Here is a 107,372-nt window from a genome sequence, read left to right on the forward strand (position 1 = left end):
AATGGCCACTGCTTTTGCTAGAACGTCTCTCCCTAACAAGGGAGTGGGGCTTTCAGGCATAATTAGAAAAGTATGTGAAAAGAGTCAAGTTCCCCAGTCACAACTTAGTGCCTGGGAGAAGTGTCTAGTGACTGGCTGTCCTAGGACCCCTCGGATAGTGACAGATCTGGAGGACAGTTGTCTGGGACAGAACAGTAAGACTGAGAAGGCTGTGCCAGCGTCCAGGAGACAGTTAACCTCCTGGCCCTCAATGGTCAAGCATACCTGGGGCTCTGTGAGGGTGATGGCACAGGCTGGCACTTGCTCCGGGCACCCTCAGTCCTGCTGCTGGATCATCTGGTTAGTGGCTTCTGACTCAGAGGACCTTCATCCCCTGGGGCAGTGAGCCTTCCAGTGATTCCCTTGACATAAGGGGTACGGACGAGGGGGGCAGCTTATTTCTACTTGGACAATCTTTTTTTAAGTGTCCTTGCAGACCACACTGGAAGCAAGCCCTATTAGGCATTCAATTTGCCCAGCTTTTCCCTTTTCCAGAGCCTCCAAAGTCCGCTTGCCTGAGGGCCATGACTAAAGCGGTGGCCTTTTTTTTTAAATCCCATTTGTCCCATTCCACCTGCTCCTCCTGATCTCTATTATAAAAAACTGAGGTTGCCAATTTCAGTAGGTTTTCTAAGTTTTGCTCCAGGCCTAAGGCAACTTTTGAAGTTTTTTTCTAATGTCTGCAGCTGACTGAGTGATAAACCTATCCTTTTTAAGATTAGTTGACTTTCAACAGAGTCAGGTAGCAGAGAGGTATGCTTCTTCAATGCCTCCCTTAGTCTCTCCAGAAAGGCGGTAGAAAACCTCTCCAGAAAACCTTTCCCTGTGTTATAGTGGACATCACTGAATAATTCATGGGCTTCTTCCTAGTTTTCCGGAGTCCTAGCATGCAAGCTAGCAAATGTCTGCGGCAGCAATCTCCATGTTCTGAGGCCGTGTCCCAGTGAGGGTCTACACTGGGAACTGCCTGCTGGCCTATGGGGAATCGTTCTCTTTCCTCTTTTATCATCCTGTCATTGACCTGACTGAGATACCAGAGATCGCCAAACTCTCGGACAGCAGTTATGGCGGCACTTCTCTCATTTGGGGTTAGTGTCTGATTTAGCAGTAACATTATATCTCTCCATGTCAGATCAAAGGATTGTCCTAACCCTTGTAAAACATCAATATAGCCATCAAGGTTATCTGAGAATTTACCTAGGTCTATTTTAATTTGCTTTCAGTCTGAGAGAGAAAAAGGTACATGCACTCTGGATGGGCCGAATTCTCCTCCCACTGCTTGGAGGGGGCATAATTGGGGAATACTGGCACTCTTTGGTTCACTGTTTACCCCTTTGTCTATCTCCTTTTGGACAGTTGGGTTGAAGGGGGGTCCTTATTAGTTGGGGAAGGAGTCAGGGGATGCTGGGGCAGGGAGATAGATTCTGAGGGCTTCCTGTAGGGCATAAACCACACTTTTTACATAATTGCGAGTTGTCTCTTAATGAAAATAAAGTTTGTACATATGGCACTTCACTCCATTTGCCTTCTTTTCTACAAAAGAGGTCTAGCTGTAAGATGGTGTCATAATTTATACTTCCCTCAGGAGACCAGGTTTCTCCCCCTTGAAGAGGATATTGTGGCCAGGTGGTACTGCAGAAGAATGTAAGTCATTTCTTTCTTAAGTGTCTGAGAGTCAAACTGGTCCCAATTCTCCAGAATACATCTTAGGGGCGTTTTTGCTCTGGGGGGAACGTTTCCCATCACTTTGGAGGTCCCTTCGTGGTCGCCGAATGTTACTCGGGGTCCTTACTCCCAGAGCTCCCAAGATGGTGGCGGGCCACTTCCAAGATGGTGGCCAGTCGCTTCTAAGATGGTGGCAAGCCTCATGTTCTCTGACCTGGGGTTCTTGGCTTCAAGGATTCCAAGGAATGGAATCTTGGGCCATGTAGTGAGTGTTATAGCTCTATTAGAAGCCATGGAATCTGGAAGAGAACTGTGGAACCCAGTGACTAGTGTTCAGCTCAATTAGGACGAACCCAGGCACTTAGCCGTGCAGGAATAATGGCAAGCCTTTAGCCTGATCGAGAGTGGCAATCCGCGCCTCACTGGATCAGGAGCACAGCGGACACCCTGCTGGATCCAAAGGGATGGAAGTCAGCAGCAGGTCTGCGACGGCAGTAAACAGGGGTGGACAGCGAGCGAAAGCTCAGCTCCAGCCATAACAAACATGGACCAGAAGAGTTCAGTTCCAAGATTTAATAGAGTGAAAACAGAGCTCCCATACAAAGGGAGGGGACCCAAAGAGGGTAGCCCTGAACATATATTTTCAATTATCTTGGGCATATGCCTGTAAGGGGAATTGCTAGGCCATATAGTAACTCTACGTTTAACCATCTGAAGAACTGCCAAACTTTCCCAAAGTGACTGCACGTTTTTACTTTCCCACCAGTAGTGTACGAAGGTTCCAATTGTTCCACATCCTCACCAGCACTTGTCATTTTCCATCTTTTTGATTGCAGTCATCCTAGTGAACATGAAATGGTAACTCAGTGTGGTTTTGATTTCAATGAATGCAGTATCTTCACTGGAAGAAAAAAAAACTCAGCCTCTGGCACTTGGTATATAACAACTAAATTGGCATCCTTTTCAAAAGGAGGATCAAAAGCAGTTTACTTTAACTTGATGTGTTAGGATTATTCCTTGAATGTAATAACATTATATATTTTTGTCACGTGACCTGACTTTGCATCCTATGGGAAGAGTCCATGTCCCTTGCCTTGATGACTTTAGGCTTGAGCGTGCGACATGCTGTAAGCCAAAATATGAGAAGATGTGATAATTTGCCACAATTGAGCAGAAACTTACAACTACTCTCAATCTCTCTCTCTCCTACACCCTGTCATAGCCCTTACAGAGGCTGCTCCCTGAGCCTCAGTCCCATAATGAGAAGACACAAAGAACAGAATTCCAGTCCAGAGCCAAGCAAAGCCAAACCTGTTACCCAGCAGACACTTGGTATTTAAATTAAAATTTTTATAACTACTTTTAAGTGCATAGGAAAAAATCTTGCCAAGCACAGTGACTGGCACCTAGAATCCTAGTGCTTTGGGAGGCCAAGGCAAGAAGATTGCTTGAGTCCAGGAGATTGAGACCAGACTAGGCAACAGAGTGAGACCCCATTTCTACAAAGACTTGTTTTAAGTGGGCCAGACGTAGTTGTGCACAACTGTAGTCCTAGCTACTGTAGAAGATGAGACGGGAGGAATCACTTGAGCCCCAGAGTTCAAGGTTATAGGGAGCAATGATGATACTACACTCAAGCCTGGGTGACAGAGCGAGACCCTCTCTCTTTAAAAACAAAAAACAAAAAGAAAACCTCAAAAGTTCACCCTAAATTGTTAAAGGTACTGAATAAGTCAATTTATACATCAATAATTTTCACTTTTCACTTTGTTAATTTTGTATTATTAGAATGCTTTAAGGAACATATACTACTTTTGTAATTTCTTCGCTTTCTTTTTTTAAAAATTACCTATGCTAGGCCAGGCACAGTGGCTCATGCTTGTAATCCCAGCACTTTGGGAGGCCAAGGCAGGTGGATCATTTTGGGTCAGGAGTTCAAGACCAGCCTGGACAACAGGGTGAAACCCAATCTCTACTAAAAATACAAAAATTAGCTGAGTGTGGTGGCAGGTGCCTGTAATCCCAGCTGCTCGGGAGGCTGAGGCAGGAGAATCACTTAAACCTGGGTGGGGGAGGTTGCAGTGAGCCAAGATCACGCCATTGCACTCCAGCCTGGGCATCGCAGCAAGACTCCATCTCAAAAAAAAAAAAAAAAAAAAAAAAAAAATTACCTATGCTGGTCTCCACTTAACATAGCTGAGATTAACTTATAATGAATTTTAGAAATTCTTAAATCTTAAGATTAAAAGTAAATTCTTATACATCTTAAGAAAAAGAACATCAATAATAATAAAAACATGTTCATTTAGATAAAGAACTTTGTACATATGTGATTACATTTATAGATCTCATTGAAAATACAAGCTTAATAGAAGCATTCTCTTTGAAAACGGGCACAAGGTTGCCCTCTCTCACCACTCATATTCAACATAGTAACAGGAAGTACTCACCAGGGCAATCAGACAAGAGAAAGAAATAAAGGGTATTCAAATAGGAAGAGAGGAAGTCAAATTGTCCTGTTTGCAGATGACATGATTGTGTATTTAGAAAACCCCATTGTCTCAGCCTCAAAACTCCTTCAGCTGATAAGCAACTTCAGCAAAGTCTCAGGATACAAAATCAATGTGCAAAACAAGCATTCCTATACACCAATAATAGACAGAGAGCCAAATCATGAGGGAACTCCCATTCACAACTGCTACAAAGAAAATAAAATACCTAGGAATACAACTTACAAAGGACGCGAAGGACCTCTTCAAGGAGAACTGCAAACCACTGCTCAAGGAAATAAGAGAGGACACAAACAAATGGAAGAACATTCCATGCTCATGGATAGGAAGAATCAATATCATGAAAATGGCCATACTGCCCAAAGTAATTTACAGATTCATTGCTATTACCATCAAGCTACCATTGACTTTCTTCACAGAATTAGAAAAACTACTTTAAATTTCGTATGGAACCAAAAAAGAACCCACATAGCCAAGACAATCCTAAGGAAAAAGAACAAAGCTGCAGGCATCAAGCTACCTGACTTCAAACTATACAAAAATGCTACGGTAACCAAAACGCCATGGTACTGGTACCAAAACAGATATATAGACCAATGGAACAGAACAGAGACCTCAGAAATAATACCACACATCTACAACCATCTGATCTTCGACAAACCTGACTAAAACAAGCAACGGGGAAAGGATTCCCTATTTAATAAATGGTGCTGGGAAAACTGGCTAGCCATATTGAGAAAACAGAAACTGGACCCCTTCTTTACGCCTTATATAAAAATTAACTCAAGATGGACTAATGACTTCAATTGAAAACCTAAAACTGAGAGAAGAGAGACAGACTCTCTCATATTGTTTTATACTCAGAAAAGGGAAAAAAAAAAAGGCGAAGCAAAAGGCAGGTAGCCCGGGGCCTAGGAACCAGACCTGAAACCAGGCCTGGGCCTGCCTGACCTAAGCCTGGTAGTTAAAATTCCACCCCTGACCTAGCAACTGATGTTATCTATATATTCCAGGCATTGGATGGAAGGACATTGTTCTGTTTCACTCTGACCACCAGTTCTTGCAGCCCCTGCCACGTACCCCCTGGCTTGTTCAATCGATCACGACCCTCTCATGCGGACTCCCTTACAGTTGTGAGCCCTTAAAAGGGACAGAAGTTGGGCACCTGACAAGCTCAGATTTTAAGACGCTAGTATGCCAACGTTTCCAGCTGATAAAAGCCACTCCCTTCACTATCTCGGTGTGTGAGGGGTTTTGTCTGCGGCTCGTCCTGCTACAAAACCATAAAATCTCTAGAAGAAAACCTAGGCAATACCATTCAGTACATAGGCACGGGCAAAGACTTCATGACTAGGTCACCAAAAAGCAATTCCAACAAAAGCCAAAATCGACAAATGGGATCTAATTAAAGAGCTTCTGCACAGCAGAAGAAACGATATATCAACAGAGTGAACAGGCAACCTACAAAATGGGAGAAAATTTTTGCAATGTATCCATCTGACAAAGGGCTAATCTCCGGAAGGAACTTAAACAAATTTACAAGAAAAAAACCAAACAACCCCATCAAAAAGTGGGTGAAGGATATGAACAGACACTTCTTAAAAGAAGATATGGCCGGGCGCGGTGGCTCAAGCCTGTAATCCCAGCACTTTGGGAGGCCGAGGCGGGTGGATCACGAGGTCAGGAGATCGAGACCATCCTGGCTAACACGGTGAAACCCCGTCTCTACTAAAAAATACAAAAAACTAGCCGGGTGAGGTTGCGGGCGCCTGTAGTCCCAGCTACTTGGAGGCTGAGGCCGGAGAATGGCGTAAACCCGGGAGGCGGAGCTTGCAGTGAGCTGAGATCTGGCCACTGCACTCCAGCCTGGGTGACACAGCGAGACTCCGTCTCAAAAAAAAAAAAAAAAAAAAAAAAAAGAAGATATTTACGCAGCCAACAAACATATGAAAAAATGCTCATCATCACTTGTCATTAGAGAAACGTAAATCAAAACTACAATGTGATACTATCTCATGCCAATTAGAATGGTGCTCATTAAAGAGTCAGGAAACAACAGATCCTGGCAACGCTGTGGAGAAAGAGGAACGCTTTTATACTGTTGGTGGGAGTGTAAATTAATTCAACCATTATGGAAGACAGTGTGGCGATTCCTCAAGGATCTAGAACCAGAAATGCCATTTGACCCAGCAATCCCATTACTGGGTATATACCCAAAGGATTATAAATCATTCTACTATAAAGACACATGCATGGCCAGGCACAGTGACTCACACCTGTAATCCCAGCACTTTGGGAGGCTGAGGGGGGGTGGATCACGAGGTCAGGAGATCGAGACCATCCTGGCTAACATAGTGAAACCCCGTCTCTACTAAAAATACAAAAAAAAAAAAAAAAAAAAAAGGTAGCCAGGCATGGTGGCAGGCGCCTGTAGTCCCAGCTACTCAGAAGGCTGAGGCAGGAGAATGGTGTGAACCCGGGAGGCGGGCCTTGCAGTGAGCTGAGACTGTGCCACTGCACTCTAGCCTGGGCAACAGAGGAAGACTCCATCTAAAAAAAAAAAAAAAAAGACACATGCACACGTATGTTTATTGCAGCACTGTTCAAAATAGCAAAGACTTGGAACCAACCCAAATGTACATCAGTGATAGACTGGATAAAGAAAATATGAGACATATATACCACGGAATACTATGCAGTCATAAAAAATGAGTTCGGCTGGGCGCAGTGGCTCATGCCTGTAATTCCAGCACTTTAGAAGGCCGAGACGGCCAGATCACGAGGTCAAGAGATCGAAACCATCCTGGCCAAAATGGCGAAACCCTGTCTCTACTAAAAATACAAAAATTAGCTGGGCGTGGTGCACTCCCATAGTCCCAGCTACTCAGGAGGCTGAGGCAGTAGAATTGCTTGAACCTAGGAGGTGGAAGTTGCAGTGAGCCAAGATCGCACCATTGCACTCCAGCCTGGGCGACAGAGCCAGATTCCATCTCCAAAAAAAAAAGAAGAAAAAAAAAATGAGTTTATGTGCTTTGTAGGGACATGGATGAAGCTGAAAGCCATCATTCTCAGCAAACTAACATAGGAACAGAAAACCAAACACCACATGTTCTCACTCATAAGTGGAAGTTGAACAACAAGAACACATGGACACAGGGAGGGGAACATCACACATCGGGGCCTGTCTGGGGGTGGGGGACAAGAGGAGGGAGAGCATTAGAACAAATACCTAATGCATGCGGGGCTTAAAACCTAGATGATGGGTTGACAGGTGCAGCAAACCACCATGGCACACGTATATCTACGTAACAAACCTGTACGTTCAGCACATGTATCCCAGAACTTAAATTTAAAAAAAAAAAGAAAATACAAACAAGATTAGGGTAAAAAGTAATACCAATTCTTAGCAACTTCAAAAAACTTTTTAACTATATAATAGCTTCATAACAAACTATTCCCTTAACACCATTATTAATGCAAATTTGCTTAGTGGATTAAACAAACATCTGTGTCACACCTGCCATCCTTTCAAACAGCATCTACCTTCTCTAAAACCCCAATTTGATCTGAGCCATCCCAATTCTCAACTACTCCTCCACACTGCCTGAGATGAAAAACGGCTGGGATTGAATGACTGCCGAAATATATTAAACCAATCTAATTGCAGGGTAACTGCAGGGCTTTCTGCCTGAGGTAGTTTAACTTGGTTCACCTATCTACAAATACTATTGTAAACACCCTTCCCAATTATTTTATACACACTGAGACTGGCACCCCATGATATTACATATGCTAAATTCCTAGAAAAACAAACCTCAAGTAGAAAATATTTCTAAAACATTCACTTTTGTTTAAAAGGAAATTACTTTTCTGTCCTGGTAAAAAGACATAAAATGAAAAAAATACATTTTTTCATGTATTTTTTCATTTTTCATGTAAACATTTTTCATGTAAACATTTTTTCATTTTTCATGTAAACATTGTTAGGCTAAAAAATCATTATCCATGATTTATTTTGAAATATATCTATGTTTTTGCTAGATTAAAGTTAAAATAATTACAATGGAACTTTAAGCAATTATTACGGTTCAACTTCATGAAGTATTTGTTTTCTTTTTGTTGAGATGGAGTCTCACTCGGTCGCCCAGGCTGGAGTGCAGCAGCGTGATCTCAACTCAGTGCCACCTCCGTCTCCCAGGTTCAAGTAATTCTCCTGCCTCAGCCGCCCGAGCAGCTGGGATTACATGTGCACACCACCAAGCCTGGCTGATTTTCATATTTTTAGTAGAGACAGGGTTTCATCATGTTGGTCAGGCAGGTCTCGAACTCCCGACCTCGTGATCCACCCGCCTCGGCCTCCCAAAGTGCTGGGATTACAGGCGTGAGCCACCGCGCCTGGCCTAACTCAATGTAGTATTAACTTTTCTTCTCTTCTGATTCTTGTACCAACTGCACCTTTAATTCCTTCTGATCTTTGGTATACTGTTCAAATACTGGTTGAAAAATATATACTCCTCCAGCAATTCCAAGGATAGTGGTAAAAAGCAGGTGTGAAAGTGTCAATCTCCTAAACATTGTTGCAACAAATAAAGCACAAGGAAAAGGTGGTTTTGGAAGCCACACTTCACATCCAGGAAATCTCTTCAAATCTGTGTACAAAAATGGAAAGCAAAGCCATCACTTAGCACAATGTCCTTTTAAAAGATTTTACGTCACTACTTTGCACTGCAGTGAACAATATTTTTATGTTACTAATTGAAACAAGAATATAAATACATAAGGAGTACAGGAAATGAATTAGGGAAGGGTATAAGACAAAGCTAAAACTTCTTCTATTACATAATGTTCTCAATGGTTTTAAATGCATATATATATATATATATATATTTTTTTTTTTTTTTTTTTTTTTTTTTTTTTTGAGACGGAGTCTCGCTCTGTCGCCCAGGCTGTAGTACAGTGGCGCGATCTCGGCTCACTGCAAGCTCTGCCTCCCGGGTTCACGCCATTCTTCTGCCTCAGCCTCCCGAGTACCTGGGACTACAGGCGCCTGCCACCACACCCTGCTAATTTTTAGTAGAGAGGGGGTTTCACCGTGTTAGCCGGGATGGTCTCAATCTCCTGACCTCGTGATCCACTCGCCTTGGCCTCCCAAAGTGTTGGGATTTAGGCATGAGCCACTGCGCCCGGCCTAAATGCATCATTTTTAAAATGGCAATAAAAGAAAAGGCCAAAAAAATTGACAGTGACTGCCCTTTGTTCTCGCGCGCGCGCGCGCGCGCGCGTGTGTGTGTGTGTGTGTGTTTTAGGAGTCTTACTCTCTTGCCCAGGCTGGAGTGCAGTGGCCGGATCTCAGCTCACTGCAAGCTCCGCCTCCCGGGTTCACGCCATTCTCCTGCCTCAGCCTCCCAAGTAGCTGGGACTACAGACGCCCGCCACGATGCCCGGCCAATTTTTTGTATTTTTAGTAGAGACGGGGTTTCACTGTGTTAGCCAGTATGGTCTGGATCTCCTGACCTCGTGATCCGCCCACCTTGGCCTCCCAAAGGGCTGGGAATACAGGCGAGAGCCACCGCGCCCGGCCTGGTTTTAACTAGAGGACAAAAAACAAAAAGAAAGTAACAACAACAACAAAAACAAAAACACAGGAACCACTGAGCATGTTTCCACATTTATACAAGAAGCTAAATCATCCCGACCCTGTCCACCTCGTTCAACGGGCATTTTTTCTGAGAGCAACGAACTTAAAATGTTACACCAACACTGACGTTTACGATTATCATTACTTTTTTTTTTTTCCAGCCAGGATGATCTCGATCTCCTGACCCCGTGATCCGCCCGCCTCGGCCTCCCAAAGTACTGGGATTACAGGCGTGAGCCACCGCGCCCGGCCTATCATTACCATTTTGAATAACCACTCAGGCACCCCCCACTGTTCTGCGCCCGCTCCACGTCGCTAAACTCGCTACCGCCTGCTCCCCTCCAGAGATGAGACCGGGCTCCTTCTGGCAGTTTTCGGACCCCCAAGCACAGAGACCGCCAAGCCAAAGGCGAGTAGTAATACCTCGGTTCGGAAACAGCGAAAGAAAACCGCACGCGAGCCACCTCTTGGGGTGGTAGAGACAAAGTTGCCAGTTCCCAGTTACTTCCGGGCTTGCGAGCGACGGCTGCTCGCAAAAGCCAAACTTAGTGGATAGACGAGCAGCACGCTCTTGCAGCTTTCTTCCGCCTCAGGAAGGTGGCGGCCGGGGATGAGGAGGCCTTCTAAGCAAGTGCGGAATGGAGCGGGGACGCGAAGATGCCAGCCTCACTTTGCGTGGTCTCCAGAACCGCTCCCACGAGAAGATAAAGCTGCGAAAGAGAAAGTCTACCTTGTACTTCAGCACCCAGGAGAAGAACGCCAGGCGCCGCGGGGGTGAGTGAGGGGGTGCTGTCTGGAGAGCTCCTGCCCCATCTGAAAGGAGCCCCCGTATATTTCACTACCAGCCAGTTGCCCGTTGAGCTCTGTGTTGCCAGATCTTAACGAGTTTTGAAATGCTGGAAACACAGATTTTAATATAAATTCTGATTTCTAAATGTTGGCAACTAAATTCAGATTTTAAAAGAATACTCTGTATTTGGCCCACAGACTGTCCATTTGTGGTCAAGAGCAGGACTTTGGAGACAGCAGACAGATCCGGGTTTGAATCCTCATAAGTAATTTACAGCTTTATTTGGACGAGGCAGTTTAATTTCTGGGCCTCAATTTGCTTGTCTGTAAAATGGGGCTAATAATACCTATCCCATAGTACTGTGTGGAGGATTAAGTGAGATGCATGTAAAGAAATTAACACAGTGCCTGGCATATATAATAGTAAGCATCAATATATTTTAAAATGTACAGAGGACCATTTTATATTGCACATATACAAAGGGTTGCTTCCCAAATTAGTAATTTATTAGCTGTTTTTTTATTAGATACACATGTAGTATGACCTAATTAATTAGCCTAAGGCCTTAGTTAACCCACTCTTTAATATTTTAATTAATATTTTAATATTTAATATCTTATTTAATATTTAATATTTTAAATATTTATATTATTTTAATATTTTAATATTATCTTTATACAATAAGTTGCAAGAAAAGTTGGCTAAGCTAAAAGAGGGACAGTCACCCAGTGATGAGGCTGTGGTCCTTGTATAACCTTTCCTAGGTTGGCTTTGAGAATGGTGTGGAGGGGCCAGAGGTCGCTACTGTGCCTTACAAGGGGCCAACCAGAGCAGCAGATTTTAGGTTCTGCAAGTGGAACTGCCTGACTTGTGCCACTATTACCTGTTTTGTTCTGCTTTTCAGATCTTCTTGGAGAGAATATTCATCTGGTCTTGTTCACCATAGCTTTACGAATATTAAACTGCTTTTTAGTGCAAACAAGCTTTGTTCCAGATGAATACTGGCAGTCTCTTGAAGTTGCACATCACATGGTTTTCAAATATCCTTTGTGGTTTCTTGTGTATTCATCTTGGAAATTGTGTTCAGTTTCTTTTAGAGTAGTCCCCCCTGCTCTCTTGTCTTCAGAAGATAGTTTCCAAGATCCCTAGTGGATGCCTGAAACTGTAGACAGTACCAAACTCTGTATATATTGTTTTTATGTATGTAAAAAAAAATACACACACTTATAAAGTTTATATAAATTAGGTACAGTAAGAGATTAACAGTATTAAAATATAAGTTTAACACAATACTATAATAAAAGTTATGGGAACATGGTCTCTCTCTCAAAATATCTTCATATTTTCTGACAGTGGTTGACTATGGGCAACTGAAACCATGGAAAGTGAAACCACAGATAAGGGGGGACTACTATACATATTTTCAGTTTTCTGTATTTTCTCCAAATAATTTTAACTCATCAAAGTATACCATTATTTTATACTAATATTTCTCCTGTATCTTTCCTTTATGTTAATATACTTGACACAGCTGTTAGCATACATTCCCATAGTGCTTAGCACTTGGAGGATACCAAGAAAGTAAAAAACACATTACTGCCTTGAAGAAGTTAAGAGTTTAGTTGGCCAATTGAATTTTTAATGCAAATATCCAGTATAAAATGCTGTTTTAAGACTGCCACAAAATAAAATATTGGTTTATAAATGGAAATGAAAGTAGATTTGCCAAGTGAAGTTGGGTGCACCTGTAAAGGTCCTCCTGCCTCTACAGGTGCACCCAACTTGAGCCTAAGTTTGAGACCAGCCTGGGCAAGAGAGTGAGACCCCATCTTAAAAAAAAAAAAAAAAAGGAAATAGGTTTCAATATTATTTGACATTTACTCCTTAATGTTACTAATTATGGTTATTTGACTTGGGAATGGACAGAGAGATTGAGGAGTTACACTTATCCCTTAATCTTTGCAAGCATTTACAAGATTCTTCATCTTTTAGGGAAAGATAGTGTTCAGTTGCTGGTAAGTTCAAATAAAAGTAACCAAAATACTTATTAAAAGTAGATTTATTCTACTTTTTTCAAAGCTTAATGTGTATTAACTAAATGCTGTTGGGGCCATGGAATTTGTTTTTAAAAGGCTACTGTTGCTAAAGTCCAGCCATATCTAGGAAGCCCATGATACTACAGACATACTGTGATGTGTAACTCTTTAGTTTGTGCTGAAATACCAAACTGAGCATGAAAACGTCCTGATGCAAGGAATCCTGTTATGATGTGCAGATTTTCAAAATGACTATATTATGTATTATTCGGACATTAGAAGTATACTTCTTTCTTTTTCTGATGGGGGATGGAGTTTCGTTCTTGTTACCCAGGCTGGAGTGCAATGGCGTGATCTTGGCTCACTGCAACCTCCACCTCCCGGGTTCAGGTGAGTCTCCTGCCTCAGCCTCCCGAGTAGCTGGGATAATAGGCGTGTGCCACCACACCTGGCTAATTTTATATTTTTAGTAGAGACGGGGTTTCTCTGTGTTGGTCAGGCTGGTCTCGAACTCCCGACCTGAGGTGATCTGCCCGTGTGTTGGCTCACGCCTATAATCCCAGCACTTTGGGAGGCCAACGTGGGCAGATCACCTGAGGTTGGGAGTTGGAGACCAGCCTGACCAACACACAGAAACCCCTTCTCTACTAAAAATACAAAATTAACTGGGCATGGTGGCACGCATGCCTGTAATCCCAGCTACTCCAGAGGCTGAGGCAGGAGAATGGCTTGAACCTGTGAGGCAGAGGTTGTGGTGAGCCGAGATTGCACCATTGCACTCCAGCCTGGCCAACAAGAGCGAAACTCCATCCCCACCCCACCCGCCCAAAAAAAGTATCACTGGAGAGCAGCGTTGTATTTTGTGTTTTTTACCTTGTAAGTGGAAGACCATGTTATATGATTTTATGAAGTCTGTATACATACAAACCCACACAGGATTTAGTGTTGAAATTAAAACTTTAAAAAATTTAATTTGACAAAAATTTAGTGATATGCATAATCATTGTGCTATATAATAACTAGGATCAACAGTAAGCAGGATTGTAATTCCTAGGTTATTAATTGCTGGGGTCAGTTGCCAGGAGATGGTACAAGGGCAGGACTAATGGTGCAAAAGTTTCTCTAGCCTCACTCCCATGATCTTTTAAGCTATCATCAGATGAGACTCAGAGTTTGGGGTCTCCCCGATTTCTGTCAGTGGGGGTTAATGGCTCAGCATTCCAAAGGCAGTCCAAATCCTGAGGTGTTTTGTGTAGCTTAGAAAGACACAGGTTCTGGGGTATTTGTTTTAAGGTAGGGTTCTCCCAGTTGCAATACTTGCTTCCCCATTGTTGAGAAATTAGGGTTAAACCACTGAAACTGATGCTTCAAATGGGAAGATGATAGGGAAGGAGAATTCAGAGTGGTAGCAGAGTTTCTTCCATTAACACAGGTAGAATTTAGGAGCTGCAGCCTGACTTTTCTCCTCTTACAGTTATCTACTAGTTTATAGATTATGCAAAGTATCCATAAAGTCTGGAATCTCAAGAAAATACACATAATCTCATCAATGACATTTTATATCCCAGGAAGTAGGTCAGATTACAAATGAAGTCTTCAAGATAGAAAAATTCCCTGCTCCTCCAAGACCTATCCACTGCACTCCATCTGTAGCTGACCCACCAGGTCATTTTGTGGTGTAAAGGGAGCCTCCCCTGTCCCGCTCCAGCCCCCCTAAAAGGAACTCTGTCATATCTAGAACTTGACCATGCAGAGAGATTCATTAAGATATGATCAGTCATTATTATTTTAAGCAAATTATATACATAATTTTGAAGCTGGAAGAGGTCAGAGAAGTTAAGTAAATAGACCAAGGTCACAGCATGTTAAAAGCAGAACTAGAGCTAAATCCTAGGTCTATTACTCACAGCCCAGTGCTCTTCCCAGATAGCTCCTCTATAAACTGCATAAGGCTTATGCACAGCTGGGCATGGTGGCTCACACTTGTAATCCCAGCACTTTGGGAGGCTGAGGTGGGAGGACTGCTTGAGGCCAGGAGTTTGAGACCAGCCTGGGCAACATAGCAAAACTCTGTTTCTACAAAAAAAACTTTTAAAAGGAGACAGGGCTTAGAGCTGCACTGTCCACCATGGTAGCCAGTAGTTTCATGTGGCTGTTGAACACTTCAAATGTGGCTAGTCCAATTTGAGAAGTGCTAGAAATGTAAAATATGTACTGAATGTCAAAGGCCTAGTACAAAAAAATAATAAAAATATTTTTATAATTTTTTAATTGATTAAATGTTCAAATGATAATGCCTTAGATACATTGGGTTAGACAAGATGAAATTAATTTTACCTGTTTTGGGTTTTGGGGCCATTTCTGTTTTTGCTTTTTAATTTGCCAGCTATAGAATTTAAAATTACACATGTGGCTCATGTTATATGTCTTTTGGCCTGTGATGGCTTAGAACATGTGAAAGGAAAGAGGAAGAGGAGGGGAAACCTGAATGGGGAACCACAGTAAGGTTCGTTGGTTTTTGTTTTTTTTGAGATGGAGTCTCACACTGTCGCCCAGGCTGGAGTGCAGTGGCACGATCTTGGCTCACTGTAACCACCGCCTCCTGGCTTCAAGTGATTCTCTTGCCTCAGCCTCCCCAGTAGCTGGGATTACAGGTGCCTGCCACCACACCTGGTTAATTTTTGTATTTTTAGTAGAGGCGGGGTTTCACTGTGGCCAGGCTGGACTCAAATGATCCGCCTGCCTCTGCCTTCCGAAGTGTTGGAATTACAGGCATGAGCCATCAAGCTTGGCCAACAGTAAGGTCTTTGAATAGTCAGAAGACAACACAAGGGTATTTGGCTCCTGTAGCTTAGGGGAGGAGTCAGGAGCTTCAAGAACAGAAGTATGGAATGAGGAGCTGCCAACATAGGCCTAGTGTTCAAGTTACGCCTGGCATGTTTCTTCTCTTTACCTCACTCCACTGCTTTATTTTACTCTTTAGCAGGTCCTTACTGTAACATGGAAAATTATGGTATCAAAATCTGGAGAGATTGCTAATGACTGGGAGTTCAGAACTCCGCTTATTTTTATGCTAAAGTCTACTTTGTTTTAAATTCAAGATTTCTACTTCTACTTAACCACCCTAGAAAAACTTCTCTTTATTCAGGGTAAAAGTCTCTAGCTCTTAACCTCATAATCATAGATAGTATCCTGTAGATACTTTGTAATTTATTAATATTCATCTTAAAATGTGGATCTCGAAACTGACACAATACTGAAGGCAGAGTAACTAGTTCAGAATATGGTGGGTTCATTAACTTACATTTCTCAGAGCGCAGGAATTCTTTTAGCTTTTTAATAGCTACCTCACACTGTTGGCTCATATTAAGTTTGTAGCCAAATTGACTTTTCCTATGAACTGCTTTCAGGGGGCCTGGGAAGTAAGGATGAAGCTTATAGCTCCCTATGCAGAGTAAACAGAAGGTATGTACGTGAGTGCCTTTTCCTGTGTTTTACAGGGCACAGTTTATGTGGAACTAAGTACCGTGTACCTTTAACTTTCCAATTTTAGCATTTATTTACACACTGTGGACAAAAAGAACATAAAGCTAAAGTGCTAAAAGCCACTGACAACTCAAAGTAAAGCAGCTCCTATAATGTGGAGTTAATGAAGTTTGAGTCAACAAAAATATGAATTAACAGCCGGCGCAGTGGATCACACCTGTAATTCCAGCACTTTGGGAGGGTGAGGTGGGTGGATCACCTGAGGTCAGGAGTTCGAGACTAGCTGGCCAACATGGTGAAACCCCATCTCTACTAAAAATACAAAAATTATCCAGGCGTGATGGCGGGCACGTGTAATCCCAGCTACTTGGGAGGCTGAGGCAAGAGAATCACTTGAACTCGGGAGGTAGAGGTTGCCATAAGCCAAGATTGCACCATTGCACTCCATCCTGGGTGACAGAGTGAGACTCTGTCTCACACACAAACACACACATACACACAAATACAAATTCACATACAAATTTTTAGAAACACATCTTTTCAACAAACCAAGATTAAATTATGCTCTACCATCGTGTTATTTTGTTAGTGTTAACTATGACACCTTTTTTTTTGGAACTCTGAGAGATGCTAGTGCATAGCATTAGCATTTCTAACTATAGTTGTAATACATTTATTCTTTATTTTAATTTTACACTTAAATTTAGTCTTTAATGTCATCTGAATACCATGTTCATATAATTGCAGAATATTTGTGCTTTTTTAAAAGGTAATTTGTTGGTTGGGTGCGATGGCTCATGCCTGTAATCCTAGCACTTTGGGAGGCTGAGGCGGGCAGATCACGTGGTCAGGAGACCAGCCTGTGCAACGTGGTGAAATCTTGTCTCTATTAAAATACAAAAAATTAGCTGGGCGTGTGCCTATAGTCCCAGCTACTCCGGAGGCAGAGGCAGGAGGAGGTGGGAGGTGGAGCTTGCAGTGAATGGAGATCACACCACTGCATTCCACCCTGGGCGACAGAAAAAAATGTAATTTGTTATTATCTATATTGCAGGATAGAGAAGCAGTGTAACTTAGTAATTACAGTCAGGCCAACCTGGGTTTATAATGCTGGCTTTCATACTACCTAGCTGTGCAGCCTTGTGAAAATTACTTAACCTCTCTGTGCCTCAGTTTCCTCATCTATAAAACAGTCCTTTACTCAGAAGATTGTTAGGACTAAATGAGTTGGTACATATAAAGTACTTAGCATGATACATAGTACACGGTGCTGCAAATACTTGAATTTTTAAAAACCTGTTGTTGCTAATGAATATAAATACATTTTTAAAATAGAAACTTAACACAGTGAAATGATTGGCTAACTATTAATATTTACATTAAAATTAGGGCCAGGCACAGTGGCTCACGCTTGTAATCCCAACACTTTGGGAGGCCAAGGTGGGAGTATCACTTGAGGCAAGATTAGCTGAGTGTGGCAGTGCATGTCTGAAGTCCTAGCTGCTCAGTAGACTGAGGCAGGAAAATTGCTTCACCCCAGGATTCAAGGCTGCAGCCTGGGTGACAGAGTGAGACCCTGTCAATCAATCAATCAATGTAATAAAAAATAATTTAAAAATATATGTATAATATATATGTGTGTATATATGTGTATATATGTTATATATACACATACAGAGAATGAGACTGGTAAATATTTTATATTTTATATTTATATATAATATATACTTATATTTATATTTTTTATATATAATATGTGTGTCTATGTATATATATGTCATATATACACACACATACAGAGAATGAGATGTAAATATTTTATATTTTATATTTATATATAATATATAGTTATATTTATAATACATTTTATATTTATACATATGTGTGTCTATATATGTGTATATATGTCATATATACACACACATACAGAGAATGAGACTGGTAAAACTTAAAACTACATTGATTATTTTAATGAGAATATAATTTTTATAGAAAAAGGATGTAGTTTTGCAAAAGAATAGAAAAATATATTGTCTATTTTTGTTCTAATAATGGCTTCCCATAGATAGTTGGATCAGCTTGTTGACTTTTATCATAATTCAGTGTGAACCAACAGATGTTTTTAACATCCTGTTCTTCTTTTTAACTGATGAAGATTTGGATTCCTAGACTTGCCCAAGCACTTCTGTCTGCTGTAGCAGACGTGAGACTTTACTCATTAATGAAGCAACTAGAAAATCAGGAAGTGGCAAGATGGGTGGTAAGTCCTAAATACTTTAGAAGCTGTATGCCAGTTATTTCATTCCTATAGGTATAAAGCACATGGAAACACTGATTCCCAGAACAATTTTAGAAGATAATTCATACAACTTTATAGAGGTACGTCCATAATTAAGAACAGTAACATGCAAGTGGGGCACCTGCCATATCTTTCCTTCTGATTAAGCCCTGGATAGGGATGCCCTCAAACCCTTTTAGAGTCTAAACCCTGGGAGACAGCCTTGGGAAGCCCCTTCACTCCTCAAAACTATCCTTGCCTCTCTTTCCATAGAATTGAGTAAGGATAGTTCTAAATTACCAACTACTTCACAAAGCATGTTAACTATTTACAACCCTTGTTCTGTTCCTCTAGCCAGCCTCTGTCTGGGGTGCAGCCCAAGAAATCTTTTTGCACTGAAACTCTTTCACTTCCAAATGAGATGTTGGAAGTATTAGGTTGGTGCAAAAGTAATTGTGGTTTGTGCCACAACAATATTAGGTTGGTGCAATTACTGGACTCATGTAAGGAAGAGAGTATGGTATAAAAGACTATCTTTTGTCATTTAACTTATTTCAAGGTGGAGAGATAGATTCCTGACATCTCCCACTCAAATCTTGAATGGATTTTTCCCATTTAAACAATATCCTGATGAGGGATTGGATTCTGTAGTACTGTTGTTAATTCACTTGGCTCTTTGTAAAGTTAATAAGCTTATATGAACCTGTTTGAAAGTCTTACTACCTTTTTTATATTGTTTCTATTGGAAAATACATTCTAAATTCCAAGTAACCAATCTAGCAACATATCTCTGAAATATAATTTACTAATAAATTAGAAAGGGAACATTTCTGCAGGTATTCTCTTCTTTTGCATTAAAAAGAAAGATTGGTTTAGCAACTAAGTCCTTGCTAATTGATTCAGCGATATGGTTAGCCTCATTATTTTGTGCTTATATTTTATGTGCATTGCTGAAGACTCAAAATGGTAGGCAAAAGTCATGATGGCTTTGAAGTCCTTCCCCCAAAGATACAGCACTAGGGCCGGGCGTGGTGGCTGACACCTATAATCCCAGCACTTTGGGAGGCCGAGGTGGGCAGATCACAAGGTCAGGAGTTCGAGACCAGCCTGGCCAACATAGTGAAACCCCGTCTCTACTAAAAATACAAAAATTACCGAGGGGTGGTGGTGGACACCTGTAATCCCAGCTGCTCGGGAGGCTGAGGCAGAATTGCTTGAACCCAGGAGGCAGAGGTTGCAGTGAGCTGATATCATGCCACTGCACTCTAGCCTGGGTGACAGAGCAAGATTCCGTCCTGGGGAAAAAAAAAAAGAAAGAAAAAGATAAAGCACTAGGTTCTTCTAGTTTAGGAAAAACTTTTACTTTCATGAAAATTAGGAACATTTTTTAAAGGCTATGTTTGGCCAGATGGGAAGCTAGTGCCACATGCTTAACAATTGCCTCAACAAGTTTCTTTTAACACATTTGTTTTGTAGACTTAATGGTGCTCTGTGTGCATGTTCTTCCAAAAACTGATTCATTAATTTAGTCAATTTCCAAATTAAAATTTAATAATGTCTCCTGATTTTTTTTCCCTGTTTCCTGTTTTGTCTTAATTTTTCATCAGCATTCCAAAACAGGGAAACATTCCAAACAAGTGCAACATTCCAAACAAGGTCAATTAAAAAAGTCACAATACTTGTGTCAGTACTATAAGACAGTTTGAGAAATATTGATTGGAAGAATCTAGTTATGAATTTCAATCTTCTTAAACTCTACCAGAAAAGAATCTGTTTTTTATGTGTTTCATTAATGGAAAGTGGGATTGATTTTAAATCAAATGGAGTGCCATAAAAATGCACCTGAAAGTATAAACTTCTTAACATGAACAAATATAGATCTGCTATTATTTTAAACCTGTGTTTGATACAAGTTTCTAAAAACAATGTTTGGGCATGCCTACTTACTTTTAATATCATCTACCTTTTGATGTCCTTTTCACAATATTTAGACTTGCTTGCTATTTAGAAGATAATATGTACTAAGGTTTTCCATTTCCAACTTCATATATGTTTGCTCTATACTTTTTCTTAGTTTTTTTGCCAGTTGTGCTCCTGGTTCACATGGTATTGCTGTACCAGAACCCTTACAAACACCATGGAAACTGTTCTCACTATAATTGCTCTTTTCTACTATCCTTTGGAAGGTTCAAAGTCTATGAACAGGTAAGAAAAATTATTGTTAATAATTATGTACAAAACTCTACTTTTGAAAAATCTTAAATATCAACATATTGTAATGTCTAGTAGACCCCCTAATTTTCATGAGTCATGAGAACCACGATAATATATTCAGTTGATACATTATAGCAGAGAACAGATAATACTCAAACGGAATAATTAAGGAGAGTTTAACAATAGGAATATTTGCGAAGGTGTAGACAATATTTAGGAAAACCAATAAGGAAACACCATAGTACCGCCAGCCTAGTTATAGCAGGAAGTCTGTAGTATCTCTAGGCCCCAAAGAGCAAGGAGAAGAAATGGTTACTGGAATTTGTAAAGAGCTATAATTATAAGAGAGGGCCCCAGTAGGGGACAAGCACAACCAGTCTTTAGCAATAATGAGGAGACAGCCAGGGGAATAAATAATCCTGACCCAACTCTTCTGCCTCTCAGCCAAAAACAGTCAGAAACCAGAAAGCAAGGTAGCCACTGATGCTGTCCATTCAGGTCAGCTTTCCTGCATGCAGACTAGATAAAGGCTGGAGGAGAAGAGATTTGGAAGGGCAAATAGGAAATACTTGGACTTTATTTGGCTTCCTTTAAACTGGGGAAACAAATACCAAGCAATGGGAACGTGAGTGAAGGCACATAACTGTCAGTGGGCTTCATTTACAGTTACAGTTACAGTATATTCAGGGCAGATTATCCAGAGTAGTTGTAGAGTGCGGTAGGATGCATGTAAGAGGAGAAGAATAAGAGATGAGGCTGGAATGGGACTTTGAATTTGGATTTTTTTTCTGTAGGTAATAGGGAGCCATTTGAGGCGTTTGAGCAGCATGACATAATCAAATCTGATTTTGAAAAACTTTTGTAGTAACAGTATTTAGGATATACTGAAAGGAAAAAAGACAGAATTTGGGATCTAGTTAAAATTCTAGTATCCATTCTTCCTACACAAAAGGAATAGGAAGTTAAAGGTTAGGAGGATCAAATCAAATAAGATCATTTCTGTCTTAGACTCTCTTAACTACAAGAAAAAGCATTCACTCAAGTTATGTATATGATGAGGACTTTATTATAAGACTAAAAGGGAAAATGGGCATCTCAAGCCTTGTGGCCAGGACTGGAAGAAAACTGTAGAATATCTCAGCCACACAAATGAATTGAAATGTTATGCAGAATCCAAGGCAGTTTTGGAGAATGGGCTGTTTTGTTGTGCCTTTATATACCAAATAGCCTATGAATCCTGCCTTAGTCTTCCATCATTTAGGGACTTAGCTAGTCTCTGTCCACTTCTATTCTTGCTAGCAATTACCCAAATTTCTCTGTATCTCATATTCAATTTGAGAGAATCTAATTAGGTCCATTAAATGTCATTGTCTCTATCTGGAGATAACTTTATTTCACACTGGCCAGCCTTAGATTGGCTACTTGGGCCCAGGTGCCGTTCCCTAATTCAGTCAGGAAGTGCAAGGGTCATGTGGTACAAAAGGATTACTATATAAGCATTTTTCCTTGTATAAGCACGACAGATACTATTCCAGACCTGATAATAAAATGACATTTTGCACACTCCTTTAAGAAATGCAAGTATTGGCTGGGCACAGTGGCTCACACCTGTAATCTCCACACTTTGGGAGGCCAAGACAGGTGGATCACTTGAGGTCAGTAGTTTGAGACCAGCCTGGCCAACATGGTAAAACCCCATCTCTACTAAAAATACAAAAAATTAGCCGGGCATGGGGATTAGCCTGTAATCCCAGCACTTTAGGAGACTGAGGCGGGTGGATCACCTGAGGTCAGGAGTTGGAGGCCAGCCTGACCAACATGGTGAAACCCCGTCTCTACTTAAAATACAAAAAATTAGCCAGGCATGGTGGCGCACACCTGTAATCCCAGCTACTTGGGGTACTGAGGCAGGAGAATCGCTTGCACCCAGGAGGCAGAAGTTGCAGTGAGCCACTGCACTCCAGCCTGGGTGACAGAGTAAGACTCTGTCTCAAAAAAAGAAAAAAAAAGTTCATATAGCTATTCATACCAAAAGGAAAATGTCAAATCACAGTGTAAATAATAGATAACTTCAAGTTAATTTCCCACTTGTTTTATCACACATTTTCCTCTTACAGTGTCAAGTACTCATCCTTGGTGGCACTTGCCTTCATAATTCGTCCCACAGCTGTCATTCCCTGGACACCTTTGCTCTTCAGACATTTCTGTCAAGAACCAAGAAAGCTTGATCTTATTCTACATCATTTTTTACCTGTAGGGTAAGTGTGGCAATAATCCATCCATTAATTTTAGTAGCCTATAAATCACAGATTATGAACAAGATTTTACATCTTTCAGTTAATTATTTTATCTTCTAATGTCAATGAGCACTCTTAGTCCAAGGAAATAGAAATTGCAAAACTTATATATTATATTCTTATATTTATGATCCTGATTATAACTATTTTAATTTGCTTAACTGAGTGCTTTTGTAATTACTTCTAACTTAGCACTTTCTGATGCTTTATTTACTAAATATTTCTCAAATATATTTTAGAGATACTTGATTCTTTTACATTTGTATAAGGCTTTATAATTCATAATGTGTTTTCACATATTACCTCATAATTTTCATAATACTTCTATCTAGGCGATATATGTTTTTATTTTGTAGTGGAGAAAACAGGAGGCTGGGAGAAATTAAAAATGTGTTAGTCAAAGTCATTGGCCTGGTTGCTATACGGATATTGAAACCCAGGTCTTCTAACTATACTATGACCTCCTAGGATCAGACATATCCCAAGTATCTAGTAGACTACCCCAAATAATTATTTATTGAAGGGATGACTACATTCTGACTCTTACAACAGTGATCTTTTTAATATACAATCACGCACTGCATAACGACATTTTGGTTAGCACTGGACTGCATTTATGACAGTGGTCCCATAAGATTAAATTAGCGTATTTTACTGTACTTTAGTTTCTCTGTTTGGCTATATATATTTTATATTTATTTATTTATTTGAGACCGAGTCTCGCTCTGTCACCCAGGCTGGAGTGCAATGGCGCAATCTCACTTCAACCGCCTCCCAGGTTCAAGTGATTCTCCTGCCTCAGCCTCCCAAACAGCTGGGATTACAGGCGCCTGCCACCACGCCCAGCTAATTTTTTTATTTTTAGTAGAGTTGGGGTTTCACCATGTTGGCCAGCTACTCTCAAACTCCTGACCTCAGGTGATCCTCCCACCTTGGCCTCCCAAAGTGCTGGAAATACAGGCATGGGCCACCATGCCCAACCTGTTTAGCTATAGTTAGATACATAGATACATAGCATTATGTTACGATTGCTTACAATATTCAGTATAGTACCATGCTGTATAGGTTTGCAGCCTAGGAGCCATAGGCTATACCATATAGTCTAGATGTCTGTAAGCTGTACCATCTAGGCTTGTGTAAGTGCACTCTATGATGTTTGCACAATGAGGAAATTGCCTCATGATGCAGTTCTCACAATATATCCCCATTGTTAAGTAATGCATGACCGTACTAGTGTTCCCTAGTCACAAGTATTTTTCGGGTAGCAATCTGAAAGGACTAAATTATCTTGCGTCTCAGTTGCCACTGTTGTCATTTCTCAGGTGTATTAATAACATTGCATTAAATGTATTCATTCATTCAGGAAGTATTTAATCCTACTATGTGCCAGGCAGTGTTCCAGATGTAGGAGATGCATCAGTTTAACCAAAAAAAGTACCTGCCTTCATGAAGTTTACATTCTAGTAGGGAGAGACAGACAGCTAAAAAGATAAGAATAAATATATATTTGTCAAGTGATGGCAATACAGGGAAAAATAATTGTGGCATAAGGAGGATGGAATGCCAGTGCTTGGGGTGACAGGGGAGCTGTTATTTTTAAACATGGTGGTTGGGAAAGACCACCATGTAAAGTGACACTGGAGCCAAAACTTAAAGGAGTTGAGAGAGTGAACCATGTAGTTACTTGATGAGAGAATATTCCAGACAAAGGGACCAGCCAAGTACTAAGTATGTTGGGCATGTTCAGGGAACAGCAAGGAGACGGATGTGGCTAAAAGAGAGTGAGCTTGGGAGAATGGAATAATAAGGTCAGAGAGACAGCAGGGGCTCAGTTAATTCTGGCTTTGACACTAAGGGAGATAGAAAGCCTTTTTAATCTCATCAGCAGCATGATAATAACTTACTCATTTAATAAGCATTTAACCTACTTTGTATCCAGCATTTGATAATTCAGAGGTGAGTAAGATACAGTGTCTGCTCTCAAAGTCAAAGTCTGTGGGGGAAAAAGATAAAACAATACAGATGCTCCTTGACTCAGGATTACATCCTGATAAACTCATTGCAGGTTGAAAATATAAGTCAGGCAAGGCACAGTGGCTCACACCTGTAATCCCAGTGCCTTGGGAGGCCAGGAGTTCAAGAACAGCCTGAGCAACATAATGAGACCCCATCTCAACAAAAAAAATTTAAAAATTGGCCAAGTATAGGTGGCAGTAGGCACGCCTGTGGTCCTAGCTACTTGGGAGGCTGAGACAGGAGGATCCCTTCAACCCAGGAGTTCAAGGTTGCAGTGAGCTATGATCATTCCACTGCACTCCAGCCTGGGAAACACAGTGATAACCTGTCTCTAAACAAAATAAATAAAAAAGAAAATATTCTACATTAAAAATGCACTTAACACATCTAACGTACTGAATATCACAGCTTAGCCTATCATAAACATGCTCAGAACATTTACCTTAGCCTACAGTTGGGCAAAATCATCTAACACAAACCCTATTTCATAATAAAATATTTGAATATCTCAAGTAATTCATTGAATACTATACTGAAAGTGAAAAACAGAATGGCTGTGTGGGTACCATTTTAAAGTTGAAAAATCGTAGGTTGAATCATCATCAGTTAGGGATTGTAATTCTTACCCAGTGATTTAAAGGGGTCTAGTGGTCGGATACGGTGGCTCACACCTGTAATCCCAGCACTTTGGGAGACCGAAGCAGGCACATCACCTGAGGTCAGGAGTTCAAGACCAGCCTGGCCAATATGACGAAACCCCGTCTCTACTAAAAATGCAAAAAAATTAGCTGGGCATTGTGGGGCATGCCTGTAATCCCAGCTACTTGGGAGACTGAGGCAGGAGAACGCTTGAACCCCAGAGGTAGAGGTTGCAATGAGCCGAGAACGCACCACTGTACTCCAGCCTGTGCAACAGAGCGAGGCTCCATCTCAAAATAGAAATAAAAATAAAAAATGAAGTATTCTAAGTTAGACATAACAAAATTCTGCAGAAGAACAGAAAGTAATCTAATTCTGCTTGCAGAGGGAATATTAGTAGAAGCCTTATAAAGTGGGTGGTGTTTCAAGTAACATCCGGGTGAATATGAATTTGGCATGCATGGAGAATGAGCTCGCTTAAAGCTGAAAAAGCCTAAAGGAACCTTTTCACATAGATCAGATGCTTGCTTTGTCTATTTTGAAGCGAAATATAGAAGAGAACAAATGAGATAATGCACGTGAAAATATTCTGAAGTTGTGCAGTATAGAACAAATGTCAATCACAGTCCTAATTAGTCTTATATTCAAGTCCTTTGATGCATAGAGTTGGCTTCAGACTTGAATGATGTAACAACCTTTTACATATTTAGCACTCTTTAAAAATAGTCAGTTGCATCTCCAAACAGTAATAGTGTCTCTAAATATAGAGAAAAGTATTGAATTCGTCTTAGGAAAAATTCTAATATATGTGGACCAATTTTTGTTTACTTTTTACATGGCCTTGAGAATTTGGGATATCATTTTGTCATTTTGTAAAATCCAAAATACTTCAGTTGCCTTCCAGCTGCCACACTATCTCACCAATAATTGACAAGACAGGAATGACTACAGGTCTCACAGCCATTCCCAAAATTAAGAAGACAATATTATCAACAACTTTTTGCTAATAAACTTGACAAATGAACACATTTCTAGAAAAATGCAGCTTACCAAAACTGACGGGAGAAGTAGAAAATCTGAACGGTACTATATGTATTAAAAAAATTTAATTTGTAATTAAGATCTTCAAAGAAAGATGCATCAGGTTCAAATGGCTTCGTTGGCAAATTATTCCATACATTTAAGAAGGAAGAAACATCAGTTCACATGAACTATTCCACAGAATGGAAAAAGAAAAACATTTCCCAGTTCTTTTCATGACAATAGCATATTCTCGATACCAAAATCTAACAAGGACATTACAAGAAAGGTCAATTATAAACCAGTATTTCTCATGACTGTGAATCCAAAAATCCTGAAGAAATATTAGTAAACTGAATCCATACAATATTTAAAAGAATACATGACATCCAAGATTGGGTTTGTTCCAAGAATATAATATTTGATATTTGAAAATCAGTCAGTATGATTCATGACATCAAGAGAATAAAGGAGAAAAATAATATGGCTTTCTTAATAGACACACAGAAAGCATATGATGAAACTAAAGGCCTAGTCATGATTGTCAGGGAGGGGGAAGACAACCCTTAGAAAACAAACTGTGGAAAGCGACTGATTCATACGACAGTTTGTATAAAAACTTTACTGAAAAATCGTGCTTAGTGTGAACATATTGAAACCTTTTCTCTTGAGATTGGGAAAGATACAACGATGGTTATTATCTCCACTCCTGTTCAACAGAATCCATCCTACCTAGTGCAATAGGACAAGAAAAGTGAGTTAATGGTAGAAGGGAAGAAATAAAACTCTGTGACTTTGTATCATGATTGTATATGTAGAAAATTCAAAAGAATCTAAAGATAAACTATTAGATAAGTAAGCAAATGAAGCATGCTCACTAGATACAGGGTCCATATACAAATATTAATTGCACTTGAATATTAAACCAGTGGGTAAAAGTTTGAAGAATAGTTTCACAGTTTCAAAGTATCTTCCACAAGAGACCTATTGATTACAAATGATAATTTTATAGCAGAGAAACTTGGGAGACATACCTTAACTAGGTGACTGAAGTTAACATTGCTAGTAATAGGACAAATCAGTATTGTGAGATGCTTGATCTGAGGCACTGAGAAAAACATCCCTTCACTTTGGTGGTGTTAACTGCCAAAATTCATAACCTGAATCTAATGGTGAGAAAACATCAGATAAAGCCAAATTGAGGTACATTACGACCACGCCCATGCTGTAATAAGTCTTAACATCTAGTAGTGTAGGCCAGGCGCAGTGGCTTACGCCTGTAATCCCAGCACTTTGAGAGGCCAAGGTGGGTGGATCACCTGAGGTCAGGAGTTCGAGACCAGCCTGGCCAACATGGCGAAACCCCATCTCTACTAAAAATACAAAAACTAGCTGGGCGTGGTGGCAGGTGCCTATAGTCCCAGCTACTCGGGAGGCTGAGACAGGAGAATCGCTTGAACCCAAGAGGCAGAGGCTCCAGTGAGCCGAGATCGTGCCACTGCACTGCAGCCTGGGCGACAGAGTAAGACTCTGTCTCAGAAAAAAAAAAAAAAAAAAAAAAGGACTTATTACAAAGCTATAGTAGTTAAGACAACTTAGAATTAGAATTAGTGCAAGGTAAAACAAATAGATCAGTGGAACAGAATATGGTCTGGCAGCATACAAACATATGTAGTCACTTTATGAGGAAGGTGATACTGTAGTATAGTAAGGAAGGGATAGTCTTCTTTTTTCTTTTTTTCTTTTTTTTGTTTTTTGTTTTGAGACAGAGTCTTACTCTGTCGCTCAGGCTGGAGTGCAGTGGTGCAATCTTGGCTCACTGCAACCTCCGCTACCTGGGTTCAAGCGATTCTCCTGCCTCATCCTCCCAAGTAGCTGGGATTACAGGCACCTGCCATCACACCTGGCTAATTTTTGTATTTTTTTTTTTAGTAGACACAGGGTTTCACCATGTTGGCCAGGCTGGTCTTGAACTCCAACCTCATGATCCACTCACCTCGGCCTCCCAAAGTGCTGGGATTACAGGCATGAGCCACCGAGCCTGGCCTGGATAGTCTTTTCAATAAATACATAGTTGGCTATCCATATGGAAAAAAAAAAATTCTTGACTCCTACCTTCCCAGCATAAGCGAAAATGAAAAACAAAAAAGCAAAAAACTCTAAGGGAATTATAGATCTTGATGTAAAGGTAAAACAGTGGTGGTTGTGCAAGATATGACAGAATATCCTCATGATCTTAAGGCAGGCAAAACTTTCCTAAATAGACGATAAGTACTAACTATAAAGAAAAAGATAAATATATTTGAATATATTAAAATTAAAGACTTTTGTTCATCAGATTCACCATTAAGAGTGAAAAAGCATGGCCGGCGCGGTGGCTCACACCTGTAATCCCAACACTAGGAGGCCAAGGCAGGTGGATCACAAGGTCAGGAGATCAAGACCATCCTAGCTAATATGGTGAGACCCTGTCTTTACTAAAAATACAAAAAATTAGCCGGGCGTGGTGGCAGGCGCCTGTAATCCCAGCTACTCAGGACGCTGAGGCAAGGGAATTGCTTGAACCTGGGAGGCAGAGCTTGCAGTGAGCTGAGATCATGCCACTGCACCACTATACTCCAGCGTGGGCAACAGAACGAGACTCCGTCTCAAAAAAAAAAAAAAAGAGTGAAAAAGCAAGCTATAGATCAGAAGAAGATGCTGTAATACATGTAACCAACTAAACCCTTACATCCAGATTATATATAAAACTTGTAAAAATCTATAAGAAAAAGATAACTCATAGAAAAATAATTGAAAAGATTTCATCAGGTACTTCAAAAAATATTAAAATGGCCAACAAGTATAAAGAGACTCATCTCATTTGTTATTAGGAAATACAAAGTAAAACCACCATGAAATACTATACTATACATCCACCCAAATGGCTAGTATGATGTGGAACTTATATATTCCTGTGGGAATGCAAACTAATAACTACTTTGGAAAACTTTTAAGTATTTACAAAAGCTAAATAAATACATAGTTGTACTTATAACTTAGGACAGGGGTCCCCAGTCCCAAGGCTGTGGACTGGCAGCAGTCCATGACCTCTTAGGAACTGGACTGCACAGCAGGAGGTGAGCAAGCAAGCATTACTGCCTGAGCTCCACCTCCTGTCACATTCTTATAGAAGTGTAAACCCTATTGTGAACTGCACATGCAAGGAATCTAGACTGTGCTCCGTATGAGCATCTAATGTCCAGTGATCTGAGGTGGAACCGTTTCATCCAGAAACCATGCCCCACTCCCACCCCCGTAACCTGTTCATGGAAAAACTGTCTTTCAAGAAACCAGACCCTGGTGCCAGAAAGGTTAGGGACCACTACCTTAGGGCCCACCAATTCCAATCCTAGGTCTATGTCTAACAGAAATGCATATATATGGATACCAAAAGATGTGTAAAAGAATGTTCATTGCAGCACTATTCACAATAGCTGAAAATGGAAGCACAGTGTCCATCAACAGCAGGAATACATACAGTGTGGTATACATAGTTAAAATACACAGCATTGTAAATGAATGAACTACAGCATGCAAAAAAACTTGGTTCAATATTCACAAGCATAATGACTAAAGGAATTTGGACATGAGTACATATGGTATGATTCTATTATAAAATTCAAAAAAAGATAAAACTCATCTGTTCTGTCAGAAATTAGGACAGTGGTTATCTTTGGGAAGCGGAAGGGTTACCTTTGGGTTACTTTTGGGGAGGGGGTAGGGACTGATTGGAGGGATAAGGGGGTGCTGCTAATACTCTTTATCCCACTCTGTATGGCAGTTACACAGTTGTGTTCATATAGTGATGATTCATAGAGCTTTATCCTCATAGCGTATTTTTCTGTATATGTGTTTGTAGTAGGCAGTCACTGAGATGGCCTCCAATGATCTCATCCTTCTGCTGTTTATGTCTTTGTATAATCCCCTCCCCTTGAACATGGGCTAGATTTGTTGACTCAATTCTAATGCGTAGAATACAGCAGAAGGGATTGGATATCATTTACAAGACTGGGTTATGAAAAGATATGGTGGCCGGGCACAGTGGCTTACATCTGTAATCCCAGCATTTTGGGAGGCCAAGGTGGAAGTATTGCTTGAGCCTCAGAGTTTGAGACCAGTTGGGTAATACAGTGAGACCCCATCTCTACAGCAAATCCAAAAATTATCCAGTCACGGCGGCACACACCTGTAGTCCTAGTTACTTGGGAGGCTGAGGTGGGAGGATCACTTGAGCCCGGGAGGTCAAGGCTGCAGTGAGCCATAATCACACACTACTGCACTCCAGCCTGGGTGACAGAGCAAGACCCTGTCTCTAAAAAAAAGAAAAGAATAAATAAATAAAAAAGACTATGGCTTCCATCTTGGGTGCCTGTCTCACTCACTCTTGGCTGACCTACCCTGGGTTAAGCCAATTATTATGTCATGAAGCAGCCTTAAGGAGATGGCCATATGTTGAGGAACTTAGCCCCATCAGCAACCATGTGAGCAAGTCTGGAAGCTGATCTCTCCACCCACAATTGAACCTTCACATGAAACTGTAGCCCCTGCTAAGAGCTTGACTACAATTCATGAGAGACCTCGAGCCACAGGCACACAGCTAAGCAACACCTAGGTTATTGATCCCCAGGAACTATGAAATGGTAAATATTCATAGTTTAAGTTAACAAGTTTTGGGGTAATTTGTTACACTGCAGTAGTCTTTCAATAATCTTTATATTAATATATTTTTATAATATTGATTAATTATATAATCTTATTTACTGAGCTTTATCAACAGATACCTTTCAAAATGTGTAAATCCATACTCAGTTGGTGAAACTGTAAAGCATTTTTATAGTGGCTTTTGATGCAAGGCACATACAAAGCCATATGCTAATAGTGGATTTTCAGCAAGCTGCAAATGTGAATCACTATTCTATTTTTGTTTTTCAGCTTTGCTACTTTGAGTTTGTCTCTGATGATTGATCGTATTTTTTTTGGCCAAGTAAGTAAAAGTATATTAAGCTAACAGCTATTTTTATTTTTAATCCATTAATACTTTAGAACAGAGGCAAACAATTTTTTAAATGATATGGGATACACACTACAAAAGACTTCTAGGCATATCCTAATAAGCCTTTGGTTCAATTTGTTGTGCTTTCTACATAAAAGAATTAGTATTCCTAGTTAATATTCAGGAGAGTACATTTTAAGGCAGGGAATTATTAAGTGAGCACTGAATGTTACCTGTTGTTGCTGTTTGTCATTATTGTCAGCTTTGTGCTGTAATTCAAATTGTAATGTTTTCAAAGCTTTATCTTAACAGGTAATGTGATATTGTAAAGTACCACACACAGTCCGAAAAATTTGTCTAGTATCCTCCTTATCTCTAACTAGATATAAAACTTGGATGGAACTGGAGGCCATTATTCTAAGTGAAATAACTCAGGAATGGAAAACCAATATCATATATTCTTACTTACAAGTGGGAGCTAAGCTATGAGGATGCAGAGACATAAGAATGATACAATGGACTCTGGGGACGCGGGGTGGGGAAGGGTGGGAGAGGGGTGAAAAACAGAGAGTACATATTGGGTACAGTGTACATTGCTTCGGTGATGAGTGGACCAAAATCCTAGAAATCACCTCTGAAGAACTTATTCATGTAACCAGAAGCCATCTGTGCCCCAAAAACTATTGAAATAAAAAAAAACCTTAGATTGCTAAAATGTAAGTTTGAATCTCACTTTGAATCTCAAAAACTTAGTTTTACAAATTAACAAAGAACACATTAATACTTAAAGAAGAAAAAATAAGAAGGATTTCATATAGTCATTAGTCAAAATTATTAGGTCGGGCACGGTGGCTCACGCCTGTAATTGCAGCACTTTGGGAGGCCAAGGCGGGCAGATCACAAGGTCAGGAGATCGAGACCATACTGGCTAACACAGTGAAACCCCATCTCTACTAAAAATACAAAAAATTACCCGGGCGTGGTGGTGGGCGCCTGTAATCCCAGCTACTCGGGAGGCTGAGGCAGCAGAATGGTGTGAACCTGGCAGGCAGAGCTTGCAGTGAGCCGAGATCGTGCCACTGCACGAAAAAAAAAAAAAATTAATGTAAACTATTGCCTGGTTTTAAGACTTGTTCTGATTTAATGTCAAAATTGTGTCAGTTCCCTAATGCCAAACATTACTACTTGGCACTAACATATTTCTATTTATTTTTCCTTCAACTGTGCCAGTGGACTCTGGTTCAATTTAATTTTTTGAAATTTAACGTGCTGCAGAACTTGGGAACATTTTATGGTTCTCATCCATGGCACTGGTACTTCAGTCAAGGATTTCCAGTTATCTTGGGTACTCACTTACCCTTCTTTATTCATGGCTGCTATCTAGCACCAAAGAGACACCGGATACTTTTGGTGACTGTGCTATGGACACTGCTTGTTTATAGGTAAGATTTTATTTGTTCAAAAGGCTAAAATGTTTTATGTTACCAAGAAATCAAATCAAATTCTTCAAAAAGTAAACTTTATTTTTTGGAGGTGCCATTAACTTTTGTTAGTGGGAATTATCTTAGAAGATACTAGTAGTAGTAATTATGGAGGCACTAGAGTGAATACTTTAGATATGTAGTTTGCTTAATAAGGATTATACTCAATTTTTAAGAACTTGGACTAATTTTTTTGTTTTTTTAAAAAAAGGCACAGTTGCTCATGCCTGTAATTTCAATACTTTGGAAGGCCAAGGTGGGAGGATTGCTTGAAGCAAGGAGTTCATGACCAGCCTGAGCAACATAGCAAGACCCTCTCTCTGAAAAAAATGTAAAATTACCAGGGCATGATGGCATGTGCCTGTAGTCCTAGCTATTTGGGAAGCTGAGGCAGAAGGACTGCTTGAGCCCAGGAATTTAAGGTTGCAGTGAGCTATGATTGTGCTACTGCATTTCGGTCTAGGTGACAAAACAAGATCCAGTCTCAGTCAATCAATCATCAGTCAATCAGTCAATACCACCAAAATTTTAAATTGAAGGACCACAGAAATACATTCTAAAATAAAAATGATGTATCCTTGTTCCAAATTTGACTAATTTTACTTACTTGGATAGAAATAGAAATCCCGTTTTTAGAATGTAACTGTACTCTGTAATTTCAAATTGACATCATATTTTATGATTAGTTTTACCATCTCATAATCACCTTATAACTAAAAAATGAGACTAATTCCTGAAGCAAGAAATTCAGTCTGAGTACTTAGAAAATAAATAGATCAAGTTAAATATATTTTATATTAAATACATTACTTTCTCAATGTATCATATAACATAATTAATATTTTTAATATTTCTTTTTATTATAGCATGTTGAGCCACAAAGAATTCAGGTTTATTTATCCAGTTTTACCATTCTGTATGGTGTTCTGTGGTAAGTGCTTTTGTTTGTTATAGAAAATAAATTATACAGAAATAGTCCAAAGACAACACATCCTCATTAAACTATTTTTATTTTCAACTAGGTTAATAAGGAATTACTTAATTACAGATTATCTTACTGCAATATTCCCTTTTTGTAGTCCGAATACCTTTTTTCCCATATCCTCTAAAGTGAGATAAAAACATAAAGATCCTAGCCCAGTGCAGTGGTGTGCACGTATAGTCCCAGCTACTCAGAAGCCTGAGGCAGGAGGTTCGCCTGAGTCCAGGAGTTTGAGACCAGCCTGGGTAGTATGGCAAGTCCGTCTCTCAAAAAACAAACAAACAAAAAACCCACATAAATATCCAATATCCAAAGCAGTTTTTGGTGGTGGTGTTTCTATTTGGTGGTATTGTTTCTCACTAAAACGTAAAGTTAATGTCTGTTTTAGATTAGCTATTTTAAGTTTATGGATAAACTGTAAGGGTCTTCATTTTCACAAAGGAAAAATGTATTTATTGCTGTTGAAACTAGTTTTTAATGCTTTTACACACAAAACATTTATACCTTTAAAACTCTAAGGCATATGCAATTATTATTATTATTATTTTAGACGGAGTCTCGCTCTGTCGCCCATGCTGGAGTGCAGTGGCACGATCTCAGCTGACTGCAGCCTCCACTTCCTCGGTTCAAGCAATTCTCCTGCCTCAGCATCCCTAGTAGCTGGGATTACAGGCATGCAACACCATGCCCAGCTAATTTTTGTATTTTAAGTAGAGACGGGGTTTCACCATGTTAGCCAGGCTGGTCTTGAACTCCTGACCTCAGGTGATCCACCCGCTTCAGCCTCCCAAAAGTGCTGGGATTATAGGCGTGAGTGGCTGCGCCCAGCCTGGCATATGCAATTTTTTAAGTAATTAACTCCTGATTTTATTTCAGGCCTTTTCTCCATTTTTCCATAGTCTTAACATGTATTTTTTTGGTCACTTACAAAAATTCTTACATGACTCAATTCAGGAAAATCTGGGTTTTTACATTGGTTGGTTTGGAAAAATTATGAATTGAAATTTTATTAACTTCAAGTTTAATTCGGAATAAATGACTGTTGGCTTCCTTCAAATATTAAGACCTTAAAAAAAAAAATCACTACGTTGGGAGAGAAGAAATGACTGGCCAATTGAACTGGAGGCTGGAAAAAACCTAGGGAGTTACAGTTTTCAAACTTTTTACTTAAAAAAAAAAAGAAAAACATTGAGTCAAGCAGTGTTTGACCAAGTATACATCAACTCCTACAGATCTGAGATGTATAATCTCTTCGATTTAATGAGATAAACATACAAATATAAAATCAAACATAAAAATCTGTATATTTGATACATCTGAAGTTCTGAAACCAAAGCCTCAGTCTGTCATTACTTTACACTCTAACCATATACAAATGCAGGCACATACAGAAATATAGACATCTAACAGCTATTTGGCAAGCCTTAAGAATAGCTGGCCCCATTTGCCAGAGGAAATCTGTTCATAAATCACTATTCAGATGTTAAAATGGTTTCTGTTTTGTTAGGTTTTTTTACAGCCACTTGAGTGTGTGTTATAATTAAGCATTGCCAGAGTACAGAGGCAAATGTTTTTGTGTGCCTGGAGGGGATGGGGAGGTTGGTTAGTAACTTGGTTTGATTTCTGTTTTCATAAACCAGATTTTTCCAGCATTCCTCCTCTGTGTCCTGTTTCTTTACCAAGTATTTACATGAAGATTGAGTTGTCTGAATCCTCATTCCCAGTCTAAATGATTGAATCTTTAAGTGGCAAGATCCCTGTAACCAGGGCCTATTCCCAGTTTATTGAGATAAAATGCTGATGAGGGGTAAAGAGATCCCCTTCTAATAGGTGAGAATCACCCCTTCTTCCATCCTCTGTCTACTTAGAGGGATTCCTAAAAGACAGCGACCTAGAAAACCCCTTGATCTCCTCACAGGATGCATTTTTTTTCCTCCACCCCCTACCTAAGGTTCTAGAGTGGGTCGAAAAACTGATTCCTAGGAGATTTGCACTTCCCCTAACAGTCAGAGCTCTTTAATGCCAAGAGGTTCCAACAGTAGGATCAATTCTGTCTAGTGATCTCACCTAGACAGAATCTTCGGACATTTAGAACAGTTCTCTTTGGAGCTCTTGATGTTTTAGAGACCTAGTTTGAATCTTTCCTAACTACTTGAAATCTTGAGTTATACCACAAATTTCAGCCATATGCTGCTTTTGTGTGACTTGTTTTAACCTATTTTTATATAAACATGACAACTGTATCAGCCATTGCTGTGTAAAAGGCCTCCTCAAAACTGTAGTGGCTTAAAACTCCATTTATTATTATTTGCAGGTCTACATTTCAACTGGGCAGTTCTCATCTCCACTGAGCTCACTTAAACAAACGTCATCAGCTGCAGTTTGGGTAGATACCTCTGTTGACCTAGGCTGGGCTCTCATGTCTGGGGTTCACCTAACTGTAGGCCAAGTCTTCTCAGCTCTTCTGAGTTTTCTCTTCCTCCAACAGGCTAGCTAGGGCTTGTTCACTTGGCGTAGGCCGGGTTCCGAGAGAGGGAGCAAATATGCAAGACCCTTTGAGACAAGCGCTTGGAATTTGCACACTGTCACTTCCACCACATTCTTTTCATCAAAGCAAGTCACTGGGCCAGGTCAGACTCAAGAGGTGGGGAAATAAATGCCAGCCTCTTAGTGGGATGGGACATAGGAAGAAAAATAATTACAGCTGTTTTTTTCAATCTACAGTAACCTCTCTTGCCTAATTTGAATTTCCCTTAGTCCTATAAAATAGGACTCAACTCTAGAAAATGTAGTTTGTGACTGGCTCTCATCTTTAGTGAATTGTTTAACAACGTGCCTCAGTTTCCTTATTTGTAAAAGAAAGGTGATATTTTAGCAACACTAATTAGGTTCTTAGATTGAATTTCTCACTTGTGCTGATAGAGTTCAGCACCCACTACTGATTCTGAGTTGAGTGTCTGCTTATCTGTTTTTACTACAGTGGTGGCTAATATAGACTTCTGTCTTATTGGGTCACTTTGTTTTTCCATATTCTTATCTTTTTTTTTATTGGTTGTTTTTTTTTTTTTTTTTTTTTGAGACAGAGTCTCGCTCTGTCGCCCATGCTGGAGTACAGTGGCACAATCTCGGCTCACTGCAACCTCTGCCTCCTGGGTTCAAGAGATTCTCCTGCCTCAGCCTCCAGAGTAGCTGGAATTACAGGCCCACGCCACCACAGCCAGCTAATTTTTGTATTTTTAGTAGAGATGGGGCTTGACCATGTTGACCAGGCTGGTGTCGAACTCCTGACCTCAGGTGATTCACCTGCCTTGGCCTCCCAAAGTGCTGGGATTACAGGCGTGAGCCACCACACCTGGCCCCATATTCCAATCTTTTTATCAAAATTGCATATGTACATTATTTCAGAAGACCTTCCACAAGAAATTAAAAAAAAAAAAAAAAGTGTTCCCCTGCTCTCCCTTCTATTTCCTCTCCCCAAAAACAATCACTTACACATTCTTTCAGCTGGTTATTTTGGTATCTACCTCAATATCTCTATAACACTTATAATGCCACTTAAAGGTCTTTGTTTTAGGCATTAACTATTGAATTCTATCGAAGATGAAAAGATGGCTTTACTTCCTTAACAAAGTAGCAACATAAAATTCTTCCTGGCCAGCTGCCAGTGGCTGACGCCTGTAATCCTAACACTTTGGGAGGCTGAGGTGGGTGGATCACCTGAGGTCAGGAGTTTGAGACCAGCCTGGCCAACAGGGTGAAACCCTGTCTCTACTAAAAATACAAAAATTAGGCGGGTGTAGTGGCACGCACCTGTAATCCCAGCTACTCGGGAGGCTGAGACAGGAGAATCACTTGAACCCTGGAGGTGAAGGTTGCATTGAGCCAAGATCAGCACCACTGCACTCCCGCCTGGGTGACAGAGCGAGACTGTCTGAAAAAAAAAAAAAAAAAATTCTTCTTGATACCTTCATCTGTGCCCAGTACCCTCATTATGGTTAATAGTTCAAAGTCTGTCTTTCCCAGCCTCATTCTACTGTATGTCCCACTCCAGAATTGAACCACCTTTTGTTGTTCTCATCTAAACACTGAAACTAAGCTTTCTCAAAGAGTATTTAAAAATAGAAACAATAACTCAGATCTCTCTCTAATTGGTAAAATGTGATAGGGATTTTTTTCTTAACATTAGGTTTCCTGATAATTCTTGTCAAAACCAGGATGGAAACAGTAATGTACAGTCTCAGATACTCCCATCCTCTCTATTACCATGAACCTTACCTTGGTAAGAAGGAACTTATTAGTCATTGCTGGAAATTACGGAGTGCCACGCTGGATATCCAAAATTTTAGAAAGTGTGTATATCAGGCTAAATAATATGTGATGATTAAGAGATATGGCTTTATAAAGGAACCATCTCATGAAGTATATTCTTATATGCTCAGGTTTTTAGATTTTATCCTGAAGAGTAGTCAACTGAGACGTAATGGATTGTAAACATTTCTGTAACAGTAATCTGATGAACATGATCTGATAGGAGCCCAGTGTTTTGTTTTGTTTTTTATGAAAATAAATGCTGATGGTACAAAAACAATTAGTGTGCCATCCTCAAGTCATCTAGCCCCATTCCCCAGAGGTAACTATTATCACTTTCTTAAGAAGTTCTTCCAGAAATGTTCTGTATACCCACTTTCGGTTATCTTTTTGTAGGCCCAGATAATAGGAGCAAATTAAGTATTTAGGGATGATGTTTAGCACCCAGTTAGCAATGGGTTGTTACTATGTGAAAGGAAGGGACCTGTACTTCAGTCACTGGGGTACATACGAAGTCTTAAATCTTCAGTGATTGGGATTCACATCATTTACCTGGTGGGGATGATCACTTTCTGAAGCTAGGTCATTTGAGGGTGGATTATTTCAGTGAGAACTGCATCTCCAAATTTGTGCGTGCCATTAATTAGACTTACTGGACGTCACCTACTGGAATCTTGTTCATTTATTTTAAATATTGATGAAACAGAAGTACTTGTCTATAAGAAAATGGTGGACCTTAGGCTTCTCTTGTGGTTCACTCAGTCTAGCATTGGAACTGGAAAATCTTTCCAACCCTTCCTTTAGCAACTCACTTCTGAAATCCCCTTTGGAAGCTTTCAGTGCCACAAGGTTTAAAAACCCCTGAGGCCTTAAATTCAGGACTCTTAATACTCTAAAGTTAGGTTCTTTTCTAACATGTGCACAAGTCATTTGATGAGAACTGAAATTATAAAGATATTTTCTTTATATGTCAAATGCTTAGTAATGCTTATAGGATGCTAAACATGTAAAAACAAAAGGCAGTTCTGGCTGGGTACTGTGGCTCACACCTGTAATCCCAGAACTTTGGGAGTCTGGGGCGGGCAAATCACCTGAATTTGAGACCAGCCTGGCCAACATGGTGAAACCCCATCTCTACTAAAAATACAGAAATTAGCCGGTCATGGCGGCAGACATCTGTAATCCCAGCTACCCGGGAGGCTAAGGCAGGATAATCACTTGAACCCAGGAGATGGAGGTTGCAATGAGCGAGTTTGGCACTACACTCCCGCCTGGGTGACAGAGCGAGACTCTGTCTCAAAAAATAATAATAATATAAAGATAGTTCTATTTTAAATAAGGCTTTATCCCCAAACCTCATTTTTAAGTTGGAACCCTGAAATATTTTTTTCTTAGAAATAATACTGTGACATGTAGTAAGGCTCCCAGAATATTCCACAAAAGCTCCTCTGATCCATAATACTGTTGAAGACAATTTTGAATGGCAACTGTTTCAGTATCCACTGTCCCCAAGAAAACTAAGCTATCAGCTGACTCTCCCTGGCAGTGTTCAGCTGCTCCTTCTCCTCCCAGCATTTTCTTTATATTACTTCTCTAAGTAATACGGAGATTCAGTTCTCACTAAAATGATCTATCCTAAAATGAGCTAAGCTCAGAGAGTTAAAGCCACCATCATGTAAGGCAAGCATTACCTAACTTAAGAGACGCCCTGTCTCACCAGTACTGAAGATGCTAGAAACACAAGCATGTTATCTTCCAGCATTCTACCCAGAGTGTTATTTTCATAGTCTTGATCACCAAGTATTCTCATTTTGTATCACCCACCTGTATTATTGTATTCCTAGTGCCATAGTTTCTTTTTTTTCTTTTCTTTTTTTTTTGAGACGGCGTCTTGCTCTGTCACCAGGCTGGAGTGCAGTGGCGTGATCTCAGCTCACTGCAACGTACGCCTCCCGGGTTCAAGTGATTCTCCTGCTTCAGCCTGCCTCAGCTGGGACGACAAGCATGCGCCTCCACACCCAGCTAAATTTTGTATTTTTAGTAGAGATGGGGTTTTACCATGTTGGCCAGAATGGTCTCGATCTCTTCACTCGTGATCTGCTGCCTTGGCCTCCCAAAGTGCTGGGATTACAGGCATGAGCCACTGCGCCTGACCCAGTGCCACAGTTTCTAATAAAAATTTCCAACATTTAATGAATGAACAAATTATTATTTTTGAGACAGAGTCTCGCTCTGTCGCCCAGGCTGGAGTGCAGTGGCGCGATATCAGCTCATTGCAAGCTCCGCCTCTCCTGCCCAGCCTCTCGAGTAGCTAGGACTACAGGCGCCCACCACCACGCCCAGCTAACTTTTTTCTGTATTTTTAGCAAAAAGAGACAAGAGTTTTACCCAAAGTGCCGGGATTATAGGCGTGAGCCACCGCGCCCGGCCTTGAATGAACAAATTATTAAGTGAATCACTTTACACATGCTCACCTTATAAGTATCTTCAAATAATTGAGAACAAACCGTATCTTCTAGGGCCTTGCTGTAGGATGGGCTTGCTGTAGTTTGGATGTTTGTCTCCTAAACCTTGTGTTGAAATTTGATCCCCATTGTTGGAGGTGGGGCTCACGGGAGGTGCTTCGATCATGGGGTTGGAGCCTTCGCGAATGGCTTGGCACCATCCTGGGGTAATACGTAGAGTTCTCCTTATGTTAGGTTTCCTGAGAATTCCCCTGAGTGCTGGCTGTTAGAAAAGAGCCTGGCACCTTCCACTTTCTTGCTTCTGCTCTCTCACCATGTGATCTCTGCACACACGGACTCCCCTGCACCTTCTGCCATGAGTGGAAGCAGCCTGAAGCCCTCACCAGTAGATGCTGGTGCCATGCTTGTACAACCTGCAGGACCATGAGCCAAGTAAACATCTTTTCTTTATAAACTGGCCAGCCTCAGGTATTCCATTATAGCAGTACAGACAGACAAAGACAAGGCTTTAATGTAGCTTTTTGTATTTGAGCCTACTAAAGCAGGTGGTGTTTTAGCCTACCACCCAAGTCAAGTGCTTCAGCTTATATTTGGGGATCTGCTGGATCTGACTGGGATTATTACAGATGGTTGAACTTTTAGAATCCTATTTTATTTATTTATTTTGAGACAGAGTTTCGCTCTGCTGCCTAGGCTGGAGTGCAGTGGCACGATCTCAGCTCACTGCAATCTCTGACACCATGCCCGGCTAATTTTTATATGAGATGGGGTTTCACCATATTGGCCAGGTTGGTCTTGAACTCCTGACCTCAAGTGATCCGCCTGCCTTGGCCTCCCAAAGTACTGGGATTACAGGTGTGAGCTACTGCACCTGGCCCTATTTTATTCATTTTTATTTTCATAGTCAGGGTGTCACCCAAGCTGGAGTGCAGTGGCGTGGTCATAGCTCACTGTCCCCTCAAACTGATAAGCACAGATGAACCTCCTGCCTCAGCCTTCCCAGTAGCTGGAACTACAGGTGCGCACTATCACGCCTGGCTAATTTTTTTTTTATTTTTGTAGAGATGGAGTCTCACTATGTTGCCTAGGCTGGTCTTGAACTCCTGGCCTCAAGCAATCCTCTCATCTCAGCTATTTTATTTCAAATAAAGCTAATTCCAATTATCATTCCTTTTAGTAGGTTCCTCATTTTACCATTTCAAACATCTTATAAATGTAGATTTAAGTGATAGGCTTAGTTTTCTTACTCTTGCTACATTTTTCACCACACAACTTTTCAGATTATTACTTAATCAGAACTATTTCAAGTAGATTAAAAAGTACTAGGTGACATGGATATGTGATATTCCAACTCATGAGTTATGAACCGTGTATGTCATTAACATATTTATAGGAGGAACAAAATAAAATACACTGCCTTGGCCCCACTGAGTATTGTACTAACATTTTGGGCAAACCAAGGTTTGGATGAAGAATACCCAAGTTCAAAAAGAACTATTATCTAGTTCTATAAAAAGAATATATGTAAATTATGAACAAAATGTCATGCTTACTAATAAGCTTAATCTTTTCCAGTGGAAAGGCTTGTTCTTGGTATTCTCAGTAGATCCTAATATGTCCATTAACAGTGGCTGTTGCTGAAGAAAAGGACTATCAGAGGGGAGAGAGACTTTTACTTACCCTTTTATACCCTTCTATTCATTCAACTTGGTTTTTGCTTTGGTTTTTTGTTGTTTTGCCCCACAGAATAATCACTTTCATAAATCAAAAAAGAAAAATTGTTCAGCATCTCCAAGTTGCCTGACTGTAGTGGGAAAAAAAAGTTTCCCACTACAGTGGGAAAAAAAAGTAAGACATAGCACTCAGATACTTATGGAAAATCTCCCAGGTGCCCAATGACTTATTTTCCTAAGAGGACACATTATTGAAACTCATATTACACACTAAAATACCAATTATTAGTGCTTGGGAGATTAAAGAGGTAGGTAAATGGAATAATTAAAAGTCCTATTTATTTAGCAACTACTATGTACCAGGGCAGGCACTGGACATTTTTTTCTAACACTTGAAAAAGGTACTATTATCCAAATGATCAGCAAAGTAAAACAACTTGTGCCAGAACTGGAATTCAAATCTGGACCTGCTAGACTCCATGACCATAATCCTCCTACTATACCTCAATACCTTTTACTAGAAAAAGTCAAGACCTAGATGACAATAGTAGTGAATGGTCAGAGATGTGACTTACTGCTTATGTCTTATTTGTCGTAACAGTATTAGTTTGTTATTTCCATTAAAAATTACAGATGTATTTGCAGTTAACATAACAAAAGATTGTCAGTGTTAAGGTTCAATGTGTCTATCTTCATATAGGATATTCACTAACCCACCTGAAAACATGGAAGAAACCAGCTCTGAGTTTCCTGTTTTTATCAAATTTGTTCCTCGCCCTTTATACTGGTTTAGTTCATCAACGAGGTACTCTTGATGTCATGAGTCATATTCAAAAAGTTTGTTACAACAATCCTAATAAATCTTCAGCTTCAATATTTATAATGATGCCTTGCCACTCTACTCCTTATTACAGGTAATAATAGATGTTCCACTATATGCTGTTAAGAAACTGAAACTGACTACTTTAAAATTCCCTTTCAGATTCCTGGATTTGAATTAATTGGTCATTGATCAAATGATAAATTTTAAACTCCCACTCATATTTATTCACTGATGGATTTTAAAAACCACTTGAACTGTGTCAAAGAAAACCTTTTAAATAAACTTTATTATTCTTTAAAAACAATTTACTTACACTTAATTCTGATTTAAATCAGTATAAAACAATTTGTAGGTATCTGATAAGTCTTCTTAGTAAAGAAACTTATGTATTACTTACCTTACTACAGATCTCTGTGATACATCTTTACACAATCTGAATTAAACTTAAAACATAGATTTTAGTCCAGATCTACTACTGGACTATTGCCCTCATCTTAAACTAGAATTTTTTTTTTTTAGACAGAGTTTCACTCTTGTTGCCGAGGCTGGAGTGCAATGGCACAATCTTGGCTCACTGCAACCTCTGCCTCCTGGGTTCAAGTGATTCTCCTGCCTCAGCCTCCAGAGTAGCTGGGATTACAGGCATGCGCCACCATGCCCGGCTAATTTTGTATTTTTACTAGAGACAGGGTTTCTCCATGTTGGTCAGGCTGATCTCGAACTCCTGACCTTGGGTGATCCGCCCACCTCAGCCTCCCAAAAGTGCTGGGATTACAGGCATGAGCCACCACGCCCAGCTTTAAACTAGATTTTTAATCTCTTTGGACATCAGTTGTCTCACCTATAAAAATTAGAGAATGCAACTAGATGATATTCTAATGGTTGAATTAAGTGTTTCTGGGAAATAAACTAAAATTGCCTCAACTATATATGGCCTTTAGAAAGACATCCATTTGGTCCTGTGCTTGTATTTCAGGAAGCTGTATTAGTTACCAATTACCCAATAATGGCACAGGGGTAAAGGAGCCAGATTTCCTATGGAAAATTATATACCAGGCTGGGCGTGGTGGCTCATGCCTGTAATCCTAGCACTTTGTGAGGCTGAGGCGGGCAGATTGCCTGAGTTCAGGAGTTTGAGACTAGCCTGGGTTACATGGTGAACCCCTGACTCTAGTAAAATACAAAAGAAATTTGCCAGGTGTTGTCGTGCATGCCTGTAGTCCTAGCTACTCGGGAGACTGAGGCAGGAGAATCGCTTGAATCCGGGAGGCAGAGGTTGCAGTGAGCTGAGGTTGTACACTGCACTCCAGCCTGGGCGACAAAGCGAGACTATGCCTAAAAAATAAATAAATAAATCTGTAACTATTTAACTCGGTCTGGCTTTAAACAATCTGGAGTTAATGTCTGATATGCACATTCAATTAATTTAATCACTGTGGTTATCATTTTAGGAGAATTTATCACTTGGAATACTCCTACTTATCATTAATGCCAGTCATTAATATACAGTTTAGAAAAATTGAGATCCTAGCAAAAACCACAGGCTAAATGGAAGACATCAAGTATCCTTTCAACGTGAGGATCCCCTACTATATGTGTATGTGGCTAAAACAGGGACATTCATTCTCCGTGCTCACATTAGGGGTAATACTGCGAGAACAGGAATCCTAGAGGTACCAAGATGTTCTTTATACATACTTGTAGTCAGCTGATGTCTTAGGCTTTGTACAGTTCACCAGGTTCTCCACACCTTTTCAAAGCACACAACAGAGGAAAAAGTCTGATGCCTACTTTGCATCAGACTTAGAAGTAGAGAGCAACGTATGTCCATTGATTAACATCCAAACAAGTAATGGTTTTATTGTGGCAAAGAAAGACTACAGTAGGCCAGCAGCTTTTATGTAAGGCAGGCAGCTTTTTCTGAGGAATTTCTGCTTCCCTTCAAAACAAGACCTTCATTTCCAATAAATAAATCACTATTAGGTCTTGTGTACATTTAATTTGTATGCATTTCGTAAATAAAATAAACCTCCTGCATAATTATTAACTTCATTTCTAACTGGAAATTTTAAATGTTTGTTATCAGTGAGGTTTAATTTTTCCCAAGGCAGTTACAAACATGGCTTTTTTCATGACCTAAGTAACTAACTGGCTTAAATTGTCCTAACTGGTATTAGAAATGAATCCATCTTTTTTATACTCTAATCTTTTTTTTTTTTTTTTTTTTTTTTTTGAGATAGAGTCTTGCTCTATCACCCACTGGAGTGCAGTGACGTGTGATCTCAGCTCACTGCAACCTCCGTCTTCTGGGTTCAAGTATTGTCGTGCCTCAGCCTCCTGAGTAGCTGGAACTACAGGCACATGCCACTATGCCCAGCTAATTTTTGTACTTTGAGTAGACACAGGGTTTCACCATATTGGCCAGGCTGGTCTTGAACTCCTGACCTCCAGTGATCCACCTGCCTCGGCCTCCAAAAGTTCTGGGGTTACAGGCATGAGCCACTGAGCCCGACCTACTCTAGTCTTTCTATGCCACAATAAAACCATTACTTATTTGGATGTTAATCAATGGATATATGTTGCTCTCTACTTCTAAATCTTATATAAATATATAAGAAAAAAGAACACACACACTTCAAACTTGCCATGTGGCTGGGTGCGGTGGCTCACACCTGTAATCCCAGCACTTTGGGAGGCCGAGATGGTGGATAACCTGAGGTCAGGAGTTCAGGACCAGCCTGGCCAACATGGTAAAACCCCATCTCTCCTAAAAAATACAAAAGATCAGCCAGGCGTGGTGGCAGGCACCTGTAATCCCAGCTACTCAGGAGGCTGAGACAGGAGAATTGCTTGAACCTGGGAGGTAGAGGTTGCAGTGAGCCGAGATTGCGCCATTGCACTCCAGCCTGGGTGACGAGAGTGAAACTCTGTCTCCAAAATAAACAAAACTTGCCATGTAAGCATGTGATCCATCCCCTATCAAACCAGAAAGGGAAGAGAGAAAGAATCCAGTTTCCTACTTTATCAAATACGCCTATGGAGAATTACTTTACTATTAACAAGTAAACTTACCTGGTCCTGAAGGCCATTTACGCTTCTGGAACAGAATACCAATGCTACAGAATGTTGAGTCCCCCTGCTGACCTACTTCTCTCCTTGAAGTGGAGTTCTATGAGCTAGTTTGGGCTCATAGATTATACTGCTGCTGATGCATAGGTACGTGGTATGAGAATCATGTTTTTTTATTTTTGAGAAAATGAGTTAAAGGCTTGCTTCTTCACTTAACTGCAACAGTTTACGGATTCAGATTTCACATTTTGCTAAGTATAAATGACTTATCTTAAGATTAATGAAAACTTTCATGTTTTACTTGCATTTATTTATGGTAACTTTTCTTTTCATAGCCATGTTCACTGCCCACTTCCCATGAGATTTCTCCAGTGCCCCCCAGACCTGACTGGAAAAAGTCAGTATCTTGATGAAGCAGATGTATTTTACCTAAATCCCTTAAACTGGTTACACAGAGAGTTTCATGACGATGCATCATTGCCTACTCACTTGATCACCTTCAGCATTTTGGAAGAGGTAAGTAAACATGAAAAAGAGGAAATCTCAGTATTTTAATTGTATCCCAGGTTTAGGAAACCCTCAAGTAAATAGATAATATAACCTTTTTTTATGGTCTGTTGCAACCCGCATTTCATAATTAGTCTTTTATCTAGTCAAAATAAGCCCCAGTTCTGTAACTATCAAGGTATTTTACTTCCTATAAGTTAATTCTGTTATTAAGCAAAAAGTTGTAGAGAGCAATTAGGTAATTCTAAAATTGACTGAAACAGTACTCAGCAAAATGTACTTTATTTACTTAAACATTTATTTGCTTCTAGGAAATAAGTGCTTTCCTAATTTCAAGCAATTATAACAGAACTGCTGTTTTCTTCCACACTCACTTGCCGGAGGGTCGAATTGGAAGTCACGTATATGTCTATGAACGGAAGTTAAAAGGGAAATTCAACACGAAGACGAATTCTGAACTTTCTGAGATAAACTAACATTGCTGGGTGGAAATATTCAGATGCTGCTTAAATACTTCAGTAAACACTGGGTAAGATTCATGGAACTTGGAAAAAAACTATATGAACTGCTTTACCAAATATCACTACTGAGGAAATGTATAAAATACCACATAGTATAAAATCACATGTTAATACAATGCCAGATTTTAAATAAAGACCTTTAGTTTTCCTCATGGTGTAGTTTTATTGTTTCTTCGACAATATTCTGATGTACAAAAAATTTCACAAGAAAACAAGTCAGCAAGCTCTTAAGAGGGCAGCAAATTCTTCACAAGTCAGCAGGCTCTTGAACCCACAAAAAGACAAGAAGTGAGTGTAAGATTGTAAAATGTTAATGATGAAATTCCAGCACAATGTACTTTTCTCAAGCTCTGCTGCAAATTTAACACAAACATCAGTGTTAATTACACTTTGTCATGTATGATTGAGCTTGCTTTAAGCTCTTACACTGAAAGGAAGTCTCATTTCATGCACAAAATCTGTTGCATGCCTGGCTTCCTTAATAAAACTACGGTTGAACATTTCCAGTGTCAAAAAAAATTCAGCGAAGCTAAACTACAGGAAAATGCAGGTTAGTAGGCTTTTAACTAATGCTTCTGAGTAATAATATAAAGTTATCAAACTTATACTTAGAAACAAAAAAAGACATTGTCATCTTGATAATTTCATTAGTTTCAATACCAAACATTGTACAAAGCATGTTTCTCTTACAGTTGTCTAATTTAACTCAATTGTGAATCAGTATTTAGGATCAAAAGGTAATTGCCCCAACTCTATTTCAAGATTTGCCATTTGTCTTCCATTAGTGCGACCATATTTATGCCATTTACCTTCCCTTTTATAAGGCTGTGGCTGAAGGTGCTTCTGTTCTTGTTTTCGATGCCTGGAGTTTTCAATATTTACCATACGTTGCTTTTTATCAGGTCGACTGAAAGCAGTAAACACATTTTTCATCTATGTTAGAGTTCAATGTATTTAAATTTTAAACAATTTTAAATGTTTTCTCCATTAATCTATTATCTGAACACTGAAAAAAGATATTAAATATCTGAATTATAATCCTAGTATATCCATATAAAAATAAAGGAGTCTGTATTAGTTTTTTTGTCCTCTAGAAAGAAAAAATAGACAATAACTCTACTGGCAAAAAGGGGAAACACTCAAAAGATAACAAAGAAAAGAAATGTGACAATAAAATAATGAGATGTGTTTCCATTATTTTTCCTCCTTTCCTATAAAAATCAATCCCTCCCCGTTGGCTTTATCACTCAGCAGAAATACATACACATCTCTCACAAACCAAGCAAAACAAAAGTCTCAACTTTTTCTCTTACAGCAAAAGCTCACAACACCTACACCGCTTTCCTCAATGTCTATGATCAGGCTTCCGTCACTACTTCACTGGAAGTCCATATTGCCATCCCCTGGCCGCCCAGTTTCCAAGCCAGGAAAACATTTTCCACACACATCAACTTTTTAAAAAGCATGACACATTTATTCCTTTTACTTGAGATGGCCTTTGGATTTTCATGATACCACTCCCCACTCTTGTCCTTAGCCTTCCCTACAACCCCATAGATGTTGGTCTTCTCCCAGGAGTCTGATAAATATACAGTGTCGGCAAGAGATGACCATAGAACTGCCAACTAACCCTCTCCACTTGAATGTTAGTAGTTACCTCCAAACACAATTCTCATCTCCAATTATCCTTGCCCCAAACCTTGAATTCCCTATCTCAGTGGTACTACTATCCAACAGATGACCCAACCCAGAAATCTAATAGTCACTGTTACTTTCTCCTTCTCCTTCACAAGAAATATCAATGTTACTATTTTACAAATGTTTTCTCCTTTCCTCTCCTACTACTGCTGTCCCAGTTTAGATGCTCATCAGCTCATGTCTGTATTGTGCTGACCACCTTCTAGCATCACACCTTTCCCATCAATCTTTTAGGCTGCTGCCTATACACTAGTCCCACCTTATCCATGGCTTACTTTCTGTGATTGAGGTTTTGGTTACCTGTGGTCAACTGTGGTCTGAAAATGTTAAATAGAAAATTTCAGAAATAATTCATAAGTTTTAGGCAGGGCGCGGTTGCTCACGACTGTAATCCCAGCACTTTGGGAGGTGGAGATGTGCAGATCACTTGAGGTCAGGAGTTCAAGAACAGCCTGGCCAACATGGTGAAACCCCGTCTCTAGTAAAAATATGAAAATGAGCCAGGTGTGGTGGCACACGCCTGTAGTCCCAGCTACTCGGGAGGCTAAGGCAGGAGAATCACTTGAACCCAGGAAACAGAGGTTGCAGTGAGCTGAGATCGTGTCACTGCACTCCAGCCTGGCTGACAAAGCGAGACTCCATCTCAAATAATTAAAAAAAGAAATGATTCGTAAGTTTTCAATTATATGCCTGTTCTGAGTAATGTGATGAAATAATGCAGTTCTGCTCCATCCCACATGGGATGCGAATCATCCTTTTGTCATGTATCTACGCGACCCACCCATTAATCACCTGGTAGCAGTCTGTTAATCAGACACACTGTTATCGCACCACAGTGCTTGTGTTCAAGTATCCCTAAGATAAGGATTATTAAGGATGATTAAGTAACTTAATAATGACCCCAAAATACAACAGTGATGCTTGCATTTGGATATGCCAAAGAGAAGCTATAAAGCACTTCCTTTAAGTGAAAGGGTGAAGGTTCTCAATAAGAGAAACAAAAGTATGCTGAGATTGGTAAGATCTATGGTAAGAAGAAACCTATGTGTGAGACTGTAAAGGAGGAAAAAGAAATTCATGCATATTATATACAGAATTATGTTCTATCCCTGGTTTCAAGCATCCAGTGGGGGTCTTGGAACATATATCCTGAAGATAAAGGGGGACTACTGTAATCTAAAATACAATATAATCTTATCCCACCGCCTTGAAAATTCTTCAGAGGTTCTCCATGTCCTACAGGACAAAACCTTTAGCATAAAATAAGTCCCTTCGTGGTCTGCATCTCTTATCCTCCAGCACTACCTTGCTTCCTTAAAGTAGTGTATCTTCACATCCAAAGAACCTTCCTTTTAAGTGAAATTCCCTTCCCTGTCTGCATCGCAAATCCTCATATCTCCTCCAAAAGCTACTTTAAAAACTAAGTTCAGTTAAAAGGCCACCTCACTCAAGAAGCCTTTCCAAACATCTCCAGACAGCCTGAGGCCACCATGCCCCCATACCTTAATTTCATTTATTTACTTAGCTTGTGAGCTCCTTTGAAGCAAAAATTTTTCACTTGTCTCCTCAAGGAAGCCTCACCTTTATTCATTATAGGACTAGATACCTGCTTAATGACTAAAGACACCAGAATCAGTCTCATTATTTTATAGACACATTATATTTATTCAGAAAGATAAGTATTTCATAGGTAAAAAGTGAAGCTAACATTTTAAGATTAGGTAAGTTTCATGTTACAGAATATAAAGATGAAAATGGATAAAAAATTATTATGAGGTACACACATTAGAATTTGACTTGCTCAGTTGCCTCTTTGATTGTGCCTCTACCTTTATCAAAGATAATTATGTGATTAAGTATCAAGTATCATAACTAAGCTGATATGTGGAATGGACAAGTGAAAATAGGTGGGGCGTTCGAATTATCATATATGAGCTCTTCTGACTTCAGAGTAAAATTTGTGTTGCTCACTCCTAGCTCCCGAAAGTGAATAAATACATAAAAGATTAAAGAAAAATAATTTCACTTAAGGTGATCTTTTCATTATAAACTATACTGAAAAGAAACAAACTTGGCCAAAATAGGATTTTATATATTCTTAACTGATTTTTAGGATAAAAATTAAACCATTTGCTCAAATCAAAGTGATTACATTATAATGAAATGTTCCATTTGTAACAGCTAATAATTTTTAGACTCCACCTTTCAATTTATTCTGAATTCTCTCAGTGGCAATAAAGCACAACTCTTAGAAACAGTAACCTTCCAAGAAACTCATCAAATCATAAAAATGCTATCCAATCTACAAATGTTACAAACTACTGTAATGACATGGTTTTATGTAAACCGACCTGGGTCCATATGGAGGGGAAAAAGTGTGACCAAAGAAGTGTCTATATATATATTCATCCAACTTCTCAAATACTCCATCATTATCTACTTGATATTCCTTCATGTTTCTAAGATAATCTTTAACATCATTAACAAAGTCAGTGAAGAGCTTCTGATCATGTATAAAGACACCATTTAGGAAAAACTTATTGATGAACTGATCAAGTTCGTTCCAGTGACAAAAAGTATCCAGTTCTTTTAACATGTACCTTTGAATTATCTGTCTAAATTCGTCCATCCTTATAGGATTCACCACTGTGTTAAAAAGGCTCATGGACTCTTGTTGAGCACAGTCAAATACACCAGAACAAGCCTTTCTGAAAGAATGAGAATTGTCTCTACAATCATGCCCAGGACTGCATTTCTTTGAATTTGTATTTTTTCTGAATTCTTTAAAGTGAACTGGCTTTTCTTTCCTTCCATCATTTTGCATAGTAGGGCCTCTATTATGATGGTGTTCTGTAGGTGCCTTATACTGTGGATGTAAATAGTCACTAAAAACTGTTCTTGCTTTTTCAGCTGTTTCTTTTGTAGCACCACATCTTTTATTACCCTTTTCATCAAAGATATTCTTGGTGGTATCTTTAAAATGTCTGAAAGTGGATTTAACTGAGTCTGAGAATTTTTTCAGATTTTCCTTCACAGCTTCTTTAGCCTGCTTAATTTTCTCTTTGTGATGCCTCACAAACTCCTTGGTAGAATTCTTCATGGCATCAAATGTTTCCTTAACTGAACCCAAAAATGTTTCCTTTGACTTATTTTTAGCCCTGTGGTTTCCTCTGCCCCCTTTCTTTTTTCCATCCATTTCTTGTTTTCCACTTTGATCTTTTGCCTCAACATACAATCTTTCCCACAAATCAGAACGCTGCTGTTCGAAGGTTAGCTTCCGTTCCAGCTCAGTGAGTCTTTCCCGTAAGATTGCTATTTCCTTTTTTTCAGTGTATACATTGGGAGAATCTGACTTGCCATGTAACTGACTACCACTTAACTGCTGGAGTTCCCCCCTTAAAGCCGTAGTTACTAGTCGTTCTCTCTCCAGTTCCCTCTTTAGCATCTTTGCTTCTGCCAACAGAGTCTCTCTTTGACTAAGAAAGCTGTGTTTTTTCTGCTTTTCCTCTTCCAAATGCTGCTTAAGTTTCTGATTTTCTTTAACCAATTCAGTACTTGTCCCTTTATCTTCCAATATTCTAATCTGTTCTCTTAGTTTGTTTAACTCTTCCTGTAATGAGGATAAGGCCTTTTCTTCCTTCTCCAGAGATACTCTTAAATACTGATTTTCTGTAGCAAGGTTCGTTTTCTGAGTTTCAAAGGACATCTTCTCTGCTTCAGTAAGTGTCCAACACCTTGCAAGATTTTCTTTCAATGACTACGTTTTTTTTGAAAGAGAAGAAATAAAATGTCAAGAGCTTTAAAAGCTGAATTTAAATCTTTTAAGATATAATAACACATAAGCTTTTGTGTCTTTACTTCTACAGAGACCACCCCGCCCCGGGTAGTATTTTCAGTAGTATAAACACTGGGAAATACAACGTTCATATGCAAGAAAGCACAGAGCAGAGAGCTACATCAAATTGAGAACTACAGCATGGTGGAAGAATTTTCTTTTTTTTGAGATGGAGTCTCGCTCTGTCGCCCAGGCTAGCGTGCAGTGGTGCAATCTCGGCTCACTGCAACCTCTGCCTCTTGAGTTCAAGCACTGACTCTCCGGCCTCCCAAAGTGCTGGCATTACAGGCATGAGCCACCGCGCATGTCTGGAAGAACTTAAAAGACAGAAAGTTAGCTACAGCTTGCAGAACTAAAGGTTTTTCTGAATTGGGAAGAGAGATTACCTTTTACAAAAGGTAAAATTATTGGCCGGGCGCAGTGGCTCACACCTGTAATCCCAGCACTTTGGGAGGCTGAGGTGGGCAGATCACTAGATCAAGAGATCGAGACCATCCTGGCCAACAAGGTGAAACCCCATCTCTACTAAAAACACAAAAATTAGCTGGGCATGGTGGCATGCGCCTGTAGTCCCAGACACTCGGGAGGCTGAGGCAGGGGAATCGCCTGAACCTGGGAGGCAAATGTTGCCAGTGAGCGAAGATCGCACCACTGCACCCCAGCCTGGTGACAAAGCGAGACTCCATCTCAAAAAAATAATAAAATAAAATAAAAAATAAAAGTAAAATTACATCGAGAGCTGACTTATGGCTTCAAAAATTGTTTGTACGCAGTGTACCCTTAAAAGAATGAAATTCTAATAATCTTAGTCCTATTTGAAACATTTTAGTCCTATGCAATTAACATTTCTAAGTAAGTACAGATAAGCCATAAATTCTATAAGCATGTTAGAGGACAGACTGAATCTTGAACATTTATAACTAACTTATCCAATTTTATGTAAACTTTTGAAGTGACTGTCACCCAGATTACAGCAGTTCTGTAATCTGTAAAATTAATATAACTCTGAAGATTAATCTATAGATTACTATAACTGAAAGTCAGCACCCGTGGTAGAAATCATGGTCAATTCGGCTTATAGAATTTTACCGCTTCGATAAGGGTATCCTTGACTGATTTGAATTTTCTTTCAAACATATGCATTAGTAACAAAATTTAACCAAAAACAATCAAAACTTAAACAACGTGGTTCAACAGGTTCTTACAGCATCATCCATCCAGTTAAAAATATCTTATGTATAAATCTGCAAAATGAACTTAAATTTGGCTTAATTTATCACAAACGTTATGATTAGACCAGTCAATTACCTGGGATCAGAAACAAGCAAAAAAAAAAAAAGTCCTTTAAGAGAATGACACTATTTTATACTTGAAAAATAACTATCTGAAATGACTGCTTCACTTTCTGGTTCATTAATCTTCAGAGAACAAATAAAGATTTAAAATTTAATCACAGTCATTTCATCTGCTCTACCTGTATGAGAGAAAAGAAGTTTCTTCTACCCAAAAGCAGTGGACTGCGGAGTAGAAGAGACCGATACACTGGTGTGGCATACTCTTGAAATGCACAAGCACAGGAAGCCAAAGGATGAAAGAAGAGTACGGAATTCCTCATGCAATAAATACAATGTTGACGTAACTGATTGATAAGCAGATCCTGACCAGGTCTTCCAAAGAGCTTCAACATCTACCTGATCCACACTTAACAGCTAGAAACAAGACATCTGCAAAAACTGACTCACTAGCTGGGCACAGTGGCTCAATCCTTTAATCCCAGCATTTTGAGGCCAAGGCGGGAGGATCACTTGAACCCAGAAGTTCCAGAATAGCCTGGGCAACATAGTGAGACCCCATCTCTATGAAAAATTTAATAACAAAGTTGGACATGGTGGCATGTGCTTGTGGTCCCAGCTACTTGAGAGGCTAAGCCAGGAGGATTGCTTGAGCCCAGGAAGTTGAGGCAGCAGTAAGCCATGATTGCACCACTGCCCTCCAGCTTGGGCAACAAGAATGAGACTCTGCCTCTTAAAACAAACAAAAAACAAACAAAAAAAAACAGGCTAAGTGCAGTGGCTCACGCCTGTAATCCCAGCACATTGGGAGACTGAGGCAGGCAGATTACCTGAGGTCAGGAGTTCAAAACCAGCCCGGCCAACATGATGAAACCCCATCTCTACTGAAAATGCAAAAAATGAGCCAGGCATAGTGGAGGAAGCCTGTAATCCCAGCTATTTGGGAGACTGAGGCAGGAGAATCACTTGAACCCAGGAAGCAGAAGTTCCAGTGAGCTGAGATCACCCCACTGCATTCCAGCCTGGACCACACAGCGAGGCTCCATCTCAAAAAAACAAACAAACAAACAAACAAATCCGAACCCAAACCAACTACAAATTCTCTCTAGAGATTTATGTGTGGTGAGTTTTCCAAAAGCCAATGTTATCCTATGGAACCAGAAAACATTGTGGTGAAGAAAATGGCATCTTCTAATACAGGTAGGAAAAACTGAACTATTTATAATTAACTTCATAAGTACCTCCCTGTGTCTACAGTCATACCACCCCGAATGCGCCCAATCTCCTCTGATGGCAGAAGCTAGGAAGGGTCTGGCCTGGTTAGTACTTGGATGGGAGAAGTACCTCCCTGAAAGATAAAATTTAGTTACAAAGTGGTATTTTTGTCTTTTCAAGAAATATAACCTGTAAGGGAAGCATACATAAATTAAGTGTGAGAATTGGGGGTGGAAAAATAGAGGAAAAAAACAATAGCTTACTTTTCTTCCTTTTCCTTTTTTTTTTTTTGAGACATGGTCTTCCTCTGTGGCCCAGGCTAGAGTGCAAGAGCGTGATCTCAGCTCACTGTAACCTCTGCCTCCCAGGTTCAAACAATTCTTGTGCCTAACTAAGCCTACAAAAATCTGGGATTACAGGTATGTGCCACCACAACCGGCTAATTTTTGTATTTTTAGTAGAGACAAAGTTTCACCATGTTGGCCAGGATGGTCTTGAACTCCTGGGCTCAAACAATCCACCCACCTCGGCCTCCCAAAGTCACCAACTTTGGGAATTTGGGAGGTTGTCACCACGCCCAGACACAGCTTACTTTTCTACCCTGAGTTTCTCTCTACATCCTTCCTAGGGAAAACTAGATAGGAAACCAGCCATTTTGCTGATCCTCATAAACCTCCAGGGGTGTTGGGGAATGACAGAACGGACAGTACAGTCTTGTGAGACAAGATCTAGATGAGTTATAGGCAGAAAAACATAACATGCTCTCCCTTCCATCAGAATAAAAAAAAAACAAAAACAATGAAAAAGAATGGCTATGTCCCCTGATCAAGAGAAGATCTTAGAGAGGCTATAAAACCACAACTCTCCTCTTTCCCTCCTGCCAACTGAAAATGTCTGCTTCACTCTGAAAATAATGCTAATAAAAATATCTATATACACATATAAAATGTCACTTTTAAAAGATGTTAACTATAAAATAGCAGCTAGGGATAAGAGTTCTTAAGTCAAATCCTTGGAATCAAATTAGCTCTCCAAAACAAAACAAAACAAAAAAAGGCCGTGGCCGGGCACAATGGCTCACACCTGTAATCCCAGCACTTTAGGAGGCTGAGGTGGGTAGACTGAGGTCAGGAGTTCGAGACCAGCCTGGCTAACATAGCGAAACCCCGTCTCCACTAAAAATACAATAAAACTAGCCAGGCGTAGTGGCGCACACCTGTAATCCCAGCTACTTGGGAGGCCGAGGCACAACAATCACTTGAACCCAGGAGGTGGAAGTTGCAGTGACCTGAGGCTGCACCACTGCACTCTAGCCTGGGCAACAGAGCAAGACTCCATCTCAAATAAATAAATAAACAAACAAACAAAAACAAATTAGCTCTGCCAGTTGCTACCCTGGGAAAGTACCTTAACCTTTCTAAACCTCTTTCCCATCTATGAAAGTTAATAATTGCTTAATTCCCATGTTTTGAGAATAAGAGAAATACTCTATATGGTGCACTCATGACTGACTAGGACACAGTAAGTACCCGTATTCAACTCAACAATGATCTGCATTATTTCTGATTTACTAATCTGCACTTAGCACAATAAGCTCTAAGTAATAAGCACAATAATTACTAACAATTATTTTAAATATTTGTTAGTGATACATACCTTATAATCAATGAAAGATTCTTGTTCCTGTTGACACTGGGAAAGATAATCCTTCATATCATTCAATTCATCTTCATGTATCTTTCTGACTAACTGTTGACGCTTCTGAATCTGAATTGTGCCTAAAATAAATATTTTTATTAAGGGTATGTAACATAATTATTATCATTCAATGTTTTATTTATTTTTAAACATTGGTAATCTGTATATAAGCTATGTAATCTTTTTTTTTTTTTTTTTTTTTTGAGACAGAGTCTCGCTCCGTCGCCCAGGCTGGTATGGTCTCAGCTCACTGCAACCTCTGCCTCCCGGGGTTCAAGCAATTCTCGTGCCTCAGCTTCTCGAGTAGCTGGGACTACAGGCAAGCGCCACCATGCCCAGCTAATTTTTTGTAGAGACAGGGTTTTGCCATGTTGGCCAGGCTGGTCTCAAACTCCTGGCCTCAAGTGATCCACCCACCTTGGCTTCTCAAAGTGCTGGGATTACATGTGTGAGCCACTGTGCCTGGCCATAACCTATGTGATCTTAACAATCATTTTATTCAGAGTATCAGCATTTCACCATTTTTTAAAAATTCTGATTACATAAAGAATAAGTAACTGAGGCTGGGCACAGTGGCTCACGCCTGTAATCCCAGCACTTTGGGAGCCAAGGCAGGTGGATCATTTGAGGTCAGGAGTTCAAGACGAGCCTGGCCAACATGGTGAAACCCCGTGCCTACTAAAAATTAAAAAAAATTTTTTAAAGATAAGTGAAAGCCCATGATCATTCATCAGATGATGGTGAACATTTACGTAATATAAGTAAGGCCAAGTAGGCCAGTTTTAAAAAACATTTATTTACATATACCCAGGAACATTTAAGCAGTTCACTATCCTTTGTATTAAAACACACAGGCCCGCCCATATGGCTCTAACCAAGAGAAAAATTTATGTAATATTCTTATCTTACTATATTGAAGGCACTCAGCTTTGCTGTTTTGAGGGTTACCTTTAAGTACAAAAAGTGTTTTAGCCTCCTTTATACAGAGAAATGAACAAACCCTGGTGTTTTTTCACAGGTCATGAAGTCAATAAGGAAAAATGAAAACCTCTTTTTTTTTTTTTTTAAATATTTTGCCTAAAGGATACAACAAAGCCCAAAAAGTACAGCACAGAAAATAATTGGCTAATGGTGACTGTGCACCATTCTCAAAGCCAAATTTGTTAAGAATTCTGCAATGGTTAAATCTGTACTGGAGTAGCACTGTCCTTCTACCAACAGTGATAAAAGAATCGGACAGGCATGGTAGCTCACGCCTGTAATCCCAGCACTTTGGGAGGCCAAAGCAGATGGATCACCTGAGGTCAGGAGTTCAAGACCAGCCTGACCAACATGGAGAAACCCTGTCTCTACTGAAAATACAAAATTAGCCAGGGCATGGTGGCACATGCCTATAATCCCAGCCACTCGGGAGGCTGAGGCAGGAGAATCACTTGAACCCGGGAGGCAGAGGCTGCGGTGAGCTGAGATCATGCCACTGCACTCCAGCCTGGGCAACGAGAGCAAAACTCTGTCTCAAAAAAAGAATCTTAAACCAACTAGGATTCTTCATATTTTCACCCTAAAAATCAAAATGTTACTTTACTCAGACATGCTGTTCACATGCTTCATGTATGGGGGGAAAAAACCACGAAATCAAAAATAAGGCAAAATGCAGTTAACTACCTTAACATTATATCTACTAGGTATAGATACTATAGAATTTTACAAAGGATGCAATGATCGCTATTTCTTCCCTTACTGCTATAAAAATTATTTTAAATGTCTTCAATACATCTTGAAAAACACTAAAAACAACTTTTGCCAATTTACAGATAACGGTTACATATTCTAGCTATGATATTCTGTGTTAGAATTCATTTCCTCTCTTTAGATTTCCCAATTTATAGAAGCATGGCGTTGTTTCAAAACTACTCAGAAGAATCCCAGATTTTTTCAAATGTTGAAGGAAATTTATCTATAGTTCTCAGAGTAACAGAAAACTTCTGCAATTTCTATTTCAAACTGCTAAGAAGATTAATTCCTTTGCCCACTGGAAGATAATCTAAAACTGTGTTGAGGTCCGAATTCAAGATAGTATAATATAGCATATGCTTGATTACTGTCTTAATGTGGCCTTTTACAGTATTACTGACTAATCACTTGGGGGTTTTTCCTGCACCTTCGACTGCCTAAAGTGTTATTCTCAAGATACAATCTTTGGCCTAGTCATGTCTACAAATGCTGCCTATTGTACCATGTTGCACCACTGTCAGATTTTGCTATCACTCCTATTAAGAATTCCAATCTACAGATCTAGTCCTAACTTCTCATCAGAGCTTCTAATCAACACATCCAGCTGCGTAGGGGGCCTCTTTGTAGGGTGGGGGGAAAAAAAAAAATCAAACCTCAACACCTGCCCCAAACCAAATTTGTCTAGAACAAATTTGGGTAAAACCAAACCAAACTGTGCTTACCATCTATTTATCATCTGGCAAAACTTCCCCAGTAACCCCAACTCCAAAAGTGAAGCAGCTAGCACATTTCCTACAATTTAATAAACTGCCATTATTTTCCATTATTCCTTCAATGTCCCTTATTCCATTCCCACTGTTATTCCAATCATCAAGGTCCTCCTCACCAAATATCCAGATTACAGAACTCCTAACAACTATTCTACATTTTCCCATACCACTTTTTCCATACCAGCAAAACGTTCCAGCACTCTTTTTCTCTAACCTGATAGCAGGTTACTCAATAAATCAAACTTTCCTATCGATTCCAAGTTGTTTTACAATATACAGTTGACCCTTGAGCAACGTGAGTTTGAACTACATGGCAGGATGCAAAATCCAATGGCAGGATGCAAACCCCAGGTATATGGAGAGGTGACTTTTCGTGTATGTGAGGTCTGCCGTCAAGGGACTTTAGTATGTATGGATTTTGGTATGGGTGCCTCCTGGAACCCATCCCTCATGGACATCAAGGGATGACTATAACAGCACCCCACCTACTCCATTATTTCTAAATACCTACTCTGCTATAGTCCGGGCAGTCTTTTCACTGCTCCCAAACCCAAGATTACTTCTTCCTCAGGTTATCAGATTCTCTATTGCTGGAATGTTCTACCTTCCTTGAGTCTATCATAAACTTACTATGATTAGACACAATTTAAATCTTACCACCTCTATTTCTTCACCAGTCCCTGATATGCAGTAGGAGCTCAACGAATATTTGCTGAATGAATTTAATGTTAAGTGAAAAAAACAAAAACAAAAAACAAAAAAACAAGGTGACTCCGAGAATAGCCCCAAATGCAGAAGTTTGTCTGTTACATACACTTACACTCAACACCTTGGCCATGCCTCTTAGACCTACAGTCTTGCCCAGGTTTCTTTTCTTTGGGTTTATTTTCCTTGGCCATGTCTATTGTGTTGAAGGACATTCAGAGTCCATTCAAGGGCACATCACTTTTGACTACAGCACAGAAGAATCTTGGAGTACAAATCTCCTATTTAAAAAAATATTTTAAAAAATCTTCTCCTGTTCAAATCATTTCTCCTTGAGGAACAATTGTATCACCAGCCAATAAACGTCGGTTGAAATAAATGAATTGAACTATTTAAAAAAAAAAATCTTACCACATCTGGGATAATTCAGTAAGTGTATGCTTTGAGCTGTAATTCATTCTGTGCTCTGTAACTTAGCATCTAGATATCTTGTTATATAATAGTCTGCCGAAGAGCCAGGTAGTCTATCAATACTTCAAGCAACTCAAGGAGAAAACTAAATGAATTGAACTCCATTGATGATTTGGAATGTTGATAGTCACAAGTAAATATAAGAAGAAAGACTGCTTCATTCATGAAACTTTTTAATAAAACTTCTGAAAGCATTTTCAGATGGAGTACACTGGAGTATACTGCTTCACTATCCTTAGTCGTGCTAGCTTTCTCTTCCCTGCAGTGTAAATCTGCCAATTCAAATTTGTATGGCACCAAGGCTGACAAATGCAGAATGATTCAATTAGTAGTATGGTATTGTTAAATTATTATAAAGCGGGCCAGGCACAGTGGCTCATGCCTATAATCCCAGCACTTTGGGAGGCCGAGGCAGGCAGATCACTTGAGGTCAGGAGTTCAAGGTCAACCTGGCCAACAGGGCAAAACCTCATCTCTACTAAAAATACAAAAATTAGCCAGGCGTGCTGGTGGGCGCCTATAATCACAGCTACTCGGGAGGCTGAGACAGGAGAGTCGCTTGAACCTGGGAGATGGAGGTTGCACTGAGCCAAGATTGCACCACTGCATTCCAGCCTGGGCAACAGAGCAAGACTCTGTCTCAAAAAAAACCCCAAAATTATAAAGAATGAATGACTATGGGATGCAATGACCGACTTCACGGTGAATGGGAAATTCAAAATGGCTCTGAAATCAACTCCAAAGAATGTTGAGATCAGTGCTAAAATTAAAAAATGTGATGTCTTGCCGGGTGCGGTGGCTCACACCTGTAATCCCAGCCCTTTGGGAAGCCAAGGTGGGCAGATCACTTGAGGCCAGGAGGTCGAGACCTGCCTGACCAATGCGGAGAAACCCTGTCTCTACTAAAAATACAAAATTAGCTGGGCATGGTGGCACATGTCTGTAATCCTAGATACTCGGGAGGCTGAGGCAGGAGAATCACTTGAACCCCGGAGACGAAGGTTGCAGTGAGCCGAGATCATGCACTGCACTCCAGCCTGGGCAACAAGAGCAAAACTCTGTCTCAAAAAAAAAAGTGATGTCTTTTAAGTAGTGATTTGGAAATGTCATTTAGGTTAGGTCTTGTATGTTAATTAAACTAATCTCATTACTATAAGGCCTACTTCATAATATATTATCCAGGCTTTTCATATTCTGAAAAGGCTAATATGAAGTAAAGAACAATGTTTTATTAATTAACTATTAAGGTAAATTTTACTAATAACCAAAATCCTACATAACAGAGAAGTAACTTCTCATTTTGAAAGCACTCCTGTAAAATGATCTTTCTACAAAATATTCAAAGGTCATGTAAATAGTGAGGTTTTAATGCAATTTGGATTAACACTTTAAATCACTATCCAATTTTTTTTGAAGAAAAAAAGATTAAGATAAGATCTTCTCCTTTGTTACTCTCATGTTTACCTGTGGAGGGAAAATCATACTCAAATACATATTGATTAATTTGTTTCAGCTAGTCTATAAAGGTAAATATATATTTCCAATCAAATCTTATTACAACAAATTTCAAGAAAGGATACAAATAATAGTATCTCAGTATTAAATTCAAGCAGGCATCCATCAGAAATCTAAATACATACTTTTATTAATATAAATACAAGAAACACATCTTGCAAGCTCTGACTTTAAACAGGTATTGTCTTCACTAAGTCTATTCTAACATTACGCTATGTTGAATAATAAACCTTTTCCACAAATCCACATAGGATACACGTAATTCTTCAATCTTTGCATAAGAAATACATTTTTCGAAGGAACTAGCAAAATGAAAGTTAGACTGTGGATTATGCAGGCAAAAAAATCTAAAGTAGTTAATATAAAGCAAGCTAAAATTCGGGAATTTGACAAGATCTAAGACACTTTCTTTTAAAGTGTCTCTACCCCAAATTCCAATACAGGAAGAGAGTCAAAGTTCAGGTTTCAAATACTCCAGTCATTGTACAAATACATACCTTAAATAAGAGAGTCAGGCCAGGCATGGTGGCTCATGCCTGTAATCCCAGCATTTTGGGAGGCTGAGGCAGGTGGAGCACCTTAGGTCAAGAGTTCAAGACTGGCCGGGCACGGTGGCTCACGCCTGTAATCCCAACACTTTGGGAGGCCAAGGCAGGTGCATCACAAGGTCAGGACATCGAGACCAGCCTGGCCAAGATGGTAAAACCCTGTCTCTACTAAAAACGCAAAACAAATAGCCAGGCATGGTGGCGGGCACCTGTAATCCCAGCTACTCAGGAGGTTGAGGCAGGAGAATTGCTTGAACCCAGAGGTGGAGGCTGCAGTGAGCCGAGGTCGCACCACTGGACTCCAGCCTGGGCGACAGAGTGAGACTCCGTCTCAAAAAAACGAAAAAAAAAAAGTTTGAGACCAGCCTGGCCAACATGGCAAAACCCCATCTCTACTACAAATATAAAACAATTAGCCAGGCATGATGGCAGGCGCCTGTTACCCCAGCTACTCGGGAGGCTGAGGTAGGAGAATTGCTAGAACCCTAGGGGTGGAATTTGCAGTGAGCCAAGATGGTGCCACTGCACTCCAGCCTGGGCGACAGAGTGGGACTCCGTCTCCAAAAAAAAAAAAGAGAGGTTCAATGGATGAGGCTCCTAAATGAGAAAGTAAAGTAACACCAATGGAATACCTTCCTCTTCTCACCCAAAAGGCATTTAAAGGCTTTGAATTGATAAGATGATCAACAAATATAAATAGTATCAATCATAATAAAGAGCAAAGTATAAGAATAAAGATGAAAACCTCTCAATTCATGTGAATCACAGAAACAACAATGAAAGTTACAAAGTATGATACTTACATGAAACCTCAAAGTAGAAATAATGAACACTTACTATTTCTACATTTCAAATGTAACTATTTCAACTGCGATTTAAATAATCTTCCTAATAAACTCACACTTCAACTTAGTTTAACTATGATTCTAAACGTAAATGGTGAGCATTTCAGATTTTTAATCTTCCATCTTTTAACTTTAAAAGAGTCACAAATATATGTGGTTATTATCTTTACATTTATTAATAACTACTACCTTATTTAAATAAAAAGCTTTGTGAGACAGGCCAGCACCCACTTCCCGAATGAGAAAACTGAGGCTCAAACAGGCTTCAAGTTTTCAAGGCCATATATTTAATAATGGCACTGAAAACACATCCCAGGATTCCTCACTCTTAAGTGCCTCTACACTATCCCATCAGGTTACACATTTTTGAATACTTACCATAGAAATGTCCAAATCCCATGCTGATTGCAATCACCAAAGCAAGTATAACACACTTATTGAGACCACTACTGAACTGACGTTTACTCAGCTCCTTAGAAGGTTCGGTTTCTTGTTCAGCAACTAGCCGGTCTTCAGATTCTGAAGTAGAAACAGTCTTCTTCCTAGCACGGCGTCGTCTAAAGGCAGGGCTGGGCTGGTTACTGGTTTCATCACTACTTGATTCATCGTCACTAGGCTGAGATGAAAATACTATTAAGAAAAAAGTTGACATTTAGCTATTCAAAATCTTGGAAATGCTTTCCCAATAAAAATTATTTAGAATAATCAATGCCATCCCTTACATGCCTTTTTACACGAGATAGCCAAAAACAAAAACCAAACAACATAAACAAAAACACAGGTTTTCAACTCATCTACATAAAGCCAAAACATAAAGCATTTCAAATGTGATACACAAGAATCTGTTAATCATATTCATTTGTGCGTTGAGAGCCTATCTCTGGTTTTTTTTTAACCCTCCTCGCCTTATAGTTTACACTATTAGAATAATACTTCATTCTCATAGCCTCAAGTTTCAGTGTTGGCCAGGAGCGGTGGCTCACGCCTATAATCCCAGCACTTTGGGAGGCCGAGGCGGGCAGATCACCTGAGGTCAGGAGTTCAAGATCAGTCTGGCCAACATGGCGAAACCCCTTCTCTACTAAAAATACAAAAATTAACCGGGTGTGGTAGTGCACCTATAGTCCCAGCTATTTGGGAGGCTGAGGCAGGAGAATCACTTGAACCCGGGAGGTGGAGGTTGCAGTGAGCCAAGATCCTGCCACTGTACTCCAGACTGGGAGACACAGCAAAACTCTGTCTCAAAAGAAACAAAATTTCATTGCTATTACAGGTATAAACAAGTATTATTTCTGGAAAGAGAAAACAATACTCTCTGTCTCTTCATTCAGTTTCAAAGAGGGAATTTAAGTGCAACTGTTTAAGGAACACAGGAAAGTACACAAGCATTTCCTGTGACTTATAAAGTAAAATAACTACCGAAAGTTTCCTTGGGTGTATCTGGTCTCTAGTTTCATTTCCAACCTGATTAGCCCACGATCAAGGTTCAAAGCACTCTATTTTAACATAGGTTTCCAGAAGTCAGATGAGTCCTTCCCTTCGACTGCCACTCTTACTAGAAGGTTATTAATTTTACCCTCTAGTAAATATGTCAGCATGAGGAAGTGACACAACAGCTATCTCCGATATTAAGGACTATTCTGGTGCTGCTCCTTTATGAAAATAATAGTAGAGAAAAGCAAACCGGTGGGAAAAATCTGCACAAGAAATCCTAAGTCCAGGAAACAAATTCCCTGGAAAAATCACCTTCAGTTTTTTCCGAATGCATTAATTTCTTAACGCGGTTCCATATATCAACAAACTATGTTGACACAGAAGCTTCGATTACTCAGAAAAATTTCCACAAGCTACTTAGAGGAAAAGCACTAAAAGAAAGGATAAAATATGAACTTGAATGCAAAGAGCTCTAAAACAACAAACATTCATGCTCCAGAAAAGCAAAAACAGTTCTTCAGAAGACAGGATATCCATGCCACAGGAAAGCTGGTGATTTAGGTTAGGCAATATTTTTCAGAGATGGATCACGGAGGATTCAGTTCACTTTCACACTTACAACAATAAACACAAAGACAGAAGGCACTACTGAAATGAATGAATATTCCTAATATTTAGTGATACAGATGCCACTGAGAGATCTTTTTGGTCATGACCCTTATGCCCATCATGTATATCTGGTTATTCTGGATCACTAGTTTTTCAAAGATGCCGTCGCCTCAGGTGTGAGGTTATATTTCTTGGACAAAGAGAAAGAAAGGAAGACTTAAACAAAGCATTACATAATACAAAGGCATTCATGATCATGGTTAGAGTATTTAAGTCAGGTTTTCTGACATAAAATTAAGATAGGTAAATGTAGAAACAAACCATCTGTAAAACTTCTTTAAATAAACGTTCAATTCTACATTAACATTGCCTTCATTACATATTCTAACAAAACAGCCTAACCCATATTAATATATTCATGTCCTTATCTAATGCTTCCAACTTTTTTAACCCATACATATAATAGCTAAAATATTTTGATTTTTAACTTCTTTTAAAAAAGCTTAATTTGGCCCATAGATGCAAGCAATGCAAAGGCATGCAATAAGCTTGGCCAGTGCCTTTACAAGAGATTCTGAACACCTGTTTAGAGTATCACAGATGACAACAGGTATCTTTAAAGCACTCGGTAAATAGTAAATGTGACTAGGCACACTCAGCTCTAGAGAAGCTGGTCAGAGTTAGTCACACCACCTTGGAAAGTGAGCTGGCTAGGAACATGGTGTTTCAGCTGATCATCCCATCCCCATATGCACTCAGGAATCTTCCACAGCTTCTCCCACCACCTTTCTTTTGTGAATAAACAGGAAAAAAAGATGCATAAAGCTATATTATAAAGACTAAAAAGAAAAAAAGAATTAAAAATACTTAATTATCACTTAACATTGCTATCGTACTAAATTAAAATGTAATAATCATGCCTTCTTAAAAACATACACAATACAAACTCTACACTACCAACTTTGCTTTTTGTCAGGAAAGAGAGTTCATATAGAGGAAGCAGGTAGTGTTCTTAACCCAACAAAACCTACACTGCCACAAGAATATAAGTCAGGAGAAGAAAAAACTGAAGTTGAAATCTTTAAGGATGAAGAAAGGGAAAGGAAAAAACAATTAAGCAATGGCTATAGCACAAAATTAACAAACCAAAAGGGAAACACAAAAACTCTTTTTTTTTTTTTTTGAGAAGGAGTCTCCCTCTATTGCCCAGGCTGGAGTGCAATGGCGCAATCTTGGCTCACTACAACCTCCGCCTCCTGGGTTCAAGAGATTCACCTGCCTCAGCTTCCAGAGTAGTTGGGATTACAGGCCCGCGCTACCACAGGCAGTTAATCCCAAGTAGCTGGAATTATAGGCACCTGGCTAATTTTTGTATTTTTAGTAGAGAAGGGTTTTCACCATGTTGGTCAGGCTGGTCTCAAACTCCTTACCTCAGGTGATCTGCCTGCCTCAGCCTCCCAAAGTGCAGGGATTACAGGCATGAGCCAACATGCACGGCCCCAAAACAAAAACTCTTGGCAACTGGTTTATATGTAGTGTTTTCAGTATAGTCCAAAATTTTGTCTTTAAACATTTGATTTATTGAAACAATATCTTTAGGAGGAATAACAATGGGTAAAAAGGTAGTTAATCAAATACTTCCTCTTAACTCAGTCTACAAAAATCTCATGAAGTCAGAATTCAGAAAGAAGATAAAAGAAGAATGAGCTTAGAAGTATGCAACTTCCTGAAAAAAGTTAACAATATATAATTTTTTTCTTTTTTTGAGATGGTGTTGGGATTACAGGCATGAGCCACCATGCCCGGCAACAGTACGTAATTTCTTTTATGTCTATGTCAGTTTCTTATACATCTGACCATTCTGTAATACTCCAGCTTCAATTTGACTTTTCTGGGCCATGAACATTATCGAATTAAACCAGAGGCAAGAAAGGAAGGGAGGAAAAAAAAAAATTCCTGAATACAACACAAATTCAGGAGTTTAAAAAAATAATAAAATTTGATGACCAACAAGGATTCTAAAATCAATTACGATGCCCCTCCCTAAATCAATATACTATGAATGCTATTCTAACAAAGGCTGAATGTTCCTCTGACCACCAAGAATGTCACCTGAATATTCAAAGAGCTGGACAAAGTGTTTTCAAGTTCATGTTTATAGGCAAACCACTGATATACTAGCTGAAAACAACTTCTCATTAAATGAGAGAGCCAAGAATCTCTTATTTTTTTTTTATTTTTGAGACAGGGTCCTGTTCTGTCACCCAGGTTGGAGCGCAGTGGCGCAATCTCAGCTCACTGCAGCCTCAACCTCCCAGGCTCAAGCAATCCTCACACCTCAGCCTCCCAAGTGGCTGGGAACACAGGCGCACACCATCATGTCTGGCTTTTTATTATTTGTAGAGATGAGGTCTCCCAATGCTGCCCAGGCTGGTCTCGAACCCCTGGGTTCGGGTAATCCACCTGTCTCGGCCTCATAAAGTGCTGGAATTACTGGTGTGAGCCACTATGCCCAGCCAAGAATCTCTACTTGACATTTTATTAACTAAACTGGAATGAGAGAAATTATATTATCTGATTCTGGTTGGCAAATGTAAATATTAAACAATGGTAAAATCTAAAAAAATTACCTAAAATAGATACTACACGTTTCCTGTTTTTCTGTCAAACTAGGAAATTTTTACAGTCACTAGCAGTGTTTCAAGTTGTCTCTGCCATCACTCACTCTTAGTTATAATTGTGGGTTAATAACTGGTATTTCCAGGAACTTTATATTTACATACTTATATCACATTAAAAGATGTTATACATGCTGCTAAAACTGAGCTGAAGCATAGTGGAAAGAAATCAAGCAACTCACACTTTAATCTCTGAATGAGTCTGTCTGTACAACGGGTATTGATTGCACTAAAAATGTGACTTACACTAGTGACATTTTCATCACAGAATCTAAAACAAAAGCTCTGAAGGTCAGGAGCTTTGGAGACTAGCTGTATTGACAGCACCTTGAACTCTGTTTGGCATATGGCAAGTACTCAATAAATGTTTGTTGCATGATTAATAATTGAATATATCTGAAGAGACTTTAATAAGAATTTTTCTTTCACTATTTCTATAATACAAAATGTATACTACTGCAAGCAAAAATATTAACATCCCCAATCTCCCAATCTAAAAAGCACCAAATGAATTTTGGAGCATTTGTGATTTTAACAAATCTCACTGAAGCAATTTTGCCTTCTATTTAATGGCAAAAGATGGTTCTGTTATAGCAAAAGATTGCTATTCTCCAGAACAGTCTAGGAAAACACTAGGTATTAATAGATTTCACACACAAAATAGTCTTGAGTTTTACCCAAACATATTCAAAACTAGAGACTAAATTATTAGGGGCAGAAAAAAAACCCTTATATAAAATGTGGTCGTACATGTCTTTATGTCTCCTATCAGGGTATTCTTACCAGTTTCTGGCTGACAGAAAGTATACTGGCTGCTAGAGGAAGAGCCCATGTTAAAGTCTTCTGAACTCTGTGCTTCTTCAACAATGACAACTTCTTGATTTCCAATTTCTTCTAACTTAGGTGGCTCAAGGGTAACAATATCAGAATCATCACTGGCAGTTCCAATATAGATACCGTCTTCAGGTATCTTTTCTTCCTCTGCCTGAAGAACCATAATTTTAGAGATGGTAAATCAACAATCATTTAAGGGCCTTATATTTTCTCAGAATACAACAGTGCTAAGTATTATAGTAATCTGAGTTAAAATAAAAGATTCGATTCCTACCATTAGTAAAGAATTACACAATAGTAGGTTCATCATATAGCTTGAGAACACTATCAGATCCCTCGACAACTCTCAGAATTAGATCAGACCACCGCGTTCTCCTAGTGGGCTGCAGAAGCTGAGAAGCCCACGTTTGCTCCTCAATAACCACAGAAAAAAGAGTTCATTTCTCTCACGAGTTCCATGGGTCTATTCGAGCACAACTCTGTAGCATGGGAGCCCAAAAAAGACTCACTAAACTTTCTGGGTTATGTATGTAATAAACTGCAACAGCTGTATCTTGTACTGAATGCCTCTGAAGGTGTCCCCAAAAATCCCTAGGCTGGAATGTAATCGCCAATGTGATAGTACTAAGAAGTGGGACGTTTAGGAGGTGACTGAGTTATAAGGGATCTCGACTGAGTTATAAGGGATCTCCCCTGGGAATATGATTAAGGTCTTTATAAAACAGGCTTCATGCAGCATCCCGCCTTTTTTTGCTCATCTCCTCTTAGAGATGTAGCAACAAGATGCCATTTGGAAACAAGACAGCATGCCATCAGCAGACACCGAACTGGTCCACACTTTTATCTTAAACTTTCCAGCCTCTGTAACTGTGAGAAATAAATTTCTGTTCTTTATAAATCATCCAGCCTCAGGTATTTTGTCAGATCAGTACAAACAGACTAAAACACCATGTCAAATGATCATCTAGCTATCCAGTTTTATACAGAAGTCAGGTAAAACCCCAAAGGACAAGTCTTAGGTTGTTACCAAATTTTAAAACGAACCATCGTTTTAGACATGAAACCTAACAGTTTAATTGTTCAATATAATTCAAGAATGCAATCTACTTCCAAAGAGAATTACATTAGAGGTGAAAAGATCTTCAACACAATACCAAGAAATTACTTTGCTTAGATGTCTTCTAAAACATCTAACTTAGAAGTCAAAATTGCTTATAATTCAAAATAGGAATAGAATGTATAAATAGAATTAGAGGCTTTAATTAGTATTCTAAGGATACTATTTAACATATATCCATAGAGTAAAATACAAGTTTACCTCAATTGTTGAGCTGGTTTCCTCCAAAGCTTGATAAGCAGTTTCTTCCATAAGCACTGTGCCATTTTGGCTGCTTTCTGATACAAAGCAAAGATCAATATAATTATTTCTTAATTTAAAACTCTCTGTAGACTTTCTGCAGCCAACATATAATCTGGTAGATAAAAATATCTTCCTGCCGGGCCCAGTGGCTCACGCCTGTAATCCCAGCTCTTTAGGAGGCCGAGACAGGCAGATCACGAGGTCAGGATATCGAGACCATCCTGGCTAACACGGTGAAACCCCATCTCTACTAAAGATACAAAAAATTATCTGGGCGTGGTGGCGGGAGCCTGTAGTCCCAGCTACTCAGGAGGCTGAGGCAGGAGAATGGCGTGAACCCGGGAGGCAGAGCTTGCAGTGAGCTGAGATCCGGCCACTGCACTCCAGCCTGGGCGACAGAGCGAGACTCCGTCTCAAAAAAAAAAAAAAAAATTAAGAAAAGTTAAAAATAATATATCAATTTATGAGCAAAGTATATCAAATATCAACAGTAATTATTTCAAGATAAAAGAATTATAGGCCATTTTAAATTTCTTTTGCTTACTATTGTTTTTTTCCCTATCATGAACATGTATTTGTTATGTAATTTAAGTCCTATAAAGAACGGGGCGGGGGGGGGAATTATTTTTCAGCATTATATAGCCCCAAAAGAAAATACATTAATTTGGAGGTACGATTCTGCCACAGTACTGGGCTGGGGTACTGGGGCCAGGCGCAGTGACTCATGCCTGTAATCCCAGCACTTTGGGAGGCCGAGGCAGGCAGACTCCGAGGTCAGGAGTTCAAGAGCAGCCTGACCAACATAGTGAAACTCCGTCTCTGTTAAAAATACAAAAAAATTAGGCCGGGCACAGTGGATCATGCCTGTAATCCCAGCACTTTGGGAGGTCGAGGCAGACTGATCAGGAGGTCAGGAGTTCGAAACCAGACTGGCCAACATGGTGGAACCCCATCTCTACTAAAAATACAAAAAAAAAAAAAAAAAACCCTAACTGGGCATGGTGGCGGGCACCTGTAATCCAAGCTACTCGGGACTCTGAGGCTTGAACCTCGGAGGCAGAGGTTGCAGTGAGCTGAGATCATCACGCCAACGCACTCCAGCTTGGGTGACAGTGCGAGACTCTGTCTCAAACAAAAAAGAAACTTTTCTTTAACATATTCAAGTAAATGCATTTCTTGGAAGAAACTGTCCATAGCTTTCAGATTCTCAAAAGGATCTCTGACACACAAAAGCTGAGAATCACTTTTCAAATGAGAGTAGTAATCAACATGTAGGCTTAAAAAAGTTAACAGGTATAATCTCTTCTATTTCTGGACTTGACACATCCACTTTTTTCTCCTGAGGGGAAATGTTCTGTATGCATTTTACTGTAATATTTTTTAAAAGTTAATGAGGTAATTTAAATATGAACATAAGTGTATACAGCAATTGTTCAGGAGTCCTATTTCTCTATATAAATAATGTGTGCATCAAATCCCACAGGAAGTATACATAATACAGATGCAATACAGTAGTTAAATTCCATTTTATCAAATTGGAACCACAGTACAGGCATATCTCAGATATACGGCAAGTTCAGTTCCAAATCAATGCAATAAAGCAAGTCACATGAATTTTTTGGTTTCCCTGTCCATGCAAGTTAGGTTTACACTATACTGTAATCTATTAAGTGTGCAATCACATGTTTAAAAAACTATACATACCTTCACTTAAAAATATATTATTGCTAAAAAGTGCTAGTGATCATCTGAGCCTTCACTGAATCTTAATACTGTTGCTGGTGGAGGCTCTTACTTCAAAGGTGATGGCTGCTGACTGACCACTGTGGTAGGTGCTGAAGGCTAGAGTAGCTAGGGCAATTTCTTTCTTTTTTTTCTTTTTGAGATTGAGTCTCCCTCTGTCGCCCAGGCTGGAGTGCAGTGGCATGATCTCCGCTCACTGCAAGCTCCGCCTCCCGGTTTCACGCCATTCTCCTACCTCCGCCTCCGGAGCAGCTGGGAGGACAGGCGCCCGCCACCACGCCCGGCTAATTTTGTTTTTGTATTTTTAGTAGAGACGGGGTTTCACTGTGTTAGCCAGCATGGTCTCGATCGCAATTTCTTAAAGTATAACAACCCTGAAGTTTCCCACATGGATTGACTCTTCTTTCATGAAAGATTTCTCTGTGGCATGCAATGCTGTTTGATAGCACTTTGCCCACAGTAGAACAACTTTCAAACTTGGAGTGAATCTTCTCAAACCCTGCCACTGCTTTATTAACGAAGTTTGTGTAATATTCTAAATCCTTTGTTTTCATTTCAACAATATTCACAGCATCTTCACCAAGAGCAGATTGCATCTCAAGAAATGACTTTCTTTGCTCATCCATAAGAAGCAACTCCTCATCTGTTCAAGTTTATCATGAGATTACAGCAATTGGATCACATTTTCAGGATCCACTTTTTTTTTTTTTTTTGAGACAGAGTCTCGCTCTGTTGCCCAGGCTAGAACGCAGTGGCGTGATCTCGGCTCCCTGCAAGCTCTGCCTCCCGGGTTCACGTCATCCTACTGCCTCAGCGTCCCGAGTAGCTGGGACTACAGGCGCCTGCCACCATGCCCGGTTAATTGTTTGTATTTTTTTTTTTTTTTGAGACAGAGTCTCACTCTGTCGCCCAGGCTGGAGTGCAGTGGCCGGATCTCAGCTCACTGCAAGCTCCGCCTCCTGGGTTTACGCCATTCTCCTGCCTCAGCCTCCCCAGTAACTGGGACTACAGGCGCCCGCCACCTCGCCCGGCTAGTTTTTTTCTATTTTTTGTAGAGAGGGGGTTTCACTGGGTTAGCCAGGATGGTCTCGATCTCCTGACCTCGTGATCCGCCCGTCTCGGCCTCCCAAAGTGCTGGGATTACAGGCTTGAGCCACCGCGCCCGGCCTAATTGTTTGTATTTTTAGTAGAGATGGGATTTCACCATGTTAGCCAGGATGGCCTCCATCTCTTGACCTCACGATCTGCCCGCCTCGGCCTCCCAAAGTGCGGGGATTACAGGCATGAGCCACCACACCAGGCCAGGATCCACTTCTAATTCCAATTCTCTTGCTACTTTTACCACATCTGCAGTTCCTTCTTCCATTAAAGTGTTGAACCACTCAAAGTCATGAGGGTTGAAATCAACTTCTTCCAAACTCCTGTTAATGTTGATATTTTGACTTTTTCCCACAAAACACAATTGTTCTTAATGGCAGCTAGAATGCTGAATCCTTTCCTGAAGATTTTCAGTTTACACATATTGCCCAGATCCATCAGAGAAATCACTATCTACAGCAGCTACAGCCTTACAAAATTCATTTATTACATAATACAAGCTAAAAGTCAAAATTACTCTTTGATCCATGGACTACAGACTGGATGTTGTGTTAGCAGGAAACAAAGCCACATGAATCTCCTTGTACATCTCCATCAGAGCCCTTGGGTGACTGACCAGGTATTACTATACAATGTCTAGTATTTTGAAAGGAATCTTTGTTCTGAGCGGCAGGTCTCAACACTCAGCTTAAAATATTCAGTAAACCATGTTGTAAACACATGGCTGTCACCTAGGCTTTGTTGTTCCATTTACAGAGCACAGGCAGAGTAGATGTAGCATACTTTTTAAAGGCCCTAGGATTTCTCAAGGCATGGTAAGTGAACACTAGCTTCAACTTAAAGTCACCAGCTACATTTGTCTCTAACAAGAAAGTGGCTTGTTCCTTGAAGTCTAGAAGCAGATATTGACTTCTCTCTAGTTAGGAAAGTCCTAGATGGCATCTTCTTCCAATAGAAGGCAGTTTCATCTACACTGAAAATCTGCTGGTTGGGGTAGCCACCTTCATCCATTATCTCAGATCTCTTGGATAACTTGATACGCCTTCTACATCAGCACTTGCTACTTCACCTTGCACTTTTATGTCATGGACATAGCTTCTTTCCTTAAACCTCATGAATCAACATCAGCTAGCTTCAGCCTTTCTTTCTAAAGCTCCTTAACCATTCTCAGCCTTCACAGACTCGAGAGAGTTAGGAAGGACCTAGTTCTGGATTAGGCTGTGGCTTAAGGGAATTTTGTGGCTGGTTCAATCTTCTACTAAGACCACTAAAACTTTCTCCATGTCAACAATAAGGCTATATGGCTTCCCTATCATTCATGTGTTCACTAAGGACTTTTAATTTCCTTCAAGAGCTTTTTCTTTGCAATCACAACTTGGCTAACTATCTAGCCCAAGAGACTTAGCTTTCAACTTAGCTTTCAACATGCCTTCCTCAAATAAGCTTAATCATTTCTAGCTTTTGATTTGAAGTGAGAGACACACAACTCTTCCTTTCACCTGAACACCTGGAGGCCACTGTAGGTTACTAATTGGCCTGATTTCAATATTGTTGTGTCTCCAGGAACAGGGAGGCCCAAGGAGAGGAAGAGAGATGGGGGAACAGCAAGTCAGTAGAGCAGTCAGAACACACACATTTATTAAGTTCACTGCCTTTCATAGGCACGGTTCATGGTGTCCCAAATGAATTATATAGTAACATCAAAGATCACTGTTCACAGATCACCGTAACAGATATAATAAAAATGAAAATGTTTGAAATATGACAATTACAGGCCAGGCACAGTTGCTCACGCCTGTAATCCCAGCACTTTGGGAAGCTGTCACGGGTGGATCACCTGAGGTCAGGAGTTCAAGACCAGGCTAACCAACACGATGAAACCCCGTCTCTATTAAAAACACAAAATTAGCTGTGCACGGTGGCACATGCCTATAATTCCAGCTGAGAGGCTGAGGCAGGAGGATCACTTGAACCCAAGAGGTGGAGGTTGCAGTGAGCCGAGATCATACCATTGCACTCCAGCATGGGAAACAAGAGTGAAACTCCGTCAATTCAATTCAATTCAATAAAATAAAAATAAATGAAATATTATAATTATAAAAATGTGACAGAGACATGAAGTGAGCGTATGCTATTGGAAAAATGGCATTAATAGACTTGCTCAACACAGGATTGCCACAAACTTTTAATCTGTAAAAAATGCAGTATCTGCGAAGTACAATAAAGCAAAGCAGAATAAAATGAGAGGTATGTCTGTAACTCCATAACATGATAACTGGAAAAGAGATTAGTAAATCTCTTGTGATAAATGAATAATTTTTTTCTTAACTTTAATAATGACAAGTAAATACAAACTACCAAGCAAATGATAAGTAAATAGAAACTACCAAACAAATTCATGTTAAACCATGAAACACTTTTTTTTGGTCACCGGTTACCTCTGTAGCAACAAAGTGTATCTGAAAGCCCAAAAATACACTACAGCTGCAAATAAACCCCTGGGGCAGGCTGTTGGCTCTGGGTTCTGTGGGCCTTCACTAAATCCACACTGAAGATTTTTTTTTTTTTTTTTGAGATGGAGTCTCGCTCTGTCGCCCACGCTGCAGTGCAGTGGCGCAATCTCGGCTCACTGCAACCTCCGCCTCCCAGGTTCAAGCAATTCTCCTGCCTCAGCCTTCAGAGTAGCTATGATTACAGGTGCCCGCCACCACACCCGGCTAATTTTTTGTATTTTCAGTACAGACAGGGTTTCACCATGGTGGCCAGGCTGGTCTTGAACTCCTGACCTCAAATGATCTGTCCACCTCAGCCTCTCAAAGTGCTGGGATTACAGGTGTGAGCCACCGTGCCCGGCCTATACTGTAAGTTCTAATCCTCCAATGACCACTTAGATTAGCCAGAAAGGCCACCCACCTGGAAAGAAGGCAAGACTCATAGTATCATTCACATACTCTACTAAAAAAAAAAAATTAGAATTTGTGAACAACTTACCTCCCTGCTCTATCTGCAATGCTTGAAGTTCCTCTTGCTCTAAAGATGAACATTCTGGGGTGGGCTCACAGCTGTCAGCAGCTGTCACAGAATTTAACATTTCTATATCTGACCCCTAGGGAAAAGTGATAATCTTTCAGTTACTTGCCTATTAGCTCCTCAAAGCTAAATTTGACTACATGTAAACATGCAAATGCTTCTTCCATTATTAAAAGTCTCAGATGCTGCCATACTCCAAGGAAACAATATCTAATCAGACAAGCTTTTGTTCAATTTAATCCACAAAGGCCCATGGCAGGAAAATGGCAGAATGGAGTCTCAGGTTTAAATTCTAAGTCAGGTCAGCCCAAAAGTGGAATGCTCTATTTTATGAGCTCAAGCAATAAATTTGAATCCCAGAGAATAAGGGTCTAAATTTAGTTATTTCTGTAGTAATTTGTTTCGGCTTAACATTTATGGAACTACTCTAGACAAGGCACTTTGTTAGGTGTTGAGGAGTATAAAAAATTCATTCATAGATGGGCAAGGTGGCGGGCGCCTGTAATCCCAGCTACTCAGGAGGGTGGGGCAAGAGAATCACTTGAACCCAGGAGGCAGAGGTTGCAGTGAACCAAGATTGTATCATTGCACTCCAGCCTGGGCAACAAGAGCAAAACTCCATCTCAAAACAAAAACAAAAACAAAAAAATTCAAATCCAAAATTCAAACTTACATATTCAGAGAAACAGCCATATGCAAATAAGTACTTATTATGGCAATATAAACTAAAACGTTAAAACTTTAATGACATGGATTAAATAAACCTATAGGGCTAATGAATACTCTCCTTATACAATTTTAGACTATCTTTTTATTCTGAGGTTATCTTTCCTACTTTGATGTCAGACTGTCTTTTCATTAATAATAGCGGATCATACAATTTTTCTTTGTGTCTTAATTAGCAAAACAAAGTTAACGACCAAGGTGATTCTTTCCCTATGTCCCCACTATAGTCTGCTGACACATGCAATTGAAAGGTCTGCATTCTCTTGATATACATAACTCAAGATAGCAAAAATTAAAAGAATTCATGAAAAAGCAGCGTTTAAGATGAGCCCTAAAGAGAATTCTGAATGCAACACTCTGAGGTTGTCTGTAGTGGCAGGAGAATGGTAGAGGCTAAAGCAAAGTTAGAGTTGGATTAGTAACTGATGGGGAAACCAATTCTGGCCCAAATCAGAATGGCGGTAATGGGAAAGGAAAAGGAAACACGTGTAAGAGACGTTAGCAAGAAAGAGTAGATCCTGGAAAGCAGATATAGAAGAGAGATAAAAGTACAAATGTGATTTACTTTGGGACATAATGTCCAGTACAGAACACCCCAATGACATACTTGACTAAGTGCCAGAGAGGTCTGCTGTGATACTCCACCCTGCAGACTCACAGGTAAGACTCCCATAGCTGCCTTGCTCCTGTATTGTTAATTATCCTTGAAAGAGAAGTTGCTATGGGAGTTGATCTAATCCTTTGAAGAAAACAAGTTAAAAATAGAAAAGTCACTGAAGATTTTAAAAAGAAAAATCATCTCAATCTCAAATGATACAGATGCTTTTAAATTTTGACACTTTAACGCAGAAAAGGCAAACTTGTTTTTTTCTGTTAATGTTTTCTAAACATAACTACCTGAACCTTAACTAAGAGTAAAAAAAATTTTATTTTTTAATTTTTAATTAAATTTTTAATTTAATTTTTAATAAAAAATTTTAATTCCGTCTCAAATTTAAAAAAAAAAAAATTTTTTTTTTGAGCCAGAGTTTTGTTCTTGTTGTCCAGGCTGGAGTGCAATGGCACGATCTCTGTTCACCACAACCTCCGCCTCCCGGGTTCAAGCAATTCTCCTGCCTCAGCCTACCGAGTAGCTGGGATTACAGGCATGTGCCACCACGCCCGGCTAATTTTATATTTTTAGTAGAGACGGGGGTTTCTCCATGTTGGTCAGGCTGGTCTCGAACTCCCGACCTGAGGTGATTCACCCCCGCCCCCTTGGCCTCCCAAAGTGCTGGGATTACAAGCGTGATCCACCAAGCCCGGCCTAAAATTTTTATTAAGAAAACAAGTGAGACTTGCAATACCCTAAAAACAAATGGTAAAATTATAGATAAGTCCATTAAAACCTGGAGTAAGTATATTTCTGTTTATCAGCATACTGTCATTTCTCTTTTCTTTCTTTTTTTTTTTTTTTTTTTTGAGACGGAGTCTGGCTCTATCGCCCAGGCTGGAGTGCAGTGGCGCAATCTCGGCTCACTGCAAGCTCAGTCTCCTGGGTACACGCCATTCTCCCACCTCGGCCTCCCAAGTAGCTGGGCTGCAGGTGCCCGCCACTACGCCCACCACCACGCCGGGCTAATTTTTTTTTTTTTTTCTGAGACAGAGTCTCACTCTGTCACCCAGGCTGGAATACACTGGCACGGTCTTGGCTCACCGCAACTTCCATCTTCCAGGTTCAAGCGATTCTCCTGCCTCAGCCTCCGGAATAGCTGGGACTACAGGCGCCCGCCACCAGGCCCCGCTTATTTTTTGTATTGTCAGTAGAGACAGGGTTTCACCATGTTAGCCAGGATGGTCTCAATCTCCTGACCTCGTGATCCGCCAGCCTCGGCCTCCCAAAAGTGCTGGGATTACAGGCGTGAGCCACCACGCCTGGCCAATTTTTTGTATTTTTAGTAGAGACAGGGCTTCATAGTGCTAGCCAGGATGGTCTCGATCTCCTGACCTCGTGATCCGCCCACCTCGGCCTCCCAAAGTGCTGGGATTATAGGCGTGAGTCACTGCACCTGGCCAGTATACTGTCATTTTTCTATAGTGAACATACATTACTGGCATGAGAAAATAAAATGTACAAGTTAGGTATACTTGTTGTACACAGATCAATCTTCTATTATAAAATTCATTTTGTGCTGGGCGCGGTGGCTCACGCCTGTAATAATGTAGAAAACGCTGGCTCATAAAGAGTTCTCAGCAGTGAAGTTTAATATGAGAGGGAAAATGTCCATTGGCACTTTTTGCTTAAATGTAGAAAAAGACTGATCTTCAAAGAACACCGTTTACATCCCTGGTAATATTAATATTATAAATTACCTTATAAGAAAGTATTAAATATCATACCTCATGACTGATGACAGTCCAACCACAAGATGAATCACTGTCACTGGAATTTTCAGACATCTTTCAGGTCTACAAATACAAAAACATATTGACTTATGGGACACATTTTTTAAAATTCTATAGGAAGCACTATATGTGATACTAAGTTTGAAAAGTGGTTTACTGTCTTCCAGGTGAAACGGAGACAAGCCACCCATAAATGTACCATACAGAACATGACAGGACTGCATACCTATATGAAGAGATATAAGGAAACTTCTAAGACAAGGAGACCCTCCTAGACTAGAACCATCTAGACAGTCATATTGTTGGAATGAAGAAGAAAGTTATGGCTAAAAGAAAATGTAGCATTTGGCCAGACAGAGGTGAAAGAAAAGGAGAATCGTGAATAGGGAGCAGGCAGCAACAGTAAAGGACTCTATTTTCAATGAACAGTAAGGTGTGAAAAACACAACTGCAGAAACTGAGAAGCAGAGGGAAACTGAAAAGCTCCTATGCCAAGAAAAATGAAGTCTGTATGTTGGCAACATGAAGCAATTTACATTTTTCAAACAGAGAAGAAACATGATCAAACTGTTTTGAGACTAAGTCTCGCTCGCACTGTCGCCTGGGCTGGAGTGCAGTGGCACGATCTCGGCTCGCTGCAACCTCCACCTCCCGGATTCAAGCAATTCTCCTGCCTCAGCCTCCTGAGTAGCTGGGACTACAGCGCGCGCCACCATGCCCAGATAATTTTTGTATTTTTAGCAGAAATGGGGTTTCACTGTGTTGGCCAGGCTGGTCTCGAACTCCTGACCTCATGATCCGCCCGCCTCGGCCTCCCAAAGTGCTGGGATTACAGGCATGAGCCACCCTGCCCGGCAATCAAACTGTTTTTATGAAAATAACTGTGTCAGCAATACTTCAGTTGGATTAAAGTTGGGGCAGTGGTGGGGAAGACACCAGAGGTTGGTTAGAAACATCTGGTCACTGGCAACAACCTGGACTCAAGTCCTTAAACATAGGGAAGCAACTAAACAACCCTAGACCTGTGGGATGCAAGGAAGCAACATAATATTCCATGAAAAAGATGAGCATCTAAACTTAATCAGTGTTGATGAGGGAAAGGGTTTAGAAGATAGCGGGAAGGGTTTAGAAGAGCTCTGAGAAGACATGAAAGATTATTATTTTTATCATGATTTGGATGCGGGGTCTCACTCTGTCACTCAGGCTGGCGTACAGTAGTATGAACACAGCTCAAAGCTGCTGAGACAGGAAAATAGGGTCTGGAGGCAGGGTACATCAGGCCGATTCACACTTCACCTATGACAGGAAATATCCTCTCCATAGGGCATACACCAAGGAAATGACTTTGTAACTTTACTTCACCTCTCCATTTACACAGGGTGTACACCAAGTAACCAGTGGAAACCTCTAGAGGGTATTTAAGCCCCCACAAATTCTATAACAGCGCCCTTGAGCCCCTACGCTAGGGACTGCCACCACACTGTGGAGCGTACTTTCATCTGACTTCATTCTTTCCTTGCTTTGTCTGTGTGTTTTGTCCAGTTCTTTGTTCAAGATGCCAAGAACCTGGACACCCTCCACCAGTAACACAGCCTTGAACTCCCAGGCTCAAGTAGATGCTCCCACCTCAGTCTCCCAAGTAGCTAGGACTATGTAGATATGTGCCACCCTGCCCAGCTAATTTCCTTTTAAGAGTCGGGGACTTGCTAGTTTGGTAGGCTGGTCTCGAATTCCTGGGCTCAAGTGATCCACCCATCTCAGCCTCACAAAGTGCTGGGATTACAGGCGTGAGCCACTGCACCCAGCCTAAAGATTATTTTATTAAAGGACTGAATAACCAACTGTAGAAGGGCGAAAGTGTAGGATAGCTCCCAGGTTTCCAGTTTAAGTGACTGGGTAACTGGAAAAATTCTATATGAAACAAGAAGTAGGTGAGGGCTTTGTGATAAGAAAACTGGCTGAAGCCACCGGGCGCGGTGGCTCAAGCCTGTAATCCCAGCACTTTGGGAGGCCGAGGCGGGCGGATCACGAGGTCAGGAGATGGAGACCATCCTGGCTAACACGGTGAAACCCATCTCTACTAAAAATACAAAAAATTAGCCAGGCGTGGTGGTAGGTGCCTGTAGTCCCAGCTACTGGGGAGGCTGAGGCAGGAGAATGGCGTGAACCTGGGAGGCAGAGCTTGCAGTGAGCCGAGATCGCGCCACTGCACTCCAGCCTGGGCAACAGAGCGAGACACCATCTCAAAAAAAAAAAAAAAAGAAAGAAAACTGCCTGAAGCCTAAAAAGCATTCTTTCTCAACTGTGTGAAAGCTTCCCTCCTTCCCTTTGCCTGATCCCATCTTCTAACAAACAGATTTCAAAAAAAAGTAAAATATATTACTGACTTGGGAGAACTTACCATACTTGAATTTCTCAAATCAAAAAGCCCACTTCAATCAGGCCCCAGTTTAATGCTTTGTTTACTTCCTTGAGGGAAAGATAACATTGAAACCAGCCAGTTATCCCACAGAACTTTTATGGTTTCTTTGAACAAATACAGAAATTGATCCTCTGTCTTAAAACTTGAGAAAGTTCTATTTGTGTTATCTAAGCTCCTTTCTTAGGAAACAAACCATAAGGCCTCCTAGATAGGATCAAGAAGCTGAAGCTTACTTAACAGATGACAATGAGAAGCCAGACCCTGCATGATTGCTTAACTGACCACCTGCTGCCTGTTGACCAACTTCTCTTTCTCACCCCTCTCTAATTCCTGTTTGCCCACACATGGTTACATTTCTTCTCTGCTATATAAACCTCTAATTTCAGTCAGTCAGAGACGGATTTGAGACTGATCTCCCATCTCCTTGGCTGCAGCACCCAATTAAAGCCTTCTTCTCTGGCAATACTCATCTCTGTGATTGGCTTGCTGAGCGGCAAGCAGCAGGACCTAGACCAAACCCCTGGTATTTTGGTAACACCATCCAGCCCAAATGAGAAAAAAAGATTTCCCGCTGGCCCTAACACCACCATGACAATTTAGATAAGCAAAATTAACAGGCTTCCTAAAGAACCCTATTAATTCAGCTGTTCTCAAAATGTTGGGCACATACTACAATCAAAGCAAGAAAAAAAATAATAACTTTTTAAGCCCCATCCTAGACACAATGAATATGAAAGCCCCCTGGCAGTTTGAACCTCCCCATTATAGCTACAGATCTTAAAATGTTAATCTCATTATGTCATTCCTTTAAAACGTTAAGATTTTCTTCAAGATAATGCCCCAAGCCTTGAATATCAAGTCTTTTATCTCTAGCTCTCATCTCTTTTAATTCATTCCCTCTTTGCCCAACCTTCTCAGTTCCCCTCAAAATGCTTGGCTTTGTCTTTACTCCAGGGCTTTATACGTTCTGATCAGTCGCCCAACCCTTAACCAACACCTGAACTCCTGTGCTTATCTCAGCTAATGGTTCACTTCCTTTGAAAACCATCCCTTGACCCCATCCCTAAGACTCTATTATTTTCTGCATCTAGCACGTAATACAGAACATTGTGCTGTAATTGCTTGTTTACCAGCCTATAATGTATTCCCAACACATACTGAGTGAATGCTAAATACATATTAAGCAATCAATAAACAAGAAAGGTAACCACGTCTGGGGGATAGTGCAGTTAATTGTTCTTTACAGAACTCAAAATTAGGCTGGGTGCAGTGGCTCACGCCTGTAATCCCAGCACTTTGGGAGGCAGAGGCGGGCAGATCACGAGGTCAGGAGTTTGAGACTAACCTGGCCATATAGTGAAACACCATATCTACTAAAAACACAAAAATTAGTCGGGCATGCTGATGCGCGCCTGTAGTCTCAGCTACTAGGGAGCCTGAATCAGAAGAATCGCTTGAAACCAGGAGGAGGAGGCTGCAGTGAGCCAAGATCATGCCACTGCACTCCAGCCTAGGCAACAGAGCGAGACTACACCTCCAAAAAAAAAAAAAAAGAACTCAAAATTCTGGAGAAGTCCATGAGCCTCCTCTCCCATTATTCTGACCATTGGTAAATGTATAAACCCTCCCCCCATTTTAAGAGCTTTACTAATAATTTAGAAATAAGCAGAATATAGGACAGCTACAAAGGCTAAGAAATCATACAGTTATAAAACAAAGAATATTTTGTGAAGACAATAAACCTGAAGTTCTGTTTAGGCTCAGGCTTCCTTTTATTCCTCAGAGTAGTTTATTTTAACTCGATCTCCAGTCATGTATTTCCAATTGCTTTTGATGTCCACTTGCAGGTTTCTCAAAGTGTTTAACACACAACAGCTACAATACTGAAATTATCTTCTTGCTGCTCCTCCTATTTCTGCTAACTCACAGAATTGCAGTAGCCAAAAACAATATGGCCATTATAAGCAAGAGTCACCACACATTCAGGTCAAAAACCTTAGACTTATGTCGACAAAAAGAGTCAAACCCTGTAAAATATTTGAAGAGATTTATTCTGGCATAGATTTATGCTGGAATAGAGAAGTTTAATTCTAAAAAGGGTGGTCAGCGGAAGCTTCATTGCTAAAGTATATGTGAGCAAAGATTTGAATGGGTGAGGCGCCATTATATACAGTTAACTGGAGGAAGAGCATTTAAGACCAAATGAGTAGGAGGTATAAAGTTGAGATCAAAGCTCTACCTTTGAGAAATAGCAAGGAGGCCTGTGTGGATGACCTAGCAGGAGAGAGGAAGACAAGATTAAACACAAGATAATAGGGTGGGCAAGGGGACAGATTGAGTAGGGCTTACAGATTCTAAGATTCCTTTTAAAAAGCATTTTAGCTTTTTACTCTGAGTGAAAACTAAAAGTCACAGATGGGTTTTGAGAAAACGAATAAAAGATCACTCTGGCTACCTATTGGGACAGAATTGTGGGGGAGCAAAGGCAGAAGCAAGAAGTTCATTTGCGTAGCTACTGTGATAATCCAATTCCAGCACTTTAGGAGGCCGAGGTGGGCGGATCACTTGAGGTTAGGAGTTCACGACCAGCCTGGCCAACATGGTGAAACCCTGTCTCTACTAAAAATACAGAAATTGGCCAGGTGGTATGGTGGATGCCTATAGTCCCAGCTACTCGGGAGGCTGAGGCAGGAGAATTGCCCAAACCCAGGAGGCGGAGGTTGCAGTGAGCCGCGACCACGCCGCTGCACTCTAGCCTAGGAGACAGAACAAGACTCTCATCTTGGAAAAAAAGAAAAAGGAAGAAGAGAAAATCAGTAAATTGATTTGGAGTTTTTTAAATCTGAGATTGTTATTATCACATCCAAGAGGAAACATCAAGTAGGTGGCCGGAGACTGAAGTCAGGGAAGAGTTATAGACTAAATAAGTCATTTTAAAACACTTTGGTGGAGGCTGTCAAAATCTGTAAGAATAACCAAACAACAATATCAATTTTACCTCATAAAATGTAACTGGAAAGAGTATTACCTGATATGACGGTGCCCCTCATCATTCCTGAGTAGCTACATTTTACTATGAAAAAGGTGAGGTTTCCATCACCATATCTTCTAGAACTAGACAAGATGGAGAAGAATGGGAGCATTATTCTCTCACACGTCTACAATTCCGAAGTGAGGCAACCAATAGGATATAGGCAAAGACCCCAAAGTGCAGCTGTACTGTCATGTGACCAAAGATAAGAGAGTCAGTTTGGAGTGCTTTTAAGAACGTATTTCTAAAATGCTTTTCAAAAGGTCTGGATCTTTCACCTCCGCCAAAGGATATGAAAATGTCCGCTTCAAAACACATCACTTGAGAAAGGGAAGAGGATACAAGATCCCAACTAATGAAAACTTTTTTTTTTTTTTTTTGAGACGAAGTCTCACTCTGTCTCCAGGCTACAGTGCAATGGTGTGATCTCGGCTCACTGCAACCTCTACTTCCCAGGTTCAAGACATTATCCTGCCTCAGCCTCCTAAGTAGCTGGGATTACAGGCACGCACCACCATGCCCAGCTAATTTTTGTACTTTTAGTAGAGATGGGTTTCACCATGTTGGCCAGGATGGTCTCGATCTCTTGACCTCGTGATCTGCCTGCCTCAGCCTCCCAAAGTGCTGGGATTACAGGTGTGAACCACTGTGCCAGGCATGAAAACTTTCTGAAAGTCTTTTTGTCTAATAAACCTATGGAAATATATCAAATGAACCTATCCTCAGCTGGAACATGAAACTGTATTTATTCATTCAACATATGATTATTGAGTACCTACTATGTGCCATGAACTCTTCTAAGTCCTAAAGATACAGGACTGAAAGAAAGAAAAAAAAAAAAAAAAAAGAAAAACCTCCCATGAAGAAAAGTACTTTTTAAAGACAGAGTTAGCCAGCTGGTGCCCAGTGCCATGGAGAAAAAAGTGAGGGCAGAGTAGGGGTGGGGATGGTGCAAGAACTGGAATGTTAAATAGGATGGTTAGGGAAGGCCTCCTTGAGGTCCTGAAAACAGTTGTGAAGAATGAATGAGTAGTTCTCCATCTTTTTTGTGCCTGAACACAACTGAGATTTAGTTATATGGAATGAAACACCTAGAGATAAGCTAAATATTAAAAAGACCAACTGTTAGGCCGGGCATAGTAGCTCATGCCTCTAATCCCAGCATTTTGGGAGGCCGAGGCAGGTGGATCACCTAAGGTCAGGAGTTCGAGACCAGCTTGACCAATATCGTGAAACCCTGTCTCTACTAAATACAAAAAATCACTCGGGAGTGGTGGCGCGCACGTGTAATCCCAGCTACTTGGGTGGCTGAGGCAGGAGAATCACCTTAACCCGGGAGGTGGAGGTTTCAGTGAACCAAGATGGAGCCATTGTACTCCAGCCTATGCAACAAGAGCAAGAAACTCTGTTTAAAAAAAAAAAAGAAAAGAAAAGGCTGAGCATAGTGGCACATGCCTGTAATCCCAGCATTTTGGGAGGCTGAGGCAGGTGGATCACCTGAGGTCAGGAGCTCGAGACCAGCCTGGACAACATGGTGAAACCCCGTCTCTACTACAAATACAAAAAAAAAAAAATTAGCCGGGCCTGGTGGTGGGCACCTATAGTCCCAACTACTCAGGAGGCTGAGGCAGAAGAAGCGCTTGAACCCAGTGAGCCAAGATTGTGCCACTGCACTCCAGCCTGGGTGACACAGCAAAGACTCCGTCAATCAAACTGAATTAATATCTAAAAAATCAAAATGAAACTGATAAAACAGATCCTTAAGAAGCAGATGTCTGTAACTCATGAGAAACAGGTGGAGCCTTCAGAGAGTAATTCAAATTATCTAGGTAAAAGGGACTGGAAAGTGAAGACATTCCAAAAGGTAGATAAAGTAGAAAGCCCAACAGCACAGACAACTGACGTTCTAAGAACTCCATGAAAAGCCACAGGTCAGTCCCAGTGGCTTATGCCTGTAATTCCAATACTTTGGGAGGCAGAGCTGGGCAAATTGCTTGAACTCACAAGTTTGAGACCAGCCTGGGAAACATGGTGAAGCCCCATCTCTATTAAAAATACAACAAATTAGCCAGGCATGGTAGCTCACACCTGTAATCCCAGCACTTTGGGAGGATCACTTGAGACCAGCCTGGCGTCTCTACTAAAAATACAAAAAAATTAGCTAGGCATGGTGGCAGGAGCCTGTAATCCCAGCTACTTGGGAGGCTGAGGCACGAGAACTGCTTGAACCCAGAAAGCGGAGGTTGCAGTGAGGCGAGGTAACACCACTGCACTCCAGCCTGGACAACAAAGCAAGACTCTGTCTCAAAACAAACAAACAAACAAACAAAAAGGCCAGGGCGTTGAGTCACACCTATAATCCCAGCTGAAGTGGGTGGATCATGAGGTCAGGAGTTCAAGATCAGCCTGACCAACATGGTGAAACCCCATCTCTACTAAAATACAAAAGTTAGCCAGGCCTGGTAGTACGTGCCTGTAATCCTAGCTACTTGGGAGGCTGAGGCAGGAGAATCACTTGAGGCTGGGAGGCAGGGGTTGCAGTGAGCCGAGATCACACCACTGCACTAAGTTCTGGGTTACAGAGCCAGATTCCATCTCAAAAATAAATAAATAAGGCCAGGCGCACTCCAGTGAAACTCCATCTCAAAAAACAACTAAAACTATAGATATTGCTAAATTGCTCTCCCAAAGGTAGTACAAAGCTGCTGCCAACAACATATGAAATATCTATTTCTCCACAATCCCACCAACAGAGTAACAACCATCTTTAATTTCTGCTCATCTCATGAGCAAAATAATGAATTCCTTAATCTGCACTGCCCAGAAGACTTCAGTGGGGCTGTGCATCTTGTGTTGACTGGCTATCCTCATCTCCTTTTCTGTGAAGCATCTATATTCATGTGTTCACTTTCCTATCGGATTATCATTACTGATTTGTAGTTCTTTTCAAGTTGGGTCACGAATTAATGTTCTAGCATGCTTCAAACATTTTTAAAGTATCTTCTATTATGTTTCAAATTTTATACAGTCAATGTAGAGGCTGGAAAACAGGGTGTCCTTTATAATATCTAGATTTCGTATCTTGTTTTAGAAAGCTTTTCCTGCTCCTGAGATTATAAAATTATTCTCCTATATTTTCTACTAATACTTCCAGAGTTTTTGGCTTTTACATTTAGCTGTTTAATTCATGCATTTAGATTTTTTTTTCTTTTGGTGTGAAGTGAAAATTAAACCAAATATTGAATATTCCATACTTTTTCTATAATTTGAAATGCCACCTTTTGTCATATAAAGTCCCACACATTTATTAATCCATTTCTGTGTTCTCCATTCTGTTTCGCTGATCTATTTTCTATTCCTGAACCACTACAACGCTGTTTTAATTACTGTGGTATGCAACAGCTTTCTATAGTGCCATTTTTCAACCTTCCCTGTCCCTCCCTAAAAACACACTACTGCCGGGTGCAGTGGCTTATGCATGTAATCCCAGCACTTTGGGAGGCCAAGGCAGGCGAATCACCTGAGGTCAGGAGTTCAAGACTAGCCTGGCCAACATGGCGAAACTCTGTCTCTACTAAAAATACAAAAATTAGCCAGGTGTGGTGGTGCATGCCTGTAATCCCAGCTACTCAGGAGGCTGAGGCAGGAGAATCGCTTGAACCGGGAGGCAGAGGTTGCAGTGAGCCAAGATCACGCCATTGCACTCCAGCCTGGGCAACAAGAACTCCGTCTTAAAAACAAAAAACAAAAACAAAAAAACACTACTACCCTATAAACATAGAGGCAAAGACAAAAGAGACTACAGATTACATACATTTATACCCAGTGCTAAAATTTTTTTTTCTTCCCACTCAAAGAGTCTCCCCAACCTTAAGAGTAAGTATTCTGTACAATAAAGACACACTCCTTAGTGTGACACTGAAAAGCTCCCACTATCTGGTTCTAATGTAACTTGCAACTAATCTGATTAGCTTTCCTCCTCATCTAGCCCAAGTAATTTACTTGCTGTCTTCTGAACACAAAATGGACAACCCTAACTCCATGTCTTCACTTCCTGAAATGCTTTTCTTCCTAAATTCTGATTGCTGTATTTAAAGCTGTCTTCTCCCACGAAATTTTCCTAGATCACTGTTTCTGACATACACTGATTTCATCTTCCCTTGAATCTACAGCATTTACTATGCTTCTCAGCATAATTTGCCTAATGGTAGCTTACACTACTTACTTTTTCCCTTGAGTTACTTTATTTATTAGTATTAAGTTCAAAGTTTTGATAAATAGCTCCAATTGTATTTTTTAATGTCTTTATTATAGCTTATTTTTAGCTATAATAAAATATTTGAGCCACCACACCCGGCCAATATGTATTTGTTTCTAAAATATTTTTTCTTTATTATAAATATTCTATATATCAACCTAACCTGAAGTTAATCTCAAGGGTCAGATCCTCTAGTGGCCAGGGATAACTTCCCCAGAAGGAAAAATCTAAACTCCATTACTTCTTTGGCTCAAGACCAATGTTTTAAACATAAAATGCATCTCTCAGAGGACCTGAGATTTAATATTCAATGTAGTCTCACTGTTCAAGAAATCAACTTAAAGATCCATTTGAGAGGCCGGGCGCGGTGGTTCACGCCTGTAATCCCAGCACTTTGGGAGGCTGAGGCGGGCGGATCACGAGATCAGGAGATCAAGACCATCCTGGCTAACACGGTGAAACCCCGTCTCTACTAAAAATACAAAAAATTAGCCGGGCGTGGTGGCGGGAGCCTGTAGTCCCAGTTACTCGGGAGGCTGAGGCAGGAGAATGGTGTGAACCCGGGAGGCAGAGCTTGCAGTGAGCCTAGATCACGCCACTGCACTCCAGCCTGGGCGACAGAGCAAGACTCGTCTCAAAAAGAAAAAAAAAAAAAAAAATCCATTTGAGAGTATTAAAAACAATAGCTACTTCCTATTGTCAAACTAGACTGATGACATTTCTTACACTTATAGAAGTGAGATTAAAACAAATCAAAACCAAAATTAAAAGCTCAATCACAGAAGTACACTGCAGTTTCGGGACATTCAATGCAACAGAGTGCAAAGTCAGTCAGGAGAGGAGCCAGGTTTCCTTCAGTCTGGAAAAAGCCACCAAGTTCTACCAAGAAACCAAATGAATACCCCACCTGACTTTTTTTCTTCATCAAACTTCCCAGTCAAAAAGTATTTATCCCATCATCACACTTCAAATATATAAGTGCTTCATGTAAATGTACTTATGCAGTACAATAATACTTCACCTGAGTAGATAACTCCACGACTTACAAAGCAATTTCATTTTCATATCTGATTTCATCATCACAAATACCCCGATAAAGGCAGCTTGCTATTATTTACAAATTCCAAAGGAAAATGAACAGAAAATTATAAATAATCACTTGCTCAACATCATTAAAAAGCCTCTGATTTCCAACCCAATGCTCTTTTTACATTTCAACATGCTGGCAATATGAACCAGAAGTAAGATTTTGTAAGACTTTAAAAGAATAGTGATTTGGATAAGTACTGAAAAAAAAAAAAAAAGATTTCAGGCTTCCTGTGATGACAGAAAAAAAAAACTTAACTCACACTTCTTATTTTCTAATACTTCCTCAGGTAATTATATAGGCCCTTAAAGAGCTTTCCACACATTAAATGCCCTTTAGGGGAAAAAATCCCTTTATTCATCACTTAATTGCAATCCTTCCCATATTATAGGGCTGAATTTCATCTTAGAACTCAAATTGAGAGAAAGTATGGCCAAGTTTATCTGGTGCAATACATTGCAAATGACCTTTGAAACCAAGTGTTTTTAGCCTAGTTAAAATTATGGAACCGTCAGGAAGGAAATGTGTGAAAATGTAATCCTTTATCACTGACAGTACTGCAACTTCCTCATCTTCACCACAAAGAAACAAACATAATTCAGCCTCCAGCAGTTCTGCATTGTTAGATGAGTCTGCATTTTTTGTTTAAAGTGCCTTGGGCTTCACAGGCCTTGCTGCTGTGTTCATGTTCTTAACATGTTCAAAAACGACTACTTCCATGATTTTAGCAGTTCATATACACCTAATTTTTTAAAGTCTTTATCTTGAATAAGAATATAATTATACAACCCATACAACAATACTGTGGAAGGAGTTAGTAAATCAGACACGTTAATCAATTTTGAATTTTTCTTATGCCCTGTGAATAGACCCAAAGCCTAATAACATATTGAGCCAACTCAGTACACAGAATATACAAAATTATAAGATAAAAAAATATTGAAAAGAAATTGACATTTGGAGTAGGCAAGCTCCAAAGAAGGCAACCTAAGAAAATAAAGTATGAACACCGTGACCTGAAAAACAACAGTGTTAAAAGTGTTTTTTCTAAAACACTTGAATAGATTTTTTTTTAATCAAGTGTCAGCTGACACTTGGCGTTAAGGTAAACCCCCTTAATTTTTAAGAGGCAGATAGTAGCAAAAAAAATGTACTGTATATTAATATGGAAGAACAATGTAGCCCTTTACAACAGAAAACAAAATGTAGACTAATGATTGATTACACTGTTTACCAGTCCATATCCAATATAACCATAACAAAAAACAAAACAAAAACAGACATAAGCCAAAATATCAAACATATAAAACATGGTACTCAAAGTGATTCAATGTTAACAAGGTTAAGATTGTCCAGCCTTAAGTGAAGAAAAGCTAAGCACTTTTGCCTCTGATTTCACTGTACAAGGTAAAAAGAAACCAGATCAAAAGATGGGATGCATAGGCCAGACATGGAGTTCTCATGCCTGTATCCAACCCTGGGAGGCTAAGGCAGGAAAATTGCTTGAACCCAGGAGTTCAGAGACCAGCCTGGGGCAACATAGCAAGACCCTGCTTCTACATAACATTTTAAAATTAGGGCCGGGCGCGGTGGCTCACGCCTGTAATCCCAGCACTTTGGGAGGCCCAGGCAACTGGATCACGAGTTCAGGAGATCGAGACCATCCTGGCCATCATGGTGAAATCCAACCTCTACTAAAAATACAAAAATTAGCCAGGCATGGTGGTGTGTGCCTGTAATCTCAGCTACTCGGGACACTGATGCCAAGAGAATTGCTTGAACCTGGGAGGCGGAGGTTACAGTGAGCTGAGATCACGCCACTGTGCTCCCACCTGGGTGACAGAGCGAGACTCCACCTCAAAGAAAAAAAAAGAAAAAAATTTAAAAATTAGGCCGGGTACAGCGGCTCACACCTGTAATCCCAGCACTTTCGGAGGCCAAGGCGGACAGATCACTTGAGGCCAGGAGTTCACAACCAGCCTGGCCAACATGGCAAAATCCAGTCTCTACTAAAAATACAAAAATTAGGTCGGGGTGGTGGTTCACACCTGTAATCCCAGGACTTTGGGAGGCCGAGGTGGGTGGACCACCTGAGGTCGGGAGTTCGAGACCAGCTTGACACAACATGGAAAAACTCTGTCTCTACTAAAAAATACAAAATTAGCCGGGCGTGGTGGTGCATGCCTGTAATCCCAGCTACTCAGGAAGTTGAGACGGGAGAATCCCTTGAACCCCGGGGGCGGAGGTTGCGGTGAGCTAAGATCTTGCCATAGCACTCCAGCCTACGCAACAAGAGCGAAACTCCGTCTCAAAAAAAAAAAAAATTAGAGGGGCATGGTGTCACATGTCTGTAATCCCAGCTACTCGGAGGCTAAGGCACAAGAATCATGCTTGAACCCAGCTTGAATCACACTGTAATCCCAGTTACTAGGAGGCAGAGGTTGCAGTGAGCCAAGGCTGAGCTACCATATAATAGAGCAGGATTCTGTCTCAGACCTAGGCCTGGAGACATGTGCCTGTGGCCCCAGCTATTTGGGAGGCTGGGTTGGGAGGATCACTTGAGCCCACAAGACTGCAGTAAGTCGTGTCCAGGCCACTGCACTCCAGACTAGGTGACAGAGCAAGACATCTTCTCCAAAAAATAAAATGAGATCTACAAATGCTACTAATTGTCAGATCTGTTATTTTCTTCCAGTCCAACTAATTCATTTATTGTCCCTACTCTCCAAATAATTTACGCTTAAATTAATATAGTCTGCAGATGTAACAACAGGGACTTTGCCTGTGTTTTTTACTGTTATTGCTTATTTGGTTTTTTTGAGATAGTCTCATTCTGTCACCCAGGCTAGAGTGCAGTGGCATGATCTCGGCTCACTGCAACTTCTGCCTCCCAGGTTCAAGTGATTCTCCTGCCTCAGCCTCCCAAATAGCTGGGATTACAGGCACCCGCCACCACGCCCGGCTAATTTTTGTATTTTTAGTCGAGACAGGGTTTTGCCATGTTGGCCAGGCTGGTCTTGAAGTCCTGACCTCAAGTGATCTGCCTGCCTTGGCTTCCCAAAGTCCTGGGATTATAGGCATAAGCCACCACACTAGGCCCTTATTTTCTTTTTAAAGTAATGTTCACAGAGTCCACAACTGGAATTGCTGCTTTTTTTTTTTTTTTTTTTTTTTTTTGCATAAGGGGGGTGCTTTCCACTAGAAAGTGAAAAAAATGATATACAGACTCTCAAAGTGCTGTTAATACTTGCATCCTTTTTTAAAAGTTTTTTCTACAGAAAACTTGAAAAGTACAGGAAAGTACAAGAAAAATCATTTCTAGTTTCACTATCTACACTTTCGTAACTGTGAATATCCTTTGTTTTTTTTCTGTTTTTTTTTTTTTTTTTTTGGTTTTTAGTTTTTTTTTTTTTTTGAGATAGTCTCGCTGTGTCACCCAGATTGGAGTGCAGTGGCCAGATCTTGGCTCACTGCAACCTCCACCTCCGGGTTCAAGTAATTCTCCTGCCTCAGCCTCCCAAGTAGCTGGGATTACAGGCGCATGCCACCACGCCCAGCTAATTTTTGTATTTTTAGTAGAGACAGGTTTTCACCTTGTTGTCCAGGCTGGTCTCGAACTCCTGACCTCAGGTGATCCACCTGTATGGGCCTCCCAAAGTGCTGGGATTACAGGCGTGAGCCACCGCTCTGGGCCCTTTAAGTCATTTCTAAAAGAATTATGTTCACTTTTTGTTCCATGGTTTACAAAATTGCAATTACACTATTTTCTAAATGGTTTTCATATAAGAACAAGTATTTCCCACACCTTTAAATTGTATTTGGGCTGATTTTTAATACCTTTTTTGATTGAAATTCCATCCTTAGCGTAAAAGGTTAAAAATTACGAATTAAGGCTGGGCGCGGGGGTTCACGCCTGTAATCCCAGCACTTTGGGAGGCCGAAGCGGGCGGATCACGAGGTCAGGAGTTCGAGACCAGCCTGGCCAACATGGTTAGACCCCCGTCTCAACTAAAAATACAAAAATTAGCCAGGCGTGGTGGCGGGCACCTGTAATCCCAGATACTCGGGAGGTTGAGGCAGGAGAATCGCTTGAAACCGGAAGGCAGAGGTTGCAGTGAGCCGAGATTGCGCCACTGCACTCCAGCCTGGGCAACAAGAGCGAAACCCCGTCTCAAAAAAAAAAAAAAAAAAAAAAAAATTATGAATAAAAATAATACCCTCACCATCTCCATCTTCTGCTATATGACCTGAGCTCAGAAAACAATAGTAAACCATTCACATTGGGTGTGTGTGATAAATACCCCGAGACGTGTGGGGGCCAATAAGATTCTAATCTTAAAAGATATGATGCTTTAATAGCGACATTTCAAGCACTATCCTGTAGACTGGAGGAGGCACATCTAAAATTCTTAGTACTATAGTTAGCTATTCTAGCTACAAGAATGCCCCACTGTGTTTTTCAATAAAAGTAGAGCAGACCAGTACACATCTCACCACTCAACAAAATACCTTACTTGGTGCTCCCAATAGTGCTAAACATAACGCGTACAAGGCACTGCATGAGGCAGCTGCTAATGAGGACAAATCGGTTAGGAAGACCAAAGCTAAAGGAGGCCAGTGAGTTGGAGAAGGGAGAGGTATTTGATCATCATCAGGCTGGCGTGCCAGCGGAAGTAGCCGGGCATTATTTAATATTTAATCTTTCTATTCCTGACATCACGGGGGCTCAAACGTCATCAAAAGACAGGCTGGCATTAAACCCGGCAGGGTGACGCACATAACATCTTACCATATGGATTTTCATCAGTCCAGACCGACCAGCACCTCAGAGCCTGCCCAGTGAAGGAAGGAGGGTGCCCCAGGCTGTCCGCTCTCCCACAGTTGGCGCGCAGCTCAGTATAGCACACGGGGTTTGGAGGCTGCAAGACCACCGGACCGGATGCCCCAGGGGCCAGCTCGGGCCTCCGGGACTGTGGACTCGCGCACGGCCCGAGGAGGTCGCCCGTGCGGCCGCTGACGCCAGGCGTCAAGTCCCCGCCCGAGCAGTCCCAGCCTAGGAGGCGGACCACGCCGCTGCTCCTCTACTGAGCCGAGGGTGTCGGCCAGGGACTCAGACAGTCGGCACAAACCCCCTCCCGGGGTCTAAGCCCGCCTAGTACAGTACCTGAAGGGGCAACGCCACCTCCGCCCAATTGTGCTGGCTGCCCCAGTGGCGGCGGTCACAGCTCGGGCGCCAATGACGCCTCTTATAAAAACAACAACCTGCTCGCAGGCGTCTGCAGCCCACAGGCGGTGACCCGCTGGGGGCCGCAGTGCATGCCGTGACGCGTAGTCCCGCTTGCGCCTCCTGCCATGCACCGGTGAAGAGAAGAACTACCACTCCCGAAGAGGAGCGCAGGGCGCCGCCGGGCGGCTGCAGGAAGCTGGGCCGGGCGGCCGCAGATCCCCACAACATCCGGGAGCCGGCGACCACTTCCAGTTGCTATGGATACGAGTTGCAACCTCCAGAAAGGATTCGTGGTTTCACCGGGAAAACAACTCCCCGGATTAAACGGATAGGTTTACACATACTGATCCACCCAGCTACTCATCTTCTATTTGCTGCTTTAATTGGGTGCGGTTAAAACGCCACGTCCCTAGGCGTTCACCGGCTTTCTTGCCATCTACTGCATGCAAACTGACTTTGCCGAAAAAATTAACAAAGAAAATAGCGAAAATGACAGACCGCGACTGGGTGAGTTTAGGCAGAGGGATAGATGTTTGGGAATGTTGGTATTCGTTGGTATAATTTGAGGCACCACCTACTCCTACCAATCCCAACCCCACAACCCCGAAAAACACTTTACAAGGCAGCTACTGAGCTTTTACATTTACACATGTAAATGCACGTTTCCTTAAGTCCGAATAGCCCCTAAAGGTGTAAAGACCATCGGGATTGTATGCACTCATACCCTACTGCAAACTGTTAGTGATAGTTTTGAACAAGAAAAACGTACTTTGTTAATTGTATACTTGTACTTTGTCAAAGAAGGGAGTTGTTTTAAAAAAGGAATATGGTGACCGGGCGCGGGGCTCACGCCTGCAATCCTAGTAATTTGGGAGGCCGAGGCGGGTGGATCACCTGAGGTTAGGAGTTCGAGACCAGCCGGACCTACATGATGAAACTCCGTCTCTACTAAATACAAAAAATTAGCCGGGAGAGATGGCGCGCGCCTGTAATCCTAGCTACTTGGGAGGCTGAGGCAGGAGAATCGCTTGAACCTGGGAGGCAGAGGTTGCAGTGAGACGAGACTGCGCCACTGAACTGCAGCCAGGGCAACAAGAGCGAAAGATATCTTACATTTATATTCACTCTTTACAGAAGCAATGAAAAGTTTAGGTTTCATTCTCTGTCCCCTAACTGTGGTAAAAGTAAATCAATAAATGAAAAAATAAATAATAAACATAAACATTAGCAAGGAAGATGGTGGGCCTGAGCAGAGACAAAAGAGTGCCTCAAAATTAGACCTTTTTTATTTTTGCTTTTCTATTAACTATATTTAACATCAACAGTGACATCAAAAAAATCTTAATTTTATAATTACAGCTTCTGCGATGGGCATTATTAACTAATGACTTGTTTTCATTTATCTTTTTAAGTATATATTTATACCGAAGGACTTCAAAAAGTCAAGGTGGTCTGGCTTTCTCTAACTTTAACTGAAAATTAAATTACTAAGAAAGCTAATACCAGCTACTGGTAGATTTTTATGCCTTTCAAGCCACTTTCACAGGCCAATTTTAAGATGTAATTTCTTCTGAAAAATCATTTACAATTTTAACCTTTTTATCATTTAATAACAGTTGTTGACATATGTGGCAGATAATTTAAACTCATCCTTTGATTGGCTGTTTGTTTCGTTCTTAATTGTAGTCAGTTTGAACTCCACATTTTAAGAATATCAGGTTTGAAGAAGGTGAAACCCAAATAAGAAAACTGCAGTGGTTGTCTATGATGTAAAGTATAAAGCAATGGGCCTTTTGTTTCAGAATCTATAAACATTTGTGAATTATCCTGGAAATCTAAAAAAATTTTAATTTAAGATTTAACTTTTCCAGATTTTGCGGTACTAATTATGCCAACAAAGTTTATCAGCTAATTTGTCTTCTGTTTTGACTAGATTTCATTTTCTGCATTTGTTTTGAGCCAAAGCTGATCGGAATTCTAGAACCAGTAGTTAAGGAGGGTCATTTGATGACAAAAAGAGTTCTCAGCTGGGCGCTGTGGCTCACGCCTATAATCCCAGCATTTAAGACCCCGTATTTTGGGAGGCCAATGCAGGCGAATCACCTGAGGTCAGGAGTTCGAGACCAGCCTGACCAACATGCAGAAACCCCATCTCTACTAAACATACAAAATTAGCTGGGTGTGGTGACGCATGCCTATAATCCCAGCTACCTGGGAGGCTGAGGCAAGAGAATCGCTTGAACCGGGGAGATGGAGGTTGCAGTGAGCCAAGATCATGCCATTGCACTCCAGCCTAGGCAACAAGAGTGAAACTCCATCTCAAAAAAAAAAAAGAGTTCTCAGTGACTGAAGGAGATAGTATTAATAACAACAACAAAATCTACAAGTTGCCCTGGGAAACCTGCTTAGGTGCCCATAAAAGTAAATTACAGTGGTACTTTTCCCCACAAGTCACAGGGCCGCCACCTTCTACCTATAAAGCTTTCCCCGGTGCTGAGGAAACCTAAAAAATTGGAGAAAAGCTGATCAGTTGAGATACCATCAAAATTTTATGATTCTTATGATTTACTATTATCCAGTATCTGTGTTGTTAATATTTAAAACAAATTAATAAGCAGTATCAAAAAGAATAAACAGCAAGATCTGATGAGAATAACATTGATGACACTTAGTGAACCTGAGTTCTATTTCCAGCTTTGCCAACTACAAACTTAGGAGTATTAAGTGAATATTAGCAAACCATATTTGCTAATATAAGGTGTTATTAACCTGTAAATTTCAGAACTGATTCTGGAAGATCATACATTGAGGTAAACCTGCAAAAAAGAAAATAATAAAATCTGGTAAGGCCTGGTGGCTCATGACTGCAGTCCCAGCGCTTTGGAAAGCCGAGGGAGGCAGATCATCTGAGGTCAGGAGTTCGAGAACAGCCTGGCCAACATGGTGAAACCCCATTTCTACTAAAAACACAAAAATTAGCCAGGTGTGTTGGCAGGCACCTGTAGTCCCAGCTACTCTGGAGGCTGAGGCAGGGGAATCACTTGAACCCGGGACACAGAGGTTACAATGAGCTGAGACTACACCACTGCACTCCAGCCTAGGCGACAGAGCAAAACTCCATCTCAAAAAATAAAATAAAATAGTGATAAAAATTGATTTCATTTGGCCAGGCGCAGTGGCTCACACCTGTAATCCCAACATTTTGGGAAGCCGAGGCAGGTGGATCACTTGAGGTCAGGAGTCCAAGACCAGCCTAGCCATCATGGTGAAACCCCATCTTTACTAAAAATACAAAAATTAGGCTGGGCACAGTGGTTCACACTTGTAATTCCAGCACTTTGGGAGGCTGAGGCGGGCGGATCACCTGAGGTTGGAAGTTCAAGACCAGCCTGACTAACATGGAGAAACCCCATCTCTACTAAAAATACAAAATTAGCTGGGCGTGGTGGTACATGCCTGTAATCCCAGCTACTTGGGAGGCTCAGGCAGGAGAATTGCTTGAACCCGGGAGGCGGAGGTTGCAGTGAGCCAAGATTGCACCATTGCAGTCCAGCCTGGATGACAGAGCAAGACTCCGTCTCAAAAAAGAAACACACAAAACAAACAAATCTGCTCCATCTCCATGCTACCACCTACTATATATTGTCATCATTACTCACATGGACTATTGCAGCTCCTCACCACATTCACACAGGCCCTAACAACAGCCAAAGTAATTTTACTAGAATTATATTACATCATGTCACACCTCTCCTTAAAACCCTTCAATAGCTTTCCCTTGCTTTTACAATAAAGGTTCAGATTTTAAACACAGTCAACAAAACCCTGAGAGATCTGACCCCTGGCTCTCTATTCTGATCTCATGACATTTTCACCCTAATTTATTTGACTTGCCATACTTTGTCCCCACCTCTATCTTTTACTTCCTTGCCTTATAGTCAATCTTAGATTGAATGGTACTTCAGTGGCATGGCTTTCCCTAACCCCCAGCACTAGATTAGAACCCCCATTGTGTCTTCATTAATATGTTGTATTTTTTTTCTTCATAGCAGTTATCACAATTGTAATTATTCAGTTAGCTGTGTAATTAGTTGCTTAATGGCTGCCCACATACCCAGGTTAACCCTGGATGTTTATCTTGTTCCTTTTTCACTCTAAAATAAAGCTGTACTTCCTCTTCTAACTATGACTTTTCAGATTTTCCCTATGATTTACAGACTTTTCAATAAATTCTCATAGTTGTAGTACAGAATGTTTAAAAAGCTACCTTATGCATATTTTTGACAAGTTCACTCCGTGTACAGGTGTATGTGATTTTAAGGGTAGTCTTCAATGTCAAGAGAAGAGACCACCAAACAGGCTTTGTGTGAGCAATAAAGCTTTTTAATCACCTGGGTGCAGGCGGGCTGAGTCCGCGATGGGAGATAGGGGTGGGGCCGTTTTATAGGATTTCGGTTGGTAATGGAAAATTACAGTCAAAGGGGGTTATTCTCTGGCGGGCAGGGGTGGGGGTCACAAGGTGCTCAGTGGGGGAGGTTCTGAGCCAGGAGAGTGAATTTCACAAGGTAATGTCATCAGTTAAGGCAGGAACCAGCCATTTTCACTTTTGTGATTCTTCACTTGCTTCAGGCCATTTTCACTTCTTTTGTGGTTCTTCACTTGCTTCAGGCCATGTGGATGTATACGTGCAGGTCACAGGGGATATGATGGCTTAGCTTGGACTCAGAGGCCTGACATTCAATCCCCTCAAGAGAACAGAATTTCTAAAAAAGGGAAGTGGGTGGGACTGAATTTTATTTTATTTTTTTCAGAACTTTAAAATGGAGAATGATTTTATGTGTTTGTTTTTTAGGACAAGAAAAGTACTTCACTTTCAAATTCAGACACAGAGATGAAATCTGAACAACTGCCTCCTTGTGTGAACCCTGGCAATCCTGTGTTTTCATGTATGTTGGATCCGAAGACACTCCAGACAGCCACCTCACTATCAAAACCTCAGATGATTATGTATAAAACCAATTCAAGTCATTATGGTGAATTTCTACCTATGCCACAGTTTTTCCCCTGCAAATATGCTCCAAAGGAGCAAGTATTTTCAAGCCATATCAGAGCAACTGGATTTTATCAAAATAACACTCTAAATACTGCACCTGACAGAACCAGAACTCTTGATTTTCCTAATATTCAACACACTCTATGAAAATACATTCCTTTGTATATTGAAAAGAAAATATACTCGGGAAAAATGAGTGTTAAATCTAAGGGTAGAATACCTAATTAAGATAAAAAGTTTATAATCAATTTTTAAAATAAGTTAAAGTATTTCAACTGATAACTGAATGACAATGACTTTTTAAATGAAAATATGTTCAAAATAGCAAAATAAAAGGTAGAAAGTGTTAGTCCATGTAATCCAAAAGCTTCAAAAGCCTTTCATATTTTATTTACTTATCTATTGAGTCTACTTATCAAGACAGAGGAACACAGGAACTGTAAGAAAAAAATGATTTAAGGAAGATTCTGACCAACAATTTCACACTTTGGTTTTTTTTTTTTTTTCTTTGAGATGGAGTCTCACTCTATTGCCCAGGGTGGAGTGCAATGGTGCGATCTCGGCTCACTGCAACCTCCGCCTCCCAGGTTCAAGCAATTCTTCTGCCTCAGCCTCCCGAGTAGCTGGGATTACAGGCACTCGCCACCATGCCCAGCTAATTTTTTGTATTTTTAGTAGAGATGGGATTTCACCCTGTTAGCTAGGATGGTCTCAATCTCCTGACCTGGTGATCTGCCCGCCTCGGCCTCCCAAAGTGCTGAGATTACACGCGTGAGCCACTGTGCGCGGCCAACACACTTTTATTTTTTATTTTTGGAGACAGGGTTTCACCTTGTCACCCAAGCTGGAATGCAGTGGCATGATCATGGTTCATTGCAACCTTAGACTCCTGGGCTCAAACCATCCCCCACCTCAGCCTCTACTAGCTGGGACTACAGGCAGGAACAACATGCCCCCGGCTAATTTATAGGGGGGGTGTGTGTGTGTGTAGATGGAGTTTTCGCTGTGTTGCCCAGGCTGACCTCAAACTCCTGTCCTTAAGCTGTCATCCTGCCTTGGCCTCCTGAAGTGTTGGGATTACAGGAGTGAGCCATGCTGCCCAGCCAATTTCCCACTTTTAACATAATGTTAGTTCCCACTGCTAGGCTGGTGGAAGAGATAACTTGTAATTTATTGATTCATTCAGCAAATATTTTTTGAACCCTGACTGATGACAGACTGTACTATGCAAATACAGGTACAGAAATAAAAGACAGTGATTTTTATTGTTTTAATTAACAATATTGGCCAGGTGTGGTGGCTCACACCTGTAATCCCAGCACATTGGGAGGCCGGGGCAGGTGGATCACCTGAGGTCAGGAGTTCAAGACCAGCCTGGTGAACATGGTGAAACCCCATCTCAACTAAGATACAAAAAAATCAGCTGGGCATGGTGGCGGGTGCCTGTAATCCCAGCTACTTTGGGAGGCTGAGGCAGGAGAATCGCTTGAACCTGGGAGGTAGAGGTTGCAGTGAGCCGAGATCACGCCATCGGACTCCAGCCTGGGCAACAAGAGCGAAACTCTGTCTCAAAAAAATATATATATATTTTGGGAGAATGAAATTAGCAAATTAATATGTGATAATTTTTGTAATGTAAAGTAGGCAGTATGCACAGGCCTTTCAGACAGAGACAAAATTGCTCAAATTGAGACCAGAGAGATCAGGAGAAGTGACCTAGAGAAGATAAAGCTAAATCAAAGGAAGGTTATTCTAGGGAGAAGAAACTATGGATAAAAGTACAAAGATACGAGACAATGTGGTATATTTTTATAAATGCAATTAATTTTATATATCTTTAACATAGTGTAAGCAGTGGTAGGTGACAGGCTATACAATTCTTTAAAATCTCTGATTCCACTGCACACACAGATTTATTTCAGCTGCCATCTGTTTAAACCATATGTTGATAATTGGGTCTGAATATCTTTCTGGAAAAAAAAATCATTGTTATTTTCCCCTGTTGGTTTTATTTCAGGATATTACCATCAATTAGAAAGAATAAATTTGTGAGTCATTAGGGGATTATAAAAGTTGAATCTTCTAATCATAAAAGTTGCTTGATGTAAGGAAACAGCTCAAACTCTGCAGACTCATCAATGTCTTCCATTTACCCCCAAAACTGATAATTTGGTAATGGCACAATCAAGAAAAATTAATTTTTTTCACTTCCTCAAAACATCAAATAGTGAGGCACTGCACAAGATGTCCAAGTGAATTATGCAATAACGTTTTAGTTTATTAGCCTGTTTTTGCAGTATAAACCATACAAACAATTTTCCCCCTTCACTGTAGGTGCCCAATTCATGGCAAGTGAATTTACCTTTTTATATGTAGAATCTAGAAACTAACGTAAAATTCCTACCTATGGCAGTGGTGCACCGTTGGGTCATTTTTGTTGTTGCTAAAATTCTCAGGATTGGCCGGGCGCTGTGGCTCACATCTGTAATCCCAGCATTTTGGGCGGGTGGATCACTTGAGGTCAGGAGGTCGAGACCAGCCTAGCCAACATGACGAAACCCAGTCTCTACTAAAAATACAAAAAATTAGCCAGGTATGGTGGCGTGTACCTATAGTCCCAGCTACTTGGGAGGCTGCGGCAGGAGAATCGCTTGAACCCAGGAGGCAGAGGTTGCAGTGAGCCAAGATCACACCACTGCACTGCAGCTTGGGCAACAGAGTGAGATTCTGTCTCGAAAAAAAAAAAAAAAAAATTCTCAGGATACTCCAGGCACAGTGGCTCACACTTAAAATCCCAGCACTTTTGGGAGGCCAAAGTGGGTGGATTACAGGAAGCCAGGAGTTCGAGACAAACCTGGGCAACATGGTGAGACCACATCTCTACTAAATATACAAAAACTTAGCCAGGCATGGTGGTGCATGCCTGTAATCCCAGCTACACCAGAGCCTGAGGCAGGAGAAGAATCTCTTCAACCTGGGAAGTGGAGGTTGCAGTGAGCTGAGATCACGCCACTGCACTCCCACCTGGGTGACAGAGGGAGACTTCATCTAAAATAATAATAAAATTATCAGGATAAATAGCTGAAAATCAAGCATGTCATCTGAAATTTCATTATATACACAGTCATTCAGTGCCTATTAAAGTCCCAGGACTGGCTGGGCGTGGTGGCTCATGCCTGTAATCCCAATACTTTGGGAGGCTGAGGCAAGCATATCACCTGAGGTCAGGAGTTCAAGACCAGCCTGGACCAACATGGAGAAACCCCGTCTCTACTAAAAATACAAAAAAAAATTAGCTGGGCGTGGTGATGCATGCCTGTAATCCAAGCTATTCGGAAGGCTGAGGCAGGAGAATCTCTTGAACCTGGGAGGCGGAGGTTGCAGTGAGCCAATAGCATGCCATTGCACTACAGCCTGGGCAACAAGAGCAAAACTCTGTCTCAAAAAAAGAATAATAATAACAATAAGGTCCCAGGACTATACTAGGCACTAGAAGCTAGTCCTAATGGAGCTTAGATTCTAATGAATCCCGGCAGGAGAAAATAGACCAAAAAGCATGCATAAATATATATTTTTATATATTTACAAATAAAAGTACACATTAATATATACATAAGTAACATATATGAATATATATTTACATAGTTACCTATGTTCTATACATGTAGCTACATGTATAGAACATGCCAAGTGGTAAGTACTATGGGAAAAAAACATAAAATAGAGTTAGGAGGAAAGTGAGTACTTCAGCAAGGAATTACTTTAGGTAGGTTGGAAAGGGAAGGTTTCTGATAAGGTGACATCTGACCACACCCTCTGAAGGAGGTGAAGAGAATATCTGAGGAAAGTCAAGTTGATGTAGGGCAATTGAATATACAAGTTGAATTCAAGAGAGAAGTCCAAGTTGAAGATAATCCATTTGAACAACATGTTATTTAAAACGATTAAATCAGACAAGACTACAAAGTGTAGGTAAACAGACCTGAGGACTATGCTTTAGGGAAAACCACCATTTAGAGGTCAAGGCAAAGAACAAGAAGAAACAAATGAGACCAAGAAGGAGTGACTAGTGAAGAAAGGAAATTAGAAGACAGTGAGGCTGGGAAGCCAAGCTTGTTTCAAGGAGAGGCACTGGCCCAGCAGTGGAAATTATCTTGGGAAATAGCATATGAATTGAGAACTGACCTTTGATTAGGCAAAGCAGAGGTCATGGATGACTTCCAACAAAAGTATTTCAACAAGGCCAGGCACGAAGGCTCACACCTGTAATCCCAGCACTTTGGAAGGCTGAGGTGGGCAGGTGGCCTGAGGTGACCAACCTGGCCAACATGGTGAAAACCCGTCTCTACTAAAAACACAAAAATTAGCTGGGCATGATGGCGGACACCTGTAATTCCAGCTACTCAGGAGGCTGAGGCAGGAGAATCGCTTGAACCTGGGAGGCAGAGTTTGCAGTGAGCCAAATCGCGACATTGCACTCCAGCCTGGGCGAAACTCTGCCTCAAAAATAAATAAATAAATAAATAAGCATTCCTCTCTACAACAAGAAGCGGTAGAGAGGAAAACTTTATTGGAATAGGAAAGAGCCGAAGAACTCAAAACTAATTTTAAGTAATCTTGCTGCACACTGAACAGATAAAGGGGGCAATCGCTAGATGTTGAGCCAAGGTTTCTTGTCTTTTTTTTTAAAGATAGGATATAATATAGCATATTTTCTACTCTTTCTGAGTCAGGGTCTCCCTCTGTCACCCAGGCTGGAGTGCAATGACACAATCACAGCTCGCTGTAACCTCAACCTCAACCTTGACTTCCCCAGCTCAAGCGATTTTCCAACCTCAGCCTCCCAAGTAGCTAGGACTACAGTCATGCACCACCAGGCCTGGCTAACTTTTTTCCAATTTTTTGTAGAGATGGGGGTCTCCGTATGTTGCTTAGGTTAGTCTTGGACTCCTGGGCTCAAATTATCCTCCCACCTCCTCCCAAGTGCTGGGATTATAGGTGTGACCCACCACCTCCCAAAGTGTTGGGATTATGGGTGTAAGCCACCGTGCTGACCAGAGTATTTGTATTCTGATGAGAACACATTTTGAGAACTGCTGACCTACAGCAATCAGATGTAGATAGCTGAAGATAGATGTAGATAGCGGAAGATAACTAGAGAGTAATGTTAGTCCTTAATATGCACTAAAAAGCTAAAGCAAAGCTAGGGCGGTGGCTCATACCTGCAATCTCAGCACTTTGGGAGACCAAGGCAGGTGGATCACTTAAGATCAGGAGTGCGAAACCAGCCTGACCAATTGGTGAAACACTGTCTCTATTAAAAAATACAAAAATAGGCCAGGCACGGTGTCTCACGCCTGTAATACCAGCACTTTGGGAGGCCAAGGCGGGTAAATCGCCTGAGGTCAGGAGTGTTTTGAGACCAGCCTGGCCAAAAGCTGTCTCTACTAAAAATACTAAAATTAGCCAGGTTTGGTGGCGCATGCCTGTAATCTCAGCTACTCAGGAGGCTGAGGCAGGAGAATCACTTGAACCCAGGAGGCGGAGGTTGCAGTAAGCCTAGATCATGCCACTGCACTCTAGTCTGAGTGACAAAGCAAGACTCCATCACACACACACAAAAGAGACTATTAGTTCATGGGGACACCACCCTCTTGAATAGGCTAAAGCTGTTAATACAGAAGTGAGTTAGTTACTGCAGGACTGGGTTAGTTACAAAAGACGGGAGTTCAGCTCCCTTTTCCTTTCCTCTCTTTCTTGCATGCTGTCTTACTGTGTGATACCTTCTGCCACGTTATCATATAGCAAGAAGGGCTTCACCGGATGCATGTGGTCCCTTGATCTTGACCTCCCAGCCTCCAGAACCATGAATCAAATAAATCTCTGTCTGTTATAAATTACCTAGTCTGTGGTATTCTGATACAGCAGTGGAAAATGAAGCAAGGCACCTACTTTTTCCCTAGATGGTATGTGCAAAATCCTTTGCCCTTATTTCCCACATGGATGAAATTTGTTGGAAAGCACCTGGCTTGCTGGTGATTAAGAGGTCTCTCCTTGACCAAACTCTAGATAGGCTCCTGTGAACCACTTTTTTGACTAGGACCCATCCTTGCACCTTGCGCTTTGTCCAGGCTGGAGTACAGTGGCATGATCTCAGCTCACTGCAACCTCTGTCTCCCAGGTTCAAGGGTTCTCCTGCCTCAGCCTCCTGAGTAGCTGGTATTATAGGCACATGCCACCACGCCAGGCTAAGTTTTATATTTTTAGTAGAGACAGGGTTTCACCATGTTGGTCAGGCTGGTCTCCAACTCCTGACTTCATGATCCACCTGCCTTAGCCTGCCAAACTGCTGAGATTACAGGCGTGAGACGCTGTGCACGGCTGTACCTTGCTTTTTTTTTTTTGAGATGGAGTTTTGCTCTTGTTGCCCAGGCTGGAGTGCAATGGCGCATTCTCGGCTCACCACAACCTTCACCTCCCGGGTTCAAGCGATTCTCCAGGCTCAGCCTCCTGAGTAGCTGGGATGACAGGCATGCGCCACCACACCTGGCTAATTTTGTATTGTTAGTAGAGATGGGG

General features: G+C 40.6%; 4 protein-coding genes across 9 annotated transcripts; 2 read left to right on the forward strand and 2 right to left on the reverse strand.

The window, feature by feature from the left end:
- Positions 1 to 2,262: 2,262 nt before the first annotated feature.
- PIGBOS1 (PIGB opposite strand 1) lies at positions 2,263 to 10,426 on the reverse strand. The gene is made up of 5 exons (XM_073012185.1): positions 10,276 to 10,426; positions 8,276 to 8,863; positions 7,444 to 7,556; positions 3,767 to 3,840; positions 2,263 to 2,829 (listed from the first exon to the last, which is right to left on the reverse strand). Exon 2 carries the CDS (start codon positions 8,787 to 8,789, stop codon positions 8,631 to 8,633), a length of 159 nt encoding a protein of 52 aa, XP_072868286.1. The 5' UTR covers positions 8,790 to 8,863; positions 10,276 to 10,426; the 3' UTR covers positions 2,263 to 2,829; positions 3,767 to 3,840; positions 7,444 to 7,556; positions 8,276 to 8,630.
- PIGB (phosphatidylinositol glycan anchor biosynthesis class B) lies at positions 10,415 to 47,640 on the forward strand. Of its 2 annotated transcripts, XM_073012183.1 has the most exons (12): positions 10,415 to 10,626; positions 11,547 to 11,680; positions 12,538 to 12,657; positions 18,320 to 18,424; positions 20,517 to 20,647; positions 22,774 to 22,914; positions 31,603 to 31,654; positions 32,894 to 33,105; positions 34,011 to 34,075; positions 43,273 to 43,486; positions 46,800 to 46,980; positions 47,283 to 47,640. In XM_073012183.1, the coding sequence occupies exons 1-12, from the start codon at positions 10,491 to 10,493 to the stop codon at positions 47,445 to 47,447; spliced, it is 1,656 nt and encodes a 551-aa protein (XP_072868284.1). In that variant the 5' UTR covers positions 10,415 to 10,490; the 3' UTR covers positions 47,448 to 47,640. The 2 variants fall into 2 exon arrangements, with proteins under 2 accessions (XP_072868284.1, XP_072868285.1); XM_073012184.1 differs by lacking the exon at positions 18,320 to 18,424.
- Positions 47,238 to 95,819, reverse strand: CCPG1 (cell cycle progression 1). 5 transcript variants are annotated; one of them, XM_038009998.2, is made up of 9 exons: positions 95,678 to 95,819; positions 79,710 to 79,778; positions 76,566 to 76,680; positions 70,692 to 70,768; positions 69,323 to 69,524; positions 64,197 to 64,448; positions 57,189 to 57,310; positions 51,542 to 52,947; positions 47,238 to 48,399 (listed from the first exon to the last, which is right to left on the reverse strand). In XM_038009998.2, the coding sequence occupies exons 2-9, from the start codon at positions 79,767 to 79,769 to the stop codon at positions 48,210 to 48,212; spliced, it is 2,424 nt and encodes an 807-aa protein (XP_037865926.1). In that variant the 5' UTR covers positions 79,770 to 79,778; positions 95,678 to 95,819; the 3' UTR covers positions 47,238 to 48,209. The 5 variants fall into 5 exon arrangements, with proteins under 5 accessions (XP_037865926.1, XP_037865930.1, XP_037865927.1 ...); XM_038010002.2 differs by having other exon boundaries at positions 51,791 to 52,947; positions 95,678 to 95,786; XM_038009999.2 differs by lacking the exon at positions 95,678 to 95,819 and adding an exon at positions 95,303 to 95,638.
- A 118-nt stretch (positions 95,820 to 95,937) lies between these two features.
- On the forward strand, positions 95,938 to 101,376 carry PIERCE2 (piercer of microtubule wall 2). Its single transcript, XM_008016531.3, has 2 exons — positions 95,938 to 96,247; positions 100,593 to 101,376. The coding sequence occupies exons 1-2, from the start codon at positions 96,230 to 96,232 to the stop codon at positions 100,938 to 100,940; spliced, it is 366 nt and encodes a 121-aa protein (XP_008014722.2). The 5' UTR covers positions 95,938 to 96,229; the 3' UTR covers positions 100,941 to 101,376.
- The last annotated feature ends 5,996 nt before the right edge of the window (positions 101,377 to 107,372 follow it).

This window comes from Chlorocebus sabaeus, chromosome 26 (assembly GCF_047675955.1).
Source record: "Chlorocebus sabaeus isolate Y175 chromosome 26, mChlSab1.0.hap1, whole genome shotgun sequence".
NCBI classification, from domain to species: Eukaryota; Metazoa; Chordata; class Mammalia; order Primates; family Cercopithecidae; genus Chlorocebus; species Chlorocebus sabaeus.

What these genes read in the sequence shown, in the direction of transcription:
- PIGBOS1 (XM_073012185.1), bottom strand. Translation starts at nt 8,789, where the DNA reads ATGTTTAGGAGATTGACACTTTCACACCTGCTTTTTACCACTATCCTT.
- PIGB (XM_073012183.1), top strand. Translation starts at nt 10,491, where the DNA reads ATGGAGCGGGGACGCGAAGATGCCAGCCTCACTTTGCGTGGTCTCCAG. An exon ending in ATTCTGTATGGTGTTCTGTG is followed by an intron (nt 34,076 to 43,272) that starts GTAAGTGCTTTT and finishes ATCTTCATATAG; the next exon opens with GATATTCACTAACCCACCTG. An exon ending in CCTTCAGCATTTTGGAAGAG is followed by an intron (nt 46,981 to 47,282) that starts GTAAGTAAACAT and finishes ATTTGCTTCTAG; the next exon opens with GAAATAAGTGCTTTCCTAAT.
- CCPG1 (XM_038009998.2), bottom strand. Translation starts at nt 79,769, where the DNA reads ATGTCTGAAAATTCCAGTGACAGTGATTCATCTTGTGGTTGGACTGTC. An exon ending in AAACCAGCTCAACAATTGAG is followed by an intron (nt 69,525 to 70,691) that starts GTAAACTTGTAT and finishes ATGGTTCTTCAG; the next exon opens with GCAGAGGAAGAAAAGATACC. An exon ending in TCCCCTCCATATGGACCCAG is followed by an intron (nt 48,400 to 51,541) that starts GTCGGTTTACAT and finishes TACTGCTTTCAG; the next exon opens with TCGACCTGATAAAAAGCAAC.